The 141,891-nt window shown below is 42.0% G+C and overlaps 9 protein-coding genes and 2 long non-coding RNA genes across 14 annotated transcripts; all 11 read left to right on the plus strand.

The window, feature by feature from the left end:
• Window positions 1–310: 310 nt before the first annotated feature.
• Window positions 311–1,049, plus strand: LOC143413229 (uncharacterized). The gene is made up of 3 exons (XR_013093856.1): window positions 311–455; window positions 557–736; window positions 981–1,049. It is a non-coding gene; the product is annotated as an uncharacterized LOC143413229 (long non-coding RNA).
• Window positions 1,050–1,062: 13 nt separating this feature from the next.
• Window positions 1,063–3,090, plus strand: LOC112436282 (serine/threonine-protein kinase pim-2-like). Its single transcript, XM_076875993.1, has 7 exons — window positions 1,063–1,169; window positions 1,435–1,529; window positions 1,615–1,662; window positions 1,971–2,192; window positions 2,274–2,454; window positions 2,544–2,720; window positions 2,810–3,090. The coding sequence occupies exons 3-7, from the start codon at window positions 1,660–1,662 to the stop codon at window positions 2,899–2,901; spliced, it is 675 nt and encodes a 224-aa protein (XP_076732108.1). The 5' UTR covers window positions 1,063–1,169; window positions 1,435–1,529; window positions 1,615–1,659; the 3' UTR covers window positions 2,902–3,090.
• A 22-nt stretch (window positions 3,091–3,112) lies between these two features.
• On the plus strand, window positions 3,113–11,234 carry LOC112436283 (serine/threonine-protein kinase pim-2-like). Its single transcript, XM_076876142.1, has 12 exons — window positions 3,113–3,247; window positions 4,727–4,928; window positions 5,567–5,600; window positions 7,733–7,841; window positions 7,943–8,122; window positions 8,367–8,555; window positions 8,821–8,915; window positions 9,001–9,048; window positions 9,357–9,578; window positions 9,660–9,840; window positions 9,930–10,106; window positions 10,196–11,234. Exons 4-12 carry the CDS (start codon window positions 7,769–7,771, stop codon window positions 10,285–10,287), a joined length of 1,257 nt encoding a protein of 418 aa, XP_076732257.1. The 5' UTR covers window positions 3,113–3,247; window positions 4,727–4,928; window positions 5,567–5,600; window positions 7,733–7,768; the 3' UTR covers window positions 10,288–11,234.
• A 4,389-nt stretch (window positions 11,235–15,623) lies between these two features.
• LOC112436242 (uncharacterized) lies at window positions 15,624–17,027 on the plus strand. The gene is made up of 5 exons (XM_076875906.1): window positions 15,624–15,684; window positions 15,781–15,960; window positions 16,205–16,393; window positions 16,659–16,753; window positions 16,839–17,027. Exons 1-5 carry the CDS (start codon window positions 15,624–15,626, stop codon window positions 16,944–16,946), a joined length of 633 nt encoding a protein of 210 aa, XP_076732021.1. The 3' UTR covers window positions 16,947–17,027.
• Window positions 17,028–17,416: 389 nt separating this feature from the next.
• LOC106675736 (serine/threonine-protein kinase pim-2) lies at window positions 17,417–28,399 on the plus strand. The gene is made up of 16 exons (XM_024805752.2): window positions 17,417–17,474; window positions 18,222–18,443; window positions 18,525–18,705; window positions 18,795–18,971; window positions 19,061–19,498; window positions 22,793–22,994; window positions 23,633–23,666; window positions 25,799–25,907; window positions 26,009–26,188; window positions 26,433–26,621; window positions 26,887–26,981; window positions 27,067–27,114; window positions 27,423–27,644; window positions 27,726–27,906; window positions 27,996–28,172; window positions 28,262–28,399. Exons 8-16 carry the CDS (start codon window positions 25,835–25,837, stop codon window positions 28,351–28,353), a joined length of 1,257 nt encoding a protein of 418 aa, XP_024661520.2. The 5' UTR covers window positions 17,417–17,474; window positions 18,222–18,443; window positions 18,525–18,705; window positions 18,795–18,971; window positions 19,061–19,498; window positions 22,793–22,994; window positions 23,633–23,666; window positions 25,799–25,834; the 3' UTR covers window positions 28,354–28,399.
• Window positions 28,400–28,564: 165 nt separating this feature from the next.
• On the plus strand, window positions 28,565–39,153 carry LOC143413200 (serine/threonine-protein kinase pim-2-like). Of its 3 annotated transcripts, none has more exons than XR_013093818.1 (13): window positions 28,565–28,699; window positions 31,996–32,197; window positions 32,836–32,869; window positions 35,002–35,110; window positions 35,212–35,391; window positions 35,636–35,824; window positions 36,090–36,184; window positions 36,270–36,317; window positions 36,626–36,847; window positions 36,929–37,109; window positions 37,199–37,375; window positions 37,465–37,902; window positions 38,412–39,153. XR_013093818.1 is itself a non-coding variant. In XM_076875905.1 (13 exons), exons 5-13 carry the CDS (start codon window positions 35,038–35,040, stop codon window positions 37,554–37,556), a joined length of 1,257 nt encoding a protein of 418 aa, XP_076732020.1. In that variant the 5' UTR covers window positions 28,565–28,699; window positions 31,996–32,197; window positions 32,836–32,869; window positions 33,079–33,150; window positions 35,002–35,037; the 3' UTR covers window positions 37,557–39,152. The 3 variants fall into 3 exon arrangements, 2 of the variants coding, with proteins under 2 accessions (XP_076732020.1, XP_076732019.1); XM_076875905.1 differs by adding an exon at window positions 33,079–33,150 and having other exon boundaries at window positions 37,465–39,152; XM_076875904.1 differs by having other exon boundaries at window positions 37,465–39,152.
• A 3,737-nt stretch (window positions 39,154–42,890) lies between these two features.
• Window positions 42,891–45,053, plus strand: LOC143413320 (serine/threonine-protein kinase pim-2-like). Its single transcript, XM_076876143.1, has 7 exons — window positions 42,891–42,951; window positions 43,048–43,227; window positions 43,472–43,660; window positions 43,926–44,020; window positions 44,462–44,683; window positions 44,765–44,928; window positions 45,035–45,053. Exons 1-7 carry the CDS (start codon window positions 42,891–42,893, stop codon window positions 45,051–45,053), a joined length of 930 nt encoding a protein of 309 aa, XP_076732258.1.
• Window positions 45,054–47,432: 2,379 nt separating this feature from the next.
• LOC143413321 (uncharacterized) lies at window positions 47,433–52,898 on the plus strand. The gene is made up of 8 exons (XM_076876144.1): window positions 47,433–47,570; window positions 50,683–50,791; window positions 50,893–51,072; window positions 51,317–51,505; window positions 51,771–51,865; window positions 52,307–52,528; window positions 52,610–52,773; window positions 52,880–52,898. The coding sequence occupies exons 2-8, from the start codon at window positions 50,719–50,721 to the stop codon at window positions 52,896–52,898; spliced, it is 942 nt and encodes a 313-aa protein (XP_076732259.1). The 5' UTR covers window positions 47,433–47,570; window positions 50,683–50,718.
• A 2,379-nt stretch (window positions 52,899–55,277) lies between these two features.
• Window positions 55,278–60,743, plus strand: LOC143413322 (uncharacterized). Its single transcript, XM_076876145.1, has 8 exons — window positions 55,278–55,415; window positions 58,528–58,636; window positions 58,738–58,917; window positions 59,162–59,350; window positions 59,616–59,710; window positions 60,152–60,373; window positions 60,455–60,618; window positions 60,725–60,743. The coding sequence occupies exons 2-8, from the start codon at window positions 58,564–58,566 to the stop codon at window positions 60,741–60,743; spliced, it is 942 nt and encodes a 313-aa protein (XP_076732260.1). The 5' UTR covers window positions 55,278–55,415; window positions 58,528–58,563.
• A 2,379-nt stretch (window positions 60,744–63,122) lies between these two features.
• Window positions 63,123–70,472, plus strand: LOC112436212 (serine/threonine-protein kinase pim-2-like). Of its 2 annotated transcripts, XR_013093933.1 has the most exons (11): window positions 63,123–63,260; window positions 66,345–66,453; window positions 66,555–66,734; window positions 66,979–67,167; window positions 67,433–67,527; window positions 67,613–67,660; window positions 67,969–68,190; window positions 68,272–68,452; window positions 68,542–68,718; window positions 68,808–69,245; window positions 69,755–70,472. XR_013093933.1 is itself a non-coding variant. In XM_076876102.1 (10 exons), the coding sequence occupies exons 2-10, from the start codon at window positions 66,381–66,383 to the stop codon at window positions 68,897–68,899; spliced, it is 1,257 nt and encodes a 418-aa protein (XP_076732217.1). In that variant the 5' UTR covers window positions 63,123–63,260; window positions 66,345–66,380; the 3' UTR covers window positions 68,900–70,470. The 2 variants fall into 2 exon arrangements, 1 of the variants encoding a protein (XP_076732217.1); XM_076876102.1 differs by having other exon boundaries at window positions 68,808–70,470.
• Window positions 70,473–75,255: 4,783 nt separating this feature from the next.
• Window positions 75,256–76,847, plus strand: LOC143413334 (uncharacterized). Its single transcript, XR_013093950.1, has 3 exons — window positions 75,256–75,316; window positions 75,406–75,582; window positions 75,672–76,847. It is a non-coding gene; the product is annotated as an uncharacterized LOC143413334 (long non-coding RNA).
• The last annotated feature ends 65,044 nt before the right edge of the window (window positions 76,848–141,891 follow it).

Raw genomic sequence — 141,891 nt, forward strand, 5'->3', positions numbered from 1 at the left:
AAACCCCAGGGTCAACGACCCAGGCATCCTAACAACAATATTATCTATAATATCCATTGCTTGTTCCTAACTAGTTTTATGGCCTTTGTTGTAGAAGCACAGTTCCCACCTTGAAGCAGCCCTCTATAAACATGCATTTATGCAGCTGCGCTACAGTTTTTGCAATATTGCACCCCTAAATAAATCTTTACAGAACTTTGCCTTCACCAGAAACTACTGCCTAGCCCAGGCTGATGTTCTGTAGCTATGGAAACCAAGAATTCCAAAATCTTGTGATGTCATCACCTCGTTGTTATAAGACACTAAAGATCATAGTTCTCACACACAGCTCATTGCATCTTTGCAGAGTGAAGAGTGAAATCCTGAAACTAAATTAACCTAAATGAATCACACAATGTCAAAGTCTTGGCCAACTTATACTGCACCACGTCCTGTGGATCTGAATAACCCTCTAGGTAAGTCAAATGGGATTCATATGGTAATTATGCATGCTTCTGGGTTTTTATTTGAAGCAACTGAATTTGACTTAAACAAAATCATCTTTTGTTGATTTCAGGACACCAAACAGAGCCTTGCATCTCCACACTGGTGAAGATGACTCCAGATGGAAGAATAGAGGGAAGAAAGAGAAGGGACTTACCTGAAAGACTGGACAAATCCCCCAAAAAAAGCAAAAGCAGTGGAGGTCCAAAACCGGGTCCCAGCCACTTTGTTTCTGGGGAATCCAGTTTGAAATGTAAGTGATAAGACCTGTTTTAGCTGTGACATTATCTTGGCTATGTAGTTTATTTTGTGACTTTAACTGTGTACTTAACGGTCTTTAACTTTGTAGTTGGTTCATTTAGCCTTCTTTGTGTTGATTTTCAGTGTGCAGTTATTGCTTTAATGCACGATTGCCAGACCTTAGAAAGTCAGTAGAAAGCAGTTGACACAGAGTTGGACTGAAAATGCTTAAAGTCAAACTACTTTTTCCATTTTAGTTGGCCTTCTCATAGTGCCTTCAAGCGACTCTAGTATAATTAAGAGGAGCAACAAACGGAAGAGCACTAGTGATGAATCTGAGGGACCATCCAGCAAAAAAAGCAGGACAACAAGCCCAGAGGAGAGTCCCACCCAGGAACCCTCTGAAACATGTGACTCACCGAGGATATCCGGCACTGACAGAAAAGGTAAGATAATGGCAATATTTCTGAGCTGGATCACAAGATCCTTTAGAATTTGTCCTGGGGTTTGAGATTGGGTTTGATTCCTGTGGGACCAATCGACAATAAGAGACACTCTGGGCAGTAATGACGTTACCTACCTACTAATCTGCTAAAATGTAGCTGCTATTTACCAATTAATAGAAATGTTATAGCAAAGCTCTATAGGACTGTGCCAGCTGTTTTCTGTGTAACAAGTCATAACCTGTATGTTTTTCCTGTGTGTCTGCAGAAGACTTCCTGGAAAAATATCAAGAGCTGGAGGTGCTGGGTCATGGAGGCTTTGCCACCGTGTTTTCTGGAATACGCATAAAAGACAGTTTTCCAGTATGGCTTCTTACATTTGCATTTCACAGATCTTCAGTTTATTCCTGTTTGTACTTCTCTAACCCAGAAAATGTCTTTAATGCAGGTGGCAATCAAACATGTTCAACAGCGCAGACTTGCGCGCACAACAATGGTAAGCGTCTTTTCTTATTCCAGCAGGTATTTATATTATTTCAGGCCTTCTCAGGCATCAAGCATAAGGCACGTATTTCCTCCGTGCATGAACCAGACTGGTCTCACAGTTGTGTGTGAAATCGTCAGGAAATATGGTCGAATTCTATGAACAGTGGGTCACCTTATTGTTTAAACTGACATGTTTCAGTGGAAAGAATGCTTTTTAAAGATCAGGTCATTTTGTGACTATTTCAAAACTGTCTGTACGCTGATAGCTACTTTTGTTGAAATTCTGAATACTGACCTGAAGTAACTTTCCTTCTGAAGGATTGGAATGGGAAAAGTACTGATGTTCCCCTGGAGGTGGCGCTACTGATACAAGTTGGGGCTGGACCACACGATACGGAAAGCAGTATAACCCCACTTCTACTTGACTGGTTTGATCTGGAAGATGAGCTTATTATGGTTTTTGAGAAACCAGAAAATTGCATGGACTTAGACAATTACCTCAAAACTACAGATAAACCTCTGTCAGAGACACATGTTAAGGTAAGTGACGAGCATTTGGAGCTTACAGCAGTTTTTCATAGAGAATGTCCTGTGCTCCAAATATGGCTTCCTTTCTTTTAGGTCATAATGAAGCAACTAGTTGACGCAGCCATTACGATGGATAACAAGGGGGTTTTCCACCGAGATATTAAACCACACAACATTCTAATTGAAACATCTTCGGAGGAACCCCGAGTGCGATACATCGATTTTGGCTGTGGAGTCACGTTTACTCCGGGACAAAGGTTCAGGAGGAACGCAGGTATGTTTTCAGCCACAGCGTTGTGCTGTCATGAACTGTCTCCACATCATGTTCCCTCCCCATTAATTCTTCTTATCTTTGTGTTTTAGGAACCAGGATCTACAATAGTCCAGAGTGGTTCATGTACGGCTTCTGCTCTGCAGAATATACTACAGCCTGGCAGCTGGGTGTTGTGATGTACCAGCTGTTACACAACAAGTTACCATTTGACTGCGACTACAAGATCATCAACCAAAACCCACCGATTTTAGCTGACATTTCAAACAGTAAGATTTCTGCCAAAAGGGCTGTTGATATAAGAAAGGTGAAATAACTTTGTGGATAACTTTAACAAGAGTATTTCATTTCTGTAAAGAATGCAGGGATTTTTTGACGGGGTGTCTGAGGAAGCACTACAAGGACCGCTTCACCCTGGAGGATCTTCGGAATCACATGTGGCTCAAATGATTTCTGCGCACCATGAACTAAAAGGTTATGGAGCAAAAGCTCCAACACATCACAAGTCATCAACAAGTCACTTTTCAAATTTAGTAGCAATGTTGCAGTTGCTGTCACGTGGCTCTTTTTTGGTGTTTTCTTTTCCAATCCAGCAGCAAGCAGTCTGAGACCTCCATCTGACCTTCATCTAAATATAGTGTCAAGTGGCAGCTGTGTAAAGGCAAGAGAGGACCCAAATGCACAGCTCTAGACACACGGTGATGACCTCAAAGGCAGGTCTTTATTAACAGGAACGTAAGAAGCCATACAATAACTAACCTGGGAGCAACTAAAGCTGAGGCGCTGGGAAGACACGGTAAATGCACACAACCTAGAGGGACGACGCAACACAGAACAAAGGGACACTCTGACATAAATACACAGAAGGTAATGAGAGAAGTGGGAACACACGGGGAACACAGCTGAAGACAATTAGCGAGCAGGGAGGACACGAAACTGAAAATACTGACACCAAGATGTGGACCTTAAACACAACACAGTACACAGAGATGAGCACAGAGAGAGAGAGGCAGAGAAGAAGGATGAATATGGGGGGATGAGGAGAACACAGAACACAAAGGATGGGAACACGGTACCAGAACAAACACCACAATAAAAACATGGACACAGGGGGAATCCAAATACCAAACCAACCAATCCAATGGACATAAGGAACAAAATACAAAACTACAGGAAAACTAAGAACACTGGGTCAAAATGACCCAGGACCATGACATATAGGCTTTTGTAGGCTTGCTTTATGAAAAATGTCATTGATGAAAATGTAGTGTATATCTGTTATTAATCTCTGTCTCTCTTCCACAGCATGTCTTTATCCTGTCTTCCTTCTCTCACCCCAACCGGTCGCAGCAGATGGCCGCCCCTCCCTGAGCCTGGTTCTGCCGGAGGTTTCTTCCTGTTAAAAGGGAGTTTTTCCTTCCCACTGTCGCCAAAGTGCTTGCTCAAAGGGGGTCATATGATTGTTGGGTTTTTCTCTGTATCTATGAAGTGCCTTGAGGCAACTTTTGTTGTGATTTGGCGCTATATAAATACAATTGAATTGAATTGAATTGGGCAGCACGGTGGCACGGTGGTTAGCACTGTTGCCGCACAGCAAGAAGGTCCTGAGTTCAATTCCAACATCAGGCTGGGGTCTTTCTGTGTGGAGTTTGCATGTTCTCCCCGTGTTTGCGTGGGTTCCCTCCGGGTACTCCGGCTTCCTCCCACCGTCCAAAGACATGCAGCTTGTGGGGATAGGTTAATTGGATAATCCAAATTGCCATTAGGTGTGAATGTGAGTGCGAATGGTTGTCTGTCCCTGTGTGTTGGCCCTGCGACAGACTGGCGACCTGTCCAGGGTGTACCCTGCCTCTCGCCCTATGACAGCTGGGATAGGCTCCAGCGCCCCCCGCGACCCTTGAATTGAATTGAAGTGAGGCCATGATGCATTTTATTGTAGCTCATCATCATCCGACCCTGCCCTGAAAATAGCTGAAGAAATGTTGGCATACCGAAAGGTTTGCTTTGGGGGTACTATTTGGTGCCATTTTAAGTTAACAACTATTAAAAACAAAAAAAAAAGAGTCATATTTTGTGTGATTTTTTCATTACTGTTGTTGTCCCAAGAAGCAAGATGGCGCCTGTGTTTGGCTGTGCCGCTGCCTCCGTCCGTGTGTTTGTTTACTTTATATGTTATGCAAGTGTTCTTGTTACAGCTTTGTCCGATGTCATCTCCCTTCGGATTTATGATCGCCATGCGTTACTGCCGATCAAATCTGCTATGGATAACTTTCAGAGTCAACGATACGACGTTGTTTTCCCACCGCCGCTTGAGCGCGACGCAGCACCCGGTTCACCTCCACTCTTGCCGGTCAGCTCAATTTTGCTTCAGAGGCCTCGTCGGAGGAAGCGGGGGAAGAGAGCCGGCTTTGTTGTCCTGCTCCGTCGTCTTCGGAAAGAGGCAGATCTTCGGGGGCTTTATTCCTGGGCTGCTAGCGGTAAGATCCGCCTGAGACTTGTCGGAGCTGGATTAATCCCCACAACCCACTGTGTTTGAACTGAGCCCTTAGCCCTATATGTGCCTTTAAATGAGCACATTGCCCCAGAAACCTTTGTTTCTCCAAGTACTTGTGTATAAAAAACTATATATTAATGTTTGACCACATTTGGGAATCAGAGCAGAGAGAAGATGACAACAGGTGGCGCCATATTGCCAACTGACTAGTCTTCTTCATAAAATATGATACAAAAGCATGATTACAAATACAATAAATGCTTCTGGATGGCAAATGCTCTGTTCAGTACACACGTTTTACTTTGAACACATAGGTATGCAGCATGCACACAACATGCATTCATCCTTTTTGGTTGAGTCCATGGTGATGGCCTGTGTCTTTCCGAGTTCTCCTCAAACACTTTGGCTTCCCTCTACAATGTTAGGCCTCTTATTAACCTTTGTCATGTCATGCACACATTGCTCAAGAGCTGTTGCCATATTGGATGTGATAACCTGTAGCGATCACATCCAATAACTCATGTGTTGTTTACATACAAATGATCACTGCTTTTTTTTCACTGCTGTGCTGCTGGTTGCAGCAATCACCAGGGATAGAGAATCTTTTTTGTTGCCTTTCAGGTGATTTGGATAGAAGAGGAGCATCACATAAAAGGTAGTATCAGTTCTAAATTATTTGAAATCCAAGTATCTGTTTCAAACAATATTTGACTGTGAGGCTTGGTTACCGGTTGTTGCTGGTTCTCACTGGTTGTCACTAGTTGTTACCGCTTGCTGCTGGTGCAGCAGCACTGACAGCTAACATGGCGGTTAAATCGACACATTTTGCTGCACCCATTTTTAGTTTTAATTGTTTTATGTCAGCTTTTCAGCTCCACCTTCTCCACTTCTTCCACACTAAACTTTTTCTACAAGCTGCGTGAGCGCACACCAAAGGTAGGGGAGGTGCTCAGGTTCACTGTCATTGATCATAATCGATCGATAGTGAAAAGTCCCCGCTCAATGCTCAGCTCAAATGCACAAATATATACAATTATGAGATATTCATGAAGTATTTTTATTTTATTTTGCCATTTATATATGTTGGCACTAACAGTGCTCAAGACAATACTTATATACTGTCAATATGTGACATATTGAAATCGCGTTTGAATTTGCGCTTGTTTTTTGCTTTCACTTTGCAATCGCACGAACTGTGTATAGAGAGCGACAGCACTGATTGGTGAGTGATGATAATTTGTGCACCAATTCCTCTGACATCGTCTTATCAATCGTTAGCTTACTATGCAAACATGACAAGTGAAATCTCCTGCAGCTTAAACATGTGAGAGGTTGATCGCGCAGAGAATCGCTGAGCGTTATGTGAGTGCGTGTGTAAAAGCAGCAGGATATATATTTTAGTTCTGCTGAGCCAAATAAGACAGGTCAGGGTGAAGAAGTGACAGCCAAAGAAAAGCTTACCACAAAACGGAGAAGTTATGACAAATCAGACTATAAGGCAAAAAGAAAGTGCAGCTTTATGGTTTCATGGACAAAAGAATTTCTGTGGCTGCGATATGATGAGCTAAATAACCAGGGCTGCACATAAGTGGTCCGCAGGTGCGCATTCGCTGTCAAAATAAAAAACACGCACAAGGGTTAGGGTTAAATTTAAAAACTGTACTTTTGAGTTAAAATATATATTTATAATTTTAATAAATGACAAATTAAAAAGGCATGAACATTTTTTTTGTATCGAAAAAATATCGAACCGTGACACCAAAGTATCGAACCGAACCGTGAATTTTGTGTATTGTTGCACCCCTAATATATATATATATGTGTGTAATTTTAACAAGAACTTTATTGAACAATCAGTGAGTATACAACATACAAACAGATGAGGTATACAAGTGGAACATAAATATGAACAACCAGCGGTTAAAGAAAAAAAGAAAAAAAACCCCCACACCGATAGAGTTGGGAAGCAGGTACCATGCTTGTTACATCAGCTAACAATACTAACTTCCACAACACTCACCAAGACAGTCGGAGGTTAGGTAAAACAGAGCAAATAAATTATTGAGAAATTATAAGAAAATACATTAGGCAGGAAAGGAAAAAGAATAACTGTGGAAGTTCAAATTCACTGGGCTACACGTGCTTTCTTTCTATAGCCTTTGAACCTTGAAAAATATAACCTCATCACAGTAACACATAATTTTATTATGCATTACATCCAATACTGCTCATACATTTAGTGAGTAACTAGTCACAATAATGCGCACAGATACGATTTATAGATCAGTCAACACATTCCAGCACCTTTAGGCAACTGTTTTTGTGATTTGGTGCTGTAAATAAAACTGAAATCAAGTGAATTTTGACTTAACCTGTGCTGCTAGCTTTTAGCCTGCAAAGCTATCCATTAGCCTTCACTACTGCCTTACAAGTAAATGCTGCCCAAAGAGAGTCCTTCTTGTTGGTATAATAGCTACAATATTATCTATAATATCCATTGCTTGTTCCTAACTAGTTTTATGGCCTTTGTTGTAGAAGCACAGTTCCCACCTTGAAGCAGCCCTCTATAAACATGCATTTATGCAGCTGCGCTACAGTTTTTGCAATATTGCACCCCTAAATAAATCTTTACAGAACTTTGCCTTCACCAGAAACTACTGCCTAGCCCAGGCTGATGTTCTGTAGCTATGGAAACCAAGAATTCCAAAATCTTGTGATGTCATCACCTCGTTGTTATAAGACACTAAAGATCATAGTTCTCACACACAGCTCATTGCATCTTTGCAGAGTGAAGAGTGAAATCCTGAAACTAAATTAACCTAAATGAATCACACAATGTCAAAGTCTTGGCCAACTTATACTGCACCACGTCCTGTGGATCTGAATAACCCTCTAGGTAAGTCAAATGGGATTCATATGGTAATTATGCATGCTTCTGGGTTTTTATTTGAGGCAACTGAATTTGACTTAAACAAAATCATCTTTTGTTGATTTCAGGACACCAAACAGAGCCTTGCATCTCCACACTGGTGAAGATGACTCCAGATGGAAGAATAGAGGGAAGAAAGAGAAGGGACTTACCTGAAAGACTGGACAAATCCCCCAAAAAAAGCAAAAGCAGTGGAGGTCCAAAACCGGGTCCCAGCCACTTTGTTTCTGGGGAATCCAGTTTGAAATGTAAGTGATAAGACCTGTTTTAGCTGTGACATTATCTTGGCTATGTAGTTTATTTTGTGACTTTAACTGTGTACTTAACGGTCTTTAACTTTGTAGTTGGTTCATTTAGCCTTCTTTGTGTTGATTTTCAGTGTGCAGTTATTGCTTTAATGCACGATTGCCAGACCTTAGAAAGTCAGTAGAAAGCAGTTGACACAGAGTTGGACTGAAAATGCTTAAAGTCAAACTACTTTTTCCATTTTAGTTGGCCTTCTCATAGTGCCTTCAAGCGACTCTAGTATAATTAAGAGGAGCAACAAACGGAAGAGCACTAGTGACGAATCTGAGGGACCATCCAGCAAAAAAAGCAGGACAACAAGCCCAGAGGAGAGTCCCACCCAGGAACCCTCTGAAACATGTGACTCACCGAGGATATCCGGCACTGACAGAAAAGGTAAGATAATGGCAATATTTCTGAGCTGGATCACAAGATCCTTTAGAATTTGTCCTGGGGTTTGAGATTGGGTTTGATTCCTGTGGGACCAATCGACAATAAGAGACACTCTGGGCAGTAGTGACGTTACCTACCTACTAATCTGCTAAAATGTAGCTGCTATTTACCAATTAATAGAAATGTTATAACAAAGCTCTATAGGACTGTGCCAGCTGTTTTCTGTGTAACAAGTCATAACCTGTATGTTTTTCCTGTGTGTCTGCAGAAGACTTCCTGGAAAAATATCAAGAGCTGGAGGTGCTGGGTCATGGAGGCTTTGCCACCGTGTTTTCTGGAATACGCATAAAAGACAGTTTTCCAGTATGGCTTCTTACATTTGCATTTCACAGATCTTCAGTTTATTCCTGTTTGTACTTCTCTAACCCAGAAAATGTCTTTAATGCAGGTGGCAATCAAACATGTTCAACAGCGCAGACTTGCGCGCACAACAATGGTAAGCGTCTTTTCTTATTCCAGCAGGTATTTATATTATTTCAGGCCTTCTCAGGCATCAAGCATAAGGCACGTATTTCCTCCGTGCATGAACCAGACTGGTCTCACAGTTGTGTGTGAAATCGTCAGGAAATATGGTCGAATTCTATGAACAGTGGGTCACCTTATTGTTTAAACTGACATGTTTCAGTGGAAAGAATGCTTTTTAAAGATCAGGTCATTTTGTGACTATTTCAAAACTGTCTGTACGCTGATAGCTACTTTTGTTGAAATTCTGAATACTGACCTGAAGTAACTTTCCTTCTGAAGGATTGGAATGGGAAAAGTACTGATGTTCCCCTGGAGGTGGCGCTACTGATACAAGTTGGGGCTGGACCACACGATACGGAAAGCAGTATAACCCCACTTCTACTTGACTGGTTTGATCTGGAAGATGAGCTTATTATGGTTTTTGAGAAACCAGAAAATTGCATGGACTTAGACAATTACCTCAAAACTACAGATGAACCTCTGTCAGAGACACATGTTAAGGTAAGTGACGAGCATTTGGAGCTTACAGCAGTTTTTCATAGAGAATGTCCTGTGCTCCAAATATGGCTTCCTTTCTTTTAGGTCATAATGAAGCAACTAGTTGACGCAGCCATTACGATGGATAACAAGGGGGTTTTCCACCGAGATATTAAACCACACAACATTCTAATTGAAACATCTTCGGAGGAACCCCGAGTGCGATACATCGATTTTGGCTGTGGAGTCACGTTTACTCCGGGACAAAGGTTCAGGAGGAACGCAGGTATGTTTTCAGCCACAGCGTTGTGCTGTCATGAACTGTCTCCACATCATGTTCCCTCCCCATTAATTCTTCTTATCTTTGTGTTTTAGGAACCAGGATCTACAATAGTCCAGAGTGGTTCATGTACGGCTTCTGCTCTGCAGAATATACTACAGCCTGGCAGCTGGGTGTTGTGATGTACCAGCTGTTACACAACAAGTTACCATTTGACTGCGACTACAAGATCATCAACCAAAACCCACCGATTTTAGCTGACATTTCAAACAGTAAGATTTCTGCCAAAAGGGCTGTTGATATAAGAAAGGTGAAATAACTTTGTGGATAACTTTAACAAGAGTATTTCATTTCTGTAAAGAATGCAGGGATTTTTTGACGGGGTGTCTGAGGAAGCACTACAAGGACCGCTTCACCCTGGAGGATCTTCGGAATCACATGTGGCTCAAATGATTTCTGCGCACCATGAACTAAAAGGTTATGGAGCAAAAGCTCCAACACATCACAAGTCATCAACAAGTCACTTTTCAAATTTAGTAGCAATGTTGCAGTTGCTGTCACGTGGCTCTTTTTTGGTGTTTTCTTTTCCAATCCAGCAGCAAGCAGTCTGAGACCTCCATCTGACCTTCATCTAAATATAGTGTCAAGTGGCAGCTGTGTAAAGGCAAGAGAGGACCCAAATGCACAGCTCTAGACACACGGTGATGACCTCAAAGGCAGGTCTTTATTAACAGGAACGTAAGAAGCCATACAATAACTAACCTGGGAGCAACTAAAGCTGAGGCGCTGGGAAGACACGGTAAATGCACACAACCTAGAGGGACGACGCAACACAGAACAAAGGGACACTCTGACATAAATACACAGAAGGTAATGAGAGAAGTGGGAACACACGGGGAACACAGCTGAAGACAATTAGCGAGCAGGGAGGACACGAAACTGAAAATACTGACACCAAGATGTGGACCTTAAACACAACACAGTACACAGAGATGAGCACAGAGAGAGAGAGGCAGAGAAGAAGGATGAATATGGGGGGATGAGGAGAACACAGAACACAAAGGATGGGAACACGGTACCAGAACAAACACCACAATAAAAACATGGACACAGGGGGAATCCAAATACCAAACCAACCAATCCAATGGACATAAGGAACAAAATACAAAACTACAGGAAAACTAAGAACACTGGGTCAAAATGACCCAGGACCATGACATATAGGCTTTTGTAGGCTTGCTTTATGAAAAATGTCATTGATGAAAATGTAGTGTATATCTGTTATTAACCTCTGTCTCTCTTCCACAGCATGTCTTTATCCTGTCTTCCTTCTCTCACCCCAACCGGTCGCAGCAGATGGCCGCCCCTCCCTGAGCCTGGTTCTGCCGGAGGTTTCTTCCTGTTAAAAAGGGAGTTTTTCCTTCCCACTGTTGCCAAAGTGCTTGCTCATAGGGGGTCATATGATTGTTGGGTTTTTCTCTGTATCTATGAAGCGCCTTGAGGCGACTTTTGTTGTGATTTGGCGCTATATAAATACAATTGAATTGAATTGGGCAGCACGGTGGCACGGTGGTTAGCACTGTTGCCGCACAGCAAGAAGGTCCTGAGTTCAATTCCAACATCAGGCCGGGGTCTTTCTGTGTGGAGTTTGCATGTTCTCCCCGTGTTTGCGTGGGTTCCCTCCGGGTACTCCGGCTTCCTCCCACCGTCCAAAGACATGCAGCTTGTGGGGATAGGTTAATTGGATAATCCAAATTGCCATTAGGTGTGAACGTGAGTGTGAATGGTTGTCTGTCCCTGTGTGTTGGCCCTGCGACAGACTGGCGACCTGTCCAGGGTGTACCCCGCCTCTCGCCCTATGACAGCTGGGATAGGCTCCAGCGCCCCCCGCGACCCTTGAATTGAATTGAATTGAAGTGAGGCCATGATGCATTTTATTGTAGCTCATCATCATCCGACCCTGCCCTGAAAATAGCTGAAGAAATGTTGGCATACCGAAAGGTTTGCTTTGGGGGTACTATTTGGTGCCATTTTAAGTTAACAACTATTAAAAAAAAAAAAAAAAGAGTCATATTTTGTGTGATTTTTTCATTACTGTTGTATATACTATATTAATGTTTGACCACATTTGGGAATCAGAGCAGAGAGAAGATGACAACAGGTGGCGCCATATTGCCAACTGACTAGTCTTCTTCATAAAATATGATACAAAAGCATGATTACAAATACAATAAATGCTTCTGGATGGCAAATGCTCTGTTCAGTACACACGTTTTACTTTGAACACATAGGTATGCAGCATGCACACAACATGCATTCATCCTTTTTGGTTGAGTCCATGGTGATGGCCTGTGTCTTTCCGAGTTCTCCTCAAACACTTTGGCTTCCCTCTACAATGTTAGGCCTCTTATTAACCTTTGTCATGTCATGCACACATTGCTCAAGAGCTGTTGCCATATTGGATGTGATAACCTGTAGCGATCACATCCAATAACTCATGTGTTGTTTACATACAAATGATCACTGCTTTTTTTTCACTGCTGTGCTGCTGGTTGCAGCAATCACCAGGGATAGAGAATCTTTTTTGTTGCCTTTCAGGTGATTTGGATAGAAGAGGAGCATCACATAAATGGTAGTATCAGTTCTAAATTATTTGAAATCCAAGTATCTGTTTCAAACAATATTTGACTGTGAGGCTTGGTTACCGGTTGTTGCTGGTTCTCACTGGTTGTCACTAGTTGTTACCGCTTGCTGCTGGTGCAGCAGCACTGACAGCTAACATGGCGGTTAAATCGACACATTTTGCTGCACCCATTTTTAGTTTTAATTGTTTTATGTCAGCTTTTCAGCTCCACCTTCTCCACTTCTTCCACACTAAACTTTTTCTACAAGCTGCGTGAGCGCACACCAAAGGTAGGGGAGGTGCTCAGGTTCACTGTCATTGATCATAATCGATCGATAGTGAAAAGTCCCCGCTCAATGCTCAGCTCAAATGCACAAATATATACAATTATGAGATATTCATGAAGTATTTTTATTTTATTTTGCCATTTATATATGTTGGCACTAACAGTGCTCAAGACAATACTTATATACTGTCAATATGTGACATATTGAAGTCGCGTTTGAATTTGCGCTTGTTTTTTGCTTTCACTTTGCAATCGCACGAACTGTGTATAGAGAGCGACAGCACTGATTGGTGAGTGATGATAATTTGTGCACCAATTCCTCTGACATCGTCTTATCAATCGTTAGCTTACTATGCAAACATGACAAGTGAAATCTCCTGCAGCTTAAACATGTGAGAGGTTGATCGCGCAGAGAATCGCTGAGCGTTATGTGAGTGCGTGTGTAAAAGCAGCAGGATATATATTTTAGTTCTGCTGAGCCAAATAAGACAGGTCAGGGTGAAGAAGTGACAGCCAAAGAAAAGCTTACCACAAAACGGAGAAGTTATGACAAATCAGACTATAAGGCAAAAAGAAAGTGCAGCTTTATGGTTTCATGGACAAAAGAATTTCTGTGGCTGCGATATGATGAGCTAAATAACCAGGGCTGCACATAAGTGGTCCGCAGGTGCGCATTCGCTGTCAAAATAAAAAACACGCACAAGGGTTAGGGTTAAATTTAAAAACTGTACTTTTGAGTTAAAATATATATTTATAATTTTAATAAATGACAAATTAAAAAGGCATGAACATTTTTTTTGTATCGAAAAAATATCGAACCGTGACACCAAAGTATCGAACCGAACCGTGAATTTTGTGTATTGTTGCACCCCTAATATATATATATATATGTGTGTAATTTTAACAAGAACTTTATTGAACAATCAGTGAGTATACAACATACAAACAGATGAGGTATACAAGTGGAACATAAATATGAACAACCAGCGGTTAAAGAAAAAAAGAAAAAACCCTACACCGATAGAGTTGGGAAGCAGGTACCATGCTTGTTACATCAGCTAACAATACTAACTTCCACAACACTCACCAAGACAGTCGGAGGTTAGGTAAAACAGAGCAAATAAATTATTGAGAAATTATAAGAAAATACATTAGGCAGGAAAGGAAAAAGAATAACTGTGGAAGTTCAAATTCACTGGGCTACACGTGCTTTCTTTCTATAGCCTTTGAACCTTGAAAAATATAACCTCATCACAGTAACGCATAATTTTATTATGCATTACATCCAATACTGCTCATACATTTAGTGAGTAACTAGTCACAATAATGCGCACAGATACGATTTATAGATCAGTCAACACATTCCAGCACCTTTAGGCAACTGTTTTTGTGATTTGGTGCTGTAAATAAAACTGAAATCAAGTGAATTTTGACTTATGGAGTCACACAAACCACCTGCAACTCAACACCTCAAAGACTAAGGAACTGGTTGTGGACTTCGGGAGGTCTAGAGAAGGTCCACTGCCGGTTCAGATAGAGGGGGAGGAGGTGGTCAACAAGTACAAGTACCTCGGGCTGTGGGTGGACAATAAACTGGACTGGTCATGCAACACAGAGCACCTGTATAAAAAAGCCCAAAGCCGACTGTACTTCCTCAGGAGGCTGAGGTCTTTTAACATCTGCAGGAAGCTCCTGAGGATGTTTTACCAGTCAGTGGTTGCTGGAGTACTTTTCTATGCTGTGGTGTGCTGGGGGAGCAGCACAGCAAAGAAGGACTCATCCAGGCTGGAGAAACTGATCAGGAGGGCTAGCTCTGTGGTCGGCATGAAGCTGGACACTCTGGTGACAGTGGCAGAGAAAAGGACATTAAAGAAACTGATGGACATTATGGACAATGCTGGGCATCCTCTGCACACGGCCATAAACAACCAGAAGAGTCTGTTCAGTGACAGGTTGCTTCTCCCCAAGACAAGAACTAACAGACTTAAAAACTCCTTTGTCCCACACGCCATCAGACTGTTTAACTCCTCTCTGGAGGGGAGAGGGAGGGGAAACAGGAGGACAAAGGAGGGGGGAACAACTAAGCTGTAGTGCCTCTTCACCTCACTGTACAATACCTTGTGCAATACTTTTTGTAAATAGTCAACAGACTCAATACTTGAAATGTGCAATTCACTTGTATTTTTATTTTTTTATTCCTATTTATTCTATTTATCCCCTTTGTATATTTTATTTATATTTGTCTCTGTATTTATATATGTGTATGTGTGTATATATATATAACAGTTCTGTAACTGTAACTTTGGTCGTTGCTGTGCTTTTTTTGGAAGTCGAATTTCCCAGAGGAACCCACCCGAGGGATTAATAAAGTTCTATCTTATCTTATCTTATCTTATCTCTTAACCTGTGCTGCTAGCTTTTAGCCTGCAAAGCTATCCATTAGCCTTCACTACTGCCTTACAAGTAAATGCTGCCCAAAGAGAGTCCTTCTTGTTGGTATAATAGCTACAATATTATCTATAATATCCATTGCTTGTTCCTAACTAGTTTTATGGCCTTTGTTGTAGAAGCACAGTTCCCACCTTGAAGCAGCCCTCTATAAACATGCATTTATGCAGCTGCGCTACAGTTTTTGCAATATTGCACCCCTAAATAAATCTTTACAGAACTTTGCCTTCACCAGAAACTACTGCCTAGCCCAGGCTGATGTTCTGTAGCTATGGAAACCAAGAATTCCAAAATCTTGTGATGTCATCACCTCGTTGTTATAAGACATTGTTATAAGACACTAAAGATCATAGTTCTCACACACAGCTCATTGCATCTTTGCAGAGTGAAGAGTGAAATCCTGAAACTAAATTAACCTAAATGTATCACACAATGTCAAAGTCTTGGCCAACTTATACTGCACCACGTCCTGTGGATCTGAATAACCCTCTAGGTAAGTCAAATGGGATTCATATGGTAATTATGCATGCTTCTGGGTTTTTATTTGAGGCAACTGAATTTGACTTAAATCATCTTTTGTTGATTTCAGGACACCAAACAGAGCCTTGCATCTCCACACTGGTGAAGATGACTCCAGATGGAAGAATAGAGGGAAGAAAGAGAAGGGACTTACCTGAAAGACTGGACAAATCCCCCAAAAAAAGCAAAAGCAGTGGAGGTCCAAAACCGGGTCCCAGCCACTTTGTTTCTGGGGAATCCAGTTTGAAATGTAAGTGATAAGACCTGTTTTAGCTGTGACATTATCTTGGCTATGTAGTTTATTTTGTGACTTTAACTGTGTACTTAACGGTCTTTAACTTTGTAGTTGGTTCATTTAGCCTTCTTTGTGTTGATTTTCAGTGTGCAGTTATTGCTTTAATGCACGATTGCCAGACCTTAGAAAGTCAGTAGAAAGCAGTTGACACAGAGTTGGACTGAAAATGCTTAAAGTCAAACTACTTTTTCCATTTTAGTTGGCCTTCTCATAGTGCCTTCAAGCGACTCTAGTATAATTAAGAGGAGCAACAAACGGAAGAGCACTAGTGACGAATCTGAGGGACCATCCAGCAAAAAAAGCAGGACAACGAGCCCAGAGGAGAGTCCCACCCAGGAACCCTCTGAAACATGTGACTCACCGAGGATATCCGGCACTGACAGAAAAGGTAAGATAATGGCAATATTTCTGAGCTGGATCACAAGATCCTTTAGAATTTGTCCTGGGGTTTGAGATTGGGTTTGATTCCTGTGGGACCAATCGACAATAAGAGACACTCTGGGCAGTAATGACGTTACCTACCTACTAATCTGCTAAAATGTAGCTGCTATTTACCAATTAATAGAAATGTTATAGCAAAGCTCTATAGGACTGTGCCAGCTGTTTTCTGTGTAACAAGTCATAACCTGTATGTTTTTCCTGTGTGTCTGCAGAAGACTTCCTGGAAAAATATCAAGAGCTGGAGGTGCTGGGTCATGGAGGCTTTGCCACCGTGTTTTCTGGAATACGCATAAAAGACAGTTTTCCAGTATGGCTTCTTACATTTGCATTTCACAGCTCTTCAGTTTATTCCTGTTTGTACTTCTCTAACCCAGAAAATGTCTTTAATGCAGGTGGCAATCAAACATGTTCAACAGCGCAGACTTGCGCGCACAACAATGGTAAGCGTCTTTTCTTATTCCAGCAGGTATTTATTAGGGCTGCCACGATTTGTCGACTAGTCACGATTACGTCGACTATCAAAATCGTCGACGACTGATTTAATAGTCGACGCGTCGTTTGAAGCTTTGTAAGATCACAAAAGACGCAGGAGTAAGTGGCAGGATTTAAGAGTGTAATAACGGACTGAAACAGAAGATGGCAGCACTGCATGTACAAGGATGTCAGCTACCGTTAAACCCCGAAGAAGAAGAAGAAGCAGCAGCTGTGTCCCAGAATTCATAGCGCGGCCCAGCGCAGTTGTCAACAATGGCGGCAGCTAGTTAGTTTTAACTTTACTCTTATTATTCTTTCTGGGTCACAAAATAAACGTTTAACATATTTTCAGGCGAGAATGTAGCTGTGTAAACCTCAAATATCTGCTCAGTTTATCAGGACACCACATATTTTCAAAAGCGCTCCGACGTTTTCGGAGACGTCTGTTACCCACTAGCTCGTTAGCGAGCCGGGGGCTAGGCTCACTAGCGCCCTGAGAACACCGGACTCCCCGCAAATCGTTTTCAAACCCACCGCCGTCTTTCGCTACTCAGGTTAAATATATATGAGTCACTTAGATAACTTAAAAATGTTATTGTTTGGCTTTTTTTTTAGTATTTTATTTGTTCCTGAGTAAATCAGTTTGTCTGAGATTAAAGTTATAGTTTTTACACAGCTGAATAAACATCAAGCAGACAACTGATTATCAGAAGTGTGAGATGCTCCAGAATATACTCCAGTGTCCTGTTATATTTTAGATAGCAAGGAGTTTATTAAACTTCACCGAAACAATCTGCAAATTTCATTAAAATTTAATAAACTATCATCTTGTCTTTATTTTTAGTTAGCACAGACCTTAAACACTTAAAGCTGTAAGCTAATGATAGCTATATAAGAGCAGATACTGCTGGTGCAATAAGCTGTAGTTTTACGTCCAATGGATGATCTGATTAGTCGACTAATCGCAAAAATAATCGGTGACTAGTCGACTATCAAAATGATCGTTTGTGGCAGCCCTAGTATTTATATTATTTCAGGCCTTCTCAGGCATCAAGCATAAGGCACGTATTTCCTCCGTGCATGAACCAGACTGGTCTCACAGTTGTGTGTGAAATCGTCAGGAAATATGGTCGAATTCTATGAACAGTGGGTCACCTTATTGTTTAAACTGACATGTTTCAGTGGAAAGAATGCTTTTTAAAGATCAGGTCATTTTGTGACTATTTCAAAACTGTCTGTACGCTGATAGCTACTTTTGTTGAAATTCTGAATACTGACCTGAAGTAACTTTCCTTCTGAAGGATTGGAATGGGAAAAGTACTGATGTTCCCCTGGAGGTGGCGCTACTGATACAAGTTGGGGCTGGACCACACGATACGGAAAGCAGTATAACCCCACTTCTACTTGACTGGTTTGATCTGGAAGATGAGCTTATTATGGTTTTTGAGAAACCAGAAAATTGCATGGACTTAGACAATTACCTCAAAACTACAGATAAACCTCTGTCAGAGACACATGTTAAGGTAAGTGACGAGCATTTGGAGCTTACAGCAGTTTTTCATAGAGAATGTCCTGTGCTCCAAATATGGCTTCCTTTCTTTTAGGTCATAATGAAGCAACTAGTTGACGCAGCCATTACGATGGATAACAAGGGGGTTTTCCACCGAGATATTAAACCACACAACATTCTAATTGAAACATCTTCGGAGGAACCCCGAGTGCGATACATCGATTTTGGCTGTGGAGTCACGTTTACTCCGGGACAAAGGTTCAGGAGGAACGCAGGTATGTTTTCAGCCACAGCGTTGTGCTGTCATGAACTGTCTCCACATCATGTTCCCTCCCCATTAATTCTTCTTATCTTTGTGTTTTAGGAACCAGGATCTACAATAGTCCAGAGTGGTTCATGTACGGCTTCTGCTCTGCAGAATATACTACAGCCTGGCAGCTGGGTGTTGTGATGTACCAGCTGTTACACAACAAGTTACCATTTGACTGCGACTACAAGATCATCAACCAAAACCCACCGATTTTAGCTGACATTTCAAACAGTAAGATTTCTGCCAAAAGGGCTGTTGATATAAGAAAGGTGAAATAACTTTGTGGATAACTTTAACAAGAGTATTTCATTTCTGTAAAGAATGCAGGGATTTTTTGACGGGGTGTCTGAGGAAGCACTACAAGGACCGCTTCACCCTGGAGGATCTTCGGAATCACATGTGGCTCAAATGATTTCTGCGCACCATGAACTAAAAGGTTATGGAGCAAAAGCTCCAACACATCACAAGTCATCAACAAGTCACTTTTCAAATTTAGTAGCAATGTTGCAGTTGCTGTCACGTGGCTCTTTTTTGGTGTTTTCTTTTCCAATCCAGCAGCAAGCAGTCTGAGACCTCCATCTGACCTTCATCTAAATATAGTGTCAAGTGGCAGCTGTGTAAAGGCAAGAGAGGACCCAAATGCACAGCTCTAGACACACGGTGATGACCTCAAAGGCAGGTCTTTATTAACAGGAACGTAAGAAGCCATACAATAACTAACCTGGGAGCAACTAAAGCTGAGGCGCTGGGAAGACACGGTAAATGCACACAACCTAGAGGGACGACGCAACACAGAACAAAGGGACACTCTGACATAAATACACAGAAGGTAATGAGAGAAGTGGGAACACACGGGGAACACAGCTGAAGACAATTAGCGAGCAGGGAGGACACGAAACTGAAAATACTGACACCAAGATGTGGACCTTAAACACAACACAGTACACAGAGATGAGCACAGAGAGAGAGAGGCAGAGAAGAAGGATGAATATGGGGGGATGAGGAGAACACAGAACACAAAGGATGGGAACACGGTACCAGAACAAACACCACAATAAAAACATGGACACAGGGGGAATCCAAATACCAAACCAACCAATCCAATGGACATAAGGAACAAAATACAAAACTACAGGAAAACTAAGAACACTGGGTCAAAATGACCCAGGACCATGACATATAGGCTTTTGTAGGCTTGCTTTATGAAAAATGTCATTGATGAAAATGTAGTGTATATCTGTTATTAATCTCTGTCTCTCTTCCACAGCATGTCTTTATCCTGTCTTCCTTCTCTCACCCCAACCGGTCGCAGCAGATGGCCGCCCCTCCCTGAGCCTGGTTCTGCCGGAGGTTTCTTCCTGTTAAAAGGGAGTTTTTCCTTCCCACTGTCGCCAAAGTGCTTGCTCAAAGGGGGTCATATGATTGTTGGGTTTTTCTCTGTATCTATGAAGTGCCTTGAGGCAACTTTTGTTGTGATTTGGCGCTATATAAATACAATTGAATTGAATTGAATTGGGCAGCACGGTGGCACGGTGGTTAGCACTGTTGCCGCACAGCAAGAAGGTCCTGAGTTCAATTCCAACATCAGGCTGGGGTCTTTCTGTGTGGAGTTTGCATGTTCTCCCCGTGTTTGCGTGGGTTCCCTCCGGGTACTCCGGCTTCCTCCCACCGTCCAAAGACATGCAGCTTGTGGGGATAGGTTAATTGGATAATCCAAATTGCCATTAGGTGTGAATGTGAGTGCGAATGGTTGTCTGTCCCTGTGTGTTGGCCCTGCGACAGACTGGCGACCTGTCCAGGGTGTACCCCGCCTCTCGCCCTATGACAGCTGGGATAGGCTCCAGCGCCCCCCGCGACCCTTGAATTGAATTGAATTGAAGTGAGGCCATGATGCATTTTATTGTAGCTCATCATCATCCGACCCTGCCCTGAAAATAGCTGAAGAAATGTTGGCATACCGAAAGGTTTGCTTTGGGGGTACTATTTGGTGCCATTTTAAGTTAACAACTATTAAAAACAAAAAAAAAAGAGTCATATTTTGTGTGATTTTTTCATTACTGTTGTTGTCCCAAGAAGCAAGATGGCGCCTGTGTGAGGGTGCAGAGGAGGCTACCCCCCCCCCCCCCTGTCCCCTTCTGGCTGCCTCTGCCTCAATTTTATCCCACAACTTAGACATTCACATTATTCACACTCTCATTACACATACATATAGGATCTTGGGGGTGGGCACAATCACGGAGTCCAAATCACCATCAGGGTGTATACCTCACCCCTGACGTCGTTGCCCACCTCTCAATTTTAAATACACTTAGTCATTGAGGGCTAGCAGGAGGGACCATGCGCTTACCTGCTGCTCCTTGGCAGGTAGCTCCATGCCCTCCTGGGTTTTAATTGCACCTTAGAACACATATGCATCAACACTACAATGAGCGGGTGGAGGGAGGTTTGGAGTCTTCTCTCACCCCCATTCTCTGCGGCCTGCTGGAGCGGGGGGGCTAGTAGGAGGAGTTGGCCGTCCGACTGCGGTCTGGGGTGTGGGGCCTCCCTGCTGCTGCGGAGTCGGGGTGGTCTGCCTCTCCCCACCGCAGGGAAAAGGGTAACACCACCTGGGTCTGGGTGCAATTCCCCCCTCCAGGGGCAAGGGTACCTAGACCCGGTTTGTAGAGTACGCTTGGGGAGTGTGATTGTGTGTACAGCGTCTCTTTATGTCTGTCTCCACGTTGGTTGAGTGTGGAGTGAGTGCATATGAGAGCATGAGGGTGGGAATGGATGTTTGTGTCTGTGTGTGCCTGTATGTCTGTGTCTATATGTCAGGTTGGGTATCAGACGCCACCTCTCTGGGGACACCTCAGGTCCTCCAAGGTTTGGAGGCCTATCTCCACCCACCACCACTTCCCCTGCCGGTGGCGGACTCCCTCAGGTGTCGGTGTGTTGGTGGTTCTTTGTGTCTGGGGGTGGGCGTCCGGGTACACACCGGCTCACTCCTTGGCGGCCGCTTGTCGGGGCCTGGGGCCTGGGGCTCGCTCGGGCCCCTTTGGAGGTGGGGTGCCCCCGGCCTCTCGGCCTAGGGCTCGGTCACTCAGGCGCAGCTGGGGGCCGGCGGAGCTCACGGGCGCGTCACTGCAACCCCCCCTGGCTTCTGCTCCGCGGCTGCTGAGTGAGCCCTCATCTGGGACTCTCCTCAGCTCTTACTGGAACAGTGGCGCGGCTGCCCCTCTGTTGGTCTTCCATGGTCTCTTGTGTTCTGGGGGCCTCTGGATGTCTGGAGTTTTGATCTCCTCCATACCCGCTTCACACCCTGGAGGATGGGGCTGTGGCCCCCCCACACTCCCTAGCAGATCATTACATGGAGAAACCTTTGGAATGCAAGCATGCTGATCCACACAGGTATGCACACATGGGTATTCACAGACGCGGACTAAAGCTTTCTTGGCTGCTGCCTCAAAGCACACTGTGCGCTGTCTATCTTGCGTGCTGCACAATATCGTTTATTACTTAGTAAATACTGATATCTATGACTAGCTAGTTTATTGTGATGGTGCTTTGTTTTCTCTATTATTATGTTGCTCTTTGTTGTTTGCTGTCTCCTCTGTTTGTTTGTTTGTTTGTTTGTTTGTTTTTTCTCCATACAGGTGACCCAGGAGTTTTTTTTTTTTTTTGTCTCTCTTCCCCCCCCTTCTCACCGTCTCTTCTCCCCTTGGGTTTTCTTTCTTTCTCTCCCCCTCTCTCTCTCATTCATTCCCCCTGTCCTATTTATTAAAAAAAAAAAAAAAAAAAAAAAAAAAAAAAAAAAAATGACAAAGGATGAACTGAAGCTCTGCCATCACGTAATGTCGCATACTGCTGTTTCTGATGTCATTTTAAAAAAAAAAAAAAAAAAAAAAAAAAAGATGGCGCCTGTGTTTGGCTGTGCCGCTGCCTCCGTCCGTGTGTTTGTTTACTTTATATGTTATGCAAGTGTTCTTGTTACAGCTTTGTCCGATGTCATCTCCCTTCGGATTTATGATCGCCATGCGTTACTGCCGATCAAATCTGCTATGGATAACTTTCAGAGTCAACGATACGACGTTGTTTTCCCACCGCCGCTTGAGCGCGACGCAGCACCCGGTTCACCTCCACTCTTGCCGGTCAGCTCAATTTTGCTTCAGAGGCCTCGTCGGAGGAAGCGGGGGAAGAGAGCCGGCTTTGTTGTCCTGCTCCGTCGTCTTCGGAAAGAGGCAGATCTTCGGGGGCTTTATTCCTGGGCTGCTAGCGGTAAGATCCGCCTGAGACTTGTCGGAGCTGGATTAATCCCCACAACCCACTGTGTTTGAACTGAGCCCTTAGCCCTATATGTGCCTTTAAATGAGCACATTGCCCCAGAAACCTTTGTTTCTCCAAGTACTTGTGTATAAAAAACTATATATTAATGTTTGACCACATTTGGGAATCAGAGCAGAGAGAAGATGACAACAGGTGGCGCCATATTGCCAACTGACTAGTCTTCTTCATAAAATATGATACAAAAGCATGATTACAAATACAATAAATGCTTCTGGATGGCAAATGCTCTGTTCAGTACACACGTTTTACTTTGAACACATAGGTATGCAGCATGCACACAACATGCATTCATCCTTTTTGGTTGAGTCCATGGTGATGGCCTGTGTCTTTCCGAGTTCTCCTCAAACACTTTGGCTTCCCTCTACAATGTTAGGCCTCTTATTAACCTTTGTCATGTCATACACACATTGCTCAAGAGCTGTTGCCATATTGGATGTGATAACCTGTAGCGATCACATCCAATAACTCATGTGTTGTTTACATACAAATGATCACTGCTTTTTTTTCACTGCTGTGCTGCTGGTTGCAGCAATCACCAGGGATAGAGAATCTTTTTTGTTGCCTTTCAGGTGATTTGGATAGAAGAGGAGCATCACATAAAAGGTAGTATCAGTTCTAAATTATTTGAAATCCAAGTATCTGTTTCAAACAATATTTGACTGTGAGGCTTGGTTACCGGTTGTTGCTGGTTCTCACTGGTTGTCACTAGTTGTTACCGCTTGCTGCTGGTGCAGCAGCACTGACAGCTAACATGGCGGTTAAATCGACACATTTTGCTGCACCCATTTTTAGTTTTAATTGTTTTATGTCAGCTTTTCAGCTCCACCTTCTCCACTTCTTCCACACTAAACTTTTTCTACAAGCTGCGTGAGCGCACACCAAAGGTAGGGGAGGTGCTCAGGTTCACTGTCATTGATCATAATCGATCGATAGTGAAAAGTCCCCGCTCAATGCTCAGCTCAAATGCACAAATATATACAATTATGAGATATTCATGAAGTATTTTTATTTTATTTTGCCATTTATATATGTTGGCACTAACAGTGCTCAAGACAATACTTATATACTGTCAATATGTGACATATTGAAATCGCGTTTGAATTTGCGCTTGTTTTTTGCTTTCACTTTGCAATCGCACGAACTGTGTATAGAGAGCGACAGCACTGATTGGTGAGTGATGATAATTTGTGCACCAATTCCTCTGACATCGTCTTATCAATCGTTAGCTTACTATGCAAACATGACAAGTGAAATCTCCTGCAGCTTAAACATGTGAGAGGTTGATCGCGCAGAGAATCGCTGAGCGTTATGTGAGTGCGTGTGTAAAAGCAGCAGGATATATATTTTAGTTCTGCTGAGCCAAATAAGACAGGTCAGGGTGAAGAAGTGACAGCCAAAGAAAAGCTTACCACAAAACGGAGAAGTTATGACAAATCAGACTATAAGGCAAAAAGAAAGTGCAGCTTTATGGTTTCATGGACAAAAGAATTTCTGTGGCTGCGATATGATGAGCTAAATAACCAGGGCTGCACATAAGTGGTCCGCAGGTGCGCATTCGCTGTCAAAATAAAAAACACGCACAAGGGTTAGGGTTAAATTTAAAAACTGTACTTTTGAGTTAAAATATATATTTATAATTTTAATAAATGACAAATTAAAAAGGCATGAACATTTTTTTTGTATCGAAAAAATATCGAACCGTGACACCAAAGTATCGAACCGAACCGTGAATTTTGTGTATTGTTGCACCCCTAATATATATATATATGTGTGTAATTTTAACAAGAACTTTATTGAACAATCAGTGAGTATACAACATACAAACAGATGAGGTATACAAGTGGAACATAAATATGAACAACCAGCGGTTAAAGAAAAAAAGAAAAAAAACCCCCACACCGATAGAGTTGGGAAGCAGGTACCATGCTTGTTACATCAGCTAACAATACTAACTTCCACAACACTCACCAAGACAGTCGGAGGTTAGGTAAAACAGAGCAAATAAATTATTGAGAAATTATAAGAAAATACATTAGGCAGGAAAGGAAAAAGAATAACTGTGGAAGTTCAAATTCACTGGGCTACACGTGCTTTCTTTCTATAGCCTTTGAACCTTGAAAAATATAACCTCATCACAGTAACACATAATTTTATTATGCATTACATCCAATACTGCTCATACATTTAGTGAGTAACTAGTCACAATAATGCGCACAGATACGATTTATAGATCAGTCAACACATTCCAGCACCTTTAGGCAACTGTTTTTGTGATTTGGTGCTGTAAATAAAACTGAAATCAAGTGAATTTTGACTTAACCTGTGCTGCTAGCTTTTAGCCTGCAAAGCTATCCATTAGCCTTCACTACTGCCTTACAAGTAAATGCTGCCCAAAGAGAGTCCTTCTTGTTGGTATAATAGCTACAATATTATCTATAATATCCATTGCTTGTTCCTAACTAGTTTTATGGCCTTTGTTGTAGAAGCACAGTTCCCACCTTGAAGCAGCCCTCTATAAACATGCATTTATGCAGCTGCGCTACAGTTTTTGCAATATTGCACCCCTAAATAAATCTTTACAGAACTTTGCCTTCACCAGAAACTACTGCCTAGCCCAGGCTGATGTTCTGTAGCTATGGAAACCAAGAATTCCAAAATCTTGTGATGTCATCACCTCGTTGTTATAAGACACTAAAGATCATAGTTCTCACACACAGCTCATTGCATCTTTGCAGAGTGAAGAGTGAAATCCTGAAACTAAATTAACCTAAATGAATCACACAATGTCAAAGTCTTGGCCAACTTATACTGCACCACGTCCTGTGGATCTGAATAACCCTCTAGGTAAGTCAAATGGGATTCATATGGTAATTATGCATGCTTCTGGGTTTTTATTTGAGGCAACTGAATTTGACTTAAACAAAATCATCTTTTGTTGATTTCAGGACACCAAACAGAGCCTTGCATCTCCACACTGGTGAAGATGACTCCAGATGGAAGAATAGAGGGAAGAAAGAGAAGGGACTTACCTGAAAGACTGGACAAATCCCCCAAAAAAAGCAAAAGCAGTGGAGGTCCAAAACCGGGTCCCAGCCACTTTGTTTCTGGGGAATCCAGTTTGAAATGTAAGTGATAAGACCTGTTTTAGCTGTGACATTATCTTGGCTATGTAGTTTATTTTGTGACTTTAACTGTGTACTTAACGGTCTTTAACTTTGTAGTTGGTTCATTTAGCCTTCTTTGTGTTGATTTTCAGTGTGCAGTTATTGCTTTAATGCACGATTGCCAGACCTTAGAAAGTCAGTAGAAAGCAGTTGACACAGAGTTGGACTGAAAATGCTTAAAGTCAAACTACTTTTTCCATTTTAGTTGGCCTTCTCATAGTGCCTTCAAGCGACTCTAGTATAATTAAGAGGAGCAACAAACGGAAGAGCACTAGTGACGAATCTGAGGGACCATCCAGCAAAAAAAGCAGGACAACAAGCCCAGAGGAGAGTCCCACCCAGGAACCCTCTGAAACATGTGACTCACCGAGGATATCCGGCACTGACAGAAAAGGTAAGATAATGGCAATATTTCTGAGCTGGATCACAAGATCCTTTAGAATTTGTCCTGGGGTTTGAGATTGGGTTTGATTCCTGTGGGACCAATCGACAATAAGAGACACTCTGGGCAGTAGTGACGTTACCTACCTACTAATCTGCTAAAATGTAGCTGCTATTTACCAATTAATAGAAATGTTATAACAAAGCTCTATAGGACTGTGCCAGCTGTTTTCTGTGTAACAAGTCATAACCTGTATGTTTTTCCTGTGTGTCTGCAGAAGACTTCCTGGAAAAATATCAAGAGCTGGAGGTGCTGGGTCATGGAGGCTTTGCCACCGTGTTTTCTGGAATACGCATAAAAGACAGTTTTCCAGTATGGCTTCTTACATTTGCATTTCACAGATCTTCAGTTTATTCCTGTTTGTACTTCTCTAACCCAGAAAATGTCTTTAATGCAGGTGGCAATCAAACATGTTCAACAGCGCAGACTTGCGCGCACAACAATGGTAAGCGTCTTTTCTTATTCCAGCAGGTATTTATATTATTTCAGGCCTTCTCAGGCATCAAGCATAAGGCACGTATTTCCTCCGTGCATGAACCAGACTGGTCTCACAGTTGTGTGTGAAATCGTCAGGAAATATGGTCGAATTCTATGAACAGTGGGTCACCTTATTGTTTAAACTGACATGTTTCAGTGGAAAGAATGCTTTTTAAAGATCAGGTCATTTTGTGACTATTTCAAAACTGTCTGTACGCTGATAGCTACTTTTGTTGAAATTCTGAATACTGACCTGAAGTAACTTTCCTTCTGAAGGATTGGAATGGGAAAAGTACTGATGTTCCCCTGGAGGTGGCGCTACTGATACAAGTTGGGGCTGGACCACACGATACGGAAAGCAGTATAACCCCACTTCTACTTGACTGGTTTGATCTGGAAGATGAGCTTATTATGGTTTTTGAGAAACCAGAAAATTGCATGGACTTAGACAATTACCTCAAAACTACAGATAAACCTCTGTCAGAGACACATGTTAAGGTAAGTGACGAGCATTTGGAGCTTACAGCAGTTTTTCATAGAGAATGTCCTGTGCTCCAAATATGGCTTCCTTTCTTTTAGGTCATAATGAAGCAACTAGTTGACGCAGCCATTACGATGGATAACAAGGGGGTTTTCCACCGAGATATTAAACCACACAACATTCTAATTGAAACATCTTCGGAGGAACCCCGAGTGCGATACATCGATTTTGGCTGTGGAGTCACGTTTACTCCGGGACAAAGGTTCAGGAGGAACGCAGGTATGTTTTCAGCCACAGCGTTGTGCTGTCATGAACTGTCTCCACATCATGTTCCCTCCCCATTAATTCTTCTTATCTTTGTGTTTTAGGAACCAGGATCTACAATAGTCCAGAGTGGTTCATGTACGGCTTCTGCTCTGCAGAATATACTACAGCCTGGCAGCTGGGTGTTGTGATGTACCAGCTGTTACACAACAAGTTACCATTTGACTGCGACTACAAGATCATCAACCAAAACCCACCGATTTTAGCTGACATTTCAAACAGTAAGATTTCTGCCAAAAGGGCTGTTGATATAAGAAAGGTGAAATAACTTTGTGGATAACTTTAACAAGAGTATTTCATTTCTGTAAAGAATGCAGGGATTTTTTGACGGGGTGTCTGAGGAAGCACTACAAGGACCGCTTCACCCTGGAGGATCTTCGGAATCACATGTGGCTCAAATGATTTCTGCGCACCATGAACTAAAAGGTTATGGAGCAAAAGCTCCAACACATCACAAGTCATCAACAAGTCACTTTTCAAATTTAGTAGCAATGTTGCAGTTGCTGTCACGTGGCTCTTTTTTGGTGTTTTCTTTTCCAATCCAGCAGCAAGCAGTCTGAGACCTCCATCTGACCTTCATCTAAATATAGTGTCAAGTGGCAGCTGTGTAAAGGCAAGAGAGGACCCAAATGCACAGCTCTAGACACACGGTGATGACCTCAAAGGCAGGTCTTTATTAACAGGAACGTAAGAAGCCATACAATAACTAACCTGGGAGCAACTAAAGCTGAGGCGCTGGGAAGACACGGTAAATGCACACAACCTAGAGGGACGACGCAACACAGAACAAAGGGACACTCTGACATAAATACACAGAAGGTAATGAGAGAAGTGGGAACACACGGGGAACACAGCTGAAGACAATTAGCGAGCAGGGAGGACACGAAACTGAAAATACTGACACCAAGATGTGGACCTTAAACACAACACAGTACACAGAGATGAGCACAGAGAGAGAGAGGCAGAGAAGAAGGATGAATATGGGGGGATGAGGAGAACACAGAACACAAAGGATGGGAACACGGTACCAGAACAAACACCACAATAAAAACATGGACACAGGGGGAATCCAAATACCAAACCAACCAATCCAATGGACATAAGGAACAAAATACAAAACTACAGGAAAACTAAGAACACTGGGTCAAAATGACCCAGGACCATGACATATAGGCTTTTGTAGGCTTGCTTTATGAAAAATGTCATTGATGAAAATGTAGTGTATATCTGTTATTAATCTCTGTCTCTCTTCCACAGCATGTCTTTATCCTGTCTTCCTTCTCTCACCCCAACCGGTCGCAGCAGATGGCCGCCCCTCCCTGAGCCTGGTTCTGCCGGAGGTTTCTTCCTGTTAAAAGGGAGTTTTTCCTTCCCACTGTCGCCAAAGTGCTTGCTCAAAGGGGGTCATATGATTGTTGGGTTTTTCTCTGTATCTATGAAGTGCCTTGAGGCAACTTTTGTTGTGATTTGGCGCTATATAAATACAATTGAATTGAATTGAATTGGGCAGCACGGTGGCACGGTGGTTAGCACTGTTGCCGCACAGCAAGAAGGTCCTGAGTTCAATTCCAACATCAGGCTGGGGTCTTTCTGTGTGGAGTTTGCATGTTCTCCCCGTGTTTGCGTGGGTTCCCTCCGGGTACTCCGGCTTCCTCCCACCGTCCAAAGACATGCAGCTTGTGGGGATAGGTTAATTGGATAATCCAAATTGCCATTAGGTGTGAATGTGAGTGCGAATGGTTGTCTGTCCCTGTGTGTTGGCCCTGCGACAGACTGGCGACCTGTCCAGGGTGTACCCCGCCTCTCGCCCTATGACAGCTGGGATAGGCTCCAGCGCCCCCCGCGACCCTTGAATTGAATTGAATTGAAGTGAGGCCATGATGCATTTTATTGTAGCTCATCATCATCCGACCCTGCCCTGAAAATAGCTGAAGAAATGTTGGCATACCGAAAGGTTTGCTTTGGGGGTACTATTTGGTGCCATTTTAAGTTAACAACTATTAAAAACAAAAAAAAAAGAGTCATATTTTGTGTGATTTTTTCATTACTGTTGTTGTCCCAAGAAGCAAGATGGCGCCTGTGTGAGGGTGCAGAGGAGGCTACCCCCCCCCCCCCCCTGTCCCCTTCTGGCTGCCTCTGCCTCAATTTTATCCCACAACTTAGACATTCACATTATTCACACTCTCATTACACATACATATAGGATCTTGGGGGTGGGCACAATCACGGAGTCCAAATCACCATCAGGGTGTATACCTCACCCCTGACGTCGTTGCCCACCTCTCAATTTTAAATACACTTAGTCATTGAGGGCTAGCAGGAGGGACCATGCGCTTACCTGCTGCTCCTTGGCAGGTAGCTCCATGCCCTCCTGGGTTTTAATTGCACCTTAGAACACATATGCATCAACACTACAATGAGCGGGTGGAGGGAGGTTTGGAGTCTTCTCTCACCCCCATTCTCTGCGGCCTGCTGGAGCGGGGGGGCTAGTAGGAGGAGTTGGCCGTCCGACTGCGGTCTGGGGTGTGGGGCCTCCCTGCTGCTGCGGAGTCGGGGTGGTCTGCCTCTCCCCACCGCAGGGAAAAGGGTAACACCACCTGGGTCTGGGTGCAATTCCCCCCTCCAGGGGCAAGGGTACCTAGACCCGGTTTGTAGAGTACGCTTGGGGAGTGTGATTGTGTGTACAGCGTCTCTTTATGTCTGTCTCCACGTTGGTTGAGTGTGGAGTGAGTGCATATGAGAGCATGAGGGTGGGAATGGATGTTTGTGTCTGTGTGTGCCTGTATGTCTGTGTCTATATGTCAGGTTGGGTATCAGACGCCACCTCTCTGGGGACACCTCAGGTCCTCCAAGGTTTGGAGGCCTATCTCCACCCACCACCACTTCCCCTGCCGGTGGCGGACTCCCTCAGGTGTCGGTGTGTTGGTGGTTCTTTGTGTCTGGGGGTGGGCGTCCGGGTACACACCGGCTCACTCCTTGGCGGCCGCTTGTCGGGGCCTGGGGCCTGGGGCTCGCTCGGGCCCCTTTGGAGGTGGGGTGCCCCCGGCCTCTCGGCCTAGGGCTCGGTCACTCAGGCGCAGCTGGGGGCCGGCGGAGCTCACGGGCGCGTCACTGCAACCCCCCCTGGCTTCTGCTCCGCGGCTGCTGAGTGAGCCCTCATCTGGGACTCTCCTCAGCTCTTACTGGAACAGTGGCGCGGCTGCCCCTCTGTTGGTCTTCCATGGTCTCTTGTGTTCTGGGGGCCTCTGGATGTCTGGAGTTTTGATCTCCTCCATACCCGCTTCACACCCTGGAGGATGGGGCTGTGGCCCCCCCACACTCCCTAGCAGATCATTACATGGAGAAACCTTTGGAATGCAAGCATGCTGATCCACACAGGTATGCACACATGGGTATTCACAGACGCGGACTAAAGCTTTCTTGGCTGCTGCCTCAAAGCACACTGTGCGCTGTCTATCTTGCGTGCTGCACAATATCGTTTATTACTTAGTAAATACTGATATCTATGACTAGCTAGTTTATTGTGATGGTGCTTTGTTTTCTCTATTATTATGTTGCTCTTTGTTGTTTGCTGTCTCCTCTGTTTGTTTGTTTGTTTGTTTGTTTGTTTTTTCTCCATACAGGTGACCCAGGAGTTTTTTTTTTTTTTTGTCTCTCTTCCCCCCCCTTCTCACCGTCTCTTCTCCCCTTGGGTTTTCTTTCTTTCTCTCCCCCTCTCTCTCTCATTCATTCCCCCTGTCCTATTTATTAAAAAAAAAAAAAAAAAAAAAAAAAAAAAAAAAAAAAATGACAAAGGATGAACTGAAGCTCTGCCATCACGTAATGTCGCATACTGCTGTTTCTGATGTCATTTTAAAAAAAAAAAAAAAAAAAAAAAAAAAGATGGCGCCTGTGTTTGGCTGTGCCGCTGCCTCCGTCCGTGTGTTTGTTTACTTTATATGTTATGCAAGTGTTCTTGTTACAGCTTTGTCCGATGTCATCTCCCTTCGGATTTATGATCGCCATGCGTTACTGCCGATCAAATCTGCTATGGATAACTTTCAGAGTCAACGATACGACGTTGTTTTCCCACCGCCGCTTGAGCGCGACGCAGCACCCGGTTCACCTCCACTCTTGCCGGTCAGCTCAATTTTGCTTCAGAGGCCTCGTCGGAGGAAGCGGGGGAAGAGAGCCGGCTTTGTTGTCCTGCTCCGTCGTCTTCGGAAAGAGGCAGATCTTCGGGGGCTTTATTCCTGGGCTGCTAGCGGTAAGATCCGCCTGAGACTTGTCGGAGCTGGATTAATCCCCACAACCCACTGTGTTTGAACTGAGCCCTTAGCCCTATATGTGCCTTTAAATGAGCACATTGCCCCAGAAACCTTTGTTTCTCCAAGTACTTGTGTATAAAAAACTATATATTAATGTTTGACCACATTTGGGAATCAGAGCAGAGAGAAGATGACAACAGGTGGCGCCATATTGCCAACTGACTAGTCTTCTTCATAAAATATGATACAAAAGCATGATTACAAATACAATAAATGCTTCTGGATGGCAAATGCTCTGTTCAGTACACACGTTTTACTTTGAACACATAGGTATGCAGCATGCACACAACATGCATTCATCCTTTTTGGTTGAGTCCATGGTGATGGCCTGTGTCTTTCCGAGTTCTCCTCAAACACTTTGGCTTCCCTCTACAATGTTAGGCCTCTTATTAACCTTTGTCATGTCATACACACATTGCTCAAGAGCTGTTGCCATATTGGATGTGATAACCTGTAGCGATCACATCCAATAACTCATGTGTTGTTTACATACAAATGATCACTGCTTTTTTTTCACTGCTGTGCTGCTGGTTGCAGCAATCACCAGGGATAGAGAATCTTTTTTGTTGCCTTTCAGGTGATTTGGATAGAAGAGGAGCATCACATAAAAGGTAGTATCAGTTCTAAATTATTTGAAATCCAAGTATCTGTTTCAAACAATATTTGACTGTGAGGCTTGGTTACCGGTTGTTGCTGGTTCTCACTGGTTGTCACTAGTTGTTACCGCTTGCTGCTGGTGCAGCAGCACTGACAGCTAACATGGCGGTTAAATCGACACATTTTGCTGCACCCATTTTTAGTTTTAATTGTTTTATGTCAGCTTTTCAGCTCCACCTTCTCCACTTCTTCCACACTAAACTTTTTCTACAAGCTGCGTGAGCGCACACCAAAGGTAGGGGAGGTGCTCAGGTTCACTGTCATTGATCATAATCGATCGATAGTGAAAAGTCCCCGCTCAATGCTCAGCTCAAATGCACAAATATATACAATTATGAGATATTCATGAAGTATTTTTATTTTATTTTGCCATTTATATATGTTGGCACTAACAGTGCTCAAGACAATACTTATATACTGTCAATATGTGACATATTGAAATCGCGTTTGAATTTGCGCTTGTTTTTTGCTTTCACTTTGCAATCGCACGAACTGTGTATAGAGAGCGACAGCACTGATTGGTGAGTGATGATAATTTGTGCACCAATTCCTCTGACATCGTCTTATCAATCGTTAGCTTACTATGCAAACATGACAAGTGAAATCTCCTGCAGCTTAAACATGTGAGAGGTTGATCGCGCAGAGAATCGCTGAGCGTTATGTGAGTGCGTGTGTAAAAGCAGCAGGATATATATTTTAGTTCTGCTGAGCCAAATAAGACAGGTCAGGGTGAAGAAGTGACAGCCAAAGAAAAGCTTACCACAAAACGGAGAAGTTATGACAAATCAGACTATAAGGCAAAAAGAAAGTGCAGCTTTATGGTTTCATGGACAAAAGAATTTCTGTGGCTGCGATATGATGAGCTAAATAACCAGGGCTGCACATAAGTGGTCCGCAGGTGCGCATTCGCTGTCAAAATAAAAAACACGCACAAGGGTTAGGGTTAAATTTAAAAACTGTACTTTTGAGTTAAAATATATATTTATAATTTTAATAAATGACAAATTAAAAAGGCATGAACATTTTTTTTGTATCGAAAAAATATCGAACCGTGACACCAAAGTATCGAACCGAACCGTGAATTTTGTGTATTGTTGCACCCCTAATATATATATATATGTGTGTAATTTTAACAAGAACTTTATTGAACAATCAGTGAGTATACAACATACAAACAGATGAGGTATACAAGTGGAACATAAATATGAACAACCAGCGGTTAAAGAAAAAAAGAAAAAAAACCCCCACACCGATAGAGTTGGGAAGCAGGTACCATGCTTGTTACATCAGCTAACAATACTAACTTCCACAACACTCACCAAGACAGTCGGAGGTTAGGTAAAACAGAGCAAATAAATTATTGAGAAATTATAAGAAAATACATTAGGCAGGAAAGGAAAAAGAATAACTGTGGAAGTTCAAATTCACTGGGCTACACGTGCTTTCTTTCTATAGCCTTTGAACCTTGAAAAATATAACCTCATCACAGTAACACATAATTTTATTATGCATTACATCCAATACTGCTCATACATTTAGTGAGTAACTAGTCACAATAATGCGCACAGATACGATTTATAGATCAGTCAACACATTCCAGCACCTTTAGGCAACTGTTTTTGTGATTTGGTGCTGTAAATAAAACTGAAATCAAGTGAATTTTGACTTAACCTGTGCTGCTAGCTTTTAGCCTGCAAAGCTATCCATTAGCCTTCACTACTGCCTTACAAGTAAATGCTGCCCAAAGAGAGTCCTTCTTGTTGGTATAATAGCTACAATATTATCTATAATATCCATTGCTTGTTCCTAACTAGTTTTATGGCCTTTGTTGTAGAAGCACAGTTCCCACCTTGAAGCAGCCCTCTATAAACATGCATTTATGCAGCTGCGCTACAGTTTTTGCAATATTGCACCCCTAAATAAATCTTTACAGAACTTTGCCTTCACCAGAAACTACTGCCTAGCCCAGGCTGATGTTCTGTAGCTATGGAAACCAAGAATTCCAAAATCTTGTGATGTCATCACCTCGTTGTTATAAGACACTAAAGATCATAGTTCTCACACACAGCTCATTGCATCTTTGCAGAGTGAAGAGTGAAATCCTGAAACTAAATTAACCTAAATGAATCACACAATGTCAAAGTCTTGGCCAACTTATACTGCACCACGTCCTGTGGATCTGAATAACCCTCTAGGTAAGTCAAATGGGATTCATATGGTAATTATGCATGCTTCTGGGTTTTTATTTGAGGCAACTGAATTTGACTTAAACAAAATCATCTTTTGTTGATTTCAGGACACCAAACAGAGCCTTGCATCTCCACACTGGTGAAGATGACTCCAGATGGAAGAATAGAGGGAAGAAAGAGAAGGGACTTACCTGAAAGACTGGACAAATCCCCCAAAAAAAGCAAAAGCAGTGGAGGTCCAAAACCGGGTCCCAGCCACTTTGTTTCTGGGGAATCCAGTTTGAAATGTAAGTGATAAGACCTGTTTTAGCTGTGACATTATCTTGGCTATGTAGTTTATTTTGTGACTTTAACTGTGTACTTAACGGTCTTTAACTTTGTAGTTGGTTCATTTAGCCTTCTTTGTGTTGATTTTCAGTGTGCAGTTATTGCTTTAATGCACGATTGCCAGACCTTAGAAAGTCAGTAGAAAGCAGTTGACACAGAGTTGGACTGAAAATGCTTAAAGTCAAACTACTTTTTCCATTTTAGTTGGCCTTCTCATAGTGCCTTCAAGCGACTCTAGTATAATTAAGAGGAGCAACAAACGGAAGAGCACTAGTGACGAATCTGAGGGACCATCCAGCAAAAAAAGCAGGACAACAAGCCCAGAGGAGAGTCCCACCCAGGAACCCTCTGAAACATGTGACTCACCGAGGATATCCGGCACTGACAGAAAAGGTAAGATAATGGCAATATTTCTGAGCTGGATCACAAGATCCTTTAGAATTTGTCCTGGGGTTTGAGATTGGGTTTGATTCCTGTGGGACCAATCGACAATAAGAGACACTCTGGGCAGTAGTGACGTTACCTACCTACTAATCTGCTAAAATGTAGCTGCTATTTACCAATTAATAGAAATGTTATAACAAAGCTCTATAGGACTGTGCCAGCTGTTTTCTGTGTAACAAGTCATAACCTGTATGTTTTTCCTGTGTGTCTGCAGAAGACTTCCTGGAAAAATATCAAGAGCTGGAGGTGCTGGGTCATGGAGGCTTTGCCACCGTGTTTTCTGGAATACGCATAAAAGACAGTTTTCCAGTATGGCTTCTTACATTTGCATTTCACAGATCTTCAGTTTATTCCTGTTTGTACTTCTCTAACCCAGAAAATGTCTTTAATGCAGGTGGCAATCAAACATGTTCAACAGCGCAGACTTGCGCGCACAACAATGGTAAGCGTCTTTTCTTATTCCAGCAGGTATTTATATTATTTCAGGCCTTCTCAGGCATCAAGCATAAGGCACGTATTTCCTCCGTGCATGAACCAGACTGGTCTCACAGTTGTGTGTGAAATCGTCAGGAAATATGGTCGAATTCTATGAACAGTGGGTCACCTTATTGTTTAAACTGACATGTTTCAGTGGAAAGAATGCTTTTTAAAGATCAGGTCATTTTGTGACTATTTCAAAACTGTCTGTACGCTGATAGCTACTTTTGTTGAAATTCTGAATACTGACCTGAAGTAACTTTCCTTCTGAAGGATTGGAATGGGAAAAGTACTGATGTTCCCCTGGAGGTGGCGCTACTGATACAAGTTGGGGCTGGACCACACGATACGGAAAGCAGTATAACCCCACTTCTACTTGACTGGTTTGATCTGGAAGATGAGCTTATTATGGTTTTTGAGAAACCAGAAAATTGCATGGACTTAGACAATTACCTCAAAACTACAGATAAACCTCTGTCAGAGACACATGTTAAGGTAAGTGACGAGCATTTGGAGCTTACAGCAGTTTTTCATAGAGAATGTCCTGTGCTCCAAATATGGCTTCCTTTCTTTTAGGTCATAATGAAGCAACTAGTTGACGCAGCCATTACGATGGATAACAAGGGGGTTTTCCACCGAGATATTAAACCACACAACATTCTAATTGAAACATCTTCGGAGGAACCCCGAGTGCGATACATCGATTTTGGCTGTGGAGTCACGTTTACTCCGGGACAAAGGTTCAGGAGGAACGCAGGTATGTTTTCAGCCACAGCGTTGTGCTGTCATGAACTGTCTCCACATCATGTTCCCTCCCCATTAATTCTTCTTATCTTTGTGTTTTAGGAACCAGGATCTACTATAGTCCAGAGTGGTTCATGTACGGCTTCTGCTCTGCAGAATATACTACAGCCTGGCAGCTGGGTGTTGTGATGTACCAGCTGTTACACAACAAGTTACCATTTGACTGCGACTACAAGATCATCAACCAAAACCCACCGATTTTAGCTGACATTTCAAACAGTAAGATTTCTGCCAAAAGGGCTGTTGATATAAGAAAGGTGAAATAACTTTGTGGATAACTTTAACAAGAGTATTTCATTTCTGTAAAGAATGCAGGGATTTTTTGACGGGGTGTCTGAGGAAGCACTACAAGGACCGCTTCACCCTGGAGGATCTTCGGAATCACATGTGGCTCAAATGATTTCTGCGCACCATGAACTAAAAGGTTATGGAGCAAAAGCTCCAACACATCACAAGTCATCAACAAGTCACTTTTCAAATTTAGTAGCAATGTTGCAGTTGCTGTCACGTGGCTCTTTTTTGGTGTTTTCTTTTCCAATCCAGCAGCAAGCAGTCTGAGACCTCCATCTGACCTTCATCTAAATATAGTGTCAAGTGGCAGCTGTGTAAAGGCAAGAGAGGACCCAAATGCACAGCTCTAGACACACGGTGATGACCTCAAAGGCAGGTCTTTATTAACAGGAACGTAAGAAGCCATACAATAACTAACCTGGGAGCAACTAAAGCTGAGGCGCTGGGAAGACACGGTAAATGCACACAACCTAGAGGGACGACGCAACACAGAACAAAGGGACACTCTGACATAAATACACAGAAGGTAATGAGAGAAGTGGGAACACACGGGGAACACAGCTGAAGACAATTAGCGAGCAGGGAGGACACGAAACTGAAAATACTGACACCAAGATGTGGACCTTAAACACAACACAGTACACAGAGATGAGCACAGAGAGAGAGAGGCAGAGAAGAAGGATGAATATGGGGGGATGAGGAGAACACAGAACACAAAGGATGGGAACACGGTACCAGAACAAACACCACAATAAAAACATGGACACAGGGGGAATCCAAATACCAAACCAACCAATCCAATGGACATAAGGAACAAAATACAAAACTACAGGAAAACTAAGAACACTGGGTCAAAATGACCCAGGACCATGACATATAGGCTTTTGTAGGCTTGCTTTATGAAAAATGTCATTGATGAAAATGTAGTGTATATCTGTTATTAACCTCTGTCTCTCTTCCACAGCATGTCTTTATCCTGTCTTCCTTCTCTCACCCCAACCGGTCGCAGCAGATGGCCGCCCCTCCCTGAGCCTGGTTCTGCCGGAGGTTTCTTCCTGTTAAAAAGGGAGTTTTTCCTTCCCACTGTCGCCAAAGTGCTTGCTCATAGGGGGTCATATGATTGTTGGGTTTTTCTCTGTATCTATGAAGCGCCTTGAGGCGACTTTTGTTGTGATTTGGCGCTATATAAATACAATTGAATTGAATTGGGCAGCACGGTGGCACGGTGGTTAGCACTGTTGCCGCACAGCAAGAAGGTCCTGAGTTCAATTCCAACATCAGGCCGGGGTCTTTCTGTGTGGAGTTTGCATGTTCTCCCCGTGTTTGCGTGGGTTCCCTCCGGGTACTCCGGCTTCCTCCCACCGTCCAAAGACATGCAGCTTGTGGGGATAGGTTAATTGGATAATCCAAATTGCCATTAGGTGTGAATGTGAGTGTGAATGGTTGTCTGTCCCTGTGTGTTGGCCCTGCGACAGACTGGCGACCTGTCCAGGGTGTACCCCGCCTCTCGCCCTATGACAGCTGGGATAGGCTCCAGCGCCCCCCGCGACCCTTGAATTGAATTGAATTGAAGTGAGGCCATGATGCATTTTATTGTAGCTCATCATCATCCGACCCTGCCCTGAAAATAGCTGAAGAAATGTTGGCATACCGAAAGGTTTGCTTTGGGGGTACTATTTGGTGCCATTTTAAGTTAACAACTATTAAAAAAAAAAAAAAAAGAGTCATATTTTGTGTGATTTTTTCATTACTGTTGTATATACTATATTAATGTTTGACCACATTTGGGAATCAGAGCAGAGAGAAGATGACAACAGGTGGCGCCATATTGCCAACTGACTAGTCTTCTTCATAAAATATGATACAAAAGCATGATTACAAATACAATAAATGCTTCTGGATGGCAAATGCTCTGTTCAGTACACACGTTTTACTTTGAACACATAGGTATGCAGCATGCACACAACATGCATTCATCCTTTTTGGTTGAGTCCATGGTGATGGCCTGTGTCTTTCCGAGTTCTCCTCAAACACTTTGGCTTCCCTCTACAATGTTAGGCCTCTTATTAACCTTTGTCATGTCATGCACACATTGCTCAAGAGCTGTTGCCATATTGGATGTGATAACCTGTAGCGATCACATCCAATAACTCATGTGTTGTTTACATACAAATGATCACTGCTTTTTTTTCACTGCTGTGCTGCTGGTTGCAGCAATCACCAGGGATAGAGAATCTTTTTTGTTGCCTTTCAGGTGATTTGGATAGAAGAGGAGCATCACATAAATGGTAGTATCAGTTCTAAATTATTTGAAATCCAAGTATCTGTTTCAAACAATATTTGACTGTGAGGCTTGGTTACCGGTTGTTGCTGGTTCTCACTGGTTGTCACTAGTTGTTACCGCTTGCTGCTGGTGCAGCAGCACTGACAGCTAACATGGCGGTTAAATCGACACATTTTGCTGCACCCATTTTTAGTTTTAATTGTTTTATGTCAGCTTTTCAGCTCCACCTTCTCCACTTCTTCCACACTAAACTTTTTCTACAAGCTGCGTGAGCGCACACCAAAGGTAGGGGAGGTGCTCAGGTTCACTGTCATTGATCATAATCGATCGATAGTGAAAAGTCCCTGCTCAATGCTCAGCTCAAATGCACAAATATATACAATTATGAGATATTCATGAAGTATTTTTATTTTATTTTGCCATTTATATATGTTGGCACTAACAGTGCTCAAGACAATACTTATATACTGTCAATATGTGACATATTGAAGTCGCGTTTGAATTTGCGCTTGTTTTTTGCTTTCACTTTGCAATCGCACGAACTGTGTATAGAGAGCGACAGCACTGATTGGTGAGTGATGATAATTTGTGCACCAATTCCTCTGACATCGTCTTATCAATCGTTAGCTTACTACGCAAACATGACAAGTGAAATCTCCTGCAGCTTAAACATGTGAGAGGTTGATCGCGCAGAGAATCGCTGAGCGTTATGTGAGTGCGTGTGTAAAAGCAGCAGGATATATATTTTAGTTCTGCTGAGCCAAATAAGACAGGTCAGGGTGAAGAAGTGACAGCCAAAGAAAAGCTTACCACAAAACGGAGAAGTTATGACAAATCAGACTATAAGGCAAAAAGAAAGTGCAGCTTTATGGTTTCATGGACAAAAGAATTTCTGTGGCTGCGATATGATGAGCTAAATAACCAGGGCTGCACATAAGTGGTCCGCAGGTGCGCATTCGCTGTCAAAATAAAAAACACGCACAAGGGTTAGGGTTAAATTTAAAAACTGTACTTTTGAGTTAAAATATATATTTATAATTTTAATAAATGACAAATTAAAAAGGCATGAACATTTTTTTTGTATCGAAAAAATATCGAACCGTGACACCAAAGTATCGAACCGAACCGTGAATTTTGTGTATTGTTGCACCCCTAATATATATATATATGTGTGTAATTTTAACAAGAACTTTATTGAACAATCAGTGAGTATACAACATACAAACAGATGAGGTATACAAGTGGAACATAAATATGAACAACCAGCGGTTAAAGAAAAAAAGAAAAAAAACCACACCGATAGAGTTGGGAAGCAGGTACCATGCTTGTTACATCAGCTAACAATACTAACTTCCACAACACTCACCAAGACAGTCGGAGGTTAGGTAAAACAGAGCAAATAAATTATTGAGAAATTATAAGAAAATACATTAGGCAGGAAAGGAAAAAGAATAACTGTGGAAGTTCAAATTCACTGGGCTACACGTGCTTTCTTTCTATAGCCTTTGAACCTTGAAAAATATAACCTCATCACAGTAACGCATAATTTTATTATGCATTACATCCAATACTGCTCATACATTTAGTGAGTAACTAGTCACAATAATGCGCACAGATACGATTTATAGATCAGTCAACACATTCCAGCACCTTTAGGCAACTGTTTTTGTGATTTGGTGCTGTAAATAAAACTGAAATCAAGTGAATTTTGACTTATGGAGTCACACAAACCACCTGCAACTCAACACCTCAAAGACTAAGGAACTGGTTGTGGACTTCGGGAGGTCTAGAGAAGGTCCACTGCCGGTTCAGATAGAGGGGGAGGAGGTGGTCAACAAGTACAAGTACCTCGGGCTGTGGGTGGACAATAAACTGGACTGGTCATGCAACACAGAGCACCTGTATAAAAAAGCCCAAAGCCGACTGTACTTCCTCAGGAGGCTGAGGTCTTTTAACATCTGCAGGAAGCTCCTGAGGATGTTTTACCAGTCAGTGGTTGCTGGAGTACTTTTCTATGCTGTGGTGTGCTGGGGGAGCAGCACAGCAAAGAAGGACTCATCCAGGCTGGAGAAACTGATCAGGAGGGCTAGCTCTGTGGTCGGCATGAAGCTGGACACTCTGGTGACAGTGGCAGAGAAAAGGACATTAAAGAAACTGATGGACATTATGGACAATGCTGGGCATCCTCTGCACACGGCCATAAACAACCAGAAGAGTCTGTTCAGTGACAGGTTGCTTCTCCCCAAGACAAGAACTAACAGACTTAAAAACTCCTTTGTCCCACACGCCATCAGACTGTTTAACTCCTCTCTGGAGGGGAGAGGGAGGGGAAACAGGAGGACAAAGGAGGGGGGAACAACTAAGCTGTAGTGCCTCTTCACCTCACTGTACAATACCTTGTGCAATACTTTTTGTAAATAGTCAACAGACTCAATACTTGAAATGTGCAATTCACTTGTATTTTTATTTTTTTATTCCTATTTATTCTATTTATCCCCTTTGTATATTTTATTTATATTTGTCTCTGTATTTATATATGTGTATGTGTGTATATATATATAACAGTTCTGTAACTGTAACTTTGGTCGTTGCTGTGCTTTTTTTGGAAGTCGAATTTCCCAGAGGAACCCACCCGAGGGATTAATAAAGTTCTATCTTATCTTATCTTATCTTATCTCTTAACCTGTGCTGCTAGCTTTTAGCCTGCAAAGCTATCCATTAGCCTTCACTACTGCCTTACAAGTAAATGCTGCCCAAAGAGAGTCCTTCTTGTTGGTATAATAGCTACAATATTATCTATAATATCCATTGCTTGTTCCTAACTAGTTTTATGGCCTTTGTTGTAGAAGCACAGTTCCCACCTTGAAGCAGCCCTCTATAAACATGCATTTATGCAGCTGCGCTACAGTTTTTGCAATATTGCACCCCTAAATAAATCTTTACAGAACTTTGCCTTCACCAGAAACTACTGCCTAGCCCAGGCTGATGTTCTGTAGCTATGGAAACCAAGAATTCCAAAATCTTGTGATGTCATCACCTCGTTGTTATAAGACATTGTTATAAGACACTAAAGATCATAGTTCTCACACACAGCTCATTGCATCTTTGCAGAGTGAAGAGTGAAATCCTGAAACTAAATTAACCTAAATGTATCACACAATGTCAAAGTCTTGGCCAACTTATACTGCACCACGTCCTGTGGATCTGAATAACCCTCTAGGTAAGTCAAATGGGATTCATATGGTAATTATGCATGCTTCTGGGTTTTTATTTGAGGCAACTGAATTTGACTTAAATCATCTTTTGTTGATTTCAGGACACCAAACAGAGCCTTGCATCTCCACACTGGTGAAGATGACTCCAGATGGAAGAATAGAGGGAAGAAAGAGAAGGGACTTACCTGAAAGACTGGACAAATCCCCCAAAAAAAGCAAAAGCAGTGGAGGTCCAAAACCGGGTCCCAGCCACTTTGTTTCTGGGGAATCCAGTTTGAAATGTAAGTGATAAGACCTGTTTTAGCTGTGACATTATCTTGGCTATGTAGTTTATTTTGTGACTTTAACTGTGTACTTAACGGTCTTTAACTTTGTAGTTGGTTCATTTAGCCTTCTTTGTGTTGATTTTCAGTGTGCAGTTATTGCTTTAATGCACGATTGCCAGACCTTAGAAAGTCAGTAGAAAGCAGTTGACACAGAGTTGGACTGAAAATGCTTAAAGTCAAACTACTTTTTCCATTTTAGTTGGCCTTCTCATAGTGCCTTCAAGCGACTCTAGTATAATTAAGAGGAGCAACAAACGGAAGAGCACTAGTGACGAATCTGAGGGACCATCCAGCAAAAAAAGCAGGACAACGAGCCCAGAGGAGAGTCCCACCCAGGAACCCTCTGAAACATGTGACTCACCGAGGATATCCGGCACTGACAGAAAAGGTAAGATAATGGCAATATTTCTGAGCTGGATCACAAGATCCTTTAGAATTTGTCCTGGGGTTTGAGATTGGGTTTGATTCCTGTGGGACCAATCGACAATAAGAGACACTCTGGGCAGTAATGACGTTACCTACCTACTAATCTGCTAAAATGTAGCTGCTATTTACCAATTAATAGAAATGTTATAGCAAAGCTCTATAGGACTGTGCCAGCTGTTTTCTGTGTAACAAGTCATAACCTGTATGTTTTTCCTGTGTGTCTGCAGAAGACTTCCTGGAAAAATATCAAGAGCTGGAGGTGCTGGGTCATGGAGGCTTTGCCACCGTGTTTTCTGGAATACGCATAAAAGACCGTTTTCCAGTATGGCTTCTTACATTTGCATTTCACAGATCTTCAGTTTATTCCTGTTTGTACTTCTCTAACCCAGAAAATGTCTTTAATGCAGGTGGCAATCAAACATGTTCAACAGCGCAGACTTGCGCGCACAACAATGGTAAGCGTCTTTTCTTATTCCAGCAGGTATTTATATTATTTCAGGCCTTCTCAGGCATCAAGCATAAGGCACGTATTTCCTCCGTGCATGAACCAGACTGGTCTCACAGTTGTGTGTGAAATCGTCAGGAAATATGGTCGAATTCTATGAACAGTGGGTCACCTTATTGTTTAAACTGACATGTTTCAGTGGAAAGAATGCTTTTTAAAGATCAGGTCATTTTGTGACTATTTCAAAACTGTCTGTACGCTGATAGCTACTTTTGTTGAAATTCTGAATACTGACCTGAAGTAACTTTCCTTCTGAAGGATTGGAATGGGAAAAGTACTGATGTTCCCCTGGAGGTGGCGCTACTGATACAAGTTGGGGCTGGACCACATGATACGGAAAGCAGTATAACCCCACTTCTACTTGACTGGTTTGATCTGGAAGATGAGCTTATTATGGTTTTTGAGAAACCAGAAAATTGCATGGACTTAGACAATTACCTCAAAACTACAGATAAACCTCTGTCAGAGACACATGTTAAGGTAAGTGACGAGCATTTGGAGCTTACAGCAGTTTTTCATAGAGAATGTCCTGTGCTCCAAATATGGCTTCCTTTCTTTTAGGTCATAATGAAGCAACTAGTTGACGCAGCCATTACGATGGATAACAAGGGGGTTTTCCACCGAGATATTAAACCACACAACATTCTAATTGAAACATCTTCGGAGGAACCCCGAGTGCGATACATCGATTTTGGCTGTGGAGTCACGTTTACTCCGGGACAAAGGTTCAGGAGGAACGCAGGTATGTTTTCAGCCACAGCGTTGTGCTGTCATGAACTGTCTCCACATCATGTTCCCTCCCCATTAATTCTTCTTATCTTTGTGTTTTAGGAACCAGGATCTACTATAGTCCAGAGTGGTTCATGTACGGCTTCTGCTCTGCAGAATATACTACAGCCTGGCAGCTGGGTGTTGTGATGTACCAGCTGTTACACAACAAGTTAACATTTGACTGCGACTACAAGATCATCAACCAAAACCCACCGATTTTAGCTGACATTTCAAACAGTAAGATTTCTGCCAAAAGGGCTGTTGATATAAGAAAGGTGAAATAACTTTGTGGATAACTTTAACAAGAGTATTTCATTTCTGTAAAGAATGCAGGGATTTTTTGACGGGGTGTCTGAGGAAGCACTACAAGGACCGCTTCACCCTGGAGGATCTTCGGAATCACATGTGGCTCAAATGATTTCTGCGCACCATGAACTAAAAGGTTATGGAGCAAAAGCTCCAACACATCACAAGTCATCAACAAGTCACTTTTCAAATTTAGTAGCAATGTTGCAGTTGCTGTCACGTGGCTCTTTTTTGGTGTTTTCTTTTCCAATCCAGCAGCAAGCAGTCTGAGACCTCCATCTGACCTTCATCTAAATATAGTGTCAAGTGGCAGCTGTGTAAAGGCAAGAGAGGACCCAAATGCACAGCTCTAGACACACGGTGATGACCTCAAAGGCAGGTCTTTATTAACAGGAACGTAAGAAGCCATACAATAACTAACCTGGGAGCAACTAAAGCTGAGGCGCTGGGAAGACACGGTAAATGCACACAACCTAGAGGGACGACGCAACACAGAACAAAGGGACACTCTGACATAAATACACAGAAGGTAATGAGAGAAGTGGGAACACACGGGGAACACAGCTGAAGACAATTAGCGAGCAGGGAGGACACGAAACTGAAAATACTGACACCAAGATGTGGACCTTAAACACAACACAGTACACAGAGATGAGCACAGAGAGAGAGAGGCAGAGAAGAAGGATGAATATGGGGGGATGAGGAGAACACAGAACACAAAAGATGGGAACACGGTACCAGAACAAACACCACAATAAAAACATGGACACAGGGGGAATCCAAATACCAAACCAACCAATCCAATGGACATAAGGAACAAAATACAAAACTACAGGAAAACTAAGAACACTGGGTCAAAATGACCCAGGACCATGACATATAGGCTTTTGTAGGCTTGCTTTATGAAAAATGTCATTGATGAAAATGTAGTGTATATCTGTTATTAACCTCTGTCTCTCTTCCACAGCATGTCTTTATCCTGTCTTCCTTCTCTCACCCCAACCGGTCGCAGCAGATGGCCGCCCCTCCCTGAGCCTGGTTCTGCCGGAGGTTTCTTCCTGTTAAAAAGGGAGTTTTTCCTTCCCACTGTCGCCAAAGTGCTTGCTCATAGGGGGTCATATGATTGTTGGGTTTTTCTCTGTATCTATGAAGCGCCTTGAGGCGACTTTTGTTGTGATTTGGCGCTATATAAATACAATTGAATTGAATTGGGCAGCACGGTGGCACGGTGGTTAGCACTGTTGCCGCACAGCAAGAAGGTCCTGAGTTCAATTCCAACATCAGGCCGGGGTCTTTCTGTGTGGAGTTTGCATGTTCTCCCCGTGTTTGCGTGGGTTCCCTCCGGGTACTCCGGCTTCCTCCCACCGTCCAAAGACATGCAGCTTGTGGGGATAGGTTAATTGGATAATCCAAATTGCCATTAGGTGTGAACGTGAGTGTGAATGGTTGTCTGTCCCTGTGTGTTGGCCCTGCGACAGACTGGCGACCTGTCCAGGGTGTACCCTGCCTCTCGCCCTATGACAGCTGGGATAGGCTCCAGCGCCCCCCGCGACCCTTGAATTGAATTGAATTGAAGTGAGGCCATGATGCATTTTATTGTAGCTCATCATCATCCGACCCTGCCCTGAAAATAGCTGAAGAAATGTTGGCATACCGAAAGGTTTGCTTTGGGGGTACTATTTGGTGCCATTTTAAGTTAACAACTATTAAAAAAAAAAAAAAAGAGTCATATTTTGTGTGATTTTTTCATTACTGTTGTATATACTATATTAATGTTTGACCACATTTGGGAATCAGAGCAGAGAGAAGATGACAACAGGTGGCGCCATATTGCCAACTGACTAGTCTTCTTCATAAAATATGATACAAAAGCATGATTACAAATACAATAAATGCTTCTGGATGGCAAATGCTCTGTTCAGTACACACGTTTTACTTTGAACACATAGGTATGCAGCATGCACACAACATGCATTCATCCTTTTTGGTTGAGTCCATGGTGATGGCCTGTGTCTTTCCGAGTTCTCCTCAAACACTTTGGCTTCCCTCTACAATGTTAGGCCTCTTATTAACCTTTGTCATGTCATGCACACATTGCTCAAGAGCTGTTGTCATATTGGATGTGATAACCTGTAGCGATCACATCCAATAACTCATGTGTTGTTTACATACAAATGATCACTGCTTTTTTTTCACTGCTGTGCTGCTGGTTGCAGCAATCACCAGGGATAGAGAATCTTTTTTGTTGCCTTTCAGGTGATTTGGATAGAAGAGGAGCATCACATAAAAGGTAGTATCAGTTCTAAATTATTTGAAATCCAAGTATCTGTTTCAAACAATATTTGACTGTGAGGCTTGGTTACCGGTTGTTGCTGGTTCTCACTGGTTGTCACTAGTTGTTACCGCTTGCTGCTGGTGCAGCAGCACTGACAGCTAACATGGCGGTTAAATCGACACATTTTGCTGCACCCATTTTTAGTTTTAATTGTTTTATGTCAGCTTTTCAGCTCCACCTTCTCCACTTCTTCCACACTAAACTTTTTCTACAAGCTGCGTGAGCGCACACCAAAGGTAGGGGAGGTGCTCAGGTTCACTGTCATTGATCATAATCGATCGATAGTGAAAAGTCCCCGCTCAATGCTCAGCTCAAATGCACAAATATATACAATTATGAGATATTCATGAAGTATTTTTATTTTATTTTGCCATTTATATATGTTGGCACTAACAGTGCTCAAGACAATACTTATATACTGTCAATATGTGACATATTGAAGTCGCGTTTGAATTTGCGCTTGTTTTTTGCTTTCACTTTGCAATCGCACGAACTGTGTATAGAGAGCGACAGCACTGATTGGTGAGTGATGATAATTTGTGCACCAATTCCTCTGACATCGTCTTATCAATCGTTAGCTTACTACGCAAACATGACAAGTGAAATCTCCTGCAGCTTAAACATGTGAGAGGTTGATCGCGCAGAGAATCGCTGAGCGTTATGTGAGTGCGTGTGTAAAAGCAGCAGGATATATATTTTAGTTCTGCTGAGCCAAATAAGACAGGTCAGGGTGAAGAAGTGACAGCCAAAGAAAAGCTTACCACAAAACGGAGAAGTTATGACAAATCAGACTATAAGGCAAAAAGAAAGTGCAGCTTTATGGTTTCATGGACAAAAGAATTTCTGTGGCTGCGATATGATGAGCTAAATAACCAGGGCTGCACATAAGTGGTCCGCAGGTGCGCATTCGCTGTCAAAATAAAAAACACGCACAAGGGTTAGGGTTAAATTTAAAAACTGTACTTTTGAGTTAAAATATATATTTATAATTTTAATAAATGACAAATTAAAAAGGCATGAACATTTTTTTTGTATCGAAAAAATATCGAACCGTGACACCAAAGTATCGAACCGAACCGTGAATTTTGTGTATTGTTGCACCCCTAATATATATATATATGTGTGTAATTTTAACAAGAACTTTATTGAACAATCAGTGAGTATACAACATACAAACAGATGAGGTATACAAGTGGAACATAAATATGAACAACCAGCGGTTAAAGAAAAAAAGAAAAAAAACCACACCGATAGAGTTGGGAAGCAGGTACCATGCTTGTTACATCAGCTAACAATACTAACTTCCACAACACTCACCAAGACAGTCGGAGGTTAGGTAAAACAGAGCAAATAAATTATTGAGAAATTATAAGAAAATACATTAGGCAGGAAAGGAAAAAGAATAACTGTGGAAGTTCAAATTCACTGGGCTACACGTGCTTTCTTTCTATAGCCTTTGAACCTTGAAAAATATAACCTCATCACAGTAACGCATAATTTTATTATGCATTACATCCAATACTGCTCATACATTTAGTGAGTAACTAGTCACAATAATGCGCACAGATACGATTTATAGATCAGTCAACACATTCCAGCACCTTTAGGCAACTGTTTTTGTGATTTGGTGCTGTAAATAAAACTGAAATCAAGTGAATTTTGACTTATGGAGTCACACAAACCACCTGCAACTCAACACCTCAAAGACTAAGGAACTGGTTGTGGACTTCGGGAGGTCTAGAGAAGGTCCACTGCCGGTTCAGATAGAGGGGGAGGAGGTGGTCAACAAGTACAAGTACCTCGGGCTGTGGGTGGACAATAAACTGGACTGGTCATGCAACACAGAGCACCTGTATAAAAAAGCCCAAAGCCGACTGTACTTCCTCAGGAGGCTGAGGTCTTTTAACATCTGCAGGAAGCTCCTGAGGATGTTTTACCAGTCAGTGGTTGCTGGAGTACTTTTCTATGCTGTGGTGTGCTGGGGGAGCAGCACAGCAAAGAGGGACTCATCCAGGCTGGAGAAACTGATCAGGAGGGCTAGCTCTGTGGTCGGCATGAAGCTGGACACTCTGGTGACAGTGGCAGAGAAAAGGACATTAAAGAAACTGATGGACATTATGGACAATGCTGGGCATCCTCTGCACACGGCCATAAACAACCAGAAGAGTCTGTTCAGTGACAGGTTGCTTCTCCCCAAGACAAGAACTAACAGACTTAAAAACTCCTTTGTCCCACACGCCATCAGACTGTTTAACTCCTCTCTGGAGGGGAGAGGGAGGGGAAACAGGAGGACAAAGGAGGGGGGAACAACTAAGCTGTAGTGCCTCTTCACCTCACTGTACAATACCTTGTGCAATACTTTTTGTAAATAGTCAACAGACTCAATACTTGAAATGTGCAATTCACTTGTATTTTTATTTTTTTATTCCTATTTATTCTATTTATCCCCTTTGTATATTTTATTTATATTTGTCTCTGTATTTATATATGTGTATGTGTGTATATATATATAACAGTTCTGTAACTGTAACTTTGGTCGTTGCTGTGCTTTTTTTGGAAGTCGAATTTCCCAGAGGAACCCACCCGAGGGATTAATAAAGTTCTATCTTATCTTATCTTATCTTATCTTATCTCTTAACCTGTGCTGCTAGCTTTTAGCCTGCAAAGCTATCCATTAGCCTTCACTACTGCCTTACAAGTAAATGCTGCCCAAAGAGAGTCCTTCTTGTTGGTATAATAGCTACAATATTATCTATAATATCCATTGCTTGTTCCTAACTAGTTTTATGGCCTTTGTTGTAGAAGCACAGTTCCCACCTTGAAGCAGCCCTCTATAAACATGCATTTATGCAGCTGCGCTACAGTTTTTGCAATATTGCACCCCTAAATAAATCTTTACAGAACTTTGCCTTCACCAGAAACTACTGCCTAGCCCAGGCTGATGTTCTGTAGCTATGGAAACCAAGAATTCCAAAATCTTGTGATGTCATCACCTCGTTGTTATAAGACATTGTTATAAGACACTAAAGATCATAGTTCTCACACACAGCTCATTGCATCTTTGCAGAGTGAAGAGTGAAATCCTGAAACTAAATTAACCTAAATGAATCACACAATGTCAAAGTCTTGGCCAACTTATACTGCACCACGTCCTGTGGATCTGAATAACCCTCTAGGTAAGTCAAATGGGATTCATATGGTAATTATGCATGCTTCTGGGTTTTTATTTGAGGCAACTGAATTTGACTTAAACAAAATCATCTTTTGTTGATTTCAGGACACCAAACAGAGCCTTGCATCTCCACACTGGTGAAGATGACTCCAGATGGAAGAATAGAGGGAAGAAAGAGAAGGGACTTACCTGAAAGACTGGACAAATCCCCCAAAAAAAGCAAAAGCAGTGGAGGTCCAAAACCGGGTCCCAGCCACTTTGTTTCTGGGGAATCCAGTTTGAAATGTAAGTGATAAGACCTGTTTTAGCTGTGACATTATCTTGGCTATGTAGTTTATTTTGTGACTTTAACTGTGTACTTAACGGTCTTTAACTTTGTAGTTGGTTCATTTAGCCTTCTTTGTGTTGATTTTCAGTGTGCAGTTATTGCTTTAATGCACGATTGCCAGACCTTAGAAAGTCAGTAGAAAGCAGTTGACACAGAGTTGGACTGAAAATGCTTAAAGTCAAACTACTTTTTCCATTTTAGTTGGCCTTCTCATAGTGCCTTCAAGCGACTCTAGTATAATTAAGAGGAGCAACAAACGGAAGAGCACTAGTGACGAATCTGAGGGACCATCCAGCAAAAAAAGCAGGACAACGAGCCCAGAGGAGAGTCCCACCCAGGAACCCTCTGAAACATGTGACTCACCGAGGATATCCGGCACTGACAGAAAAGGTAAGATAATGGCAATATTTCTGAGCTGGATCACAAGATCCTTTAGAATTTGTCCTGGGGTTTGAGATTGGGTTTGATTCCTGTGGGACCAATCGACAATAAGAGACACTCTGGGCAGTAATGACGTTACCTACCTACTAATCTGCTAAAATGTAGCTGCTATTTACCAATTAATAGAAATGTTATAGCAAAGCTCTATAGGACTGTGCCAGCTGTTTTCTGTGTAACAAGTCATAACCTGTATGTTTTTCCTGTGTGTCTGCAGAAGACTTCCTGGAAAAATATCAAGAGCTGGAGGTGCTGGGTCATGGAGGCTTTGCCACCGTGTTTTCTGGAATACGCATAAAAGACCGTTTTCCAGTATGGCTTCTTACATTTGCATTTCACAGATCTTCAGTTTATTCCTGTTTGTACTTCTCTAACCCAGAAAATGTCTTTAATGCAGGTGGCAATCAAACATGTTCAACAGCGCAGACTTGCGCGCACAACAATGGTAAGCGTCTTTTCTTATTCCAGCAGGTATTTATATTATTTCAGGCCTTCTCAAGCATCAAGCATAAGGCACGTATTTCCTCCGTGCATGAACCAGACTGGTCTCACAGTTGTGTGTGAAATCGTCAGGAAATATGGTCGAATTCTATGAACAGTGGGTCACCTTATTGTTTAAACTGACATGTTTCAGTGGAAAGAATGCTTTTTAAAGATCAGGTCATTTTGTGACTATTTCAAAACTGTCTGTACGCTGATAGCTACTTTTGTTGAAATTCTGAATACTGACCTGAAGTAACTTTCCTTCTGAAGGATTGGAATGGGAAAAGTACTGATGTTCCCCTGGAGGTGGCGCTACTGATACAAGTTGGGGCTGGACCACATGATACGGAAAGCAGTATAACCCCACTTCTACTTGACTGGTTTGATCTGGAAGATGAGCTTATTATGGTTTTTGAGAAACCAGAAAATTGCATGGACTTAGACAATTACCTCAAAACTACAGATAAACCTCTGTCAGAGACACATGTTAAGGTAAGTGACGAGCATTTGGAGCTTACAGCAGTTTTTCATAGAGAATGTCCTGTGCTCCAAATATGGCTTCCTTTCTTTTAGGTCATAATGAAGCAACTAGTTGACGCAGCCATTACGATGGATAACAAGGGGGTTTTCCACCGAGATATTAAACCACACAACATTCTAATTGAAACATCTTCGGAGGAACCCCGAGTGCGATACATCGATTTTGGCTGTGGAGTCACGTTTACTCCGGGACAAAGGTTCAGGAGGAACGCAGGTATGTTTTCAGCCACAGCGTTGTGCTGTCATGAACTGTCTCCACATCATGTTCCCTCCCCATTAATTCTTCTTATCTTTGTGTTTTAGGAACCAGGATCTACTATAGTCCAGAGTGGTTCATGTACGGCTTCTGCTCTGCAGAATATACTACAGCCTGGCAGCTGGGTGTTGTGATGTACCAGCTGTTACACAACAAGTTAACATTTGACTGCGACTACAAGATCATCAACCAAAACCCACCGATTTTAGCTGACATTTCAAACAGTAAGATTTCTGCCAAAAGGGCTGTTGATATAAGAAAGGTGAAATAACTTTGTGGATAACTTTAACAAGAGTATTTCATTTCTGTAAAGAATGCAGGGATTTTTTGACGGGGTGTCTGAGGAAGCACTACAAGGACCGCTTCACCCTGGAGGATCTTCGGAATCACATGTGGCTCAAATGATTTCTGCGCACCATGAACTAAAAGGTTATGGAGCAAAAGCTCCAACACATCACAAGTCATCAACAAGTCACTTTTCAAATTTAGTAGCAATGTTGCAGTTGCTGTCACGTGGCTCTTTTTTGGTGTTTTCTTTTCCAATCCAGCAGCAAGCAGTCTGAGACCTCCATCTGACCTTCATCTAAATATAGTGTCAAGTGGCAGCTGTGTAAAGGCAAGAGAGGACCCAAATGCACAGCTCTAGACACACGGTGATGACCTCAAAGGCAGGTCTTTATTAACAGGAACGTAAGAAGCCATACAATAACTAACCTGGGAGCAACTAAAGCTGAGGCGCTGGGAAGACACGGTAAATGCACACAACCTAGAGGGACGACGCAACACAGAACAAAGGGACACTCTGACATAAATACACAGAAGGTAATGAGAGAAGTGGGAACACACGGGGAACACAGCTGAAGACAATTAGCGAGCAGGGAGGACACGAAACTGAAAATACTGACACCAAGATGTGGACCTTAAACACAACACAGTACACAGAGATGAGCACAGAGAGAGAGAGGCAGAGAAGAAGGATGAATATGGGGGGATGAGGAGAACACAGAACACAAAAGATGGGAACACGGTACCAGAACAAACACCACAATAAAAACATGGACACAGGGGGAATCCAAATACCAAACCAACCAATCCAATGGACATAAGGAACAAAATACAAAACTACAGGAAAACTAAGAACACTGGGTCAAAATGACCCAGGACCATGACATATAGGCTTTTGTAGGCTTGCTTTATGAAAAATGTCATTGATGAAAATGTAGTGTATATCTGTTATTAACCTCTGTCTCTCTTCCACAGCATGTCTTTATCCTGTCTTCCTTCTCTCACCCCAACCGGTCGCAGCAGATGGCCGCCCCTCCCTGAGCCTGGTTCTGCCGGAGGTTTCTTCCTGTTAAAAAGGGAGTTTTTCCTTCCCACTGTCGCCAAAGTGCTTGCTCATAGGGGGTCATATGATTGTTGGGTTTTTCTCTGTATCTATGAAGCGCCTTGAGGCGACTTTTGTTGTGATTTGGCGCTATATAAATACAATTGAATTGAATTGGGCAGCACGGTGGCACGGTGGTTAGCACTGTTGCCGCACAGCAAGAAGGTCCTGAGTTCAATTCCAACATCAGGCCGGGGTCTTTCTGTGTGGAGTTTGCATGTTCTCCCCGTGTTTGCGTGGGTTCCCTCCGGGTACTCCGGCTTCCTCCCACCGTCCAAAGACATGCAGCTTGTGGGGATAGGTTAATTGGATAATCCAAATTGCCATTAGGTGTGAACGTGAGTGTGAATGGTTGTCTGTCCCTGTGTGTTGGCCCTGCGACAGACTGGCGACCTGTCCAGGGTGTACCCTGCCTCTCGCCCTATGACAGCTGGGATAGGCTCCAGCGCCCCCCGCGACCCTTGAATTGAATTGAATTGAAGTGAGGCCATGATGCATTTTATTGTAGCTCATCATCATCCGACCCTGCCCTGAAAATAGCTGAAGAAATGTTGGCATACCGAAAGGTTTGCTTTGGGGGTACTATTTGGTGCCATTTTAAGTTAACAACTATTAAAAAAAAAAAAAAAGAGTCATATTTTGTGTGATTTTTTCATTACTGTTGTATATACTATATTAATGTTTGACCACATTTGGGAATCAGAGCAGAGAGAAGATGACAACAGGTGGCGCCATATTGCCAACTGACTAGTCTTCTTCATAAAATATGATACAAAAGCATGATTACAAATACAATAAATGCTTCTGGATGGCAAATGCTCTGTTCAGTACACACGTTTTACTTTGAACACATAGGTATGCAGCATGCACACAACATGCATTCATCCTTTTTGGTTGAGTCCATGGTGATGGCCTGTGTCTTTCCGAGTTCTCCTCAAACACTTTGGCTTCCCTCTACAATGTTAGGCCTCTTATTAACCTTTGTCATGTCATGCACACATTGCTCAAGAGCTGTTGTCATATTGGATGTGATAACCTGTAGCGATCACATCCAATAACTCATGTGTTGTTTACATACAAATGATCACTGCTTTTTTTTCACTGCTGTGCTGCTGGTTGCAGCAATCACCAGGGATAGAGAATCTTTTTTGTTGCCTTTCAGGTGATTTGGATAGAAGAGGAGCATCACATAAAAGGTAGTATCAGTTCTAAATTATTTGAAATCCAAGTATCTGTTTCAAACAATATTTGACTGTGAGGCTTGGTTACCGGTTGTTGCTGGTTCTCACTGGTTGTCACTAGTTGTTACCGCTTGCTGCTGGTGCAGCAGCACTGACAGCTAACATGGCGGTTAAATCGACACATTTTGCTGCACCCATTTTTAGTTTTAATTGTTTTATGTCAGCTTTTCAGCTCCACCTTCTCCACTTCTTCCACACTAAACTTTTTCTACAAGCTGCGTGAGCGCACACCAAAGGTAGGGGAGGTGCTCAGGTTCACTGTCATTGATCATAATCGATCGATAGTGAAAAGTCCCCGCTCAATGCTCAGCTCAAATGCACAAATATATACAATTATGAGATATTCATGAAGTATTTTTATTTTATTTTGCCATTTATATATGTTGGCACTAACAGTGCTCAAGACAATACTTATATACTGTCAATATGTGACATATTGAAGTCGCGTTTGAATTTGCGCTTGTTTTTTGCTTTCACTTTGCAATCGCACGAACTGTGTATAGAGAGCGACAGCACTGATTGGTGAGTGATGATAATTTGTGCACCAATTCCTCTGACATCGTCTTATCAATCGTTAGCTTACTACGCAAACATGACAAGTGAAATCTCCTGCAGCTTAAACATGTGAGAGGTTGATCGCGCAGAGAATCGCTGAGCGTTATGTGAGTGCGTGTGTAAAAGCAGCAGGATATATATTTTAGTTCTGCTGAGCCAAATAAGACAGGTCAGGGTGAAGAAGTGACAGCCAAAGAAAAGCTTACCACAAAACGGAGAAGTTATGACAAATCAGACTATAAGGCAAAAAGAAAGTGCAGCTTTATGGTTTCATGGACAAAAGAATTTCTGTGGCTGCGATATGATGAGCTAAATAACCAGGGCTGCACATAAGTGGTCCGCAGGTGCGCATTCGCTGTCAAAATAAAAAACACGCACAAGGGTTAGGGTTAAATTTAAAAACTGTACTTTTGAGTTAAAATATATATTTATAATTTTAATAAATGACAAATTAAAAAGGCATGAACATTTTTTTTGTATCGAAAAAATATCGAACCGTGACACCAAAGTATCGAACCGAACCGTGAATTTTGTGTATTGTTGCACCCCTAATATATATATATATGTGTGTAATTTTAACAAGAACTTTATTGAACAATCAGTGAGTATACAACATACAAACAGATGAGGTATACAAGTGGAACATAAATATGAACAACCAGCGGTTAAAGAAAAAAAGAAAAAAAACCACACCGATAGAGTTGGGAAGCAGGTACCATGCTTGTTACATCAGCTAACAATACTAACTTCCACAACACTCACCAAGACAGTCGGAGGTTAGGTAAAACAGAGCAAATAAATTATTGAGAAATTATAAGAAAATACATTAGGCAGGAAAGGAAAAAGAATAACTGTGGAAGTTCAAATTCACTGGGCTACACGTGCTTTCTTTCTATAGCCTTTGAACCTTGAAAAATATAACCTCATCACAGTAACGCATAATTTTATTATGCATTACATCCAATACTGCTCATACATTTAGTGAGTAACTAGTCACAATAATGCGCACAGATACGATTTATAGATCAGTCAACACATTCCAGCACCTTTAGGCAACTGTTTTTGTGATTTGGTGCTGTAAATAAAACTGAAATCAAGTGAATTTTGACTTATGGAGTCACACAAACCACCTGCAACTCAACACCTCAAAGACTAAGGAACTGGTTGTGGACTTCGGGAGGTCTAGAGAAGGTCCACTGCCGGTTCAGATAGAGGGGGAGGAGGTGGTCAACAAGTACAAGTACCTCGGGCTGTGGGTGGACAATAAACTGGACTGGTCATGCAACACAGAGCACCTGTATAAAAAAGCCCAAAGCCGACTGTACTTCCTCAGGAGGCTGAGGTCTTTTAACATCTGCAGGAAGCTCCTGAGGATGTTTTACCAGTCAGTGGTTGCTGGAGTACTTTTCTATGCTGTGGTGTGCTGGGGGAGCAGCACAGCAAAGAGGGACTCATCCAGGCTGGAGAAACTGATCAGGAGGGCTAGCTCTGTGGTCGGCATGAAGCTGGACACTCTGGTGACAGTGGCAGAGAAAAGGACATTAAAGAAACTGATGGACATTATGGACAATGCTGGGCATCCTCTGCACACGGCCATAAACAACCAGAAGAGTCTGTTCAGTGACAGGTTGCTTCTCCCCAAGACAAGAACTAACAGACTTAAAAACTCCTTTGTCCCACACGCCATCAGACTGTTTAACTCCTCTCTGGAGGGGAGAGGGAGGGGAAACAGGAGGACAAAGGAGGGGGGAACAACTAAGCTGTAGTGCCTCTTCACCTCACTGTACAATACCTTGTGCAATACTTTTTGTAAATAGTCAACAGACTCAATACTTGAAATGTGCAATTCACTTGTATTTTTATTTTTTTATTCCTATTTATTCTATTTATCCCCTTTGTATATTTTATTTATATTTGTCTCTGTATTTATATATGTGTATGTGTGTATATATATATAACAGTTCTGTAACTGTAACTTTGGTCGTTGCTGTGCTTTTTTTGGAAGTCGAATTTCCCAGAGGAACCCACCCGAGGGATTAATAAAGTTCTATCTTATCTTATCTTATCTTATCTTATCTCTTAACCTGTGCTGCTAGCTTTTAGCCTGCAAAGCTATCCATTAGCCTTCACTACTGCCTTACAAGTAAATGCTGCCCAAAGAGAGTCCTTCTTGTTGGTATAATAGCTACAATATTATCTATAATATCCATTGCTTGTTCCTAACTAGTTTTATGGCCTTTGTTGTAGAAGCACAGTTCCCACCTTGAAGCAGCCCTCTATAAACATGCATTTATGCAGCTGCGCTACAGTTTTTGCAATATTGCACCCCTAAATAAATCTTTACAGAACTTTGCCTTCACCAGAAACTACTGCCTAGCCCAGGCTGATGTTCTGTAGCTATGGAAACCAAGAATTCCAAAATCTTGTGATGTCATCACCTCGTTGTTATAAGACATTGTTATAAGACACTAAAGATCATAGTTCTCACACACAGCTCATTGCATCTTTGCAGAGTGAAGAGTGAAATCCTGAAACTAAATTAACCTAAATGAATCACACAATGTCAAAGTCTTGGCCAACTTATACTGCACCACGTCCTGTGGATCTGAATAACCCTCTAGGTAAGTCAAATGGGATTCATATGGTAATTATGCATGCTTCTGGGTTTTTATTTGAGGCAACTGAATTTGACTTAAACAAAATCATCTTTTGTTGATTTCAGGACACCAAACAGAGCCTTGCATCTCCACACTGGTGAAGATGACTCCAGATGGAAGAATAGAGGGAAGAAAGAGAAGGGACTTACCTGAAAGACTGGACAAATCCCCCAAAAAAAGCAAAAGCAGTGGAGGTCCAAAACCGGGTCCCAGCCACTTTGTTTCTGGGGAATCCAGTTTGAAATGTAAGTGATAAGACCTGTTTTAGCTGTGACATTATCTTGGCTATGTAGTTTATTTTGTGACTTTAACTGTGTACTTAACGGTCTTTAACTTTGTAGTTGGTTCATTTAGCCTTCTTTGTGTTGATTTTCAGTGTGCAGTTATTGCTTTAATGCACGATTGCCAGACCTTAGAAAGTCAGTAGAAAGCAGTTGACACAGAGTTGGACTGAAAATGCTTAAAGTCAAACTACTTTTTCCATTTTAGTTGGCCTTCTCATAGTGCCTTCAAGCGACTCTAGTATAATTAAGAGGAGCAACAAACGGAAGAGCACTAGTGACGAATCTGAGGGACCATCCAGCAAAAAAAGCAGGACAACGAGCCCAGAGGAGAGTCCCACCCAGGAACCCTCTGAAACATGTGACTCACCGAGGATATCCGGCACTGACAGAAAAGGTAAGATAATGGCAATATTTCTGAGCTGGATCACAAGATCCTTTAGAATTTGTCCTGGGGTTTGAGATTGGGTTTGATTCCTGTGGGACCAATCGACAATAAGAGACACTCTGGGCAGTAATGACGTTACCTACCTACTAATCTGCTAAAATGTAGCTGCTATTTACCAATTAATAGAAATGTTATAGCAAAGCTCTATAGGACTGTGCCAGCTGTTTTCTGTGTAACAAGTCATAACCTGTATGTTTTTCCTGTGTGTCTGCAGAAGACTTCCTGGAAAAATATCAAGAGCTGGAGGTGCTGGGTCATGGAGGCTTTGCCACCGTGTTTTCTGGAATACGCATAAAAGACCGTTTTCCAGTATGGCTTCTTACATTTGCATTTCACAGATCTTCAGTTTATTCCTGTTTGTACTTCTCTAACCCAGAAAATGTCTTTAATGCAGGTGGCAATCAAACATGTTCAACAGCGCAGACTTGCGCGCACAACAATGGTAAGCGTCTTTTCTTATTCCAGCAGGTATTTATATTATTTCAGGCCTTCTCAAGCATCAAGCATAAGGCACGTATTTCCTCCGTGCATGAACCAGACTGGTCTCACAGTTGTGTGTGAAATCGTCAGGAAATATGGTCGAATTCTATGAACAGTGGGTCACCTTATTGTTTAAACTGACATGTTTCAGTGGAAAGAATGCTTTTTAAAGATCAGGTCATTTTGTGACTATTTCAAAACTGTCTGTACGCTGATAGCTACTTTTGTTGAAATTCTGAATACTGACCTGAAGTAACTTTCCTTCTGAAGGATTGGAATGGGAAAAGTACTGATGTTCCCCTGGAGGTGGCGCTACTGATACAAGTTGGGGCTGGACCACATGATACGGAAAGCAGTATAACCCCACTTCTACTTGACTGGTTTGATCTGGAAGATGAGCTTATTATGGTTTTTGAGAAACCAGAAAATTGCATGGACTTAGACAATTACCTCAAAACTACAGATAAACCTCTGTCAGAGACACATGTTAAGGTAAGTGACGAGCATTTGGAGCTTACAGCAGTTTTTCATAGAGAATGTCCTGTGCTCCAAATATGGCTTCCTTTCTTTTAGGTCATAATGAAGCAACTAGTTGACGCAGCCATTACGATGGATAACAAGGGGGTTTTCCACCGAGATATTAAACCACACAACATTCTAATTGAAACATCTTCGGAGGAACCCCGAGTGCGATACATCGATTTTGGCTGTGGAGTCACGTTTACTCCGGGACAAAGGTTCAGGAGGAACGCAGGTATGTTTTCAGCCACAGCGTTGTGCTGTCATGAACTGTCTCCACATCATGTTCCCTCCCCATTAATTCTTCTTATCTTTGTGTTTTAGGAACCAGGATCTACTATAGTCCAGAGTGGTTCATGTACGGCTTCTGCTCTGCAGAATATACTACAGCCTGGCAGCTGGGTGTTGTGATGTACCAGCTGTTACACAACAAGTTAACATTTGACTGCGACTACAAGATCATCAACCAAAACCCACCGATTTTAGCTGACATTTCAAACAGTAAGATTTCTGCCAAAAGGGCTGTTGATATAAGAAAGGTGAAATAACTTTGTGGATAACTTTAACAAGAGTATTTCATTTCTGTAAAGAATGCAGGGATTTTTTGACGGGGTGTCTGAGGAAGCACTACAAGGACCGCTTCACCCTGGAGGATCTTCGGAATCACATGTGGCTCAAATGATTTCTGCGCACCATGAACTAAAAGGTTATGGAGCAAAAGCTCCAACACATCACAAGTCATCAACAAGTCACTTTTCAAATTTAGTAGCAATGTTGCAGTTGCTGTCACGTGGCTCTTTTTTGGTGTTTTCTTTTCCAATCCAGCAGCAAGCAGTCTGAGACCTCCATCTGACCTTCATCTAAATATAGTGTCAAGTGGCAGCTGTGTAAAGGCAAGAGAGGACCCAAATGCACAGCTCTAGACACACGGTGATGACCTCAAAGGCAGGTCTTTATTAACAGGAACGTAAGAAGCCATACAATAACTAACCTGGGAGCAACTAAAGCTGAGGCGCTGGGAAGACACGGTAAATGCACACAACCTAGAGGGACGACGCAACACAGAACAAAGGGACACTCTGACATAAATACACAGAAGGTAATGAGAGAAGTGGGAACACACGGGGAACACAGCTGAAGACAATTAGCGAGCAGGGAGGACACGAAACTGAAAATACTGACACCAAGATGTGGACCTTAAACACAACACAGTACACAGAGATGAGCACAGAGAGAGAGAGGCAGAGAAGAAGGATGAATATGGGGGGATGAGGAGAACACAGAACACAAAAGATGGGAACACGGTACCAGAACAAACACCACAATAAAAACATGGACACAGGGGGAATCCAAATACCAAACCAACCAATCCAATGGACATAAGGAACAAAATACAAAACTACAGGAAAACTAAGAACACTGGGTCAAAATGACCCAGGACCATGACATATAGGCTTTTGTAGGCTTGCTTTATGAAAAATGTCATTGATGAAAATGTAGTGTATATCTGTTATTAACCTCTGTCTCTCTTCCACAGCATGTCTTTATCCTGTCTTCCTTCTCTCACCCCAACCGGTCGCAGCAGATGGCCGCCCCTCCCTGAGCCTGGTTCTGCCGGAGGTTTCTTCCTGTTAAAAAGGGAGTTTTTCCTTCCCACTGTCGCCAAAGTGCTTGCTCATAGGGGGTCATATGATTGTTGGGTTTTTCTCTGTATCTATGAAGCGCCTTGAGGCGACTTTTGTTGTGATTTGGCGCTATATAAATACAATTGAATTGAATTGGGCAGCACGGTGGCACGGTGGTTAGCACTGTTGCCGCACAGCAAGAAGGTCCTGAGTTCAATTCCAACATCAGGCCGGGGTCTTTCTGTGTGGAGTTTGCATGTTCTCCCCGTGTTTGCGTGGGTTCCCTCCGGGTACTCCGGCTTCCTCCCACCGTCCAAAGACATGCAGCTTGTGGGGATAGGTTAATTGGATAATCCAAATTGCCATTAGGTGTGAACGTGAGTGTGAATGGTTGTCTGTCCCTGTGTGTTGGCCCTGCGACAGACTGGCGACCTGTCCAGGGTGTACCCTGCCTCTCGCCCTATGACAGCTGGGATAGGCTCCAGCGCCCCCCGCGACCCTTGAATTGAATTGAATTGAAGTGAGGCCATGATGCATTTTATTGTAGCTCATCATCATCCGACCCTGCCCTGAAAATAGCTGAAGAAATGTTGGCATACCGAAAGGTTTGCTTTGGGGGTACTATTTGGTGCCATTTTAAGTTAACAACTATTAAAAAAAAAAAAAAAGAGTCATATTTTGTGTGATTTTTTCATTACTGTTGTATATACTATATTAATGTTTGACCACATTTGGGAATCAGAGCAGAGAGAAGATGACAACAGGTGGCGCCATATTGCCAACTGACTAGTCTTCTTCATAAAATATGATACAAAAGCATGATTACAAATACAATAAATGCTTCTGGATGGCAAATGCTCTGTTCAGTACACACGTTTTACTTTGAACACATAGGTATGCAGCATGCACACAACATGCATTCATCCTTTTTGGTTGAGTCCATGGTGATGGCCTGTGTCTTTCCGAGTTCTCCTCAAACACTTTGGCTTCCCTCTACAATGTTAGGCCTCTTATTAACCTTTGTCATGTCATGCACACATTGCTCAAGAGCTGTTGTCATATTGGATGTGATAACCTGTAGCGATCACATCCAATAACTCATGTGTTGTTTACATACAAATGATCACTGCTTTTTTTTCACTGCTGTGCTGCTGGTTGCAGCAATCACCAGGGATAGAGAATCTTTTTTGTTGCCTTTCAGGTGATTTGGATAGAAGAGGAGCATCACATAAAAGGTAGTATCAGTTCTAAATTATTTGAAATCCAAGTATCTGTTTCAAACAATATTTGACTGTGAGGCTTGGTTACCGGTTGTTGCTGGTTCTCACTGGTTGTCACTAGTTGTTACCGCTTGCTGCTGGTGCAGCAGCACTGACAGCTAACATGGCGGTTAAATCGACACATTTTGCTGCACCCATTTTTAGTTTTAATTGTTTTATGTCAGCTTTTCAGCTCCACCTTCTCCACTTCTTCCACACTAAACTTTTTCTACAAGCTGCGTGAGCGCACACCAAAGGTAGGGGAGGTGCTCAGGTTCACTGTCATTGATCATAATCGATCGATAGTGAAAAGTCCCCGCTCAATGCTCAGCTCAAATGCACAAATATATACAATTATGAGATATTCATGAAGTATTTTTATTTTATTTTGCCATTTATATATGTTGGCACTAACAGTGCTCAAGACAATACTTATATACTGTCAATATGTGACATATTGAAGTCGCGTTTGAATTTGCGCTTGTTTTTTGCTTTCACTTTGCAATCGCACGAACTGTGTATAGAGAGCGACAGCACTGATTGGTGAGTGATGATAATTTGTGCACCAATTCCTCTGACATCGTCTTATCAATCGTTAGCTTACTACGCAAACATGACAAGTGAAATCTCCTGCAGCTTAAACATGTGAGAGGTTGATCGCGCAGAGAATCGCTGAGCGTTATGTGAGTGCGTGTGTAAAAGCAGCAGGATATATATTTTAGTTCTGCTGAGCCAAATAAGACAGGTCAGGGTGAAGAAGTGACAGCCAAAGAAAAGCTTACCACAAAACGGAGAAGTTATGACAAATCAGACTATAAGGCAAAAAGAAAGTGCAGCTTTATGGTTTCATGGACAAAAGAATTTCTGTGGCTGCGATATGATGAGCTAAATAACCAGGGCTGCACATAAGTGGTCCGCAGGTGCGCATTCGCTGTCAAAATAAAAAACACGCACAAGGGTTAGGGTTAAATTTAAAAACTGTACTTTTGAGTTAAAATATATATTTATAATTTTAATAAATGACAAATTAAAAAGGCATGAACATTTTTTTTGTATCGAAAAAATATCGAACCGTGACACCAAAGTATCGAACCGAACCGTGAATTTTGTGTATTGTTGCACCCCTAATATATATATATATGTGTGTAATTTTAACAAGAACTTTATTGAACAATCAGTGAGTATACAACATACAAACAGATGAGGTATACAAGTGGAACATAAATATGAACAACCAGCGGTTAAAGAAAAAAAGAAAAAACCCTACACCGATAGAGTTGGGAAGCAGGTACCATGCTTGTTACATCAGCTAACAATACTAACTTCCACAACACTCACCAAGACAGTCGGAGGTTAGGTAAAACAGAGCAAATAAATTATTGAGAAATTATAAGAAAATACATTAGGCAGGAAAGGAAAAAGAATAACTGTGGAAATTCAAATTCACTGGGCTACACGTGCTTTCTTTCTATAGCCTTTGAACCTTGAAAAATATAACCTCATCACAGTAACGCATAATTTTATTATGCATTACATCCAATACTGCTCATACATTTAGTGAGTAACTAGTCACAATAATGCGCACAGATACGATTTATAGATCAGTCAACACATTCCAGCACCTTTAGGCAACTGTTTTTGTGATTTGGTGCTGTAAATAAAACTGAAATCAAGTGAATTTTGACTTATGGAGTCACACAAACCACCTGCAACTCAACACCTCAAAGACTAAGGAACTGGTTGTGGACTTCGGGAGGTCTAGAGAAGGTCCACTGCCGGTTCAGATAGAGGGGGAGGAGGTGGTCAACAAGTACAAGTACCTCGGGCTGTGGGTGGACAATAAACTGGACTGGTCATGCAACACAGAGCACCTGTATAAAAAAGCCCAAAGCCGACTGTACTTCCTCAGGAGGCTGAGGTCTTTTAACATCTGCAGGAAGCTCCTGAGGATGTTTTACCAGTCAGTGGTTGCTGGAGTACTTTTCTATGCTGTGGTGTGCTGGGGGAGCAGCACAGCAAAGAAGGACTCATCCAGGCTGGAGAAACTGATCAGGAGGGCTAGCTCTGTGGTCGGCATGAAGCTGGACACTCTGGTGACAGTGGCAGAGAAAAGGACATTAAAGAAACTGATGGACATTATGGACAATGCTGGGCATCCTCTGCACACGGCCATAAACAACCAGAAGAGTCTGTTCAGTGACAGGTTGCTTCTCCCCAAGACAAGAACTAACAGACTTAAAAACTCCTTTGTCCCACACGCCATCAGACTGTTTAACTCCTCTCTGGAGGGGAGAGGGAGGGGAAACAGGAGGACAAAGGAGGGGGGAACAACTAAGCTGTAGTGCCTCTTCACCTCACTGTACAATACCTTGTGCAATACTTTTTGTAAATAGTCAACAGACTCAATACTTGAAATGTGCAATTCACTTGTATTTTTATTTTTTTATTCCTATTTATTCTATTTATCCCCTTTGTATATTTTATTTATATTTGTCTCTGTATTTATATATGTGTATGTGTGTATATATATATAACAGTTCTGTAACTGTAACTTTGGTCGTTGCTGTGCTTTTTTTGGAAGTCGAATTTCCCAGAGGAACCCACCCGAGGGATTAATAAAGTTCTATCTTATCTTATCTCTTAACCTGTGCTGCTAGCTTTTAGCCTGCAAAGCTATCCATTAGCCTTCACTACTGCCTTACAAGTAAATGCTGCCCAAAGAGAGTCCTTCTTGTTGGTATAATAGCTACAATATTATCTATAATATCCATTGCTTGTTCCTAACTAGTTTTATGGCCTTTGTTGTAGAAGCACAGTTCCCACCTTGAAGCAGCCCTCTATAAACATGCATTTATGCAGCTGCGCTACAGTTTTTGCAATATTGCACCCCTAAATAAATCTTTACAGAACTTTGCCTTCACCAGAAACTACTGCCTAGCCCAGGCTGATGTTCTGTAGCTATGGAAACCAAGAATTCCAAAATCTTGTGATGTCATCACCTCGTTGTTATAAGACACTAAAGATCATAGTTCTCACACACAGCTCATTGCATCTTTGCAGAGTGAAGAGTGAAATCCTGAAACTAAATTAACCTAAATGAATCACACAATGTCAAAGTCTTGGCCAACTTATACTGCACCACGTCCTGTGGATCTGAATAACCCTCTAGGTAAGTCAAATGGGATTCATATGGTAATTATGCATGCTTCTGGGTTTTTATTTGAGGCAACTGAATTTGACTTAAACAAAATCATCTTTTGTTGATTTCAGGACACCAAACAGAGCCTTGCATCTCCACACTGGTGAAGATGACTCCAGATGGAAGAATAGAGGGAAGAAAGAGAAGGGACTTACCTGAAAGACTGGACAAATCCCCCAAAAAAAGCAAAAGCAGTGGAGGTCCAAAACCGGGTCCCAGCCACTTTGTTTCTGGGGAATCCAGTTTGAAATGTAAGTGATAAGACCTGTTTTAGCTGTGACATTATCTTGGCTATGTAGTTTATTTTGTGACTTTAACTGTGTACTTAACGGTCTTTAACTTTGTAGTTGGTTCATTTAGCCTTCTTTGTGTTGATTTTCAGTGTGCAGTTATTGCTTTAATGCACGATTGCCAGACCTTAGAAAGTCAGTAGAAAGCAGTTGACACAGAGTTGGACTGAAAATGCTTAAAGTCAAACTACTTTTTCCATTTTAGTTGGCCTTCTCATAGTGCCTTCAAGCGACTCTAGTATAATTAAGAGGAGCAACAAACGGAAGAGCACTAGTGACGAATCTGAGGGACCATCCAGCAAAAAAAGCAGGACAACAAGCCCAGAGGAGAGTCCCACCCAGGAACCCTCTGAAACATGTGACTCACCGAGGATATCCGGCACTGACAGAAAAGGTAAGATAATGGCAATATTTCTGAGCTGGATCACAAGATCCTTTAGAATTTGTCCTGGGGTTTGAGATTGGGTTTGATTCCTGTGGGACCAATCGACAATAAGAGACACTCTGGGCAGTAGTGACGTTACCTACCTACTAATCTGCTAAAATGTAGCTGCTATTTACCAATTAATAGAAATGTTATAGCAAAACTCTATAGGACTGTGCCAGCTGTTTTCTGTGTAACAAGTCATAACCTGTATGTTTTTCCTGTGTGTCTGCAGAAGACTTCCTGGAAAAATATCAAGAGCTGGAGGTGCTGGGTCATGGAGGCTTTGCCACCGTGTTTTCTGGAATACGCATAAAAGACAGTTTTCCAGTATGGCTTCTTACATTTGCATTTCACAGATCTTCAGTTTATTCCTGTTTGTACTTCTCTAACCCAGAAAATGTCTTTAATGCAGGTGGCAATCAAACATGTTCAACAGCGCAGACTTGCGCGCACAACAATGGTAAGCGTCTTTTCTTATTCCAGCAGGTATTTATATTATTTCAGGCCTTCTCAGGCATCAAGCATAAGGCACGTATTTCCTCCGTGCATGAACCAGACTGGTCTCACAGTTGTGTGTGAAATCGTCAGGAAATATGGTCGAATTCTATGAACAGTGGGTCACCTTATTGTTTAAACTGACATGTTTCAGTGGAAAGAATGCTTTTTAAAGATCAGGTCATTTTGTGACTATTTCAAAACTGTCTGTACGCTGATAGCTACTTTTGTTGAAATTCTGAATACTGACCTGAAGTAACTTTCCTTCTGAAGGATTGGAATGGGAAAAGTACTGATGTTCCCCTGGAGGTGGCGCTACTGATACAAGTTGGGGCTGGACCACATGATACGGAAAGCAGTATAACCCCACTTCTACTTGACTGGTTTGATCTGGAAGATGAGCTTATTATGGTTTTTGAGAAACCAGAAAATTGCATGGACTTAGACAATTACCTCAAAACTACAGATAAACCTCTGTCAGAGACACATGTTAAGGTAAGTGACGAGCATTTGGAGCTTACAGCAGTTTTTCATAGAGAATGTCCTGTGCTCCAAATATGGCTTCCTTTCTTTTAGGTCATAATGAAGCAACTAGTTGACGCAGCCATTACGATGGATAACAAGGGGGTTTTCCACCGAGATATTAAACCACACAACATTCTAATTGAAACATCTTCGGAGGAACCCCGAGTGCGATACATCGATTTTGGCTGTGGAGTCACGTTTACTCCGGGACAAAGGTTCAGGAGGAACGCAGGTATGTTTTCAGCCACAGCGTTGTGCTGTCATGAACTGTCTCCACATCATGTTCCCTCCCCATTAATTCTTCTTATCTTTGTGTTTTAGGAACCAGGATCTACTATAGTCCAGAGTGGTTCATGTACGGCTTCTGCTCTGCAGAATATACTACAGCCTGGCAGCTGGGTGTTGTGATGTACCAGCTGTTACACAACAAGTTACCATTTGACTGCGACTACAAGATCATCAACCAAAACCCACCGATTTTAGCTGACATTTCAAACAGTAAGATTTCTGCCAAAAGGGCTGTTGATATAAGAAAGGTGAAATAACTTTGTGGATAACTTTAACAAGAGTATTTCATTTCTGTAAAGAATGCAGGGATTTTTTGACGGGGTGTCTGAGGAAGCACTACAAGGACCGCTTCACCCTGGAGGATCTTCGGAATCACATGTGGCTCAAATGATTTCTGCGCACCATGAACTAAAAGGTTATGGAGCAAAAGCTCCAACACATCACAAGTCATCAACAAGTCACTTTTCAAATTTAGTAGCAATGTTGCAGTTGCTGTCACGTGGCTCTTTTTTGGTGTTTTCTTTTCCAATCCAGCAGCAAGCAGTCTGAGACCTCCATCTGACCTTCATCTAAATATAGTGTCAAGTGGCAGCTGTGTAAAGGCAAGAGAGGACCCAAATGCACAGCTCTAGACACACGGTGATGACCTCAAAGGCAGGTCTTTATTAACAGGAACGTAAGAAGCCATACAATAACTAACCTGGGAGCAACTAAAGCTGAGGCGCTGGGAAGACACGGTAAATGCACACAACCTAGAGGGACGACGCAACACAGAACAAAGGGACACTCTGACATAAATACACAGAAGGTAATGAGAGAAGTGGGAACACACGGGGAACACAGCTGAAGACAATTAGCGAGCAGGGAGGACACGAAACTGAAAATACTGACACCAAGATGTGGACCTTAAACACAACACAGTACACAGAGATGAGCACAGAGAGAGAGAGGCAGAGAAGAAGGATGAATATGGGGGGATGAGGAGAACACAGAACACAAAGGATGGGAACACGGTACCAGAACAAACACCACAATAAAAACATGGACACAGGGGGAATCCAAATACCAAACCAACCAATCCAATGGACATAAGGAACAAAATACAAAACTACAGGAAAACTAAGAACACTGGGTCAAAATGACCCAGGACCATGACATATAGGCTTTTGTAGGCTTGCTTTATGAAAAATGTCATTGATGAAAATGTAGTGTATATCTGTTATTAACCTCTGTCTCTCTTCCACAGCATGTCTTTATCCTGTCTTCCTTCTCTCACCCCAACCGGTCGCAGCAGATGGCCGCCCCTCCCTGAGCCTGGTTCTGCCGGAGGTTTCTTCCTGTTAAAAGGGAGTTTTTCCTTCCCACTGTCGCCAAAGTGCTTGCTCAAAGGGGGTCATATGATTGTTGGGTTTTTCTCTGTATCTATGAAGCGCCTTGAGGCGACTTTTGCTGTGATTTGGCGCTATATAAATACAATTGAATTGAATTGGGCAGCACGGTGGCACGGTGGTTAGCACTGTTGCCGCACAGCAAGAAGGTCCTGAGTTCAATTCCAACATCAGGCTGGGGTCTTTCTGTGTGGAGTTTGCATGTTCTCCCCGTGTTTGCGTGGGTTCCCTCCGGGTACTCCGGCTTCCTCCCACCGTCCAAAGACATGCAGCTTGTGGGGATAGGTTAATTGGATAATCCAAATTGCCATTAGGTGTGAACGTGAGTGTGAATGGTTGTCTGTCCCTGTGTGTTGGCCCTGCGACAGACTGGCGACCTGTCCAGGGTGTACCCTGCCTCTCGCCCTATGACAGCTGGGATAGGCTCCAGCGCCCCCCGCGACCCTTGAATTGAAGTGAGGCCATGATGCATTTTATTGTAGCTCATCATCATCCGACCCTGCCCTGAAAGTAGCTGAAGAAATGTTGGCATACCGAAAGGTTTGCTTTGGGGGTACTATTTGGTGCCATTTTAAGTTAACAACTATTAAAAAAAAAAAAAAAGAGTCATATTTTGTGTGATTTTTTCATTACTGTTGTATATACTATATTAATGTTTGACCACATTTGGGAATCAGAGCAGAGAGAAGATGACAACAGGTGGCGCCATATTGCCAACTGACTAGTCTTCTTCATAAAATATGATACAAAAGCATGATTACAAATACAATAAATGCTTCTGGATGGCAAATGCTCTGTTCAGTACACACGTTTTACTTTGAACACATAGGTATGCAGCATGCACACAACATGCATTCATCCTTTTTGGTTGAGTCCATGGTGATGGCCTGTGTCTTTCCGAGTTCTCCTCAAACACTTTGGCTTCCCTCTACAATGTTAGGCCTCTTATTAACCTTTGTCATGTCATACACACATTGCTCAAGAGCTGTTGCCATATTGGATGTGATAACCTGTAGCGATCACATCCAATAACTCATGTGTTGTTTACATACAAATGATCACTGCTTTTTTTTCACTGCTGTGCTGCTGGTTGCAGCAATCACCAGGGATAGAGAATCTTTTTTGTTGCCTTTCAGGTGATTTGGATAGAAGAGGAGCATCACATAAAAGGTAGTATCAGTTCTAAATTATTTGAAATCCAAGTATCTGTTTCAAACAATATTTGACTGTGAGGCTTGGTTACCGGTTGTTGCTGGTTCTCACTGGTTGTCACTAGTTGTTACCGCTTGCTGCTGGTGCAGCAGCACTGACAGCTAACATGGCGGTTAAATCGACACATTTTGCTGCACCCATTTTTAGTTTTAATTGTTTTATGTCAGCTTTTCAGCTCCACCTTCTCCACTTCTTCCACACTAAACTTTTTCTACAAGCTGCGTGAGCGCACACCAAAGGTAGGGGAGGTGCTCAGGTTCACTGTCATTGATCATAATCGATCGATAGTGAAAAGTCCCCGCTCAATGCTCAGCTCAAATGCACAAATATATACAATTATGAGATATTCATGAAGTATTTTTATTTTATTTTGCCATTTATATATGTTGGCACTAACAGTGCTCAAGACAATACTTATATACTGTCAATATGTGACATATTGAAATCGCGTTTGAATTTGCGCTTGTTTTTTGCTTTCACTTTGCAATCGCACGAACTGTGTATAGAGAGCGACAGCACTGATTGGTGAGTGATGATAATTTGTGCACCAATTCCTCTGACATCGTCTTATCAATCGTTAGCTTACTATGCAAACATGACAAGTGAAATCTCCTGCAGCTTAAACATGTGAGAGGTTGATCGCGCAGAGAATCGCTGAGCGTTATGTGAGTGCGTGTGTAAAAGCAGCAGGATATATATTTTAGTTCTGCTGAGCCAAATAAGACAGGTCAGGGTGAAGAAGTGACAGCCAAAGAAAAGCTTACCACAAAACGGAGAAGTTATGACAAATCAGACTATAAGGCAAAAAGAAAGTGCAGCTTTATGGTTTCATGGACAAAAGAATTTCTGTGGCTGCGATATGATGAGCTAAATAACCAGGGCTGCACATAAGTGGTCCACAGGTGCGCATTCGCTGTCAAAATAAAAAACACGCACAAGGGTTAGGGTTAAATTTAAAAACTGTACTTTTGAGTTAAAATATATATTTATAATTTTAATAAATGACAAATTAAAAAGGCATGAACATTTTTTTTGTATCGAAAAAATATCGAACCGTGACACCAAAGTATCGAACCGAACCGTGAATTTTGTGTATTGTTGCACCCCTAATATATATATATATGTGTGTAATTTTAACAAGAACTTTATTGAACAATCAGTGAGTATACAACATACAAACAGATGAGGTATACAAGTGGAACATAAATATGAACAACCAGCGGTTAAAGAAAAAAAGAAAAAAAACCACACCGATAGAGTTGGGAAGCAGGTACCATGCTTGTTACATCAGCTAACAATACTAACTTCCACAACACTCACCAAGACAGTCGGAGGTTAGGTAAAACAGAGCAAATAAATTATTGAGAAATTATAAGAAAATACATTAGGCAGGAAAGGAAAAAGAATAACTGTGGAAGTTCAAATTCACTGGGCTACATGTGCTTTCTTTCTATAGCCTTTGAACCTTGAAAAATATAACCTCATCACAGTAACACATAATTTTATTATGCATTACATCCAATACTGCTCATACATTTAGTGAGTAACTAGTCACAATAATGCGCACAGATACGATTTATAGATCAGTCAACACATTCCAGCACCTTTAGGCAACTGTTTTTGTGATTTGGTGCTGTAAATAAAACTGAAATCAAGTGAATTTTGACTTAACCTGTGCTGCTAGCTTTTAGCCTGCAAAGCTATCCATTAGCCTTCACTACTGCCTTACAAGTAAATGCTGCCCAAAGAGAGTCCTTCTTGTTGGTATAATAGCTACAATATTATCTATAATATCCATTGCTTGTTCCTAACTAGTTTTATGGCCTTTGTTGTAGAAGCACAGTTCCCACCTTGAAGCAGCCCTCTATAAACATGCATTTATGCAGCTGCGCTACAGTTTTTGCAATATTGCACCCCTAAATAAATCTTTACAGAACTTTGCCTTCACCAGAAACTACTGCCTAGCCCAGGCTGATGTTCTGTAGCTATGGAAACCAAGAATTCCAAAATCTTGTGATGTCATCACCTCGTTGTTATAAGACATTGTTATAAGACACTAAAGATCATAGTTCTCACACACAGCTCATTGCATCTTTGCAGAGTGAAGAGTGAAATCCTGAAACTAAATTAACCTAAATGTATCACACAATGTCAAAGTCTTGGCCAACTTATACTGCACCACGTCCTGTGGATCTGAATAACCCTCTAGGTAAGTCAAATGGGATTCATATGGTAATTATGCATGCTTCTGGGTTTTTATTTGAGGCAACTGAATTTGACTTAAACAAAATCATCTTTTGTTGATTTCAGGACACCAAACAGAGCCTTGCATCTCCACACTGGTGAAGATGACTCCAGATGGAAGAATAGAGGGAAGAAAGAGAAGGGACTTACCTGAAAGACTGGACAAATCCCCCAAAAAAAGCAAAAGCAGTGGAGGTCCAAAACCGGGTCCCAGCCACTTTGTTTCTGGGGAATCCAGTTTGAAATGTAAGTGATAAGACCTGTTTTAGCTGTGACATTATCTTGGCTATGTAGTTTATTTTGTGACTTTAACTGTGTACTTAACGGTCTTTAACTTTGTAGTTGGTTCATTTAGCCTTCTTTGTGTTGATTTTCAGTGTGCAGTTATTGCTTTAATGCACGATTGCCAGACCTTAGAAAGTCAGTAGAAAGCAGTTGACACAGAGTTGGACTGAAAATGCTTAAAGTCAAACTACTTTTTCCATTTTAGTTGGCCTTCTCATAGTGCCTTCAAGCGACTCTAGTATAATTAAGAGGAGCAACAAACGGAAGAGCACTAGTGACGAATCTGAGGGACCATCCAGCAAAAAAAGCAGGACAACGAGCCCAGAGGAGAGTCCCACCCAGGAACCCTCTGAAACATGTGACTCACCGAGGATATCCGGCACTGACAGAAAAGGTAAGATAATGGCAATATTTCTGAGCTGGATCACAAGATCCTTTAGAATTTGTCCTGGGGTTTGAGATTGGGTTTGATTCCTGTGGGACCAATCGACAATAAGAGACACTCTGGGCAGTAGTGACGTTACCTACCTACTAATCTGCTAAAATGTAGCTGCTATTTACCAATTAATAGAAATGTTATAGCAAAGCTCTATAGGACTGTGCCAGCTGTTTTCTGTGTAACAAGTCATAACCTGTATGTTTTTCCTGTGTGTCTGCAGAAGACTTCCTGGAAAAATATCAAGAGCTGGAGGTGCTGGGTCATGGAGGCTTTGCCACCGTGTTTTCTGGAATACGCATAAAAGACAGTTTTCCAGTATGGCTTCTTACATTTGCATTTCACAGATCTTCAGTTTATTCCTGTTTGTACTTCTCTAACCCAGAAAATGTCTTTAATGCAGGTGGCAATCAAACATGTTCAACAGCGCAGACTTGCGCGCACAACAATGGTAAGCGTCTTTTCTTATTCCAGCAGGTATTTATATTATTTCAGGCCTTCTCAGGCATCAAGCATAAGGCACGTATTTCCTCCGTGCATGAACCAGACTGGTCTCACAGTTGTGTGTGAAATCGTCAGGAAATATGGTCGAATTCTATGAACAGTGGGTCACCTTATTGTTTAAACTGACATGTTTCAGTGGAAAGAATGCTTTTTAAAGATCAGGTCATTTTGTGACTATTTCAAAACTGTCTGTACGCTGATAGCTACTTTTGTTGAAATTCTGAATACTGACCTGAAGTAACTTTCCTTCTGAAGGATTGGAATGGGAAAAGTACTGATGTTCCCCTGGAGGTGGCGCTACTGATACAAGTTGGGGCTGGACCACACGATACGGAAAGCAGTATAACCCCACTTCTACTTGACTGGTTTGATCTGGAAGATGAGCTTATTATGGTTTTTGAGAAACCAGAAAATTGCATGGACTTAGACAATTACCTCAAAACTACAGATAAACCTCTGTCAGAGACACATGTTAAGGTAAGTGACGAGCATTTGGAGCTTACAGCAGTTTTTCATAGAGAATGTCCTGTGCTCCAAATATGGCTTCCTTTCTTTTAGGTCATAATGAAGCAACTAGTTGACGCAGCCATTACGATGGATAACAAGGGGGTTTTCCACCGAGATATTAAACCACACAACATTCTAATTGAAACATCTTCGGAGGAACCCCGAGTGCAATACATCGATTTTGGCTGTGGAGTCACGTTTACTCCGGGACAAAGGTTCAGGAGGAACGCAGGTATGTTTTCAGCCACAGCGTTGTGCTGTCATGAACTGTCTCCACATCATGTTCCCTCCCCATTAATTCTTCTTATCTTTGTGTTTTAGGAACCAGGATCTACAATAGTCCAGAGTGGTTCATGTACGGCTTCTGCTCTGCAGAATATACTACAGCCTGGCAGCTGGGTGTTGTGATGTACCAGCTGTTACACAACAAGTTACCATTTGACTGCGACTACAAGATCATCAACCAAAACCCACCGATTTTAGCTGACATTTCAAACAGTAAGATTTCTGCCAAAAGGGCTGTTGGTATAAGAAAGGTGAAATAACTTTGTGGATAACTTTAACAAGAGTATTTCATTTCTGTAAAGAATGCAGGGATTTTTTGACGGGGTGTCTGAGGAAGCACTACAAGGACCGCTTCACCCTGGAGGATCTTCGGAATCACATGTGGCTCAAATGATTTCTGCGCACCATGAACTAAAAGGTTATGGAGCAAAAGCTCCAACACATCACAAGTCATCAACAAGTCACTTTTCAAATTTAGTAGCAATGTTGCAGTTGCTGTCACGTGGCTCTTTTTTGGTGTTTTCTTTTCCAATCCAGCAGCAAGCAGTCTGAGACCTCCATCTGACCTTCATCTAAATATAGTGTCAAGTGGCAGCTGTGTAAAGGCAAGAGAGGACCCAAATGCACAGCTCTAGACACACGGTGATGACCTCAAAGGCAGGTCTTTATTAACAGGAACGTAAGAAGCCATACAATAACTAACCTGGGAGCAACTAAAGCTGAGGCGCTGGGAAGACACGGTAAATGCACACAACCTAGAGGGACGACGCAACACAGAACAAAGGGACACTCTGACATAAATACACAGAAGGTAATGAGAGAAGTGGGAACACACGGGGAACACAGCTGAAGACAATTAGCGAGCAGGGAGGACACGAAACTGAAAATACTGACACCAAGATGTGGACCTTAAACACAACACAGTACACAGAGATGAGCACAGAGAGAGAGAGGCAGAGAAGAAGGATGAATATGGGGGGATGAGGAGAACACAGAACACAAAGGATGGGAACACGGTACCAGAACAAACACCACAATAAAAACATGGACACAGGGGGAATCCAAATACCAAACCAACCAATCCAATGGACATAAGGAACAAAATACAAAACTACAGGAAAACTAAGAACACTGGGTCAAAATGACCCAGGACCATGACATATAGGCTTTTGTAGGCTTGCTTTATGAAAAATGTCATTGATGAAAATGTAGTGTATATCTGTTATTAACCTCTGTCTCTCTTCCACAGCATGTCTTTATCCTGTCTTCCTTCTCTCACCCCAACCGGTCGCAGCAGATGGCCGCCCCTCCCTGAGCCTGGTTCTGCCGGAGGTTTCTTCCTGTTAAAAGGGAGTTTTTCCTTCCCACTGTCGCCAAAGTGCTTGCTCAAAGGGGGTCATATGATTGTTGGGTTTTTCTCTGTATCTATGAAGTGCCTTGAGGCGACTTTTGTTGTGATTTGGCGCTATGTAAACAAAATTGAATTGAATTGAATTGAGGCCATGATGCATTTTATTGTAGCTCATCATCATCCGACCCTGCCCTGAAAATAGCTGAAGAAATGTTGGCATACCGAAAGGTTTGCTTTGGGGGTACTATTTGGTGCCATTTTAAGTTAACAACTATTAAAAACAAAAAAAAAAGAGTCATATTTTGTGTGATTTTTTCATTACTGTTGTTGTCCCAAGAAGCAAGATGGCGCCTGTGTTTGGCTGTGCCGCTGCCTCCGTCCGTGTGTTTGTTTACTTTATATGTTATGCAAGTGTTCTTGCTACAGTTTTGTCCGATGTCATCTCCCTTCGGATTTATGATCGCCATGCGTTACTGGCGATCAAATCTGCTATGGATAACTTTCAGAGTCAACGATACGACGTTGTTTTCCCACCGCCGCTTGAGCGCGACGCAGCACCCGGTTCACCTCCACTCTTGGTCAATTTTGCTTCAGAGGCCTCGTCGGAGGAAGCGGGGGAAGAGAGCCGGCTTTGTTGTCCTGCTCCGTCGTCTTCGGAAAGAGGCAGATCTTCGGGGGCTTTATTCCTGGGCTGCTAGCGGTAAGATCCGCCTGAGACTTGTCGGAGCTGGATTAATCCCCACAACCCACTGTGTTTACCACCCAAGCTTCCACCTAAAAGTATGGAAAGCAATGCCTCATCGCGGCAGGAACCCTGTTTTGCTGCGCAGCTTACCGCATAGTACGAACTCTGTTCCTGGAAACTCTACCCCTGTCCCGGTGGGTCGCAGCGTTAAATGGATGTTAATTAATGCGCGCTCAATTGCCAACAAGTCTTATATCTTAAATGACTTGTTCTGTGCGGAGAAGCTTGATTTTATGTTTATCTCTGAGACGTGGCAGCGTGAGAATGAAGTCTCACATCTTTTAGAGCTGTGTCCCACTGACTGTTCATTTCTCTGTGTGCCTCGGATATCTGGACGAGGGGGTGGAACAGAGGTAATTTTCAAAAAGACATTCTTATGCCAGATGATCTCCTCAAGCTGTTACAACTCTTTTGAGATGATTATGATAAAAATTGGACGAGAACAGCCCATATACGGCATTTTAATTTATCGTCCACCTGGGTCTGCTGCAGCTTTTCTGTCAGACCTACAAGAATTTTTAACTTCCACGATTAAACTGGGCGAGGTCATCATTGTTGGTGACTTCAACATTCATGCAGAGGACTCATCAAATAGTACCACTAAGGAGTTCCTGAGCATTATGGACTCTTTTAATTTTGTTCAACATGTATCAGGTCCTACTCACACAGCTGGGCATACTCTGGACTTGGTCTTCACCTGTGGTGTTTCCCTTGACCACATGAACTTAAATGATGTTTCTTTTAGCGATCATAAGTCAGTCTTTTTTAATGTATTGTTCAATTCAGAGTCTCTTCCCCAAAGTTTTATTAGGCGCAGGCGCATTATTGATGACTCTGTCATTTTAAAGTTTTCTTCTCTTTTTAATTTTAAACCTTCTTCTGACGAGGTTGACATCCTTATTAATTCTTTTAATGAACACTGTCTTGACATTCTTAATCAGGTTGCTCCTTTCAAAACTAGTCATTGCACTGTTAGTTCCTGCACACCATGGTTAAATAATCAAACCCGTGGTCTTCAACGCTCCTGTCGAAAAGCAGAGCGTCTCTGGAAGTCCTACTCACTGTCATTGTAAGCTGTATATATAGAACACCAGGTTCTAATATTGAAATTTTTAAGGAGTGGGTAGATAAAACATTCATTAGGACAAATCAAAAAGTCATGTTCATTTGTGGGGATTTTAACATAGATCTACTAAATCCAAACAAGCAGAGAGCGACAGAGGAATTTATTAATACAATGTATAGCTTGGGACTTTTTCCAGTGATCACTAAGCCCAGCAGGATTATGGATCAGTATGGAACGCCAGGACTGCCATAATGAATTAATTAAATACACCATTAAATAATTAATTAAATGTGGCAATAATTAATTAAAATTGGAATTAATTAATTAAATAAATAGTTATGACACATGTAATTAATTAATTATTGACACATTTAATTAATTATTTATGTATTTCACATTTTAATTAATTATTGACACATGTAATTAATTAATTATTGACACATTTAATTAATTATTTATGTATTTCACATTTTAATTAATTATTGACACATTTAATTAATTATTGACACATTTAATTAATTATTTAATGATATATTTATTTATTTCATTTTGGCAGTCCTGACGCCTGGCTCTCGTCATGAAATAATTTTATCTGTCAGCCTCACCCATCAAACTCAGGGGGCGGGGTTAACGCTGCCCATGCAGCTTCTCTAACATTTGATTGGTTGCCGTGCAAAGTAAGTCAAAACAGGTCGATCCTAGAAAATCGATTGCTTGTGTAGACTTGGGGCAGCCAGTTATCCCAGAATGCAGATCAAATCACAAGCAGCAATGGTGGTGGTGTAGTTTTAAAATACCCCGTTTTTCTGTCACCAGCTACACTTTTAACAGTGTTTTAGCCGCGAATGTCGCGACGTATGTCTGGTCAGGTTGTCAACATAGAACATGTTTGCAAAAGTGCTCAGATGTTTTCAGAGATTTCACTAGCTCTGCTAACAGTTAGCATGCAGAGTGCACCGAGGGGGTTACGTTAACCGGTTTGTTTACATATTCCACTCTCCGTGTTCCACATGTTGCATTCGCAGATTCTCATTTTCACCGAACGATCGTCTCTTTCCGCCTGGTCTTGTGTCTCTGTGCTTCTGTAACATAAAGAACGAGCTGACATTTTTCTCATGAAACCAGCGATCAGCTCAACAGACCCTCAGTTTACCTGCATGCATCCTCCTCCTCATCTGTCAGCTGTTTAACACCTGCTGCTAATTCAAGAAACACGCCTAGTTACCTGGTGATAGTCACAGTTTAACTGGGCAGCCGGTGCTCGATATAACGCAATGTCAGCGCATTTTTCTGCACAAGATAAGTAAATATAGTGTTTTCCCCGAGCGCAGAGCTGCTGGAGCTCGTTTCCTTACAGAGCACTTTATAGGCGAGCCAGCTTTATCAGCGGCTGATGTCCAATCACCGGCACACAGCTTTCAAACCTCAGCTGAGTTTTAGCTCTCAGTGGTTAAACGCTGGACTTCATTCACTCAGGTTCTGTCTGTCGGGTCACGTTTACTTCGCTGTTTTATTTACAACTGAGCAAATCGGTTTGGCTGAGGTTAAAGTTACGTTTCATAACTGCATAGTTTCACAGACGTTTAATGGTTCACTGGCACATGTGTTAGACTGAACTATCATCTAAATATCATCTGTTTTTTAATAGTTATTCAACTGTATTCTAAGCACCAGCTGTCTGTTAGAATGTGAATGCGTATAAAAATGCGCAGGAAAATCTGACATGCATGGCGAACTTCACCGACGATATTTAGGGAGGAATAAACACACATCAAACATAAATGAACCATTTGTCTGTCTCCATAATTGAGAGCATTTTCTCTTCTTATCTCAACACTCTCTCTCTCTCTCTCTCTTTTTTTTTTCTTTTTTTTTGCTTTTTCGGTCATGTTATGTTTACCTGTCAAAGGCTTGTTACAAACTATGAAACACATCGTGCAGACTTCTGGATGTTAGAAGAAAACGAATACTGCTCATGAATGAGACTAAAGGCAGGAAGGTGTCCTTTAAAACTAAACATGTTAATAGGACCTCCCTGTTTATATCATAGTTTATGATATAGCACGTGTATTTCAGTAATAGCCTGCTGAGGCCACTATACGTGCTGGCCTCATATCAAATGTGAAGGCAGACTGAGTCTATGTTTGACGTTTTTTATATCTAATCTTCCTTTTCAAACATTTAAACAGCAGCGAGTCTGCAGCTGAGGGAATACAAATTCAAATTGTCGGAACAGGTTTGCTCGTTTCTTGGATTCATTTGGTGATTTATTAAATGTATAACTGTTATTCTAATCTGCTGCTGAGTCTCTTACACTTTTCTTTATGCTGTATATTTTCACGTCTCTGGAATAGTTGGCAGTTAGATAGTCAGCTGGGAAACTTTGTGTTAACTCATGGAGCTGAGGATATCGTGGATATGCTGACCTCGCTGCGTGGTGTACAGAGCGAGGTCAGCATGATTAATATTCACAATAAAAATATTAGCCGAACATCATGAAGTCTGTATGTGTTTCATAGTGTCGAACAACCTTTGTACAGTTAAAGCCAGCAGTTACTACATGACGGAAACACCAACGTTATCTCTTTTATGTGTTTATACACAGGTCACGCTGATTACTGAACAAAAACCCAAAGATCAGATGTTAAACAGATTTATTTGCTCTCTCTCCTCCTTAAACATGTTTTTAATGTTAGTTATAATTCAGAATTGGCGACTGAAACACGTAGGACACATAAGAACATCAGGAAATAAAACACCGAAAAATATAACCTCAGTAAAAGAAGTCAGCGGGGGTTACTACAGCTGTGTACCGGGGCCTGCGCTTTGTCGGTGGGATTGCTTGCGAGGTGAGCGGGTCTATCCCACGCTTTGCCGTGAGACTGGGCAGACATCTCCGAAATCATCGAAACACTTTTGCAAAGAGGCTGTATCTTGACAAACCGACCAGACACATGAAGATTAAACCACTACATTCTCGGCTAAAAAAATATTAAAACGGTATTTGGTGACACACAAACAGGGTTTTTCAAAGCTCAGTTCTGTTAGCTTCCACATGCCGGTTGTTGTGTGCTAGAAACAATGGCCACCAGGCCAAAGCAATGGTTTTGACTCGATCAGCGTTAACCCCGCCCCCTGAGTTTGATGGGTGAGGCTGACAGATAAAATTATTTCATGATGAGAGCCAGGCGCCAGGACTGCCAAAATGAAATAAATAAATATATCATTAAATAATTAATTAAATGTGTCAATAATTAATGAAATGTGTCAATAATTAATTAAAATGTGAAATACATAAATAATTAATTAAATGTGTCAATAATTAATTAATTACATGTGTCATAACTATTTATTTAATTAATTAATTCCAATTTTAATTAATTATTGCCACATTTAATTAATTATTTAATGGTGTATTTAATTAATTCATTATGGCAGTCCTGGCGTTCCATAGGATTACAGCACAGTCGGCAACCCTAATAGACAATATATTTACTAATGAAATAGAAAATAGAACCATAAGTGGTCTCCTAATTAATGACATCAGTGATCATCTACCTGTTTTTATAGTGTATAACAGCAATTACAGGAAGGTTAAACAGCAAAACACAATAAAATACAAACGAGTGAGAACAGAAGAGTCAATAAACGCATTCAAAAGTGATTTACTCAAGCAAGAATGGGAGATGCTGTATAAGGAAAAAAATATTGATAAAGCTTATGAGATTTTTTTAGGAAAATTTAAACTGTTATATAATAGTCATTGCCCAGTAAAGAAATATGGTAAAAAACAAAAATATGCAGAGTGCCCATGGATTACAAAAGGATTGCAAAATGCATGTAAGAAGAAAAATACCTTATACAGAGAATTTATAATGAACAGAAGTACAGAAGCTGAAAATAAATACAAGAAATATAAAAATAAATTAACGAGTATTTTAAGGTCATGTAAAAAGGAATACTATGAAAAATTACTGATTATGAATAAAAATAATATTAAAGGGATCTGGAAAACATTAAATACCATCATCAAAAAGGGCTCGGGGCAGGCAGACTATCCTTCGTATTTCGCAAATAATGATAGAAATATTACTAATATGAGCGATGTGGTAAATGATTTCAACAAATTCTTTGTAAGTGTTGGGCCAGACTTGGCTGAAACAATTCCTGATATGACAGATTCTGTAGAGAAAGAAACTAGACTCATTGATCGCAATCCTCATTCAATGTTCTTAACGGTGGTGGAAGAAATGGAAATCATTGATATTGTTGGGAAATCACAAACAAAAAACTCTACAGACTCTGACGACATTGATATGGAAATCGTTAAGAGAGTGATAGAGGGCATTTCCAAACCCTTAACACACATTTGCAATTTGTCCTTACAAACTGGTACATTCCCAAAACAAATGAAAACAGCTAAAGTAACACCACTGTTTAAAAATGGTGACAGACACCAATTCACAAATTATAGGCCTGTCTCTCTACTTTCTCAATTTTCAAAAATACTGGAAAAAGTCTTTAGTAATAGACTTGACAAATTTATAGATAAACACAAAATAATAATGGATAGTCAGTATGGTTTCAGATCAAATAGATCAACATCATTGGCATTAATGGAACTGATCGAAAATATCACCAACAATATAGATAAAAGACAATGTATAGTTAGTGTATTCATTGACCTAAAAAAAGCTTTTGACACAATTAATCATGACATATTACTTGATAAACTGGAGTACTACGGCATTAGAGGAGTGGTGTTAGAATGGGTAAAGAGTTATTTGAGAGACAGGCAGCAATTTGTGAAAATTGGGGAATATCAATCAGAGTGTGTGGACATTGTTTGTGGAGTTCTGCAGGGGTCAGTATTGGGACCAAAGCTGTTTATCCTCTATATCAATGATATATGCAGAACATCAGATATACTACAGTTTATTCTATTTGCAGATGATACAAATATTTTTTTGTACTGGAGAGAACTTACAGCAGCTTTTGGAAATTGTCACACAAGAAATGATTAAACTGAAAACATGGTTTGATAGAAATAAGCTATCATTAAATTTGGAAAAAACTACATTTATGTTATTCGGAAATTGTAAAAAAGATGCAGGAGCAAAATTATTAGTAAACAATGTTGAAATAGAGCAAGTTTCGGATACAAAATTTCTGGGTGTGATAATAGATAACAAAATCTGCTGGAAACCTCACATAAAGCATATACAAGCCAAACTGTCAAGAAGCATCTCCGTACTAAGTAAAGTTAAATATTTTTTGCCTTCCAAATCACTCCGGGTACTTTATTGTTCACTTATATTGCCATATTTGGAATACTGTGTGGAAATTTGGGGAAACACATATAAAACTGCACTTCAACCAATATGTAAAATTTAAAAAAAAAGCAATCAGGATGATTAATAAAGCAGGATTTAGAGACCATACTAACATCATGTTTTTGAAATTAAAAATACTGAAGTTTATGGATCTTATAAAATATAAAACTGCAAAAATTATGTACAAGGCCAGATACAATATGTTACCAGGAAATATACAGAGGATGTTCTATGACAGAGAAGGAGACTATGAATTGAGGGGGAAATTGAATCTAAGGATTCTTAAAGCACGGTCAAAGGTTAAAACCTTTTGTGTCACTATTTATGGGGTAAAACTGTGGAATAGTTTTACTATAGATCTACAGCAATGCTCAGGAATTAGTAAGTTCATGAAAATACTTCGAAAACTGATTTTGGAAGAATATGATACCGATAAAGATGATCACCCATTGTATGTATAAAAATATCAAATTATATCCAAATTATATCAATCACGGTAGCCAAGTTTATATAGGTTCTCCTCGTGTATCGTGTGGAGTATGTGATGATGGGAATTAGGTGAATTATGTGGGTTCAATAAGATGTTGAGCAGGGGTAGGAATTAATAAGTATGTTCATACTTCTTCCTACTCCTTTTCAGACCAAACATTGTTACATTATGTCAGACGATTTTGTTTTATTTCATTATATATTTTTTGTTTATCTGAACACATACGTGTGTGTGTGTATTAGGGCTGCCACGATTAGTCGACTAGTCACGATTATGTCGACTATTAAAATCGTCGACGACTAATTTAATAGTCGACGCATCGTTTGAAGCTTTGTAAGATCACAAAGGACGCAGGAATGAGTAGTAGGATTTAAGAGTGTAATAACGGACTGAAACAGAAGATGGCAGCACTGCATGTACAAGGATGCCAGCTGCCGTTAAACCCCGAAGAAGAAGAAGCTGTGTCCCAGAATTCATAGCGCAGCCCAGCGCAGTTGTCAACAATGGCGGCAGCTAGTTAGTTTTAACTTTACTCTTATTATTCTTTCTGGGTCACAAAATAAACCTTTAACATATTTTCAGGCGAGAATGTAGCTGTGTAAACCTCAAATATCTGCTCAGTTTATCAAGACACCACGTATTTTCCGACGTTTTCGGAGACGTCTGTTACCCACTAGCTCGTTAGCTAGGCGGGGGCAAGGCTAACTAGAGCCGTGAGAACACCGGACTCCCGGCAAATCATTTTCAAACCCACCGCCGTCTTTCGCTAGTCAGGTTAAACATATATATAAGTCACTTAGATAACTTAAAAATGTTATTGTTTGGCTTTCTTTAGTATTTTATTTGTTCCTGAGTAAATCGGTTTGTCTGAGATTAAAGTTATAGTTTTTACACAGCTGAATAAACATCAAGCAGACAGCTGATTATCAGAAGTGTGAGACGCTGGAGAATATACTCCGGTGTCCTGTTATATTTTAGAAAGCAAGGAGTTTATTAAACTTCACCGAAACAATCTGCAAATTTCATTAAAAATTAATAAACTACCATCTTGTCTTTATTTTTAGTTAGCACAAACACTTCAAGCTGTAAGCTAATGATAGTTATATAAGACCAGATGCTGCTGGTGCAATAAGCTGTACGCTGTACGTCCAATGGATGATGATCTGATTAGTCGACTAATCGCAAAAATAATCGGTGACTAGTCGACTATCAAAATAATCGTTTGTGGCAGCCCTAGTGTGTATATCTACATATATATTCGTATCTGTAAATGAAAATATATGTAGTGTGTATATATTGTTTTTTGTTTTATATGTCTGAAACAAATAAAGATACAATACAATACAATACAATACAAAAAAGTCCACTGGGCTGGTTGTCCATCGGGAACACTTCAAAGAACTTCTTCACTTATATAATGAGTCAGTTAAAGAGGCCAGATCCTGTTAGAAAAATAAGTTCAGTATTATGGAAAGAAACCAAAGGAACCCGCAGGTGACGACGTTTCGTCGACACTGACGTTTGTTTGGGAGAAAACTTACAAACATACAGTACAGCACTTCAGAGTCACACTGCTAGGATTGAAGATTTATGTAAATTAGACAAGCTGAACGCGTTCTGTACTGTACAGGAGACACGGCACAAGACTGACAGTGGTCTGCAGCCAATCAGGACGCAGAGCAAAATACGCTGTGTAAAAAAAAAAAAAAAAAAAGCATGCAAAATTCCACACACACACACACAAAAAAACAAAAATCTGCAAGATTGCGAAAGGTGAACCGCGATATAGTGAGGGACCACTGTACTGTGAAAGGATATAAATTTGTTTTTCTTTTCAAAGCATTGGACTTTGAAGGTAGGCAGCAGAAACCATTCATTATCACACTCTTAATTATTATTATTAATCCTGTCACCCTACTGCATATGCAGTATATTACGGGTCAGTATATAACTTAGTTATGGTGTCATTTAGTTCTCTGCTCCCTGAAAATGGGCAGCTGGGGCACATGTAAGCTCACTCACTTGACAGAAAGCCAAACAGATGACTGTTCTCCGAAACTAGCCAACTATGTGAGTGTGGCTGCAGTGTTTTTCACACACTGCTCGCCCTTCCTTCCTGTTTAGCCCTGAGCTTCTATCAAAACACATTACATTTGCCTGTGTCAATGCTCGCTCTGGAGTCTGATGCTGTTTGTTGCAGTGCCCTTACCATGGAAATCACGAGTGTCACTGTATGTGTGTGCAGGGCAGATCTAGAGAAATTTCCTTAGGGTGGCATGAGGGTGGCAAAGAAATCAAATGGGGTGGCAAAATCGAAGCCCTTTTTTTCATACACATATGCAGGTGGTTATATACGGTTAAAATAGTTCAAATGCAGTAAGTATACACGTTTTTCATATAGATAAAGTCTATAACTAAATTATTGTCTGTAGCCCACATAATTAAACACTTTAGTTACATAAAACATGTGAGTTTTGATGTTATGTACTGTACAGCCTGTATAATAAATAAATATGTAGCCCAATAAGTATAAAATCCAGAAAGCTACACAACATGTTTCACTGTTTTTTGTCAGAAAACAGTCACATTGTTACAACTTAAATTACACAAAATGTCAGAAATCTGCACTGTCATGAACAAAAATTTAAACCTAATTTTTCATGATTTGTTGGATTAACCCACTGAGGTCTGAAATACAACTGGTCATTTTTGACTCCTTTTGAGTTTACGTTTGTATTTCACCCTCAAATTGTTTAATCCCCCCCCCCCCCCCCCCCCCCCTCCTTGCCTTTTTTGGTATCCTTTCAGCTTAACTGAATTTAGTTGTTTTGACTGACATACTGCATTAGTATTACTGACCTGAAATCACGCAAATAACTTAAAATCGTAGTAGTATTTTTTTACTGTAAAAAACCCAGACATGTTGGGTAAATTTTTACAACTTGAAATGCAAATATAAAATGTACATTTTGTAAACATATACAACTATTTATCTAAAAATGCAGACAATACACCTGCCGTCTTTTTTTCATTTGTATAAGAATTAAAAAATATTGCTAAAACTAAAATGAGAGAACAATCACGTGTCACAATAAGATGCCCCACAAATGATGTGTGCCAGTAAAAAATAAGTTTGTCCAATGTGAGGGAAGTTGGCCCCCCCACCTTCTTCAAATCCAACAAAATTGATGTCAAACGTTTGTGCTACGTTTGTGCTGCAAAAATTTTCGTTTGTGCTACTATCATTTTAAAGATATTAATAGAAATTTCAAGAGGTCATCAGAGGTCAACCAGCCCCCCCATATTAATGGAATCAAACAAAATTGGTGTCAATCAGTTGTGCTATGTTTGTGCTGGTTTGGTTTGTGCCACAAACAGGACTTTAATATCACCAACCATTCCCATGTTATTACGTTGTATCCATATACAGTGGGGCAAAAAAGTATTTAGTCAGCCACCGATTGTGCAAGTTCCCCCACTTAAAATGATGACAGACGTCAGTAATTTGCACCAGAGGTACACTTCAACTTTGAGAGACAGAATGTGAAAAAAAAATCCATGAATCCACATGGTAGGATTTGTAAAGAATTTATTCGTAAATCAGGGTGGAAAATAAGTATTTGGTCACCTCAAACAAGGAAAATCTCTGGCTCTCACAGACCTGTAACGTCTTCTGTAAGAAGCTTTTCTGTCCCCCACTCGTTACCTGTATGAATGGCACCTGTTTGAACTCATCATCTGTATAAAAGACACCTGTCCACAGCCTCAAACAGTCAGACTCCAAACTCCGCCATGGCCACGACCAAAGAGCTTTCGAAGGACACCAGGAAAAGTATTGTAGACCTGCACCAGACTGGGAAGAGTGAATCTACAATAGGCAAGCAGCTTGGTGTGAAAAAATCAACTGTGGGAGCAATCATCAGAAAATGGAAGACATACAAGACCACTGATAATCTCCCTCGATCTGGGGCTCCACGCAAGATCTCATCCTGTGGGGTCAAAATGATCATGAGAACGGTGAGCAAAGATCCCAGAACCACACGGGGGGACCTGGTGAATGACCTGCAGAGAGCTGGGACCAAAGTAACAAAGGTCACCATCAGTAACACACTACAACGGCAGGGAATCAAATCCCGCAGTGCCAGACGTGTTCCGCTGCTGAAGCCAGTGCATGTCCAGGCCCGTCTGAAGTTTGCCAGAGAGCACATGGATGATACAGCAGAGGATTGGGAGAATGTCATGTGGTCAGATGAAACCAAAGTAGAACTTTTTGGTATAAACTCAACTCGTCGTGTTTGGAGGACGAAGAATACTGAGTTGCATCCCAAGAACACCATACCTACTGTGAAGCATGGGGGTGGAAACATCATGCTATGGGGCTGTTTTTCTGCCAAGGGGACAGGACGACTGATCCGTGTTAAGGACAGAATGAATGGGGCCATGTATCGTGAGATTTTGAGCCAAAACCTCCTTCCATCAGTGAGAACTTTGAAGATGAAACGAGGCTGGGTCTTCCAACATGACAATGATCCAAAACACACTGCCCGGGCAACAAAGGAGTGGCTCCGTAAGAAGCATTTGAAAGTCCTGGAGTGGCCTAGCCAGTCTCCAGACCTCAACCCCATAGAAAATCTGTGGCGGGAGTTGAAAGTCCGTGTTGCTCAGCAACAGCCCCAAAACATCACTGCTCTCGAGAAGATCTGCATGGAGGAATGGGCCAAAATACCAGCTACTGTGTGTGCAAACCTGGGGCCCGTTCTTCGTACCTCGCTTACTACATCCAAGATCAAATGACACATCCAAGATCAAATCATCGCGCTAACTCTGAGCTCGCTATTCCGGTTCCCCGAACACACCTGTTGTTGACGATTAGTATAGCTAGATGAAGTAATGTGAGATCACTGGGTGGCCCAACAGGGGCTACGCATCGATAGTAGAAACATTGATCGGCAACCCTTTGATTGGTCGGCGAAAATGTCGAAGGAGCGCGCTCGGTATTTTTCGGCAGCAGAGCAAGAACTCTTTTGAGTGAGGGATTTTAGGAGTTTCAGAGTTTAATTAAAACGCAAGAGAACACTGCAAAGGCTGCAAAAGCAAGGAGAGAGGGCTGGCAGAAAGTTGCTGACAAATTAAACTCGTAAGTAATTTAATAATAATAATAATAATGGAGTGGATCTATATAGCGCTTTTCAAGGCACCCAAAGCGTTTTACAATGCCACTATTCATTCACTCTCACATTCACACACTGGTGGAGGCAGCTACGGTTGTAGCCAGGCTGCCATATTGCGCCATCGGCCCCTCTGGCCAACACCAGTAGGCGGTAGGGTAGATTTATCATATCACACTATATTATCCAATATTATATTACATTATATTATATTATAATATGTTATATTATATCCCCTTTCACATTAGAGCCACAACAGGACCCACTAGAACATGGGAACAAGTAAAAGGGAAATATAAGAATATTCTACAGAATGGTAATATTTATCACTTATATTGCTTTTCGTCTCTTGGAAAGAGACCCTGGAATAATCTGTTTGTTTGTTTATAACAGCAACCAAGAAAAGGGCAGAGCAAAAAAAGACAGGTGGTGGTCCTGCACCCCCTCGTCAACAAGTTGGTTAAGTAAATAATATCCTCACGGGAAAATCGATATCTCTCTATGAGCACACTGTCGCGCTGAGCTAAAGGATCCTGTCTGTCCCGCAATATACGCTGAATTCTGAGGACTCTCCTTATCAATCTTGCACCTTCCGCAATGGGTTGGTCGCGTATACGGACAGGACATGGCTGCGACAGGCTTCCCAAATCCACCTTCGCTTTTATAGCCGTGGTCTTCCATCTTGATTACACGAAGTAATTTGCAATTACTACTCTGAAATATGAATTACATCTGTAATAATCACATACATGTAATAGAATGTTAATAGTACATTTCCCTTTTTTAGGAAATGCCCTGTATGTATCTGTGTGACATCAATAAATGGATCAGGTGCTGCATTGTCTTTAGTTACATTGATGTTATTTATTTATGGTGAAACAGTGGTGGAATATCGCTGTTGCTTTCGTATAAATGAAGCGGAAATACCTGAGTGGCTGCGATCTAATCCTGTTTACATAAAGTAAACCTGCTCCCGAGCAGGTTTACGCTTACGGCTCTGTTGCTATGACAGCAAGTCCCGGATGGGCTTCGAAGAACCGACTGATCCAGGATCACGCGAAATCGTCAACAGTCAAATCCGGCTAACTTACGTAGCGAGGTACGAAGAACGGGCCCCTGGTAAAGACCTATAGTAAACGTTTGACCTCTGTTATTGCCAACAAAGGTTATGTTACAAAGTATTGAGTTGTATTTTTGTTATTGACCAAATACTTATTTTCCACCCTAATTTATGAATAAATTCTTTACAAATCCTACCATGTGGATTCATGGATTTTTTTTTCACATTCTGTCTCTCACAGTTGAAGTGTACCTCTGGTGCAAATTACTGACCTCTGTCATCATTTTAGGTGGGGGAACTTGCACAATCGGTGGCTGACTAAATACTTTTTTGCCCCACTGTAAATGGCCCACCCTGTACTGTATTAACACAATTGATCTAAAATCAGACAAAAAACATCAAATCCGAGTAGAAAAAGTGATATTTTCACTGTAACAACCACAAACATGTTCATTGAATCATATTTCATAACCTTAAATGCAAATATAAATTGTGAATTTTAAAATAATATGCACAAGTTTTGCAAACAAGTTATTTGCAGCCATTTACCTTTTACTCTTTTTTTTTATTATAACCATTTCACACTATTTACACAACAATCAGGTGTTCTGCATTCAATAAGATGCCACAAATTATTTGTGCCACTCCAAAACAATAATTTCTGTCCACTATAAAGGAGAACATCACAGCCTGATACCTGCAGGTCTGACAGCAGCAGGTGTATCACTCCTGTTTCTACCTGGAGACAGCCATCACCTCATTGTTCTGACACACAACACAAAACTATCCACAACACTACACACTAACTACACAAGACAACACATGAACTACACACTCAAAAGACGCTAAACGTCACAAATCTCTCAACATCTCAAAACTCGCTCTCTCTCATTTTCTGCTGTCTCTCTCTCTCTCTCTCTCTCCGTAACTCCTAAAACTTCCCCCTCTTCCCTAAACAACCAAATGTCATGTCGCCATATCATTTTTTGATTGGTCGACATGGTGCATTTTTCCACCAACACGAACGGGCGTTTTTTTGTTTTTGTTTTTTTTACTTTTTGGTCATAAGCAGAGAGTGCTTGCTAGCGCTGTCCTTAGACAGTAAACGTGACGAAACTATTGAGGAAAAAACAGGCGTATATATTGTTTATCATGACTCTGGTTTTACGTGGCCTATCAACACAATTTAAAAACTGATATATATCACCTTGTTGCTTTGTCATTTTGAAGTGGTCATGTGATTCACTTACCACGACTACTTTATTCTTCCTCAGTCAAACAGCAGCACTCATGCAATTGTTTTCCCTCTAGCTCAAGGGGGTTGTGCCAAAAAGTGATTTGTCTACCAGAAAGTGACTGCCGTCCGCAGGAGCGCGCAGCTGCTTAAAGCTGTAGTGTCCAGATTACTTACAGCTACTTCCGTGCAACTGATATAAGCTGTGGTAACCTGAACACAGCTTCAACCGTCTGTTTGTTGAAAAATAGTAACGCGACCGCACCGCATTTTCTTGTTAGTAACAGTAACGGCGTTGTAACGATAGGAATAGTAATTAGTTGTAACGCCGTTACCTGTAACGCCGTTATCTGTAACGCCATTATTCCCATCACTGGTTATCAGTGTTTTCTGTTCAGAATTGCCACTCACTTATGGCATAGTTGGACCACACTGGCAGCATGGTGATTGTCCTTGAATGTGTAGTAGTCTAGAGGCCGGTTGGCCTGTCAATCAGATCAACAACCAATGACAGAGAGTCTGGAGGAGAGCATGTGTGTGGTTGGCTGAGAGTGTTTGGGGGGGCGGGTGTTAGAGAATGTTGTTGTGGGTGTGCGTGAAAAAAAGAGAGTGCGCTTTTCCTTGTTGTTTTGGCGTTGACTACGGCCCACAGTAGCCTGTATTACTATTCTTAATAAACACCGGTAACCGGAGCACCGATCGTCTCTGTCTTGTGCCGGAGGGACGCTACACTACGTTAAACACAAGAACACAAAACCTGAGAACAAAACCCTAATATTCAAAACAGGGTAACTAAAGAATCAGAACATAAATCATAATACAAAAGAATACCAAAACATAAGAAACTCAAAATGCTGGGTCAAAATGACCGGACAGTCTTGGTCGTTGTGTCCTTGGGCAAGACACTTCACCTACCGCCTACTGGTGTTGGCCAGAGGGGCCGATGGCGCAATATGGCAGCCTCGCTTCTGTCAGCCTGCCCCAGTGCATGCCCTCATTAAATATACCGAAGATATTTTATTTTCTAAATCAGCTGACTATGACAGTTAGAAATTGTTACAGATTTAGATTTGATCCTATATATAACAACGTATGTGTGAGATTATGTCACATTTAGGGAAGATTTTTTCCATAATACCATGAAATGTCATCTATCACTTTCAACCACAAAAATCTAACCTGATTATCCCAAAGTGCAAGTGAACATTTGATCTAAATGACATTCCCTTGAAACATTCCCGAGATATCACATACGACAAACAGATGGATAGGCTGTGATAGTTCCACCTTCAGATACAGCAAAGAGGGATCGAATGAAAATTTGTGGAGACCTTCATGGGAGCAATTTGTAATAAAGCAGCAGTTCACACTTCATGACAAATGACCCAATGTTATTTCATCAGCTCAACAGAATTTTAGAATGAGTGCTAAATTAATATTGTTTGCATATGAACATGCTAGGTGAACGTGGTTAACAACATACACAATATTGTCGTGTTACAGTTTGTTTCTGTGCTTGTTATCTCTTTACTGCAGAGCTACTGATGAGATGCTGAGGATCCCTGAGCAGTTGTTTAACACAGGAGGTTCATATGTCCACAGTAAACATTGGTAATTCAAGTGTTGATGTAAATGAGCCAAGTTCATTCAAAGTCAAGAAAAAGCAGCAGACATTATTATGTTTCCTTCTGCAACCAAGTGGCTTTCCTGTGAACAACAGCCTTTCTTTGCCTCCTCCTTCACACAAGGTTCCCGGGGGGGGCAGAAAGCTGACAGCTGCAGACCACAGTCTTTTACAACCTGCTACCTGATAGCCCCTTATTTTAAAGTTCTTCAGCAGCCATCCTTTACTGGTTATTCATTCCCTTCTCTTCTTTAACACAAATACCCAAATGGGATATTATAATGATGACCTTCATTCATGTTTTTGCTGCAGTTTAACACAATTTCTTGATTCTATAAGATGTGCCTGAGAGGCATTTTGAAATTTCAATGATTTCAAAGAATTTGCATCTATTGGTTTTTTTTTCCCTCTAAAGAGCTAAAAGCCATTTGGTGGCGTGATCCTCACAGCTGGGAGCGGCTGCCCTGATTGCCCAGATGATGGTAGAAGGCCTTTACTTTTCTAAATTGTAAATCCTGACTCTGAGGTCAGTCCTACAAAGTGCTCCAAACAGCTGTGTCATCTGCATGTACACAGTGATAGACAATAATGATTGCAGGTGAAGTCACCTATGCTTCTGTATCCACCACACAATCCATTACCTTGTTACTTAATACCTCCACCCCCACACATGTAGCTGGGGACTGAAATTTTATACTGGTGGGAAACCATTAAGAGGAGGGAGGAAACTGCACAACAATAAAACCCTTTGGTGTATTTAGTGACTGTTGAAAAATCTCTGTGCCACAGTTACGGCAGATGAGGCGGGCAGCACAGCTCTATCTCAGCAAAGGCTCAGCAGCTACAAAGTGATTTGTCAGGTTTCCATTTGCAGAGTACAAGGAAACATACAAATCAAAGAGACAGACAAGATAGTGACATACTTGGCAGAGATGAAGTGTCAGAAACAGAGAGGAAGTAAGACGGCATGCTGAAGAGGATAAACTCAACAAAAAGCATTGTGTGTAATATTAATGTCACTCTGTTGCAGTTTTCCGAATGGATAGTAACAAGTTATTTCCACTTCCCACCTCCTCCTTATCCCCTTAACTCTGTCACACTGGTCTATTTCCACTTTCCCAACAGAGAGGAAGAACGAGAAGGAAGCGTTGATGTGACGGGCAGCTTTGGCAGCTGCTCCAGTCTGCTCTGCTTCCAAGTGTGTTCACACTTCAGATTGTGTGAAAATGAGAGAAAGAAAAAAGACAGAAAAAGCGCCCACTCCTCCCACCCTTCTGCCCCTCCTCCATCCTCTCTGCCTGAAGATATTGAATTCAGTACAGAAAGTTTTCTTCTGATTCTCCCCTGCTGGGATTGTGTGTGTGTGTGTGTCAGAAGGGCAGCCTCCAACACTCATGCCTATCAAACAGTTTCCATAGCAACCTCTAAGAAAAGTTTAGGCACAAGGACACTTAAAGCTCAGAGGAGTCATCACCCCTTGACCCCAGAGTAAACTGTCCAAAGCTGGGTGACTTTAATGAGACAGGTGGAGGTTTAATGGAGGACTGTCATGGTGTGCTAGCAGAATGGCTTTCAGGGAAAGCAATTGACACACTGCAATGTTAGATGAGTGGCAGACAGGAAGGATGGATAAAAAAGGCTCTCATATATTTTAAATAATGTTTAAGCCTGGGATAATTTCAGAAACATTTGGAGTGTAAAGTAGAGAGCACGTGCACAGGTTACAACTGAAATTTTATGTTTGATTTTATAAAACAGTTATTACATTAATGAAACGCATGTATTTCATGTCGAGGGGCCCCGTTTTAGTGTGACATATATAAAAGATGGACATGGACACTGTGACATCACTCCCTATTTTTTGAACTACAGTTTTCCAGCAACAAAATAATACAAAAATGTATTTACTGAAGGCCTTAATAAATAACTACATATAGTATCTTTCATTTCAACCAAATAAAGTTATCAGGACAAAACATTCACTAGCTGGGCCCACGTCCTCATTTTAGGTTTGACAGTGTTTTAGTAGGTAAAGGTGAATGCTTGGACATGAACTGGGCTGCAGTTTGGGGAAGGCCTTGAAGGGGACTGGCAACGGCTCCCGGGCCTGGCAGATCCCCAAAGAAGACATCCCCTAGAAGCAGTATTAACTGTGATTTACAAAAGTCCAAGACCTCAACGGTAACAATTCAATTATCATTTAAACTTATTCATACAGGACCAAATCACAGTGACAGACATCTCAAGACCCTACAATAATGTCTAGAGGAAAAACCCAACAATCATATGACCCCCTGTGAGCAATCACTTTGGCGACAGTGGGAAGGAAAAACTCCCTTATAACAGCAAGAAACCTCCAGCAGAACCAGGCTCAGGGAGGGGTGGGGCCATCTGCCGCGACCAGTTGGGGCGAGAGAAGGAGAACAGGACAAAGACAAGAGCAGAGAGAGCAAATGCCAGATGACATCGCCACCCAAAGGAGAGGAAAATAACTGGTGGCAGACTAGCGAAGATGAACAGCGCTCAATAAGGTGGTCGAGGATTCCATAGTGTGGAGTGGATGAGCTCGGATAATTAGGAAGGAATGGCAGGAGAAGAGATCAAAATTGTGAACAACGGAAATCTTAATAGTGCGCTGCTTGTGCTGTTGTTGTTTTTGGTGGTGATGTGTACAGCTGGCAGCAGGAGGGCTGCAGCTGTTGAATGTAGGCTACTGTTACAGCAACCGGGTGATCACTGTAAGTGTGGCAGGATGAATGTTATCCCTCGGTCCACCCCACTTTCAGCCTGGCCCATTAGGGGGTGCTGGTATAAATAGTGGTCATTTGAGTGTCTCTGCGTCGCTTGCCTGTGATCTCCTTTTTGGTCACCTGACTTCCTCTCACTGTGGTAGAGATCATTTGCGGGTTACTCTTCTGAAGCCTCCATCGCGGCTGGTCGTAGCTATAGAAGCCTCCTCTGAGCTATTCTGCTTATGTTCTATGACACGGCTTACTTGGTACGTAATCAACTTTTGTTACGCTCTCTGCCTTCTACTGTTCTTTTATAGTAATTATTTATTATGTTTCGCAGGAAGTGTGGGCCTTTTGTGCCAAGCTACGTGAACTGAAGTGCTGCTGTTTTGCCTTGCTGTGCTTTTATCGTCTGTTCCCGTTGTGAGATTTCTTTCCCTGCTGCTGTCAGCTTTTACAGTGGACGTCGGCGTGGACAACGGCCATATGCATGCCGGTTATCGGAGTCAGCTGGCGTGCATATTGATTGACTGTTAACTTGTCGTCGTGTGACGGCAAGTTGGAGCAGTACGGCGATTCCGTTTGCTCCAGATTTTAGAGTTTTATCCAGATTGTATGTTGTTTTATTGCTTTTGATTTGTAGTTTGGATTTTTGTTACACCACTGGTGGGAGGCCCTTTTTCTAGCTGTAGATCACCAGTGTGGTATTGCAGTTGGGTTATCCCCCGGTGCTACACATTAGTTTGTTGTAATATATTAAAATTTTCTTTGTTTCTTTTATTCAGATGCGGAGTGCCGACGTGGAGGAGACTAGGGTGCCTTGGTGGTGGGATCCCTTGAGTGTACACACCTGCCTTGTTTAGTTTATTAGTATGATAGTGTGTTGCACCTGTGTGTTGGTGTGTTTTCTTTCTTTAGTTTGTGTGTGGCATCCCTGCCCCTCCACTGGTAAGCCTCAGCTCTGGATACCTTTTTAAGCATATTTGTACTTGAATATTTATGATTGTGCTTTTATATGGTATTTTAAATAATTATTAATAAATTGTCAATTTGTTGATCATTGAACCTCGTCTCTGGACTGAGTATAGCGAACTTAAGTGCCTTTTCGGTGATTTAGTGTTACTTACAGTATTCTCTGGGTGAAATTCCCAGGGTGGCGTTGTCATTCTTTAAAACTGTGAAGAGTAATTACTTTATATCCCATCCTCGTCTCGCCACATAAGGGTGGACAGCGCGGCTCGAGGCTGGCGCACCAGCAGGACCTGCCAAGCCGTAGATGGAGGTCGAGGTGCGCGGGGGTCCTGCCTGAGGGCGGCATGCTGTCCGCTTCGGCATGCAGGCTGCATGGTCCTGCGTGCCGGCTGTCTGCCCAGCTGCCTCTGAGCCCTTCCTCACTTCCACTCCTGCTGCGCCGCCGCTGCTTGCCATATGGGTGGCCATCAGGCCAGCTCCCGGGCTTCCGCTGGAGGCGCGGGCAACCGCCAGAGTGGACACTTCCCCGTCGCTGGGCCGGGGCATGGGGCGCCGATGGTCCAGGCCGATTCCCTCGCCTGCTCGCGGGGTGGGGTGAAGTGGGCGATGGGGGGTATGTGGCAGGGCGTGTTCTGCGATGCCGCTGCAGGTTTGGTGGTGGAGCAAAACAAAACAGACGCACTAGAAGGCAATAAACAAAAAATGAGTCCAAAACCAAAAAAAGACAACAAAGAAACACACCAGAGCTCAAGAAAACAAAGTCCAAAACAGAACAGCTCAGGGGGCCGACTGTGCGGACGGCAACGGCGGCGACGAGCAGACAGTTCAGGGTGCCGACCGTGCGGACGGCAACGGCGGTGATGTGGAAGCAGTTCAGGGAGCCGACCGCAATGGCGGCGACTCAGGCGAAGGGGGTCTGGGGGCTGCCCACGATGGCCATGGCGCCCGACCAATAGCCTGGAACGTGGCCGGTTAACTGCAGACCCAGACATAGAGGCTGGACCAGGCGACGCAGAGGCAGAAGCTGGACCAGGCGAGGGTGAAGGCACAGAGGCTGCTGCAGGCGAGGCTGAAGACTCGGAGGCTGCAGGAGGCAACGGCGTGAAAGCCGGAGACGGAGGTGCTGCAGGCGGCGGCGTGGAAGCCGGAGGTGAATAGCTGTTCATTTTAGTGTCTGCCACACAAAACACAGCCCCTGAATGAACAGTCACAAAGTCCGAAAAAGAAACAGAGTCCTCACTCACCACAGCCGGCGATTTAGAAGTCCAAACGTCCGGCTGTGGGGTGGCGCGCCGGTGGCGCGATCGACGTTTCCTCCCCGCAGACGGCTCCGACAGGCCGGGCAAGATCACAACCGGCGAGTCGGGCAGCGAGGCAGGAGTGGCTGAGAGAAGGTGAAGGGTGTGCGGGAGAAACGCCTGCATGGTCAGAGGAATTGATTTCAGAAGCCATGGCAGGCCAGAAAAGAGCCGTTGTAATCAACTTTCAACGGCGCGGCAAAGCTCCCCTGAAGGGTTCTCTAGCCACAGCCCGAGGAGGATCTCCACATTATAACCGATGTCGTCTTGGAGCTCCTCGGACTGATTAAATGCCGCAGGGTCCATGTTGGCTGGTTCGTACTGTCACGTCCGGTGTGGCAGACGTGTGGGGTTGAAGATAGGACCCAAAATGCGGCAGCTCTGGTGCAGGTGAGTATTTATTAAACAAAAGAAAATACAAACAGCAATGGCGCGGGAACATGAAACTGGAACCTAAACTGGGCAGAGCTAACAAAACAAACCAGAAACGTAGATGCAGGGAGGACGGATGGAGAGATGCAGGGAGACCGAGGTAAATAACACAGATGAACCAGCCACGACTAAGACAGAAGACACGACTTAAAAACACTCAGAGAACACAGGGAGATTACACACAGGTGGGGGACACAGCTGGGAGTGATTAACGTGACGAGACTAGGGAGGCGAACTGAAAACACTCACATAAGACGCAGACCTTTACAATAAAACAGGAACTTACACATGCAAGGACACAGACTAAGAAACGCAGACTTGATACAGGAACACACGGGCAGAACAGAGTAAACACTAAACAGAGGAAGAACAGAACCAACAATCACACTAATAAAAACACAAAACGCTGGGTCAAAAGGACCCAGGACCATAACACATATTCAGTCATGCTTCATCTCCTGCTTTGCGTTTGTCCAAGTGTTGTTGTTTCCCCCCCCCCTTTTCATACCGCGCCCCCCCCCCCCCTGCAATGGCTCTGCGGGCTCCACACTTTGGGAAGGTCTGTGTTAAGCTATGCCCTCTCTATTTATGGTAATTCCACGTCGGTGGAAACTCAAACAAAACACGCATTAAGAGGCTCTAATGCCTGTGTCTCAGTCTCGCGGCCCATGTCACCCCTATGTGCGGCTCGCATAATGAAGTGAAGAAATATTTGTAAAGATTATTATTCAAAAATGATTTAATAAGAAGGCAATAGGCAGAGTGTTACAGGCATAGCCCTAAAGAATGTAGCCTGATGGGCAGTGTAGTGCGTGCTGCAGAATGGACTGCCATACCCGTTACGTGTCTGTGAGCTCGAGGGAGGGAGAAAAAGAGTCGAAAAGTGCGAGTTGTCACCGAGCAGAAACAGGAGATGGAAGCATGTAAATATAATAATAACCACTGCAGCCAAAAAGAGTGCCTGACGAGCCCAGTTGTAAGTAAGCTATTAAAACTCGACTGTACACCGTGTTCGTGTTTTCCTCCAAAAACAATAAGTTCCGTTGGAGCAGCCTTTCAACGCCTCTCTCTGTCTCTCGCTAGCAAAGTTGGCCCAGAAAACAAAATAAAGCTATTGTCACAAGCACAGGAGGGACTCAGACGCAGACTAGAATCACAGAAATCAGTTAGTTTATTTTCTTCACACCGAGTGCCACTATGTACAGGTGATGGAATGGGATTTGGGGTCTCCAGGGGTCACAAGGGCAGTGAGGGGAAAACACGCACGGGTAAGTCACACACAGGACTTCTCCCCCCGGGGATTCCTCTTCGCGCTCACACCGCACCAACACAATACACTCACAACAGGTCAGCAGCAGGTCCTCAGGCAGGGCATGCAGAGTCTGGCACGAAAAGAGGAGATGGGTATTAGAGTAGCGCTTCAAAGAGAAACTTGAAGAAAGCTAATGACTACAGGAAACACTGACGAGGGTTACACAATAATCCAGCGACGAGGCATTCCCAGCATCTGACTTAGGTAGTGAGCCCGTGAGAGTGTTGATCAGATGATTGTTTGCAGGTGCGGGAGCCAGTGGCGGGAGTCACAATGAACTCCGCCCTGGTAGAGCGCAGGGCACGAGAGGGGAGCGAGAAGGGACAAAATAAACAAAAACACTTGTAGCCATTCTGAGTCAACCGAACGGGCACAGGGACCATGACAGTATCCCCCCCCCCCCGCCCCCCTTCAACGGGAGCCTCCCGGCAACCCACCTGGCTTACCTGGATGCAGACGGTGTAAGTCACGGACCAGTCCTGCAGCCAGAACAGCTGACCGGGGCACCCAGGAACGTTCCTCTGGCCCGTAGCCCTCCCAGTTCACCAGGCCGAGAGTCTGTTATCTTTGTACACACAGACATAAGCTTGTATAAATAAAGAACGCAGACAGTGATACAGCGCGAGTCTGGAGTACGAGTGCTCTATGACCGTCCTTGCAAGTAAAAGACAACTGCAGTGTTTGTGTTTTCTAACTCAGGTGTCTCAGCTGAAGAACTGCGGGGTGATTTTTAGAAATCCCCTGTCAAGAGGCGACGAGAAAAAAAGGCACACGGGTGAAGTTTATCTTCAAATTGCTGGGATAGTACCGCTCCCGCCCCCGTGTCTGATGTGTCCACTTCCACCACGAAATGCTGCTTGAGGTTAGGCTGACGGAGGATGGGAGCTGTGGCAAACTTCTCCTTCATCAGGGAAAAGGCCTCCTGCACAGGCGAGTCCCACTGAAAAGGAACCTTTGGAGAGGTCAGTTTGGTGAGGAACACAGTTTGTCCCGTACTTCAGCTAGAATGGAAAAAGACACAAAGCTGGATTTATTCTGTGTGTTTACGCTGCACAGCTGCTTCTTCTTCTCTCATTCTCTCTCCCTCCCTCTCCTGTTGCTACTTAAATCATGAAACTGATCAATGATCAGCTGATCAGCTTTTCTGACGCAAGTTCCGTCTCTCTTGTTTGTTTATCGCCCACTTTGTGCCAGAAACAGGAACCCAATTTGCAATTGCAAATGATGGAAATAGGGAACCTAGCGTCCCAGTGCTAAGAATCACTGCTGCTTTTGTGATGCAAATGTAGAGAAACTGGCAACTTGTTGATAGAAGCTTGCTGCTGCATTTGCGTCAGGGATAAAGAGAGAACCTGGCATCTCGGTGCCAGAATGGTTTAGTACTGATATTTGTTTTTTGGGTTTTTTTCTTTTATACTGACGGCCAAAGAACCTGCCATCCCACTGCTAGTGGGATTTGTTGCTGCTTTTGCAGTGATGAACGGAGAGAAACTGGCAACGTGATTGAAGAAGCTTGCTGCTGCATTTTGTGAATGACAAATATAGAAGAACCTGGCATCCCAATGCTAGAAGGATTTGCTGCTGCTGTTCCCTTTGATCTTTAAACGGCAAATGTAATGTTAAATAATAAACTGCATGTAGGATGTGTCATCCATTTAGCAGAGAATCTTGTTTTCTTTCATAATAGAATTCTAACAAACCTAAAAAAAAAATGTTTTATTTTGTAGGACATGTGGAAGTCCAACTCTACCAGAGAACTTCAAATTAAAATTCTTAAAAATGTATTTTAAAACATTTATATAAAAAATTGTTAGACCGCTGTGTCAACTACAGGCAAATTGTCTTACATGAAGTTAACATTGTTTTCCTCTGTGGTAGACAATGGGAATCCATGTAAATGTATTACACTTCTTCAATCTTTCTTATTTGAGTGAGCTCAATAAAAATTTCTGGGCACTTGAATAACAGCCCTTTGTTTACATCTCATGGTTTGGTGCCTGCCCTGGGGCCCGTTCTTCGTACCTCGCTAAGTAAGTTAGCCGGATTTGACTGTTGACGATTTCGCGTGATCCTGGATCGTTCGGTTCTTCGAAGCCCATCCGGGACTTGCTGTCATAGCAACAGAGCCGTAAGCGTAAACCTGCTCGGGAGCAGGTTTACTTTATGTAAACAGGATTAGATCGCGGCCACTCAGGTATTTCCGCTTCATGTATACGAAAGCAACAGCGATATTTTACCACTGTTGTACCATAAATAAATAACATCAATGTAACTGAAGATAATGCAGCACTTGATCCATTTATTGATTTCACACAGATACATACAGGTCATTTCCTAAAAAAGGGAAATGTACTATTAACATTCTATTACATGTATGTGATTATTACAGATGTAATTCATATTTCAGAGTAGTAATTGTAAATTACTTCGTGTAATCAAGATGAGAGACCACGGCTATAAAAGCGAAGGTGGATTTGGGAAGCCTGTCGCAGTCATATCCTGTCCGTATACGCGACCAACCCATTGCGGAAGGTGCAAGATTGATAAGGAGAGTCCTCAGAATTCAGCGTATATTGCGGGACAGACAGGATCCTTTAGCTCAGCGCGACAGTGTGCTCATAGAGAGATATCGATTTTCCCGTGAGGATATTATTTACTTAACCAACTTGTTGACGAGGGGGTGCAGGACCACCACCTGTCTTTTTTTGCTCTGCCCTTTTCTTGGTTGCTGTTATGAACAAACTAACAGATTATTTCAGGGTCTCTGTCCAAGAGACGAAAAGCAATATAAGTGATAAATATTACCATTCTGTAGAATATTCTTATATTTCCCTTTTACTTGTTCCCATGTTCTAGTGGGTCCTGTTGTGGCTCTAATGTGAAAGGGGATATAATATAACATATTATAATATAATATAATGTAATATAATATTGGATAATATGGTGTGATATGATAAATCTACCCTACCACCTACTGGTGTTGGCCAGAGGGGCCGATGGCGCAATATGGCAGCCTGGCTTCTGTCAGTCTGCCCCAGGGCAGCTGTGACAGCTACCAGTGTGTGAATGTGAGAGTGAATGAATAGTGGCATTGTAAAACGCTTTGGGTGCCTTGAAAAGCGCTATATAAATCCACTCCATTATTATTGTTATTATTAAATTACTTACGAGTTTAATTTGTCAGCAACTTTCTGCCAGCCCTCTCTCCTTGCTTTTGCAGCCTTTGCAGTGTTCTCTTGCGTTTTAATTAGACTCTGAAACTCCTAAAATCCCTCACTCAAGAGTTCTTGCTCTGCTGCCGAAAAATACCGAGCGCGCTCCTTCGACATTTTCGCCGACCAATCAAAGGGTTGCCGATCAATGTTTCTACTATCGATGCGTAGCCCCTGTTGGGCCACCCAGTGATCTCACATTACTTCATCCAGCTATACTAATCGTCAACAACAGGTGTGTTCGGGGAACCGGAATAGCGAGCTCAGAGTTAGCGCGATGATTTGATCTTGGATGTGTCATTTGATCTTGGATGTAGTAAGCGACGTACGAAGAACGGGCCCTGATTTTGAAAAGGCAGTTTTGTGATTGGTGACCGATGTTGTACCTAAATCATTTGATTCAAGTTATCACTCACTAACACTGACAAACAAGGAAGGGCTGATGGTTATCTTTGCCTAATATTCACATTTGTTTAATGATCTGAAACATTTAAGTATGAAAAACATACAAAAATAGGAAACCAGGAAAAGACCAAACACCTTTTCACACCACTGAATGTACAGTAGCAGTCTTGTAAAATGGTTTAAAAAATCCTCTTCACCCTATCGCTGATCTCTGCCACCCTACAGAGAAAACGTATTTATTTCAGCTGCTTCATTCTTCCAGACTTTACCAAAAGCTCATAACCTTAGACAATGGTTGAACTGGAGGTTGGTTTGATTAATCAAAACAATCCAGTCCAGTACCGATACCATACGAGTCAGCTAGTCCATCACACCCTCCCGGGTGAATTATGTCTCAAGAGAATTGAGAGTCACTACAAAAAAGGATTTTTTCACATCAGTGTTTCCTGCTAACATCACTAGCACAGAAATACAATCTGGAGCTACCGTACAAAAAGGTGTATTGATTCACACATAAGCACACATAGTGCTCATTATGCATTTCCACATTTTGCTGACATTTACCATAGGCAGGGTGGCAATCTGTGGCAGAGAGACAGCCTATCAGAGGCTGAGTCTGCGTGGTGCATACATCACAGGAAAAACCCCTCCCAAAACACTGACAGGTCCAGTAATTGCATTCAGTGGATCATAAAATTGCAGGAATTGCATCATTCTTCCCTGATGATGGTGGGGGAGGCGAGGGGGGAGTTAGGCCAGGGTTTTAATGCACAGCGCGTTCCAGTGCAGTTTCAGTTAATTAAAAACCAAGAGGCGCTTTGTGCATAGCAATGGATCGCCTTCCACACTGGCCTTCTCTGAAGCCCAAAGGGGTATTTACTTTTTTGCATGATATTTTCACCTCTAACCCATGGATACCAGCTTGCCTGTGCTTTCATCTATATAAATACAGTGGTCACATATGGGTGTTTGCAGTGGCCAGTCATTTAGTGTGTCCTTGCAGACATAGCAGCTGTGTATGTTTAGCATGCAAAGGGCAAGTTACCCTGACCCAGAAACCAATCACAAAACCTCTCATTAAGAGCAAAAACCCCACCAAAAAATCACAGCTTAGAATCTTTGTTTGCTTATTTATTATATAAAGGTGCATTGAATTGATACTGAACCCTGATGCAATCATGAGAACATTGATGTTAGATAAAAGTATTTGTATACAGAAGACAGTGTTTAGATGAATGAGGCATGTTGTATAGAGCGCTTTAAGTGCTCAGGTAGAGAAGCGCTGTACAAGAACCAGTCTGTTTACCATTTATCCTCTTCTGCTTATGTCTAAACTACAAAAAGCACAAATCCTTTTATCGGTCATAAAGCATCAGGTCTCTTTAAACACAGATGCACTTCTGAGATGATAAAGGCCAAGACTATATTCTGTATTTGCTTCCTCATAACCAACAAGCTCTGTGTGCTGTATACTAAACTGTTATCCCATCAGATGCCATTATTGTTTCCTTTTTCACAAACAATTAGCTGAAGGTTAATGACAATTTGAGAAAAACGCTGCCGCCCACCTTCATTGATATTCCTTATAATGAGCCTCCACTGGCTCTCGCATTGTTGAGGTCAGGGGATGATGGTGGCCGCACCATGAATTTTTCACCTCTCATTCCCATAGCAACCCAGCAGAATCTTGCATGGAAATCATTTCAGGGCCAATTTTAGCCAGCTGTAATAGCCTGCGCTTGTACAAAAAATAGGTGAGAAAACTGAGGGGTAGGTGTAATTGCAGATGAGAGGTCTGGACAGCGAAGTTGTAGTTTGAATGTCACTGGTTTCAGTTTGTCCAATAAATCCAGAAATATGCATAAGATTAAATCAAAAAATAATTAGAAGCCTGATTTGTCCCATTTCTTATAGAAGTTGGAACAGGTTACTCATTTGAGTGTGATTTTTAATGTGCAGCAGGAGTGTGTGCTCAGTGTGAGCTGTCAGGTTTCATTAGTTCTGCCTATTTTAGAGCTGCTTATATTTCGTGATACAGCAAGAGGAGGGCATGAATAGTGGTAAAGAGACTGCCACCTTAAACAGAAGCTACAGACGATATTCAGAAGTTTTTAAACTTTTGATTTGATGGGCAACATACATGTTTGGGTAGGCAGAGCTCACACCTGCTCATAGGTTTGTGTGGCTCGTAGATTTAATGTGCTGAGCAGGCACATAATAGCATTTACTATAAATGTACTATGGATGCTATGTACTATGAATTAAAACATGCAGGATGCTCATAGCCTAAAACAATACCTTCAGGCTTGAAAATGGCATGCTCTATCAATGCATGATTCACATCTCAGAACAAAATCCACATTAGATTAGGATTAAGATTCTTTATTTGTCCTTGTAGAAACAGACCACAAAATTGTGTTTGGTGACTCTCTTGGGGAAGGCCCCTGGGCAGATCCAGGACACATTGGAAAGATTATATCTCTCAGCTGGCCTGGGAACACCTTGGAGTTCCCCTGGACAAGCTGGAGGAGGTGGCTGGGGAGAGGAAGGTCTGGGCTTCTCTGCTTAGGCTGCTGCCCCCACGACCTCGCCCCGGATAAGTGGAAGAAGATGGATGGATGGATGCACTTTCTTTCAACCAATGATAAGTGATAGAAATAGATTTAAAATAAAGACAAAAGCACAGGAGCAATAAAAGGAACTTTAAAAATAACAGTTTAAAAAAGCTATAAAAAAACAGGAATCCATACAAACATTTCCTTCATTGTTATGACAGCAAGTAAAATGCAGACGTTATTGTCTGTTTTGGTTATTTACATGAGTGCAAAGATTGCAATACTGTTCACTGCTCATCCTCCAATGGCTCCTTGTCTCCCGTGAACACAGACCAGTGGTGACCAACCATGCTCAGTGACGGGATAACACAGAGTTCACGAGTAGGCATCCTACCTCTGTTCACCGATCACTTATGGAAAAATTCTTTGTGAAAACTTCTGGAAAACTCTGGCCGGACTAACCTTTCTCTCTCCCTCCTCAGAGCATGTCCTCCTTAGACCTGTACTGTCCCCAGATGTCCCCTCGCTGCCACAATCTTTTATTTGCCACAATACTCAAATAAAGACAGTTTAAGACTATTCCACTCTCCTGATGCTCTGGCTTGGGTTTAGCGCTGGAGTCCACGTGCCTCCGAGCCGGCTGGACATAACAGCCATATCTTTTAAAACGTTCTTTTCATGGTTTCCACGGTGATACCTCCCAGTTTTCTCTAAATGTGTGCTTCTGACAGGAAATAAAGTCGATATTGAAATACATCCTTACAATGATACAATGATTCTTTGGTGATCATAACAATTTGTCCATCAACATGGAAAAATAGACAGCTTTATTATGACTATATGTAAGAAAAAAATATAAAAAACAATAGATGAAAAAATCCTCAATAAATCCCCCCACATTAGGTTTCCCTGATCATTTGAACAGACCTTTATTTTCTCATTTTATGTACAGCATGCACAGTGTGTGGAACAAAGGGAGAATGATTAATGATTATCTGAAGCGTGTTATCCTTTGGGATGTTCTTTAGCTATGTGTAGTTGAGTTTAACAGGCGATAGCTGTTAGGAAAGGTCAGAAAAAAAAGCTCCCTCCAACTTTCAGTATTGAGCTGTTCTTCTGTCTGCTTGAGCAATCAGGCGTGTGTCGTGCTTCAGTAAATACAAGGCTGCTGTCACAACACAGACAGTATCAAGTGTGGAAAGCAAGGACTCATCCTTCATGCATTACACATAAAAGTGGGTGACAAATGTGCTCGGCAACATTTAGAGATATCTGTTTGGAATATGAGTTTAGTCACATTAATAACCTTTAGCCTCCTTTATGACAGTTAAATTAAATTTCCATGTGCAGTTCTAACTCAGTCAAGTTCAGACATCACATCACAGAGCTAGAGTACTAAAAGGTTCACGTCTTTCTGTTTGCCTTTCTGCAAGTCAAAAGTGGTTCAGTCCTCGGAAGGATAAATCTTTTAATGAATATATTAATAAATTACTATACCAGCACTTGGCACACTTTCTTATTGTTGTGTCTCTGCCTGGGATTTTTTTTCTAACAGCTTTTCTCTAAAGCAGCTGAAACTTTCAAAAGAGGCCTCCACTGTTATACATACAGGTAAGCTAAAGCTCTGATGGGGGAATGACATTGAACTTAGTGATGTGATGACTGGAACCAGGATGTTGGGTTTCAGAGAGGGGCTCCATGGATTGGATCTGGTCCTGTTTTTTTGTGTTTCTCAACCTATAAATGAACAGTTTCTTTAGTGTGGCAGCAAACATTTTGGTACATCCAGTCTGTGGGCTTTTCTTGTTTGTGCTGTTGTTGATCAGGTAACCAGCCAGAGAGAGGACTGAAGGTATATGATACACCTAAGAGCTGATTTAAAGAAACAGTGAAAGTATATGTTTGGTTTTTTGTTTTGTTTTTTATCTTTGAGCATTCTTTCACTGTTCTCCCATTACCGGTGAGCTCTGCTATCGACCCCTGCTATATTTTTGGTATATTCTATACATACACACACACTTGTCAACCAGTCAGCATTCGACAGGCGTTTACATCATGCGTACTACATTTGCGGGATCACAAAACCAGCTCGTCGAAAGCTCGTTTCTGTGCTGTTTCCACCTGCTTCCCATCCTCTTGTTATCCTGTGTATTTAAGCATTCCCTCCTCATGTGTGTGCTCAGTCATGTAACTAGTAAATTTTAAATTCTAGGTTTAGACAGCATGTTCTGTTGTTTTGTGTTTAGGTTTCTGAGCTCCAGCAATAAAGCTTTGTGAGTTTAGAATCTGTCTCTGAGTCTCTGTTTGGGTCCTCTAACTGCCAGCCACACATGGCAGTGGGTCCAAGTATCATGATTTCAGTCAGAATGCGTTTCTTCCTCAGCACCTCTATGAATTCTTCAGATGACCAGCAAATTCAAAGTCAGAACCTTTTTCTGGTGAAGCAGAACTAATCACCCCATCACCATGCCGCCCTAGCACGTGCAATATCACATGCTTTTTGACTGTCCAGCATCTCGTGCAAATAAGCTCATCATGCAACACACAATGATCATATAAAAAAATTTCCATGCTTCCCATTTATTGGTTTTCTAGTCACCCATGAAACGCAGTTACTTTATGCAAATGAAAGGCATTCAATGAGAAATCACAAAAAGGCCACTCCCTGTCAAAAATGTCCTCATTACCCTGTGTGTGTGTGTGTGTGTGTGTGTGTGTGTGTGTGTGTGTGTGTGTGTGTGTGTGTTTCCCTCTGTCCCTCGTTGTCTGTTTGTCATCCCCGGTGTTTCATCTGTGTAACTCTGCTTGTCTTCACGTTTCCTCTGTCGATGTTTCTACGTCTCAGGTTCCTCATTCCCTGTTTCAGGTTTTTGTAATGTTTTCTACGCTCCTCGTGTTCTTTAGTTTAGTTTCTCCTAGTCTAGGTTTTGTTAGTGTTTTCAGTTCCCCCGTTGTTGTTGCTTTGTAGTGTTTTTGTTCTGCCTAATAAATAAACACTCGTTTAATCTCCACCTACACCTCCGTTTGTCTGCACTTGGGTCTACGCTCTCTCATCTCCACATGGTTTGCCTCTCAAACCGTGACAACTATAGGACAAAAGAGGCTCACCCTTTAAGTATTCTTTGCTGGGAAGTAATGTATCAAGACTGGATATGCGATATGCAAAGCTAACTTATGGTCTGTGACTGAGAGGTTCCATTTATACACCACTTCACATAAACAGTAACTTAAAAAATATCAGTTTATTGTAACATCTACATAAATGCCATGATCAGTGGTGTTATTAATTTCAAATATCCATCCATCCATCCATCTTCATCCACTTTATCCGAGGCTGGGTCGCGGGGGCAGCAGCCTAAGCAGAGAGGCCCAGACCTCCCTCTCCCGTTCCCAGGCCAGCCGAGAGTTATAATCTCTCCAGCGTGTCCTGGGTCTGCCCCGGGGCCTCCTCCCAGTGGGACATGCCTGGAACACCTCACCCAGGAGGCGCCCAGGAGGCATCCTTGTCAGATGCCCGAACCACCTCAGCTGACTCCTTTCGATGTGGAGCCAATTTCAAATAATGTTATTATTTTTACTGCTGTGCCTGATGAGTATTAAAGCCTCCTTTTGTTAAACATATTGATGTTTTTTATGCTACAAGATGTGTCATCACCATCATCTGAGTATTTCAGAGATGTTTACAAGTCATTTTTTGCGAGTCCAAGTCAAGTCTCGAGTCTAGCTTATCCGACCGTGGCTTGTGCTGTATTGGTGCACCAAAGCATTTAAAATGAGCATACTCGCTTAAGTTTTTGAGAACTGAAAAGTGACCTGCTCTACCTCCTGAGCTACAGCCACCCAGTGAGTAACCCGTCACTAGGTTTTGGATAAAGTGTACACTCACAAACCTGCAAACCTGCATTTGAAACATTGGCTACCATAGCTGTATAGTATTGAAACATGGCATTTGGGTCTTCTAACTAAAATAGGAAAATAGGAACATAAATAGTGCCATCATTGCCAGACCTGGCCCACATCTGGTTGACATACACCCTGCCATGACACCAGTCAGTCAGAAGTGCCAGCTTGATGCCGGAGCCAGGGAAGACCTGTTTTCTATGGGCCTGGGCCACATAAACCAAACTACAATCCAGCCAGATGTGGCACACCATCACATAAACAGTCCCATCTACACCAGGCCTGGCCCATATCTGGATGACATACATCTTATCGTGCCAGAATTCAGCCAGCAGTGCCGGCTTGATACCAGATCCAGGCCAGACCTGCTTGCTACATGGGATGTTTCATCGTAGTCATGGTGTCCTTTTTTTTAAGCTGTTGCTATTTTTTAAGCTGTTGCTTCTATGAACATAAAGTAGATGTAACTTACTTCCCTTTATTTCTCCATGTGTCCAGAGATCATTCTCCCAGAAGCACGGTGACTTCCAATTGGCATCTCGCTTTTATGGGCTTCTGTTGAGTTTTCTTCTATGGAGCCCACTTTCATTCAGGAAGCAGTGTAGGTATGGGAGACACAGCTGCACTTTGATCCTGGAGCTCTGCTTGCATGTGTGAAGCCTTTCTTGGTTCATTTTCCACATATCTCATATCTCACACATCTCAAAGAAAAAGTATTCAGAGTAATTTTGACAAATGAGCGCAACTTCTCTTCCTACAGCACATAGAAACTTCTTCCAGTTCTCTACTGTAAAAACTGATTTATGTGAGAAAACATATAAAAAATGACAAGGTGGCTGTTTCATCCACGTCCAATATATCTTTGCTTTTAAGGAAAGAAGAAAAATAAAATAACAACCGGCTGTTGGTTAATGCGTTTTCTAATCCACTGCAGTGGTGTATGATGTTCCCCTGTTTAAATCTGACTGTATTATTTATCTAAAATGTATTGTGCCTCCAGGTTAGTTAACAAATGCAAATAAACATTTGTAACAAAATATAAAACAAAGGATACTGATAACAAAAATAGTTTTGCAAGGTTTTCTCAAATACAGTTCAAAGACTTTATATGAGGGTATAACCATATCATTTATACATATATAAGTTACATATATTACAGCACTCTACTTAGGGGTTAAAGTGGGCCAGCATGAACTGCAATGGAGTTTTTGGTGCAGGTGCAACAGCATCTAGCTAGCAAGGTACGTGTAAAAGGAGGTATACAAAAGGTACAGCTGCTGTAGTTCCCAAGAAGAAGAAAAAATGTGAGAAAACTTCATTAACAGATAGATAAAGGAGTGAGTGAGTGAGTGAGTGAGGGAGTGAGTGAGTGAGTGACAGAGAGAGAGAGAGGTAAGGTAAAGACTGCTGAATGGGATGGAAAATAAAACTAACTGTGGTGAAGTAGTATTAGCAGAACAAGACGAAGCAGAAGATGTTGTTTTCCAGATTTAAAAGAAAGGAAGACACAATTTTAAGGAATATGGATTCTTCAGTATTTTTTTGTTGAGTTTTGTTGAAATGCACTCTGCCTATCTGCCTCTGAGCACAAAATGATCATTTTGAAGGAATATAATCTCAAGCATCATTATGTAACTAAACATGGAGAGCCTTATGAGAAGAACAAGGGAAATGAGAGGAAAAAGGTAACGAGCAGCTACAAGGACGACTACTATCCCAGTAAGAACTTTTACACAATGTTGGCAAGGACACTGATGCTGCAGTTGAAGCAAGTTATGTGAATAAATTGGCAAAGTGGGAAAGGCAGTTTCTGAAGGATTGCATGTTGGCAGTTGCTGATATCCTTTGTCCTGAAAAAAAGAGCTTGTTCAACAGTGTGAATTAATGCGTCATCAAGTAACAGCTATGAACAGTTACAGGGCTAAGGTTCACTGCAAACTTTGTGGCACTTGATGGGGTTTCTTTCTGGGGGGTTTTGATTACTTGGGCACTAAAAGTGGCCATCCAATGAGACAATGGTGCAACCAGTTGCTCATTGCCCACAGCTCATTTAAGTAGGATACTCCTGGAAATTATCCATGACCACTCATTTAACATCAGCTTTTATCTTGTTAAATTCAGCTGTGTAAAACACAAAAAGCAGGAGAACAACTGATCAGAGCTTGCATACAAAGTCTCCTGGAGCTCACAATAGAAATGATTGTAACATGTTTCTAAGTGACTCTTTTCTTTATGCTGCACCCCGACAATTATCAATCTTAAATTACCCTCGCTATATTCATTCTCCTGTTTAAATATGGAAGCAAAGTCTCCCATCTAAAATGTAGGCAACAGAAAACAGTACTTATGTACATGTCTACTTAATTCCTTTTGTTTTTCTCTGCTTGTATTCATCCTAATTAGCAGTTGAAATAAAACTTGCATTCTCCTGTATTAATATTACTTTATTATTACATTAATATGGCAGGTGGACACAGGAACTCTTATTTAGCTTGGAGCACTATTGCGCCATCAACCTGTCTGGATGAGATACACAACAGCAAAATCATCAAAGAACTCCAAGACACTATTTTTAAATAAAATGTAAAATGTTGGCATTCTCATGTTTAACCTGAAAACTGGACCTTTTCTAGTAGTTATCCATTGATGAAGCTCTACCAGTTGTAGGAATCTTAAAAACCTTAAAGTGTGCATTGTAAGTGAGTGCTAGATTTGAATGTGATAAATATTCTAGGTTTTGTGTCATAAACACGGACTTTAACATTAGTCAGACTGTACATAATAATATTTTGAGTTCCATGCAGACTGGGATTACATAGCACTCTTCTAGTCTTACTGACTCAGAGCCTCATTTAAGCATAAATTCTTACAGGGTTTTATTGCACAGACTTTAAGCACTTTATCTGCGAAAAGCCAATTCTGAAAAAGTTGGGGTGTAAACAAAAAGAGAACACAATGATTGCAAGTCTAATAAAGCCATATTTTGTTTGTAATGGAACACAGAAATCTTCCAAATGTTTAAACTAAGAATACCAATGAGAGTACCATTTTAAGGAAAACGTTTTGAATTTGATGGGAACAACATGTCACAAAAGGGCAACATAAAGCTGAAAAAACGTGTGATTCTAAAAAGAAACAGCTGGAGGAATATTGTGCAACCAACTGGGTTAACTGGGAACAAGTGGGTAACATGACTGGATATTTAAAAAAAAAAAAAAAAGAATATCTCAAAGTCTGAATTTTTCAGAAGCAAAGATGGGCAGAGGTTCACCGATCTCCAAAAAAAATGTATGCAAATTGTGGGGAAAGTACAGTCAGGATTACGTCTTCCAACACATTCAGTACATTCAGATGCTTGGTCAGAAAACACGAGTACATGGACTGGTTCTTATAAAGTGCTTTATACAACATGGTAAATGGCCTGTATTTATATAGCGCTTTACTAGTCCCTAAGGACCCCAAAGCGCTTTACATATCCAGTCATCCACCCATTCACACACTGGTGATGGCAAGCTACATTGTAGCCACAGCCACCCTGGGGCGCACTGACAGAGGCGAGGCTGCCGGACACTGGCGCCACCGGGCCCTCTGACCACCACCAGTAGGCAACGGGTGAAGTGTCTTGCCCAAGGACACAACGACCAAGGCTGTCCAAGCCGGGGCTCGAACCGGCAACCTTCCGATTACAAGGCGAACGCCCAACTCTTGAGCCACAATCGCCCCCTGTCTCTTTCATCCATATATTCTAGGTCTAAGTGCTTTCTAACATTCACACGCAAATGTTCAACTCATCCTTTAAGACCTTGCCCAAGGATACTTTGGCATGGAGAACTGGAGTAGCCAGGGATTGAATCCATAAACCTTCCAATTAGTAGATAACCTTCTCTTCCTCCTGAGCCAGAACCAAAGCTACAGCCACCACTCTTTTTTATCATTCTGTGGAAACTTCAACCAGGAAACCTGCTGAATGTGAAGCATATGCTCTAAATAAGAATGTCATGACATAAGCATGAGAAAAGATTGTATGTTTACTCCATGTCCTACTCCAGCCACCGAATATGGCCATCATTACATCAACCACTTCCACACTAAATTCTGTCTACATGAGTGGACAGGGAAGGTAAGGGAGGGGCAGGTTGTGTTAAGAGATTTGATTAAAATCTGAAAATAAACAAATGGGCCATTGTCAGTGTTTGTAGGGCCAATGGGCAGTGGCATACAAGCAGGTTTGTAGCTTCTATGCTGACATGCTGTTCTTCCACAGCATGTCTTTATCCTGTCTTCCTTCTCTCACCTCAACCAATCACAGCAGATGGCCCCGCCCCTCCCTGAGCCTGGTTCTGCTGGAGGTTTCTTCCTGTTAAAAGGGAGTTTTTCCTTCCCACTGTCGCCAAAGTGCTTGTTCATAGGGGGTCATATGATTGTTGGGTTTTTCTCTGTTTGTATTATTGTAGGGTCTACCTTACAATATAAAGTGCCTTGAGGCGACTGTTGTTGTGAATAAATGTTGCTGGTTTGACAAATAAAATTGAATTGAACTTAATTCTATAATTACATCTCCAAAGAAAATAAATTATACTGATCCATTGGGTCGCAAATGCCCAGTACGACAGATTACTAGTCCCTCCGCCCTGAATATAGATGAGGTTTAGAACGTGGATAGAAATCAAACACTTCGCCTTTTGGTTCAGATCTGTCTTCACTACAACAGTCCAATAGAATGCCCAAATAACTGCTGACATCACACCAATCCAACTCATGCTCCACCTTCCAATCGCTTGTGTATACTATGTGTTTACTCGTGTGTACATCCTTACTTGGGGCAACCCAGAACAAGCAAACCCCTATTTTCTGGCAGCAAATCATGGCCTCAGAAATGAAGGTGCTGACTCTCGTCCCAGAAATTTCACACTTGGCTGTAAACTGCTCAAGTGTATGCTTATGGTCGCGCTCTGATGAAGCACAGAAGCACATCATCAAATGAGTGCCAACTGACTATTTGGCAGAATGAGGTTTGTCATTCACAGCAATCTAAAAACCTCTGTTTAAAACTGTACATTTAGTAGTAGTTGTATTGGTTTGCATGAGGCAGATAGTGTGAAGTCTTACCATATTTTACGTTTTTTAATTATTGAAACTTGATTTTTATTTTTTTAAGCAATTTCTGACAACCCTGTTCTACAATGGAGAAGACATTTTAACCATAAATTGCAAACTAACAAAGGCCTTGGAAACTGTCCTCTAGTTTTCTTGCCGGGAAAGTATTCTTATAGTCTCTCTTTGTCACAGTGCAGATAATGAGAAAACAAATGCGTTGCTCCTGAACAAAAGCAGTTGCTCTCTCTTTACCCCACAAAGAAGACAAAAGAGTTATTGACAGGCAAAAAAGAAAAAGAAAAAGAGCTTTCATATTACTTGTATGCAGGAGTCTAGTTTTCAACTAAAGATGAAGCATACTGCAGGCAGCAAGCCTCTGGCAGCCATCTGCTTTTTCATGAATTTATCTAATGCTGCAGCATTCACAGGTAATGAAAGCCTGGCCGTGTACATAAAAAGGACATACTCTTGGGAAAGAAAGCATAAATCCCAGTTTATTAGTAATTTCTTTTCTTTTTTAAAAACATCAAAAGGAGACTGAATAAATCAAATTCTGATCGAACATCCTTCGTGCCAGATGCCCACATGTGTTTTGTCATTCCTTGCGGCCATTTAATAAAACAAAAGCTTCTCTGCAACCTTTGAGTGTTGCAATTTCCATGGCAACCACATGCACCATCACTATAAGGTTTGTGAATGCAACCCAGATCTCACGGAGGGTCATAGTGAAGCGTAGCTGTGTGGAGCAAGTGTGTAAAAAACACATGCTTCGCATTTCAAAGACAGATTCGATGAGTTTTAAAGACATGTTAGGGCATCGGAGCAAACCAGAGAATGCTTTAACGTTCCATTCTTTAATTATTTTATCTTCTTACAGCCCTGAAAATCAAACTAATTTCATAATCTTTTAAACATTACCAGGATTTCAATGTTTTAGCATCCTTCAGTTATTTTCTCTGGTAATCGTCATGCCCAGTATATAGTTGTAACATATAAGCAAGCATACATATATATACCTTCTCTTAGCTTAAGTTCAGTTCTAATAAATGGTAGCATATATAAATGTTCTGTATGTATAACAGATGTGCTGCCAACAGTTTAGAGGCTCACAAGTAATTTCCCAAAGCAAATGTCTCGTACATGAGTGGGTTTACTAACGGCATCATAACCATATTTATGCAAGTCCAAAAAGTCTGTCAGATAAAAACATGGCAATTCAATATGATGAAAAGCTGCTGTACAGCTAAATTCAATTACTATGGATTGGTAAGTTGCTGTATTCAAGCAAACATGAAAGTATTTCCAATGCAGCAGGATGAAATCGATGTTTAGGGAATAAAAATTGGTTTCTAAATCGATTAAATCCAGCGTGAAGCGTGAGGGAGGGTTCAGGGGTAGAGATCTCTGCACTGTAAACTGATTACACCTGTCTGTCTCTGAGGATTCACTTTGACTTCAGATCAAATAAGATTCAGATGGACGTTTGAAATAGAAGGGCACATCTTTCTGACTGAGTCTATTCAATCAGAAAGACTCAACGACGGTTTCAGTTAAAGCTATCGTGTTGAAAGTAGTCACATATATTATTATTGAACAATAAACATTACTAGAAGTAGAAATTTACAGTAATGATTTTCACAAAAGTCGAAAAACTAGAAAAACATTTGATTTCTGTCCACTTTCTAAACCTCACCTGTGGTCACTAGTAATCTGTCATTTGCCCAGAGGGCATAATATGTTTATTTTAAAATCACAGTTTTCCATTACAGATATATTCTTCATGTAGGCAGTGGATTTTGTTTATGTGGGAGTGATACTGGTAATAGGTCACTTTTTAAACTACTATTAACCTATCAAGTTTTTAAACTAACCCGATGTATTGTTACAGGAAAAAAAATGTCTCCCTCCCCCGATGCAGATATCCCCAGTTTTTGCGGATGTTGAAATATGTCTCACTGTTGATCACATACAAAGTGTGGTTTCACAAAAAAATATACATTAAAAAGCAATATTTTATGTCATCACAGTTTTCTGAAGTACTCAGGTTTGATCAAGGCAAAAGAAATAACACAAAAGCACTGATGCTACATTTTAATTACCATTAAAGCAATATCTGCAGACCATAAATCTGTGTCATGAAATAAAATCATCAGACCTACTAATACTACTTCCCATTACCCACTGGGGCAGAGTTAGAGCCCAAGGACACAATTAAGAGAGAACCTGTCGCACTTGAATTAGACTGAGCAGTGAGTGCTTCCGCTAACCAAGATAACTTTAATCTTTACATAACGCACATAACTAATTTTGTATTCTCTTTGAGGAAATAATAAGGAATAATCTGACATGGTTAGGAGTTTATAAAAAAAAGTCTATGGACCCCTCTGAAGTAGTAGTGTGTAGTGTAGCCAAATGCTGGGAATAGCTGGTAAGGTAGTCCCACCCCGAGCCTCCCCCGATATCAGTTCAATTGAATAAAGTAAACTAGATATGCAATTTTTTAAAAAGTCTAATTTAAGTTCCTTTGTAAAAATGTATGACTACATTTTTATCTATTTGGTCTTTGGGTTTAGTCTGTATCTAGCATAGATAGCTGGCGGTTTTCTCCTGTAGAAACCAGGAAGCAATGTTTTTCCCTGCAGTACTTCAGACATTTCTGAGCAGCTACCCAGTGACTGAATAATGCATAAAATCTGAGGGTTCAGCATAAAGAAATACTTGCCTTGAAAGAGATCTTAAACTGTAAAGGCAATTAAAGGATGAAAAGGTGAAGAGTTGGTTTAATTTTTTCAATAAATATATTTGCATTAAGGAGAACATTTTAGATCTAGGTATACACTATGTAGCTGAACGCAAGTGAATACAAGTAACATTAAGAGAAAAAAGTCTGGTGCAGTTTGATATAAAGAAGACAGGAAATGATTAACTTGTCATTTGAAACACAAATGTCAACTGAGTCATTATTGTCTTAAATGTTACATTTTCCAATGAGCATATTTTTGCCTGTTATAGCCGGAGCCTTTATTAACAGGGAAGTTGAGCATACCAAGCCTAAGTAACACAGACATAATTTCACCCAGTAACTGCCAGAAACGACTCATCTGGTTGGAGAATGCACATTTTTCCCTGGCAGCTAGAGGTCACCGGGGGGCGGGGGGTCACCAACTGGTCTCCATGGCTTAGTCCTTACAAGCTAAGCAGTCACACAAAGGTGGTTGTGCACACAACATATAGCCACTTGTGGAATGTCTAGTTTTCAGTATAGAAAACTATAAGATTAGAAAAACAGTCAGAGGTAAAACCAGTAATATTGCTAAAGCCAAAAGCAGCAATGCCAAAAGCAAGAGTGCTGTAATGGAATTAATGTGTGAATGTAGTTCTTTGCAATATGAAACCCACTGAATGTCAGATATACAAATAACACTTTAATGGCAGTAAACAAAGCTATAGAAAATGGAGACTGTGTAAGTGAATACATATCTTGGCTCAAGAGTTGGCAGTTTGTCTTGTAATCGGAAGGTTGCCGGTTCGAGCTCCGACAGTCTTGGTCGTTGTGTCCTTGGGCAAGACACTTCACCCGTTGCCTACTGGTGGTGGTCAGAGGGCCCGGTGGCGCCAGTGTCCGGCAGCCTTGCCTCTGTCAGTGCGCCCCAGGGTGGCTGTGGCTACAATGTAGCTGCCATCACCAGTGTGTGAATGTCTGAATGTAGTGTAAAGCGCTTTGGGGTCCTTAGGGACTAAGTAAAGCGCTATACAAATACAGGCCATTTTACTTGTAAATCTCACAGCCCCATAATTAAGGGCCTAAATCTCACGGTAACTGCAATTTTTTAATTAAATTTTTGAATTAATATTCTTACGGTATTCTTACATCTGTGCAAAACTACCACTGAACTGTCCAAAAACAGGTAGCCAAATCTAACCAAAAAGAACAGTTCAAAGTAATTAGTAGGCTGTCTCAAGATAATATAATGCTATTAAAACTGCCTCCAGTCGGCAGGACAAAATTAAAGAGGAAATAATGATCCCTCCAATGAGACTCTGCATTTTTCATTTTTGCTTGTCAGTGAAAAAGACAGCATTTGGGCTTTAAAATTTTAAAAACTATAGACTGTTTTACTATCTGTGTACCAAGGTACGAGGAACCTTCTAAGAAATTTGACATTGAAGTGAACCACATTCATAACACGTACAACTCAGGGTTAAATGGAAGTTATCTTGCTAGGCAACAAATCCTGTTTATAGTACAGGCTTCAAGTGACACACTTGGCAGCATTTCTTAATTAATACATTCTGACTCCAAACAGAAACATGATACTGACCATGTGGTGCAACTGCAACTCTGGTCAAATTGAAACTGACCTTTGGGTAATTTATGGAAAGTGATTTTAGTTCATTGTTAAGGGAACATCAGTGTTTTAGTTTGGTGTTACGACCCGGCTCAAAAGCCACAACATAAAAAAAAGGAGACGAATACCAGAGTGTTAGTGAGAAGAAGTTTTATCTTAAAATGGCATAGCAGGCTGGCTAAAATGGCTGGTGCCACCAAGGTAAAGACTACTGAGCTCATAGGAAGCCGGCTGTGTCCGAAAGCCTCCTTATATTTCAGTCGCATAGTTATAAGTGCACTGGTAATGTCTGCCGATAAGTTCCACTTTGTCCTTACTGTTTGCTGCGGTGATGACGTCACATGCTTTTACGACGGCCCTGCCGTATCACGAGTCCGAGGAGCACTAGGCATGTTTTTCTCCATGAGTGCGGGGGAATAGCGATCTCCAGCCGTGTGCGTTCCTGTGCAAATGTGAGTCAAAATCCCTCCAGTTCTACGAGTCCATTCCCACTTATAGCACGGGTTGTACTTTGACGTTAATTACAGGGGGTTTATGCTAGGAGATTTATCGAGATTGGTAGAGGCATGTGACTTTCCACCGTAGCATTTGTTGAGGGTTGGATCTGTGCACCGCAGTTGGGTTATTTAGCTACTAGAGGGCACTGAAGACCATGTAATTGCTGACCTTTCCTAATTTGGGGGCATTAGGTCTTTTCTGTTGCCTGAGATATGCAGATATTCTTGTTTCCTGCCTGTTCAAATGGGATTGTGGGACTTTCTTATGTCAGAGCATTCAGCTGATTATTTGTGTTACAGTTCATTATATTGGCATGATGTTGGGAAGTGACGATTTTTATATTTACATGTGGTAATTGTTTCTCCTTGTTTCTTGTTATTCAGAACCACACGTCTGTCCACCCCTCCCACACTTGTTAAGTATGCCTACTGCTGTACTGTTGAGCTGCTGTTAACTTCCATTAAAGTATATCCGGACATCACTCTCTGTGCCCCACTCTCTGACCGGAGTTTAAGTCCTGAGGGAGCTATCATCCCAGCATCCCAGAGGTAACTCTCTAACAAGTGGTCCTTCGAGCCGGACAGATAGCTACACTGAGGACGACATGGAGTTTAAGCACCAAGATATCCCTGACATATCTGTGCGACGGAAAACTCAGCGAGAGAGACATCTCCCGGCTTACTTTGATGATTATGAAGTTGAATATCAACCCAAAGCAGGTACATCCACTGATAAACCAACAGCAGGTGCAGAGGCAGGGATGACTATAGATCAGCGCGCTGCCAAGCAGCGCTCGACCTCTTCACGATCACATGCCTCAGGTTCTAAATGCAGCAAACCTAGATCCCAGGCTAGTGGACACTCACCTTCGGGAGGCTCTATCATCGCAGGGCTAACCGATTTGCAGACAGCGATGTTGGAAGAGAAGATGAAGGGCATGGAGCTAGCAGAATTGCAGTGGCAGATGATGGAAGAGAGTCTAGCTGAGGAACAGTGTTTAATCTTGGATGCTCAGGCCCGGGAAGCCCTCAGTAAGAAGGAAGAACTATACATGCAGCAAGAAAGGCAAAGACGTCAATTAGACGAAGAGGCACGTACTGCTCACAACACCAGAGAATCTATTACCGGACGTCTATCAATGCAGCGTCGACTCAAAGAGAAGGAGATGTAGCTGAAGAAAGCTTCCCTCATTGCTGCTTTCCTTCGTGATCAAGAAGATGGGCTGCCACCACCTAGACCTTTAAATAACTGTGAGTATGACTCGGGGCTTCAGGCATGCAGCAGTGGTGTAAACTCGCAAGTGAATCTGTCGGAGCAGCCAGCACATAACGGACAGCGACGTAATATGACCAGCTATGCAAATGCTTTCCCACCTTCGATCTTGCCAGTGGATGCCTCAGTACCAAATACGCAGCCCTTACATCCCACCAGCTCCTCGGCTGACCTGGAGCCAGTATCTGAACCTCTCCATGGGTGTCCAATGCAGCATATCAGTCCTGCTATGGATACCCCCTCAGCTGGTCGTCAGTATGGTCTGCAGCTAGGTGTAAATCACCCCCCTACCATCTACTTAACTCAGACTCTCCAACCTGCAGCAGAGGACAGCTCTAATATCCCTAGCAGACAATCACAGGCTCCGGGAAAGGTGAAACATCAGAGATCACTTTCTCCAGTGCCATACTCAATACCCAGTCAGTTTCTACCGCTTCCTGATTTACAGTCCCGCCTGCGGGATAAAGTCGGACCAACTGGCTGTGGGCCTATGGCCTCATCTTTACAGTCCGAGATACCGTTGCCACCTACTGACAGCAAGGGAAACAACTTGATGGAACTGCTAATTGCCAGCTCGTATGGGATCCCCAAGCCAGCACTGCCTTCTTTCGCCAGTGGTAAGGAAAGTGATTTTGCGCTTCTTAAAATGGCTCTAGACAGTCTGCTTGGCAGCCGTACTCATCTCACAGAGCTGTTCAAATATCAAATCCTTCTGGAACAGTTAAAACTACCAAGTGCTTACAAACTAGCACAAGCATATATGCATGATCCCCTGCCATATACTACAGCACTCCAGGCTCTCCAAGACAAATATGGTCAACCTCGCCAGCTCGTACAGAGTGAGCTTGGATCTATCCTGAACTCTCCCCAAATCCGGGTGGGGGACCCAGAAGCCTTTGACAATTTTGCTCTGGATGTGCAGGCTTTGGTAGGTATGCTTCGATCACTGGAAGGTGAAAACGGCTACGAACTGCGATGTGGCTCTCATGTTGATAAGTTACTGAGCAAGCTCCCAGCAAGCTACAGAGATGTGTTTGTTGAGTACAGCCTCAGTCATGGGATACTGAGAACTGGAACTGACAAGACATATACCCTGCGAGATTTTTCGGCCTGGCTCCAAGTGAAATCGCAGGCCAAGCGCATATCCAGTAGGGCAGCCGACATGTTTCAGGACCAGACCAAACAAGGTCAGAAAGGCAGGAAAAGCCAAAGATATCCTTCCACTGTGTATTACAACACAGACAACAGGAAGGGGGATGGAGCTCATCTGGAACCAGGTCATCGGACACCTCCCATTAAAGGGAAGATTAAGCCAAAACCTTACTGTCCATACTGTGACATCTTAACATTAACTGTGACATTGTACATCTTAATTGTTGCCCCAAATTTAAGACACTGTTCACCACCCAAATTGCAGAGTGGATCAAAGATAAAGGTTGTTGGCGTTGTGGACGGAATCACGCACCTGATGTATGCACCCTGAAGGCACCCTGTAAAGTGTGCAAACAGCAACATCTTACAGGTGCTGCATGAGGTTTGCCAACAGGAGCCCAGGAAAGTCCTGATGGTTGGCACTGCCCCAGATACGTCCACCATCTACATTGATCACCCAAACCATCCTCATAAGGTCCTGCTAAAGGTTGTGAAGGTGTATCTGTACAATGCTGAGTATTCATTAGAGACCTTTGCTGTACTAGATGACGGTTCTGAACGATCCATCATCCTACCACCAGCTGTGCAGCACCTCAATCTAGGGAAGGAAGCCGAGACACTTCCATTAAGAACTGTTCGTCAGGATGTGATTCACCTGCAAGGGGCCTCGGTCTCCTTTGAGATTTCCCCTGCCCATGATCCTAAAGTGAGATACCACATCCATCATGCCTTCACTGCTGACAAACTGGGCCTCTCTGAGCACAGTTATCCAGTTAAGGCACTCATGCAAAAATGTGCGCACCTGCAGGGACTCCCACTTTCCACTACCGACAGGGTGCAGCCTTTAGTCCTTATTGGCTCAGACTTCTGCTTGTCCCAATGAAACCTGTACGATCTGGCCCTCCTGGGGGTCCATTGGCAGTCTGTAGCCGCCTTGGATAGGCTCTGCAGGGTCCAGCTAACTTAGCCCAGTTCGCTGTGGAAGAGCAACAGTGTCTCTTTACTGGGTCCCCAAGCAATGATCTCCTTCAACATGTAGAACAATTGTGGAAGGCGGATGTACTCCCATACACAAATGTGAAGACCGCGACACGTTCTAAGGAAGATCAGAAAGCACTTGAAGCTCTTGAGCAGCGCACTACCACAGTGCAGGTGGAGGGAGTGACAAGATATGCAACGCCCCTCCTCCGTCGCAAAGACAGTCCTCGCCTCTGGGCACCCAGGCTTCCCTTGCTACCACAGTTACGGAGTACTGAACGTCGGATAGCGAGAGACCCAGGGGAGGCTGAAACCTATTGTCAGGAAGTACATAAACTGGAGGTGGTAGGCTATGTTGAGAAACTATCACCTGAGAAGGTGGATTGTTCGAGCGAGTCATGGTATCTACCCCACCATGTAGTTCACCACAACAACAAGGCTAGACTTGTATTCAACTGCTCATATCAATACAACGGGCTAAGCCTCAACAGCCAGTTGCTTCCAGGTCCAATTCTGGGACCTTCACTGCTTGGGGTCCTTCTCCGCTTCAGGTAGCATGCTGTGGCCATAAGTGGTGACATCAAGGCAATGTTCCACCAAATTCGGTTGCTGCCCAAGGACAAACCTCTGCTCCACCTCCTATGGAGATCTATGAGGAAGGATGAAGAGCCAAGCGTGTACGAGTGGCAGGTTCTGCCTTTTGGTATAACGTGCAGTCCTTGTTGTGCCACCTATGCCATCCAAAGACATGTCAGGGACAACAGCCAGGGTAATGAAGATATCTTGGACACGGTGGAGAGGGCCTTCTACGTCGATAACTGTTTGCATAGTCTCCAATCTGGAGAGGAGACTAAGACACTCACAGATCGGATGCGGGAGTTACTCACCAAAGGGGGATTTGAGATTAGGCAATGGGCCAGTAACGTTCCATCGGTGGTGGAGCACCTGCCAGTGGAAGCCAAAGCAGCCAGCACAGAGCTTTGGCTCTCCCAGCACAGCCAAGACCCAGAAGAACCAGCTCTGGGCCTTCGTTGGAACTGTCTCACTGACCGCCTTGGATACAGGCATAGATTTGTGGAGTACTCTCTGCCCACACTGAGAAATATTTACTGGGTGATGGCATCGCAGTATGATCCTCTGGGCTACCTCATACCCTTCTCAACTCGAGCGAACGTTCTAATTCAGGATCTTTGGAAGGCAGGAGTTGGATGGGATGAACAAATCCATCCTACGGCCCTACTAGACAGATGGACACAGTGGGAGAAGGAACTAGTGTACTTGCCACAGGTGGAATTACCAAGATGCTATGTCCCACCAAGAGCAGATACCGGAGACCAGGTAAGAGGGGCTCACATATTTTCTGATGCCTCCGAAAGAGCCTATGGAGCCGTAGCCTATCTGCGAACACAGGACTCCCAAGGTGACGTCCACGTGGCATTCATGATGGCGAAGTCAAGAGTAAGCCCCCGGAAACAGATTTCTATGCCACGTTTGGAGTTATGTGCAGCTCTTGCCGGAGCCCAACTGGCTAGAGTACTCGAGACCGAGCTGGCATGTCAACCCAGTGACATCACCATATGGAGTGACTCAACAACAGTTTTGACCTGGATCCAATCCGATTCGTGCCGCTATAAGGTCTTTGTTGGTACCAGGATTGCCGAAATACAAGATCTTACTGAGGTGTCAAGTTGGAGATATGTCAACACCAAGGACAATCCGGCTGATGACCTCACGCGAGGGAAAAACCCTTTTGAGCTGAGTCAACCAAACCGTTGGACTCAGGGCCCACCTTTCCTTTTAACGAATAGTGATACCTGGCCAACTCTCCATGAAGGTGAAGGTCAAGAAGACAATGGGGAGCTGAGAGCAACAGCATTCTGTGGAGCCACCACCACATGCATTCCACAGCTAACGGTACCAATTTCAAATTTTGGCAAATGGAGTGAGGTGGTTAAGGCTACCCATCGGATCCTTCATGGGGCGGCTGCTGATCACAAAAACGATGTCATGACTGCTACAAATGTATCAGCTGCTAAGCTGCATCTCCTGAAACAAGCTCAAAATGATAGCTTCCCCGAGGAATTACAGGCCCTGGCTGCTGGTAAGGCAATTCATAAGCAGAGTCGCCTGCTAACACTCGCTCCGGAGTATGACCCGGCTATTGGGCTGATAAGAGTTGGGGGCAGACTCCGAAGAGCAGAAGGTTTAGACTTGGATGCCATGCACCCCATAGTCCTTGACCCGCAGCATCCGGTGACAAAACTACTGATCAGAGAATATGATGATCAGCTGTTGCACCCTGGGCCAGAACGAGTGTTCGGGGAGATGAGGAGAAAATATTGGATTCTCGGAGGAAGGGAGGCAATCAAGCGGCACCAGCACAGCTGTGGTGAGCGTCGAAGGTGGCGAGCCTAATATTCCTCGGATGGCAGATCTACCCCCCGCGAGGCTGCGCCTATACAAACCACCCTTTTGGTCCACTGGAGTCGACTGCTTCGGCCCTTACAACATCAAAGTAGGACGGCGCACCAAAAAGCGTTGGGGTATCATATTCAAATGCATGACTACAAGCTGTGTGCATCTTGACCTGTTGGACAGCATAGATACCGATGCCTTTCTCATGGCTCTGCGTTGGTTTATTGCACGCTGGGGCAAGCCATATGAGATCCTATCTGACTGTGGCACCAACTTCAGGGGAGGAGAGACTGAACTGCGGTCTAGTTTCTCAGCTCTTGAAGCCCCCATTAAAGAGCAGCTGGCGAGCGAGCAACCAAGATGGACGTGTAGTTGGGTGCCTGGCAGCAAACTTTTCCAATTAACCCCCCAAATTCAAGAATATAAACATTTATTCGTGAATCCTGATTGGGATGAGTGGGGGTATGAAGACTAGAAGTCACACAAAACGAGCAGCATACCAAGAAAATAAGGAAATGGATAACTCTGATCAACGACGGGACTCCGAGAGCGTTAGCGCAATGCTAAAAGACATCAAGATGGAGCTGCAAACATTTCGCACTGAAAGTAAGCAAGATATGCTAAAAATGAGAGAGGAGCTGAGACAAGACGTGAGAGCTGAATTGGCATCACTGAAAGCAGAAGTCTACCAAAGTATTTCTGCAAACACCGAAAAAGCTAACTCACTTGAACGCAAGCTAATGGAAGCAGAGACACGAATCGCGGAAGCGGAGATATTAAACGCAGCCATGAAAGATGCTTTAACCAAAGTTATGGAAAACTACAAATCTATACAAAGAAAGACGACAGATCTGGAAGGACGATCCAGAAGGAATAACATTCGACTCTATGAAGTCCCGGAAGGAGCAGAAGGTGATTCGATGCCACAGTTTGTGGAGGATTTACTGAAAAAAGCCCTTTCATTGCCACATGATATGAGCCTACGGATACAACGAGCCCATAGAGCTTTGACGGGAAAACCGGGTCAGAACGCGCTGCCCAGGTCAATAATAATAAACTTCCAGGAATATATACGCAAGGAGGACATCTTAAAAAGAGCCTGGGCTGGCAAAGTTGTGTACGAAGGTCAGCATATATCGTTTGACCATGACTATGCCACAGAGGTGGCCCAGAAGCGTCGGGAATACGGAAGCATCAAAAGGGCATTGAAAGAAAAAGGCGTCAGATTCCAAACACCGCTCGACAAAATTCGTATCCACTGGGATACAGGTCTACGCACCTACGGCAGCGCACGGGAAGCTGCGCTTGAGTTGAGAAAGAGAGGATACACCGTGCAGCTGCCAGGAGCGGATTCAACGGATTTGGGACCGGAAATGGAGCATCTGTCACGAGCTACACTATGGCAGTGAATCGACACGATAAGAGGACAGTATATGCTGCTTCCATAGGGGATGAGGATATCATCTACGTCACTTAAGGTATCGATTACATTTTCATCGAGTTATTTAAGTTTAGAGCTACGAGTTTTAAACTACTGACCATCCAAGTTTCTTTATTTTCATACCTGATATTGTCAATTCCTTTTTTTTTTTTTTTTTTTTTTAACCTGAGAGTGACAATTTATTTTCATGTGTGAGAGCGATGATCAAAAAGAGTGCCTCACTGAATAGTTTAATACAAATAAATAGACTTCGCTGTGACCTTAAGTATTGCTGCCAGAGGTTGTTGGACTTTTGGATGTGTGAAACAAACATTACGTATCATCGCCAAGGAGGGGCCCTCTGTGAAGAGACTTTCTCCTCAGCCTGCCAACGGGGACTCGGGGTGGGAAGTATTCACCCCAATGTGGAAGTCGGGTGTTGTAGGGTTTGTTTTCTTTTTTTTCTTCACCGTTGTATTGTTTTATGGTAGTTGGCCAAATGTTAAGGCCACAATTTTTTTGTTGTCGGGAGAATTACGACCCACAATTGTGCAGATTATATGCCTTTTAATAATATTAAACTGGTGTCACTAAATGTGAATGGATTGAATAACCCAATCAAAAGAAGTAAAGTGGTAACAAAACTCAAAATAGAAAAGGCACAGGTAATATTCTTGCAGGAGACCCACCTGCCTCCACAGGAACATGAAAAATTGAAAAGATTTGGCTATAAAAACACTTATTATAATTCCTATAGACAAAGTCAGAAAAGAGGAGTAGCTACTTTAATAGCAAATTCTGTCCAATTTGAATGCCACAAAGAGGTGTCTGATAAGGAAGGTAGATACTTACTAATTAAAGGGAAATTGGAAAATAAACTAGTCACCCTGGTCAATATCTATGCCCCACCAGGAAGTAAGAAAAGCGATTTCAAAGATTTATTCAATTTAGTGACACAAGAATCTGAAGGTCTGGTGGTATGCGCAGGGGACTACAATGTTGTGTTAAATCGGAACATCGACACAACCAGTGTTGCAACATGTAAACATCGCCTGACAAATTTTATGAACACAATATTACAGGAGGTGGGATTGATTGATGTATGGAGAACACGCAATCCTCAAACTAGGGACTACACCCATTACTCTGTCCCTCACGCTACATATTCGAGAATTGATTATTTTCTAATTAGTATTGAAGAAATTCATAATGTTACAGAATGCAAAATAGGTGTGGCCGATGTTTCAGATCACAGTTTGATTAGTCTAGAACTCAGCCTTAATAATAGGAAAATATATACAGCATGGAGACTTAATTTGGGTATTCTAAATAGGGATGAATATGTTAAGAAAATCAAAGAGGACATTAAAACGTATATAGAAGACAATGATACTGGAGATGTGAGCCCAATCATACTTTGGGATGCACTAAAGGCAGTTTTACAGGGAAAACTAATAGCTCTAACAGCAGCACAAAAAAAAGTGCGACTGGCTTTATATAAAAATTTAACAGAAAAACTTAAACGTCTTGAGAAGGAACACAAACAATCTAAAAATTCACTAATTCTAGAAGAAACATCAGATATTAGAAACCAAATTGATGAATTACTAAAAGAAGAATTAGAAAAAAAGGCTAGGTTCATGCATCAAACTTATTACGAATCAGGGCCCAAAGCAACTAAAATACTTACAAGAAGACTGCGTAAAAAGCAGGCATCAATGATTATTAATAAAGTAAGAAACTTAGATAGTAACAAACTACATTATATGCCTAATGAGATAGAAAATTAGTTTAAAAAATACTACACGAGACTGTACACTCAACCGGCAGCTGCAGACCTTGAGACAATTAAAAATTTTCTTGACCCGCTCGACTTGCCCTCCATAGGGGATACCCAAAACAAATTATTGATCTCACAGATTACTGATAAGGAATTAGATACAGCTATTGTCGAGCAGAAAACAAACAAAGCCCCAGGAAGTGATGGCTTTCAGTCTGAATTTTATAAAGTGTTCAAAGAAGAACTCAAGCCACTTCTTCTATCCTGCTTTAACTGGACTCTGAAACAGGGAATAGCCCCACCATCATGGGGAGAAGCCATCATCACAATCTTACCTAAAGAAGGTAAGATCAAAGAGTATTGCAAGAACTATAGACCCATTTCCCTTCTTAATAATGATTACAAACTGTACGTGTCACGGTTCTGGGTCCGTTGGACCCAGTATTTTGAGTTTATTGTGTTTTGATTTAAGTTTGCATCAGGGATTGTGTTCTTGTTCTCTTGTCGTGTTATGGTAATGTTTATGATGTCTATTATTAGAGTTCCATGTTTCTGTTTATCTGGGTTTAAGATGTGGGTTTAGTTTCATATGTCATTTCCTGTCTGTCTCTCTATGTCGAGCCTGCGTGTGATGTTTTATTGTGAAGGTCTGCGTCTTATGTGAGTGTGTGATGTTTTACCTCTGTCTCGTCTTACGGATTATTCCCAGCTGTGTCCACCACCTGTGTGTAATTCCCGTGTTTCTCTGTGTGTATTTAAGTCGTGTCCTCCGTCATTGTAGTTGCTGGTCCGTCTGTGTTTCCACCCTGCTTCATCTGTGTGTTTCCCTGCAGTCAACCATCATCTGTTTCCGCCCGCTCTCATTCATGTCCAGGGCCCTGTTTCAGGAAGCCGGTTTGGAAAACTCAGAGTGAAAAACGACACTCACGGTTGAGTAACCCCGAACTGTCCAACTCGGAATATTCGGTTTCAGAAAGGCTGATAACAATTAGTTCAGTCAACGCGGAGTTGCTTTAACCCCAAGTGAAGCGCGCGGACGAGGATACATAAAGCCCTGATAAGCGGAGCACAGATTAAGCGAGTCACCATGGAGACGGAGGGAAAGAAGGCGCGGTCAATGTATTTCACAGCGCTTGACGCCGAAATTCTGATGGCAGCATATGCCGATAACATGCAAATTCCGCGGAAAAAAGTAACACAGCCTCAGCTGCAAAAGAAAGGGAGCATGCATGGCAAAACATAGCCGACAGAGTCAATGCGTGAGTGTTAATTTAAACATTGATCTAGGGATTTCCACCCATTTAACACGTTATTTTATCATATGTTATTTTATCATATGTTATTTTATTTGTTATTTTATACATTTTATTTTGTGACGTGATGTGAGCGCAGGTGCAACCCAACAGGCCCCAAACGTTCCTGGCAGCAAGTAAAAATGAAATATAAAAATATAGTCCAAACAGGTAAGGTGTAATTGTATTATGAGCCATAGTGCTTGGTCTGTTTGTCCCATGTAAATCAATTGCAGTTAGAGGCTACATTAATTTTCTGTCTGTAAGCACTTATTGAAATTATCTGAGCACATTACAAGTACATATTTGCTTACTCTGTATGCTCAAATGTGGCCCGTTATAGCCAACAGAAAAAAAGCGGAGGCCCGAAAAACAGGTGGGGGTCCTCCACCACCACCACTCACAGAGGCTGAGCAGTTGGCCCTCAGCCAAAACAGTGGGCGCCCTGTGGCCGAAGGCATCTCTGCGGGGACATCCTCTGAGTCAATAACCCCGCAAGACACAAGTGCCTACATAAGGGGTAAATTCAAAATAATACATGATGTGCATACATCCTTTCTTCACAGTCACCTTTGCAGTGCTACTCATTCATTTGATAAACTCTTTACCATAATGAATTATTTTGTAGTGAAGTTATTTTCCGACTGATTTTGCCTTCCCTCAGTCTTGGTTGTCTTTGAGAGCATAATGACAATGAAGTGTAAGGTGATTGGTATATGTTTGTTAATTGCCATTTGGTCCCTTGTAAGTTATAAGTGACCTGTATAAACCTCATATGCTATCAGTTGATGGTGGTGGTGTACTGCATCTGGTGCAGCCTCCTGTTGAGCCAGACCAACATGCAGTTGTGAGTAATACTCCACAGATTATATGAGTTTACAGTAGAACAGCAATGTTGTTTATTTCTTTACTACAGGAAAATAATGAAGAAACATTGACAGCTGTTACAGAGGAGGAAGCAACAGAGACACTTTATGAGGTTTACATCTTTTAATACTTTGTGTACAGGAAACACAGGTGACCAATAAAGCCAGTTGAACAAAAAATCTGTTTATTCTTCTTTCAACATGTTGAGATGATGGGTCAAAGGAAATGATTGTGACATATGGTGTCTCTGACTGCGCTTCCATCTTGTATGTCCGTGGGAGGGTCAGGATGTTCATGGTTTGGATCACTGCTGATGTTTGGTTCAGAAGGACAGTGTTCTCCTCTAATTGTGGCAATGTTGTGAAGAATCACACATGCCACAATAATGTCACATGCCCTTTCTGGGGTGACCCTGAGTCTTTGCAGGCACTGGAACCGGGCCTTAAGCATTCCGATAGTCATTTCAATTCTGGCTCTTGTCCTGCAATTAGCCAGATTATATCGCTGCTGTGGGCCCGGTTCAGGGTCAGGGTAAGGGGTAAGCAAATAGGGTAAACATGGATACCCCCTATCACCAAGCAAGTAGCCAGTGAACTCTCCTAAGACAGAAGGGTACACTTCAGTTCAAATGTCCCTGAAGCAATTGGTCTTTATATATTTTAAAGTATTCTCAACTCACCATGTCCAAATTTTGTGCTCAGTGTACATTCACGGAATATTTGTGAGTCATGGACAGAGCCTGGCCACTTGGCTTCCACATTTGTGATAATGTTGGCAGCATCACATATGATCTTCACAGTGCAGAGAACACAAATTAGCATCCATTACTATAATGAAATAATTTGTTAGTTTGAAATGCTACAGGGAACTATGTACCTGTACATTAATGCTGTGGAAAGACTTCCTGTTCACATAGTCTCCTTCATTTACTGAAGGAGCAATGATTGGAATGTGAGTGCCATCTATACAGCCAATCACGCCTGGGAACCCTGAAAATAAATGTGCAATTTAAGTAGTAGTCCAAGTATCACCACATCATAAATTAAGTTTTGGTCATCCTGATACCTGCAATTTTGTGGCATCCCTCTTTGATAAATCTTGTGGGTCTATGACCGGGGAACACCACAGACGAGTACAGGAGACGTTTCAGTGCAACTCTAACATTCCTGACTGCCCGACAGACGGTAGCCTTGGAAACGTGCTCAGCGTCACCAATATTATACAGAAAGCTCCCGTTTGCAAGAAACCGAAGTGCAATACAAATAATATGCAATGAACTGAGAGAATGTCCGCGATGTGTCACATGCGTAATATATGGCCTGAGGATGTTATCCAAATAAATTATAGATTGTGCTGAAAAACGGTAACGTTCACACAGAAAATCATCAGGAAATGATAAAATGTCCAAACTCGCTCTAATCACTCTCTCCCGGCGGAGAGCTCTGCGGAGAATTTGGGCTTCACGATCTACTGGCTCTTCAAGGAAGTGGCACGCCATGTCCGACACTTCCTACTGTCAGGTTTCCGACAAAGGGGCGGAGACAGTCAGGGTTAGTTGTAGTAAACCTGCTAGGGGGCAGGTTAGCTTCACGGAGTGTGTCGTCATAGTGACTCACTCAGGCTGCAGCTGAACTCGCTTTGTGAAACCGAAAACCCAGAGTTTTCGTTAACTCAGGGTATACTTACTCAGTTTTTCCACTAAACCGGCTTCCTGAAACAGGGCCCAGGTTCGTGTTCTATAGTTAGTTTGTTCCCAGTTTAGTTTAGTCATTGCTCCGTTCGCCGTTTGTCCATTTCCTTTTTGTGTTTAATAAACCACCCTCACACCCATACAAGTGCCTGCGTTTGGATCCTCCTTTATTTTCCACACGGCTCATCTCACTCGCCGTGACAGTACGCCTCGATTATTAGCAAAAGACTTCAAAACTTTGTACCAGATTTGATAGAAGTGGACCAAACCGGATTCATTAAGGGACGTCAGGCACAGGATAATATAAGGAGAGTCCTTCACATTATCGACAATGCAGAAAAGACCAATATCAGTACTGTGTTAATAAGTTTAGATCAAGAAAAGGCATTTGATAGTGTTAGTTGGCTCTTCCCATTTGAAGTATTGAAAAAATTTGGGTTTAAGGACAGTTCAATACAATGTATAAAGACAGTTTATAATCAACCTACAGCCAGAATCAAGGTGAATGGTAGCCTGACGGACAGAATTCGGCTACATAGAGGTACAAAACAGGGCTGTGTCTTGTCACCAATTCTTTTTGCTTTATATGCCGAGCCACTAGCGCAAGCAGTGCGGCAGCATCCAAATCTGGAGGGGGTAACTCTTGCCGGACAAAAACATCTTATTGGATTATTTGCTGACGATGTCATTGTTTTCTTACGAGATCCTGACAAGTGCTTTCCAACTTTGATGCAACTATTCCATACTTTCGAACACTGTCGGGCTACAAAATTAATGTATCCAAAAAAATTTTATCATTCAATTATACACCTTCTCAAAAGATTAGAGATGAATATAAATTAAATTGGCACTTGAATACCATGAAATATTTGGGCGTAACCTTGACAAAATCATTATCTGCTATGTTGGACACAAACTACAATCAGGTGGAGGGTAACATAAAAAAAGACCTAGAACGGTGGTCAACAACACCTACAAACTTTTACTCTAGAATTCAAATAATAAAGATGAACGTTCTCCCAAGATTGCTATACATGTTTCAATCACTCCCACTTCCTATACCTCAAAGAAAATTTAAAATATGGGACAAGATGATCTCAAGGTTTATATGGGATGGGAAGAAGCCCAGAACAAGGCTAACAACACTGCAACTCCCGAAGTGTAAGGGAGGGATGGCTTTGCCTAACCTAAGGGAATACTTTTACGCAGCCCAACTTAGACCTCTTGTTGGTTGGTGTAGACCAGAATATGAGGCACGGTGGAAGGAAATTGAGAAAGAAATTGAGGGAAACAAAATTCAAATTTGTATCTCTGACAAACAATTAATGACCTCTTACAAAAGTAGAATGAATCAAATTGTGAAATTTACATTAGACATATGGCACACAGTAATAGAAAAACATCAGTTAAAAGAACAATTATTTTTGCTGAGATGGTTTAGACATGATAAAAAATTTAAGCTGGGACAATTGGACCAAACATTCAAACAGTGGGAGTTAAAAGGGATTACAGCAGTTTGTACTCTAATGAAAAAATGGAAGACTAATGAGTTTCCAACAATTAAAAAATAAATACAAATTGGAAAATAGAGATTTTTTTTAGATATTTGCAAGTTAGGGATTATTGCGTAAAGCAAATAAAGTCTGACTGGCTTGAAAAATCATTGGGTGTTGTTGGAATAGTAAAAAATTGCTATGAACATAAACAATTTAAAGCCATTTCCACTTTCTATAGATCATTAGAAGAAGATAGACAGGACACAACCTTTTACCTTAAAAAAAAATGGGAAGCTGAACTGGCCATAACTATAACAGAGAAGGAATGGCTCAGTATGTGTGAAATACAACACAGCACAACGAATTCGCCGTTGTGGAGGGAATTTTGCTGGAAAAATCTGACACGTTTTTTCATTACACCCAAAACAAAAAGCAAACAGACCTCAAGTCCACAGAAATGTTGGAGACTGTGTGGAGAAACAGAAGCAGATCATTCACATGTATTCTGGAAGTGCATAAAAATTAAAAAGTATTAGGAAGACCTTAAAATGACCATGGATAATATTCTGGGTTATGCACTTCCAAACACCTGCCAAGTGATGTATCTAGGAAACATAAGAGAACAGATACAAAAGGAGGACTTATATCTAGTTAAAATAATTCTAGCCGCAACCAAAAAAGCAATTACAAAGAAGTGGTTACACGCAGACCCTCCCACTCAGCGAGATTGGATCAGTATTGTAGAGGGTATCTCAGAGATGGAAAAAATAACATTCAATATTAGACTGATGGGATGTAAATACGATAGACAATGGAGGAAGTGGAAAGCATTCCGAAGTGACACCAAAAACACAACATAACAAGAAATTTTCATGTGACAGATGGAAAAACAAATGTAAACTCCAGACCGTTTGTATGTTTGTTTGTTTGTAATTTTCTTTACTGTATGGTTTTCAATGTTAACTTAAACTAATAAAAATTAAAGTTGAAAAAAAAAAAGAAAAGAGCAGCTGGCAGAGCAGAGGATTGAGTTCCGGTTCAATCCACCAGGTTCCCCCCATTTTGGAGGTACTTGGGAACGGGAGATAAGATCTGTGAAGACAGCTCTTCAAGTGGTGCTGGGAGGCAATACAGTCACAGAGGCAGTTTTGCAAACTGTGCTGGTCGAGGTGGAAGGGATCATTAATGCAAAGCCTCTTGGCTATGTCTCTTTGGATGTAGCGGATCCGGATCCAGTCACACCCAACTTATTGCTAATGGGGCGACGAGATGCATCACTCCCCCAGGTGATTTATGCTTCGAGTGAGATGCTGGGAAGACGGCGATGGCGCCATAGTCAGATTCTGGCAGACCATTTTTGGTCCAACTTCCTGTGTCACCATCTGCCTGATCTTCAGAGGAGACAAAGATGGCAAGGGGATACTGACAACTTAACCACAGGTCAAGTGGTTATAGTGGTTGACTCACAACTACCGCGAGCGCAGTGGCCTGTTGGAAAGGTGGTCAAGGCCTGTCCAGGGCCAGACGGTCGGGTGAGAGCGGCTGAGGTGACAATCAAGGGACAGACATATCTTCGACCAGTTGCCAGATTAGTCAGACTCTCAGCCTGGGAGGATGATGAGGACTGTAAACCCAGTGATGCTTCGACTTTCAGTTGAAGAGAAAATTTACTACTTAAATTTGGGGGCGGCTGTGTCCGAAAGTCTCCTTATATTTCAGTCGCATAGTTATAAGTGCACTGGTAATGTCTGCCGATAAGTTCCGGTATGCTTTTATCCACACCTGACTCCATTGCACCAGCTGAACACATTAGTAAGTAAGTAAGTAAAATTTATTTATATAGCACATTTCACAGATAAAAATCACAAAGTGCTTTACAGTAAGATCAGACATACAAGTTAAAATTAATTAAATTAGTTAAAAGCCCGTTTGTATAAAAATGTCTTCAGCTGCTTTTTAAAGGAGTCAGTAGAGTCTAGACAGCGTAAAGACAACGGCAGAGAGTTCCACAGCCTAGGTGCCAGTGCCTGAAAAGCCCGATCCCCACGTGTTTTAAATCTAGTACGTGGGACCACCAGTAGCCTCTGACCTGAAGACCTAAGTGCTCGGGATGAAGCATGAGGTTTCAACAGGTCAGAGATATACTGGGGAGCTTCACCATGCAGAGCTCTAAAAGTTACAACTAAAATTTTAAAATGAACCCTAAAATTTACAGGCAACCAATGAAGAGAAGCCAAAACTGGAGTAATGTGTGACCTCTTGTTTGTACCAGTTAAAAGTCTTGCCGCTGCATTCTGTACAGACTGAAGGCGATCCAGAGCTGATTTGTTAAGACACGTAAAAAGACCGTTACAATAATCCAAACGAGAAGAGATAAAAGCATGAATAATCATCTCAAGTTCTGCCTTTGACACCAGTAGCCTGAGTTTAGAAATGTTTCTTAGATGATAAAAACAGTTGCGGACAAGTTGTTTAGAGTGTTTCTCAAGAGACATTGAACTGTCAAATATAACACCTAAGTTTCTGAGACTCGACTGAAATGAAGGGTCTAAAAAACTGATTGAACATTGAGGAGATTAGGGGCTGCAGAGGGTCGTAACATTGGACCGAAGCAGACCAACTAACAAGTGTATCTTTAGAGTTTTGTCTCTAATATAGCGAAGTATAGGTTCATGTGCTGAACTGTTCAAGAGCTCTAGCTTGTTCAACTTAATTCAGGGAACCTGCTGATAGAAGGAAATATTGAACATTTGTAAAGAAAAAATTTTTTTTATATCTACAAACCCATTAGCGATCTCACGTATTCAGCGGGACTACTGTAGCCCAGCATCTTGCAGGAATTCAATGTTTGCAATTTACTGAGCTCCAAATAACCATCTTTTAATTTCCCCTAAACCGTATGATACTGTTTGTCTTCTGACGGCTATTGCATCTAATTAAGATAACTCTCATAATACAGGGAGTGCAGAATTATTAGGCAAATGAGTATTTTGTCCACATCATCCTCTTCATGCATGTTGTCTTACTCCAAGCTGTATAGGCTCGAAAGCCTACTACCAATTAAGCATATTAGGTGATGTGCATCTCTGTAATTAGAAGGGGTGTGGTCTAATGACATCAACACCCTATATCAGGTGTGCATAATTATTAGGCAACATCCCTTCCTTTGGCAAAATGGGTCAAAAGAAGGACTTGACAGGCTCAGAAAAGTCAAAAATAGTGAGATATCTTGCAGAGGGATGCAGCAGTCTCAAAATTGCAAAGCTTCTGAAGCGTGATCATCGACCAATCAAGCGTTTCATTCAAAATAGTCAACAGGGTCGCAAGAAGCGTGTGGAAAAACCAAGGCGCAAAATAACTGCCCATGAACTGAGAGAAGTCAAGCGTGCAGCTGCCAAGATGCCACTTGCCACCAGTTTGGCCATATTTCAGAGCTGCAACATCACTGGAGTGCCCAAAAGCACAAGGTGTGCAATACTCAGAGACATGGCCAAGGTAAGAAAGGCTGAAAGACGACCACCACTGAACAAGACACACAAGCTGAAACGTCAAGACTGGGCCAAGAAATATCTCAAGACTGGTTTTTCTAAGGTTTTATGGACTGATGAAATGAGAGTGAGTCTTGATGGGCCAGATGGATGGGCCCGTGGCTGGATTGGTAAAGGGCAGAGAGCTCCAGTCCCACTCAGACGCCAGCAAGGTGGAGGTGGAGTACTGGTTTGGGCTGGTATCATCAAAGATGAGCTTGTGGGGCCTTTTCGGGTTGAGGATGGAGTCAAGCTCAACTCCCAGTCCTACTGCCAGTTTCTGGAAGACACCTTCTTCAAGCAGTGGTACAGGAAGAAGTCTGCATCCTTCAAGAAAAACATGATTTTCATGCAGGACAATGCTCCATCACACGTGTCCAAGTACTCCACAGCGTGGCTGCAAGAAAGGGTATAAAAGAAGAAAAACTAATGACATGGCCTCCTTGTTCACCTGATCTGAACCCCATTGAGAACCTGTGGTCCATCATCAAATGTGAGATTTACAAGGAGGGAAAACAGTACACCTCTCTGAACAGTGTCTGGGAGGCTGTGGTTGCTGCTGCACGCAATGTTGATGGTGAACAGATCAAAACACTGACAGAATCCATGGATGGCAGGCTTTTGAGTGTCCTTGCAAAGAAAGGTGGCTATATTGGTCGCTGATTTGTTTTTGTTTTGTTTTTGAATGTCAGAAATGTCTATTTGTGAATGTGGAGATGGTTTCACTGGTAAAAATAAATAATTGAAATGGGTATATATTTGTTTTTTGTTAAGTTGCCTAATAATTATGCACAGTAATAGTCCAGCCTAGAATTAGAAATGCTCAAACTAAAATATGTTTCTAGTTCTAGCAATATTGCACAGTGAGCGGAGTCAGTGCTGCATTTATGTTTCATATCTACATTGAAGGACATATCCTGGTCAAAGAGTCCTTGCAGTGTCACTGTAAGTATCTGGTTAGACACCATGTTTCAAAGGTTTTACAGGGCCAAGTACAAAAATATCAGTTTTATCTGAATTTAGAAGCACCAAATTAGAGGTCATCCAGATCTTTATATCTTTAGTTAAACTGCATGGATTTCTTTGTGTCTGTGTGTTATTGGGCCTCACTCATAGATAGAGCTGGGTATCATCTTCCTTGCAATGAAAATATATGCTACATCTTCTGAAAATGCTGCCTTAGAGAAGCATGTATAATGTAAATCAAAATGGTCCTACCACAGAACCCTGTGGAACATCATAATTAAATTTACTGTGTGAAAAAGACAGCTTTGTATGGCTTGTATGAAACAGATATGATTCACATCACTGCAGTGCATTTCAACCTGTCCCAACATTATTGCGATGTGTTGCAGCCATCAAATTCAAAATGGGGGAATAATTTAATTTAAAAAATGTGTTTGTCATTTTAAAGATTTTATATATTTTCTGTGCGCTATTGTAAAAGAAATGTGGTTTTATTAAATTTGCAAAACATTGTATTATTGCTTTTATTTATATTTTACACAACATTCAACTTTTTATGCATTAATTTTATTTGAACATCTTAGTTTTTGTTCTGGTAAGATGCAATTTGGAAAATTGGCTCAACATGAGTTCATTGATGCAGTCACATACAAACACAGCATACATGAAACAACCAAAGCTACTTTCAGCATTCGTCCACCATCTCTTGCTGTGTTGACCTTAATGTTTTCCAAAGGGGAGTAATGAATGTGTGTGTGTGTGTGTGTGTGTGTGTGTGTGTGTGTGTGTGTGTGTGTGTGTGTGTGTACTTTTTTTCATGACATCTTAGGACAATTAGAACACATGCAATAGTGCTTACAGCATGAAACATTTTCAAAAATCTTTCAATGATATAATGAATAAACAATTTATTCCCACATTCATTAGTATAAAGAGAATAATCCACCGTCAGGCTGCACAAGCTACCCCGACTATCTCCAAAAATAAATAAATAAATAAATGCCTTTCAAACCCAATAACCAATAATCTATATTATATCATAATTTGCTGGTTTACAGAAGCTGTAATTTGAAAAGAAGATCTGCTTTTATAAAGTAGTTTAGACAAACCCTTGTAGCAAAGCCTTAAAGGCAGATATACAAAATGTGACTCAGTTAAACAAACACTGTATACCAATACACAACCAACTTCTAAATACATGTCTGCCATTTTTCATTTTCCCTTTATTCACCAGACAAACAAACTACAGATGTCTATAAAAATAACTTTGAGAGACTAGGAGGCACCACTCTCTGATTTTAATATCAACAAATTTTCGAATAGATTGATGCATGACAGCAACATCTGTCATCCACATCTGCTTAAAGGGCATAGCACATTGCAATCAACACATGCCAGATGCACAATACAACCAGCAGTATCTTTGCAGTTGAACCAGTTTAGCTGTTTAAATCTCTTATCAGCTGGTAGCCTGGGCTGTGGACATCTAATATGGTCACATGACAGCCTGCTTATTTCCTCCATCAGTCTGGTATCGAATTATTTCTGCGAGTGTTAACATGGTGGCTGTTTCCATTACCTTGTCAAGATGTTTTGACAGGTGCTTGCTTCCCAGCTCTGGTGTAGAATGCACTGACATTACATGGGATTTGTAGAGGGTGTGTTATTTCTCCAGAGGCACTCACTATGTTTTCTCTACAGAAAACAAAAGCTCAGTGGATGAAGGTCTGTCGACATGAACAATACCTCCTGATACGTACTCGGCACAATCTGCCGATTCAGGGACTGGACCATAACCTTGCAAGAGAGAGATAATGGATGTGTGTGTTTATGTACAGAAGTAGTACAGAAAGAGGGCAGAAGAAGGAAAACTAAGTGAGGCAAAATACAGCGGCTCTTGTTTTTAATCTTTAGTCACCTCTGCATGAAAAGTAGCCTGGAAAGCTATAATGCGGCACACAATACTAAAGTTCCAAACATTTTTAGTGGGGTTTCTTTTATTTCCTTTTAGAAAGAAAGAATATTTGATTTCCAAATGCTGTCAGGTGGTAGTGAGGGAATAGCCTACTGCTGCTCTCAGAGTAACAAAAGCTTTTTTCTTTTCTTTTTTTTTTTTTTTTTTTTTACAAAGAGGAAAGTATTTGAAAGTTTTTAACCACACCAAACTCACAGTTTTGCTAGGCTAAGATTTCCCTTTTCGGGTCCTGGTGGATTGGAGAAAAAAAGTTATACTTCAGACACATAAAATGATTTTGACTGAACTACGCAAGTTTAGAGAAGGCTTCCTGTAGAAATACTGTTGAGGTGAGGATAATCACCCTGCAAATACTGTCTATCAAATCCGTTAGTAGCTAATGTGCATTATAGCCTACTTACCACCCATACATCGTATTTGATCTGCAAATGTAAATGCAAATGTACCCAAATGAAAATTTTATTTCTGTAGAATTCTAGACTAAAATGTGTGTAAGAGAATGAGGATGTTTTCTCACCTACAGTGTGTTTACTCTGATCCATGGTTTGGTTTCTTTTGACACAAACAATAATCCTATCAAACTCCAAGAGAACCATAATGCATCACTACAAACCAAGAATATTCCGTCCCCTTATTGGCCAGATGTGTCTGGGTAAACACAGAATGAAGGTGTTGTGTTCTGGAGAACAATGAGAGTTTACATTCATTTCACAGCTAGTTGCTAGCCTGTACAGAACCTTGCACATCTATAGCACCTTGCCACATCCCAGAATACAAAGCATACATGGCTACAGGAAGTTCTTTAGCTGAAACAAGGTTGGATCATGTTCACAGCATAAACTACTACTCGAGTTCATTT

The sequence above is a fragment of the Maylandia zebra genome, linkage group LG17, assembly GCF_041146795.1.
Source record: "Maylandia zebra isolate NMK-2024a linkage group LG17, Mzebra_GT3a, whole genome shotgun sequence".
Classification (NCBI taxonomy): domain Eukaryota; kingdom Metazoa; phylum Chordata; class Actinopteri; order Cichliformes; family Cichlidae; genus Maylandia; species Maylandia zebra.

Excerpts from the sequence above, each read along its gene's own strand:
- LOC112436242 (XM_076875906.1), top strand. The coding sequence starts at position 15,624 with ATGTCAAAGTCTTGGCCAACTTATACTGCACCACGTCCTGTGGATCTG. Across the intron at positions 16,394-16,658 it reads ATCCGGCACTGACAGAAAAG|AAGACTTCCTGGAAAAATAT; the intron begins GTAAGATAATGG and ends GTGTGTCTGCAG. Across the intron at positions 16,754-16,838 it reads GCATAAAAGACAGTTTTCCA|GTGGCAATCAAACATGTTCA; the intron begins GTATGGCTTCTT and ends TCTTTAATGCAG.
- LOC143413321 (XM_076876144.1), top strand. The coding sequence starts at position 50,719 with ATGAATCACACAATGTCAAAGTCTTGGCCAACTTATACTGCACCACGT. Across the intron at positions 51,866-52,306 it reads GCATAAAAGACCGTTTTCCA|GATTGGAATGGGAAAAGTAC; the intron begins GTATGGCTTCTT and ends TTCCTTCTGAAG. Across the intron at positions 52,529-52,609 it reads TGTCAGAGACACATGTTAAG|GTCATAATGAAGCAACTAGT; the intron begins GTAAGTGACGAG and ends CCTTTCTTTTAG.
- LOC112436212 (XM_076876102.1), top strand. The coding sequence starts at position 66,381 with ATGAATCACACAATGTCAAAGTCTTGGCCAACTTATACTGCACCACGT. Across the intron at positions 67,168-67,432 it reads ATCCGGCACTGACAGAAAAG|AAGACTTCCTGGAAAAATAT; the intron begins GTAAGATAATGG and ends GTGTGTCTGCAG. Across the intron at positions 68,719-68,807 it reads TTTAGCTGACATTTCAAACA|AATGCAGGGATTTTTTGACG; the intron begins GTAAGATTTCTG and ends ATTTCTGTAAAG.
- LOC106675736 (XM_024805752.2), top strand. The coding sequence starts at position 25,835 with ATGAATCACACAATGTCAAAGTCTTGGCCAACTTATACTGCACCACGT. Across the intron at positions 26,189-26,432 it reads TGGGGAATCCAGTTTGAAAT|TTGGCCTTCTCATAGTGCCT; the intron begins GTAAGTGATAAG and ends TTTCCATTTTAG. Across the intron at positions 28,173-28,261 it reads TTTAGCTGACATTTCAAACA|AATGCAGGGATTTTTTGACG; the intron begins GTAAGATTTCTG and ends ATTTCTGTAAAG.
- LOC112436282 (XM_076875993.1), top strand. Across the intron at positions 2,193-2,273 it reads TGTCAGAGACACATGTTAAG|GTCATAATGAAGCAACTAGT; the intron begins GTAAGTGACGAG and ends CCTTTCTTTTAG. Across the intron at positions 2,721-2,809 it reads TTTAGCTGACATTTCAAACA|AATGCAGGGATTTTTTGACG; the intron begins GTAAGATTTCTG and ends ATTTCTGTAAAG.
- LOC143413320 (XM_076876143.1), top strand. The coding sequence starts at position 42,891 with ATGTCAAAGTCTTGGCCAACTTATACTGCACCACGTCCTGTGGATCTG. Across the intron at positions 43,228-43,471 it reads TGGGGAATCCAGTTTGAAAT|TTGGCCTTCTCATAGTGCCT; the intron begins GTAAGTGATAAG and ends TTTCCATTTTAG. Across the intron at positions 43,661-43,925 it reads ATCCGGCACTGACAGAAAAG|AAGACTTCCTGGAAAAATAT; the intron begins GTAAGATAATGG and ends GTGTGTCTGCAG.
- LOC143413322 (XM_076876145.1), top strand. The coding sequence starts at position 58,564 with ATGAATCACACAATGTCAAAGTCTTGGCCAACTTATACTGCACCACGT. Across the intron at positions 58,918-59,161 it reads TGGGGAATCCAGTTTGAAAT|TTGGCCTTCTCATAGTGCCT; the intron begins GTAAGTGATAAG and ends TTTCCATTTTAG. Across the intron at positions 60,374-60,454 it reads TGTCAGAGACACATGTTAAG|GTCATAATGAAGCAACTAGT; the intron begins GTAAGTGACGAG and ends CCTTTCTTTTAG.
- LOC112436283 (XM_076876142.1), top strand. The coding sequence starts at position 7,769 with ATGAATCACACAATGTCAAAGTCTTGGCCAACTTATACTGCACCACGT. Across the intron at positions 8,556-8,820 it reads ATCCGGCACTGACAGAAAAG|AAGACTTCCTGGAAAAATAT; the intron begins GTAAGATAATGG and ends GTGTGTCTGCAG. Across the intron at positions 10,107-10,195 it reads TTTAGCTGACATTTCAAACA|AATGCAGGGATTTTTTGACG; the intron begins GTAAGATTTCTG and ends ATTTCTGTAAAG.
- LOC143413200 (XM_076875905.1), top strand. The coding sequence starts at position 35,038 with ATGAATCACACAATGTCAAAGTCTTGGCCAACTTATACTGCACCACGT. Across the intron at positions 36,185-36,269 it reads GCATAAAAGACAGTTTTCCA|GTGGCAATCAAACATGTTCA; the intron begins GTATGGCTTCTT and ends TCTTTAATGCAG. Across the intron at positions 37,110-37,198 it reads AAGGTTCAGGAGGAACGCAG|GAACCAGGATCTACTATAGT; the intron begins GTATGTTTTCAG and ends TTTGTGTTTTAG.